The 109298-nt window shown below is 37.5% G+C and overlaps 8 protein-coding genes across 14 annotated transcripts; 3 read left to right on the plus strand and 5 right to left on the minus strand.

Moving 5' to 3' along the window:
• Positions 1-1622: 1622 nt before the first annotated feature.
• On the plus strand, positions 1623-10379 carry arg2 (arginase 2). Its single transcript, XM_067386525.1, has 8 exons — positions 1623-1960; positions 2051-2123; positions 5642-5816; positions 6313-6472; positions 6630-6724; positions 7494-7598; positions 8394-8530; positions 8609-10379. Exons 1-8 carry the CDS (start codon positions 1850-1852, stop codon positions 8794-8796), a joined length of 1044 nt encoding a protein of 347 aa, XP_067242626.1. The 5' UTR covers positions 1623-1849; the 3' UTR covers positions 8797-10379.
• Positions 10380-18142: 7763 nt separating this feature from the next.
• Positions 18143-24646, minus strand: vti1b (vesicle transport through interaction with t-SNAREs 1B). Its single transcript, XM_067386533.1, has 6 exons — positions 24322-24646; positions 23894-23952; positions 21047-21238; positions 19316-19489; positions 19102-19163; positions 18143-18998 (listed from the first exon to the last, which is right to left on the minus strand). The coding sequence occupies exons 1-6, from the start codon at positions 24416-24418 to the stop codon at positions 18905-18907; spliced, it is 678 nt and encodes a 225-aa protein (XP_067242634.1). The 5' UTR covers positions 24419-24646; the 3' UTR covers positions 18143-18904.
• Positions 24647-25338: 692 nt separating this feature from the next.
• rdh12 (retinol dehydrogenase 12) lies at positions 25339-34768 on the plus strand. The gene is made up of 7 exons (XM_067386532.1): positions 25339-25443; positions 28689-28807; positions 28935-29090; positions 29189-29293; positions 31499-31708; positions 31813-32002; positions 34277-34768. Exons 1-7 carry the CDS (start codon positions 25364-25366, stop codon positions 34377-34379), a joined length of 963 nt encoding a protein of 320 aa, XP_067242633.1. The 5' UTR covers positions 25339-25363; the 3' UTR covers positions 34380-34768.
• Positions 34769-34873: 105 nt separating this feature from the next.
• On the minus strand, positions 34874-63102 carry zfyve26 (zinc finger, FYVE domain containing 26). Of its 5 annotated transcripts, none has more exons than XM_067386531.1 (41): positions 63013-63102; positions 62279-62536; positions 61970-62045; positions 61776-61856; positions 58820-59309; positions 57744-57868; positions 57417-57581; positions 56765-56853; positions 56061-56194; positions 55799-55990; positions 54688-55266; positions 54194-54364; positions 53932-54083; positions 53473-53716; positions 53055-53318; positions 52872-52982; positions 52613-52783; positions 52126-52362; positions 51926-52031; positions 50995-51839; positions 50130-50326; positions 49691-49795; positions 49236-49358; positions 48547-48720; positions 48197-48446; positions 47525-47617; positions 45901-46070; positions 45626-45759; positions 43946-43974; positions 43662-43795; positions 43337-43557; positions 42549-42696; positions 42103-42312; positions 41796-42011; positions 41012-41209; positions 40440-40636; positions 40093-40252; positions 37230-37289; positions 36959-37141; positions 36761-36811; positions 34874-36666 (listed from the first exon to the last, which is right to left on the minus strand). In XM_067386531.1, the coding sequence occupies exons 2-41, from the start codon at positions 62467-62469 to the stop codon at positions 36463-36465; spliced, it is 7680 nt and encodes a 2559-aa protein (XP_067242632.1). In that variant the 5' UTR covers positions 62470-62536; positions 63013-63102; the 3' UTR covers positions 34874-36462. The 5 variants fall into 5 exon arrangements, with proteins under 5 accessions (XP_067242632.1, XP_067242628.1, XP_067242631.1 ...); XM_067386527.1 differs by having other exon boundaries at positions 43662-43798; XM_067386530.1 differs by having other exon boundaries at positions 43662-43798; positions 52126-52359; positions 53932-54086.
• Positions 63103-64914: 1812 nt separating this feature from the next.
• si:ch211-10a23.2 (Galectin-related protein A-like) lies at positions 64915-69280 on the plus strand. 2 transcript variants are annotated; one of them, XM_067385367.1, is made up of 5 exons: positions 64972-65030; positions 65269-65303; positions 65397-65485; positions 67974-68163; positions 68261-69280. In XM_067385367.1, exons 3-5 carry the CDS (start codon positions 65442-65444, stop codon positions 68402-68404), a joined length of 378 nt encoding a protein of 125 aa, XP_067241468.1. In that variant the 5' UTR covers positions 64972-65030; positions 65269-65303; positions 65397-65441; the 3' UTR covers positions 68405-69280. The 2 variants fall into 2 exon arrangements, with proteins under 2 accessions (XP_067241467.1, XP_067241468.1); XM_067385366.1 differs by lacking the exon at positions 65269-65303 and having other exon boundaries at positions 64915-65030.
• Positions 69281-70028: 748 nt separating this feature from the next.
• Positions 70029-74980, minus strand: plek2 (pleckstrin 2). Its single transcript, XM_067385368.1, has 9 exons — positions 74924-74980; positions 74666-74830; positions 73637-73827; positions 73467-73558; positions 71894-72081; positions 71669-71770; positions 71495-71578; positions 71289-71367; positions 70029-71040 (listed from the first exon to the last, which is right to left on the minus strand). The coding sequence occupies exons 1-9, from the start codon at positions 74978-74980 to the stop codon at positions 70913-70915; spliced, it is 1086 nt and encodes a 361-aa protein (XP_067241469.1). The 3' UTR covers positions 70029-70912.
• Positions 74981-79351: 4371 nt separating this feature from the next.
• Positions 79352-91393, minus strand: LOC137020143 (tandem C2 domains nuclear protein). Of its 2 annotated transcripts, none has more exons than XM_067385369.1 (12): positions 91321-91393; positions 90210-90285; positions 89890-90084; positions 89636-89806; positions 88720-88793; positions 86978-87053; positions 86239-86345; positions 85612-85728; positions 84192-84383; positions 82108-82222; positions 81245-81444; positions 79352-80555 (listed from the first exon to the last, which is right to left on the minus strand). In XM_067385369.1, exons 2-12 carry the CDS (start codon positions 90274-90276, stop codon positions 80445-80447), a joined length of 1425 nt encoding a protein of 474 aa, XP_067241470.1. In that variant the 5' UTR covers positions 90277-90285; positions 91321-91393; the 3' UTR covers positions 79352-80444. The 2 variants fall into 2 exon arrangements, with proteins under 2 accessions (XP_067241470.1, XP_067241471.1); XM_067385370.1 differs by lacking the exon at positions 91321-91393 and adding an exon at positions 90743-90748.
• A 1093-nt stretch (positions 91394-92486) lies between these two features.
• fbln5 (fibulin 5) lies at positions 92487-107177 on the minus strand. Its single transcript, XM_067386553.1, has 11 exons — positions 106784-107177; positions 105218-105272; positions 104912-104960; positions 104503-104823; positions 97581-97703; positions 96949-97065; positions 96698-96814; positions 96414-96536; positions 94246-94372; positions 93935-94130; positions 92487-93342 (listed from the first exon to the last, which is right to left on the minus strand). Exons 1-11 carry the CDS (start codon positions 106825-106827, stop codon positions 93181-93183), a joined length of 1434 nt encoding a protein of 477 aa, XP_067242654.1. The 5' UTR covers positions 106828-107177; the 3' UTR covers positions 92487-93180.
• Between the last annotated feature and the right edge of the window lie 2121 nt (positions 107178-109298).

Consider the following 109298-nt stretch of genomic DNA (forward strand, 5'->3'; position numbering starts at 1 on the left):
GCATGTCACGGATATCCTAATCACGTCACTGTCCGGAGCAGAAGGGGGCGGTAATGCATCAATAAGCTGGATGCCAACCGCTGTAAAACAAGAAAGAAGAAGAAGAAGAAGCAGCGTCACTGTGGAGTGAAAGCGGATATACAAATTCTAACTAACCCACTGATGTCACATGGACTACTTTGATGATGTTTTTATTACCTTTCTGGACATGGACAGTCTACTGTACATACACTTTCAATGGAGGGACAGAAAGCTCTCGGACTAAATCTAAAATATCTTAAACTGTGTTCTGAAGATGAACGGAGGTCTTACGGGTTTGGAACGACATGAGGGTGAGTCATTAATGACATCATTTTCATTTTTGGGTGAACTAACCCTTTAAGGTTTTTGATGAAATCATTCCAGGATTTTTCTCCATATAGTGGACTTCAATGGACCCCAAACGAGAAATAAAGGTCTTATCTAGAGAAACCATCGCTCATTTTCAAAAAAAAAAAAAAAAGAATTATATACGTTTTAACCATAAACGCTCGTCTTGAACTAGCTCTCTTCTTAAGATTGAACTAAATTGTCATATACAATATGCTTGTGCAAGTATGTAACAATTAGTTCAAATTTTGACCTGTGGAGGGCAGTAATACACTTAGCAGTGTCTACACTGCTGGAATTCTAATAGAGAAGAAGAAGAGAGCTAGTTCAAGATGAGCATTTATGATTAAAACTTATAAAATTATTATTATTATTATTTTTTTTTTAAATGAGCAATGGTTTCTCTAGATAAGACCCTTATTCCTCATCTGGGATCGTGTAGAACGTTTTGAAGCTGCACTAAAACTAATTTTGACCTTCAACCCTTTGGGCTCCATTGAATCCACTATATGGAGAAAAATCCTGGAATGTTTTCCTCAATACCTTAATTTCTGTTCAACTGAAGAAAGAAAGATGGGGGTGAGTAAATTATCACGAAATTTTAATTTGAAAGTGAACTAATCCTTTAAATAAAATGAATCTCTGCCATAATAATAGCAATGTAGAGACGTGTCTAAAACATATCTAAAAGAAAACCACCAGATGGAGCCAAAGTGCCAAATATGGACTACATCCACTGAACTCTATATATATTTTTTTCTTATTACAGTATCAGTGACTTAATGAGCTAACCAGCTAAACTACCTAAACAATAAATCAACCATCTAAATTAACAGTATGGTTAAGTATTTGAGTCAACCTTTGTTTTTGGTGGATACACTGAAAATAGGCCAAAGAACAATTTATGTTGTCAACAACTTGGCATCATACTGGGATTCCAGACGTTTCTATAGAACATAAATCTTCAGTCAAGCAGTCATGCTATGGACACTGGATCTGTTTTCCAATAAGCAAGATGGGAATTTGTTGACGAGACAGTAGGCAAGCAAAAAAAACATATGCAGTCGATAGTGCAGAGATGGAAATTTCCAACACCACAAAAAAGGCACCCCATCTCTCACGCCACTCATTTGTCGAAGCCACGCCCACTGAAACAAACCCACACTGGCGGGGCCTCTGATTGGCTGAGAGGAAGGTGTGTCATCGGGTGTGACGCAGGCTGGCCGCTCTATGAATAGAAAAACGTGGTTCGCGCCGCTGTGAGCGAATGTTTAACGAAGCTGCATGAGAAACAACTGGATGCTGGAGGACTGCTGGATTTTGGGGGGTCGGTCTATAGAAATTAAGACTTAAAAAAAAAAAAAAAAAAACCCGTCGTGCCAGTTCTTCGAGATTCAACAGCCAGTGGATTAAAAAGTCACACCGGTCGACATACTATTTGTTTTTTCGTTTCGTTTCATAACTCTCCGGTTGAGTCAGCATGGCATTGAGAGGACCACTGTCCAGACTACTGAGATCCACGCTGAGCTCCTGCCAGCAGAACCGATCGCATTCTGTGGCCATTTTGGGAGCTCCGTTTTCAAAAGGACAGGTAATATATAATGTATTTATTCAAGGGGAACTCTCATAAACTCTCTGATGTATAACATCATGATGTGACTGAATTTTGTACGATTCTCAGAAAAGGAGAGGGGTGGAGCACGGACCCAAAGCCATCAGGGATGCGGGTTTGGTGGAGAGACTTTCAAATCTTGGTAAGTACATTATCAGTATTTGTTTCATCTATCTATATATCCATCTATTCAGATTTGTGGGACTGAAATATATATATATATATATTTATTTAAAATTCTTCTGTCATCATGTACGTACCCTCTGAACTTCTAAAAGATGTAAGCGACTGACAGCTTTAGTAAGCATTCACTTTATTGCATCATTTTTCCGTACAGTAAAAGTGAATGTCTGAGGCTTCTCCCTCATCAAATATTTAAAGGAATTCAGCTTCGTTTGAAATAACATGAATATATATTGAAGACGAATATTCGGTTTTAGCTGGGAGTGAAAAATGTAGTTTTTGGGTGAACTGTTTCTTTAAATAAACTAGTCGCGAGCTCACTGCTGAGAATCAAAAGGGGGCAGTGGATTAACTGTTACATAATCCAAACGTGAATGAATTTACAATGAGGCATCACAATCTGTTTGTAGCAATAATAATTCAATTGTATGTGTTTTTTTTTTTTTTTAATACTTGAAAACTTTAAATTGGTCGATAAAGGAGTTTTGAATGTTGTCTGGCCGCAGAGAGAGAGGAAGGGAGGGAGGGGTTAGGTTTACTGTAAGTACGTGCGTCACTGCAGTTCACCATTCAGAGATGCCTGAGAAGACCTGCCACATCACATAACAATAGGCCATTATGTCATGGACAAAAGCCTGGTGATGGCTCAGTGGGGATCTTACATTTACATTTATTCATTTAGCAGAAGCTTCTTTTCACACAGAAGGCAGTTTTGCAATCACAGATGAGAAGTGACCCAACAAAAAGAGTACGTGCTGGTGGAGAGATGTAAGGCAGCAGCAAGGGGTGGAGAGTGTTTTTATATAGTTTAATGGCATTTGTGCTATTAAAGGATTAGTTCACTTTCAAATAAAATTTTCCTGATAATTTACTCACCCCCATGTCATCCAAAATGTTTGTTTTTCTTTCTTCAGTCAAAAAGAAATGAAGGGTTTTGATGAAAACATTACAGGATTTTTCTCCTTATAGTGGACTTAAATGGACTCCAAACGGTTGAAGGTCAAAATGACAGTTTCAGTGCAGCTTCAAAGGGCTTTAAACGATACCAGACGAGGAATAAGGGTCTTATCTAGCGAAACGATGGGTCATTTTTAAAAAAAAATTTAAATGTATATGCTTTATAAACACAAATGATCGCCTTGCACTTGCTTCTGCTTTCCGCATTCTTCAAAAAGCTTACGCTGTATGTCCTACGCCTTCCCTATTCAACTTACGGAACGAATGCGGTGCCAGTTACATTTTTTGCGCAAGTTGAATAGGGAAGGCGTAGGACATACAGCGTATGCTTTTTAAAGAATACGAAAGTGCGGATTTGGTGGAAGCAAGTGCAAGGCGATCATTTGTGTTTATAAAGCATATACATTTACATTTTTTTCTAAAATGACCGTTCGTTTCGCTAGATAAGACTCTTATTCCTCGTCTGGTATCGTTTACAGCTCTTTAAAGCTGCACTGAAACTGTAATTTTTACCTTCAACTGTCTGGAAGCCATTGAAGTCCACTATAAGGAGAAAAATCCTGGAATGTTTTCATCAAAAACCTTAATTTCTTTTCGACTGATCAAAGAAAGACATGAACATCTTGGATGACATCAGGGTGAGTAAATTATCAGGAAAATTTTAATTGAAAGTGAACTAATCCTTTTTAGTTTGCCGTAAGGATAACGTTTCAGAGGAGCTGACACAGGCTACAGAGTCAAAAGTGAAGTGGACCTGAATGTAGTTTTTCACTGGAGTGATACAGGCAGATGTTATTTTGGGTCTTTCCTCTGGCTAGTCATAAATGAACCTGGTGAGGTCATGGATTAAACACTGCCAGTAAAATGTGAAGGCGGTTCCCGCTGGAGCGTTGTACAAAAAGCTCTGGGACAGCTGGCTTCAGATTACAGGGGAACATTAGTGGTTTTTAATTACAAGTTTCCATAATTAATTATTCCTTATAAACTAAATAAACAATGAATGCTGCATTCATTATTTCTCTCTGTCTGGAAAGAGTGAGTTGGAAACATTCACTGTTGTCACGATCCCAATATTTCTTGATTTTTCGATACCTAAGCAAAAACAATAATGATATTTTTAGTGTAAATGTTAAAGGCAAACCTTTAAGAGCATAGAGAGAGTGGTATCGTTACACCTTTTTAACTTTAGTATCGACTTGCTACCAAAGCTTACATTTGACATGCATAAGGGGTACTACCACTACTGCTAATAATAATTAAAGGAAAAGAAGATGTAAATCCTCTTTACAGTCCGTTGCTTCTTCTGAGTCATGAGATTCCTGAGTTGCTCGTCAGAATGTGCAAGTCATTCATGAGTGTCGCCGACATTCAGTCAGCTGTTAATCACATAAACATCATGCCGAGCTCAGGGTCGCTTTACGTAACTACATGTTCTCCATGTAATCCGATAGTTCCTGCTATCTTAAGCCTGAAATTTTTTCCGTCGGCGGTTGTGAACAAATGGCATACTTATGACACAGCTTCGAAGACCCCGTTTCACCTTAGCTGGGGATGTTTTTCCCTTGTTATCACCGAAAATGTGTATATAAATGTAATATTGTATTTTTGTTTGTACTGGCTTGGTTTTAACAGAGAGATTTTTCTTGCATTTTGGGACGTTGGATTGCTTGAGAGAGAGAAAAACAATACCTTAATGTCCTTAAAGTTATACTTTTTAATTTACGACCTGTCACTTATTTATTTATTTATTTTTTTAAAAATGCATTTTTAAAACCGTAATTTTATTTAATCATGGATATTATTTATTTAATATAAAATACATTTATAACACACTGATGCAATTTTGATTTGTTGCATCACTTTTACAGACGCTTGGCAGTTTGGAGCTGTGGAAATAACCATACACCCTATATGGCAAGCATTCTTGACTAAACTATATCAGTGCCATATTCAATGCAACAAATATAGATGCTTGCTCCAGTTAGTAACTGTTGGTTGTGTATGTCATATGAAACTGAAGTTTTCAAATGCAGTTACGATCTAAACTTTAACATCTGTCTTTGCTTATAACGACCAACCCCTTTGCTTCTATCATGGCCAAATCCCTAATTCCCTTGTAGTTTTCTTACTTTCAAGCAGAAAACACATCTAGTATTTTAAAAAATACTTAATCAGGTTCAACGTGTTCACGTCTATTCCTGTTAAGAGGCCACTGGATAGTACACATTACATTATAGGTTGCTTTAAAATCTGAAGAGTAATTCAACACTGTCATTGAGGCTGATCTGGTTGTGTCATGCTGGGCCCCATCAGCTGTTTAGACCTTCACTAGTGTCCTCCAATAGGAGTTTCAGCCTACATTTCCATATGTCCACTACATGGCTTGGGCAGATTCATGCTGGGATTAAATGACAGAACTGTCACCTGCCAGCTTCGACCTGCTTTTTGGTCAGAGTTAGCAGAAAGTGTGGAAGCTTTAATGCCAGTGTTAGTTTATTTATATGTCCTGTCTTGTTGTAGACTACCCTGTACATGATTTTGGAGACCTGACCTTCAAGCATCTGGAAAAAGATGAGCACTTTATGCACGTGCCGTTCCCACGCACAGTTGGACGTGCCAATAAGCTGCTGTCGGGGGCTGTGAGCGGCGCAGTGGGGGCGGGACATACCTGCATCATGCTGGGGGGAGACCACAGGTACAGAGTTTTACTGTATATTTTTCCCAATTATCTTGTACAAACTAATCCAAAAAATCTGATTCATATATGATGGTCTTTATTGTTTGTTAAACTTTCAATGAACAAAAAAAAAAAACTAAGCCTTTTATCTTGGTATATAGTTGATGGGTCACTGCCAATAGAAAATTACAGAGTTTATAATTAGTTACTTATTCCACAAGTCTTTCCATTTTTGTCTTTTTGGCACAAGCATGAAGTAAAATTGTGGCAGTCTGGCTAAGCTGAAGCCAGTTTTATTACTTCGCTTTGAAAAGGTCAAGGTTTTTCTTTTTGTTGTGGGAAGCTGTTTGTATTTCCAGCCAGCTGAATCCAATTTTTTCCAATCAAAACTATTCTGATAATTAAAAAAATTCAATGCAATCTCAGACTTTGTTGAGTTTGTTCTTTTAAAAGCCAAAATCATCAAAGCGTGGCTGTGTTTGTGACAACATTTGTGATGCTTTCATTCCTACAGCCTAGCGATTGGTTCAGTGGAAGGCCACGCTCAGCAGTGCCCTGATCTTTGTCTGATTTGGGTGGACGCTCATGCGGATATCAACACTCCTCTGACTTCACCTTCTGGAAACCTCCATGGCCAGTCTGTAGCATTCTTACTTAAGGACCTGCAGAACAAGGTGATTAAAATTCTTGCACGAAAGATACGTTGATATTGTGCTATCTCTGACATGACTTTAATTACTTTATCTTGAAGAAGACAATACTTGGAGATTACCTTTTTTTCTATTTGTCTCCAGAAAATATATTCATTTTATTCTGCTTTGTAACTTTCAGATGCCAGAGGTTCCTGGATTTTCCTGGATGAAGCCTTTCCTGTCTGCCAGAGACCTGGTCTACATCGGCCTCAGAGATGTGGATCCAGGCGAGCAGTAAGCACACTATGTTCTGTCCCAAAATGACATTCAGGATTTGCCACCTGTAGCCTGTTCTTTAAAGCCTATGCAACTAAATCAATTGTCATTCCATAGGCTATTTATATAACTGACATGACTTGTAACCGCCAACAGGGCACAAACCAGAAAGGTCTACGATAAAGCCAACATTACTACAGTTCAAATACATTTACAATTTGGTATATACTGTATACACTACCTTACAAACATTTGGGGTCAGAAAGATTTGTTTTTGTTTTCAAAAATACAGTAAAAATGGTAAGATTGTGAAATATTATTACACTTTAAAATAACTGTTTTCTATTTTAATATTTTAAATGTCATTTATTCCAGTGATGGCAAAGCTGAATTTTCAGCATCATTACTCCAGTCTTTAGTGTCACATGATGCTTCAGAAATAATTTTAATATGCTGATTTGGTGCTCAAGAAGCATTTCTTATTATAATAAATGTTGAAAACGGTTGTGCTACTTAATATGTTTGTGGAAACCGTGATACTTTTTTTTTCAGAATTCTTTGATTCGATTATTTGAATAGAAAGTTCAAAAGTTATTAAATTTTTTTGTAAAAAATTAAAAAAAAAAGTCTTTACTGTTACTTTTGATTAAATGCATCCTTAATTAATAAAAATATTTAAAAAAAACTGACCCTAAAATTTTAAATGAGAGAGACAAAGCAGATATACTACACAATTTAAAACAGCATTAATACTTTTGGTTACTAATTAGATTTTTTTTCATCTCAGTATAATCCTGAAGACCCTGGGAATTCAGTACTTCTCCATGCGGGATATTGACAGAATGGGCATTCAGAGAGTAATGGAGGTCACTTTGGATCACCTCTTGGCAAGGTACAGTGATTATTGCGCAAAAACATACACAATTATTTAACTAGTAGTGAAACAACCAGCAGCAGATTGCATGCTCCATGTGTAGGGGGAGACCGTTTGTTACTCAAAAACCTTTTTAAACATTTGGATGCAAATTTTTATGTCAGTAACTTTATCTGTGTTCTACTTGTTAACAGTCACCAAATGTTTTTACAAGCACTGTTAGTCACAATATTGATTTCAATAAGAAATTTGAATAAGCTAGTTTTGCACTTCACATATTATTATCATATCTGCACTTTATCTTTATCTATTTACATATATTTAAACTGTATTTATCTGTATTCTCATGTCTACTATTAGTGTTTAGTGTTAACTGTATGCACCAGGGGTCTGAGAGTTACGCAATTTAAATTCTCTGTATGTATGTACTGTATATGTGGCAGAATTGACAAAGCGGACTTTGACTTTTGACTGATACATTGGAAGTCAAATATTATATCTGCCCCCACATGCGGGGGCAATTGTAACAACACATGTAATAACTTCATATAATTACCAAGGACCACAAAAAACTCCAGAGAATATGGATATCGTTAACTATTTAACATCCACTACATCCTTATGTTTTCCTTTGTCTGAACCTAAACATGCTGTGAACAGAGAGTGTACAGGGCTTACTCAGTAAAATGGATCCCCAGATTAAGAGGCAAAAACACTTTTCTTAAATTATTGTAATCTATCAGTCTAGTTTGATGTCCTGCTGGACATTATTTTGAGTGTACCAACTCAAACTGTTACTTGTTTTTACATCAGGAAACAAAGGCCGATCCACTTGAGCTTTGACATTGATGCGTTTGACCCATCCTTGGCTCCCGCCACTGGAACTCCTGTTAATGGAGGACTGACGTATAGAGAGGGCATCTATGTAACAGAAGAGATCCACAACACAGGTACAGATCTACAATTCACAAATGAAATTCAATAAATCCTAAATCTGATGCTAATACAACCTCTTCCGGACCACACAGGTTTACTCTCTGTGATGGACGTGGTTGAAGTGAACCCCACACTAGGAGCCACGCCTGAGGCTGTGGAGGCCACAACCAGCCTAGCAGTTGACGTCATTGCATCTGCTCTCGGTCAGACACGTGAAGGTGCACACGTTGCCTTCCCGAAGATTCCAGAATCAAAAGAGGACACTGAGCTGCGGATGTAAAACACCGGCTAATCAAGGACTTTGACAAATTAACCACTTTGCATTCCAAAGTCTAAAAGAACAACACTGAAGGATTTGCAGAGACTGAGCACCAGACTAAAGATTTAATTTGAAGGTTACTGTAGTCTTGGTCAGAAATTGATATCTCACCGGTAAAGTGCTGCTTGAAGCGCATCGGTGAGATTTATTATATACAGTACCTACCACTAATTTTAGCTTGGCTAAAAAAAAAAGACAGCTGAGATCTGAATTCTCTGTATTTGAGGACTATTATGTCTGAAAATTAAATGTTTTTAATGTTTATCAGCTGTCATGGGATTAATGGGTAACCTCTGATTACGCTCTGGGACTTGCTGCAGGAAAAACTGTCATAAAAGAAAATGTGCATAACACATTTTAGAAGGCTGAGGTGACTCTCTACTGTGGTGGACTGATTGATTTTACTTTCATTGAAACATGTTTGCACTTTTGGACCAGAACTGGTTTTTGTTGTATTTCTATGTTTGTTCGTTTCTTTGTTTTGTATAATAGACTGCTTTTAATGGCTAATCTATTCCCACGGGTTTGGTTAGGTTTAAACTGAGTGGTCCTTTTTTAAATGGTAGATTTGAAATAAGTTATTTTAGTCATTTTCATATGTATTTAATTAAACCTTTTGAAAAATCATGTATGAATGCATTTCAGATCTGAATTCACCATCAGTACCAGTATCTTCTTCAGGAAGGAGGGTTGATTTGTTTCATTTCTCTGTTTCGGTAAAAATATTTTGTTGCAATAAACTAATGTACTGGAGAAAGAATGTAAATTGTCCATGATTGAGTGGTTTGAAACTCCTGATACCTGTCAATAACTACATTAAATGAGAGAATCTTAAGTATAAAATAATATTTAATACTCTGCCTATAAATAGAATCCAGAAATATTAGGGTTATGTACAGATTACTAAAACTTGAACTGCGGAGTCTTGAACTAAAGTAAACAAGATTCATTTAAAACCAACTGCTAATCTGAATTAGCATGACAGAGGTTGCCTATAAAACATGGAATGAACCATGAAAATCTTAATATGGCACGGAACGAGAAGCAAAACCCAGCAGAAAAAGACAGCAATTAAAAAAAAAAACGCATTCCTTTTCTTATTCTGCAGCTATCAAGGCCATACAAAATAAAAATGGTAACAGGACAATTAATATGAGGAAAACAAAAAAGGCCAAATTTCCTTGAACATCCATCACAATGAGTAAAGCCAAACAATATAGTTCTGATGTGCAGCAAAAGATTGTTGAGTTTCACAAATTACAATGTCAAGAAATAACACAAAATAGAAAATAAAATAAAAAATGGAAGAGGACATGTGTCTGTTGTCTGTATGTTGTAGTAATGCAAGGCGAGGAGGATAGTTCGAGTGGCCAAATACTCTTCAAGAAACACAGCCGGAGAATTGAGAATTGCAGAAAAATTAAGATTGCAGACTCCCAATACATTCACAGACATGCTGCTGGTAGCAGCATTCATTAAACAGGGTTCCTACACATTTTCCATTTCAAAATTCCATACTTTTCCAGACTCAAATTTCCAGACCTCCTTCCAAACGATTTTCTGCCATTGGTAAGCCTCGGTCTCCTTTTCTATGTTTTCTTCATGTTTGTAGTAGGGGTCTTACAGTCTTTTAGTGATTTTTACATTTTGTTTGATTGTTGAAATAAAGTTTTGTATTTAGTATTCACATCTAGGCCCTTCTCTTCTTAAAACTACGTTGCTGTGTGACTTCTGTTGCGGATTAATCTACAAGTACTAATATATTCCCTGTTTAAAAGGGTAGTGACTTTGTTTCCCTTTCTGACCATACTACTCACTACATAGGCGTAAATATTTAATTTGTTTAACATTCTAATAATTCGACACATTTACTTCATAGACATCCTTCTCTGATTTATCCATTCTGTTCTGTTGTCAGTATTTTTTAGTATCAAAACATTTCTATAGAGTAGCCTAGGAGTACGAGTAGCCTACACAAGCGCAGTATCAGTTTCCGTAATATTTTAGAAATTCACAAGTTTATAAACATCTGCAAAGTAAAACAAGGTGTAAAAGGTGATGTGTAGGGGGGTCGGGGGGCATCCTCCCCCAGGAGAAGATTTTTGTGATTTTAACATGTAAATGAAGCATTCTGGTGCACTCTGACAACATAAATGGGAAAAACAACAAGTAAAAAAAATAAAAATAATAATAAATTATTGACAGTAGGGCTGAGAATTGACACAAATTTCACAATTGAATGCGATTTTGATTCAGAAGCTTGCTTCATTTTGATTTTGAAAATTTTTGAAAATTTGATTTTGATTTGATTACCTTCGATTCAATATTGATTCATTTGGAGCCTATCAGGTCAAGTACATGGCAAATTTCCTCATAGAAAAAAAAAAAATTCTCTCAACTAATGCTGTAAATTATACAAGGAACCACAGCTGGTACATCATTATAATAATTGGTTAAAACTGATTTGCAAGCTACTTTCATATAGGCTAAATTACACATAAGGAAGATTACATACATTTTTAATGACAATTATTTTTCTACTCTTTTTTTTTTTTTTAAATGGTGGCTGTCATGAAACAGATTTATACATTTAATATCGAAGCACATGTTAAGTACAAATACAATGAATATGCAATAGCCTATAGTGCAAAATGCTCCTCTTGAAGTTCATTTTTGTAGCTGAATAATGAGTTTTTGGCCATTAAACGGCTTTTCTGAGGTAGGCTAAATGTGATATTTTTACATGCTGTTTTATTGATGCCTTTCTGTAGTTGAAACAATGATTGATCAATTGCATGTGATACAGAATTCAGTAAGTTGTACTTTATCTTTCAACATACCTTTGGATGTTCAATCATGTTTATTTTGTGCTGTAACTAGTAAAGTAGAAGAGATGGCTACAGCGATCTATCACGCCACAGAGCACCAAGAAAGATCATGACTCACTCCAGTCTATGAGAAAATTGTAGCCCATTTTCGATTCTTGTGAGAATCCTGAGACATGCAATCGCCCTGAAAAAACCTCTACGGATCTACACGATTAACATAAATTATGTATTTTGATTCAAAAGAGCTAATTTCACTGTAAAGTGTCTAGTTTTGCAGGTATAATAAATTAGAAAACTGAAGAGAGACAATAGTCTGGAAACACAAATATTTTTCCATACCCTGATTTCTTTTTTCCATACTTTTCCAGACCTGGAAATTACTCAAATCAAATTCCATACTTTTCCATACTTTTCCAAACCGCGTAGGAACCCTGATTAAATAACCCCCGTAGCAGATCTATAGAGGTCGAGCTGGGGAAGGTGGAGGGTTTGTGAAAGCTTCCTGCAGACTGCTAACAACAATGGAAAGCATTTGAATGTTGAGCAGCAAGCTCATTGGCCACTGATGCAACAGCAACCAATCAGCTGTGCCTATGTAGATAACGATGTGATCGCTACCAAATAGATAAGAATCTATCAGCCTGCGCCAGTTTTATGACAGAACTTAGTATATACAGTTGTGGTCAGAATTATTGCCCTTCATATTTACATTTTTTAGCATACCAGTGTGATCATGAATATGAAATTGTCCAGCCATGACTTCCTGTTCCACAGGAGTATAAACATGAGGAAACAAAAAGGCCAAATTCCCTTAATCATTCATCACAATGAGAAAAACAAAGAATATAGTTCTGATGTGCAGCAAAAGATTGTTGAGCTTCACAAAATAGAAAGTTGTTGTAAGAAAATAGCTAAAGCATTGAAAATCCCCATTTCCACTATCAGGGCAATAATTAAGAAGTTCCTATCAACTAAACATGTTACAAATCTGCCTGGAAGAGGACGAGTTTCTAAATCGTCCTAATGTACTGTGAGGAGGAAAGTTTGAGTGGACAAAGACAGCTGGAGAATTGCAGATTAGTTGAGTCTTGAGTCTCAGAGAGCCTAAAAAAAAAAGATCAAACAGCACCTACATCCCCACAAGTTGTTCGGGAGGGTTTAAAAAAAAATCCTCCTCACTCATCCAGGAAAAAAATCTCCAGCATTTTCAAAATGAGCTTTTTGGCGGAAAAATTCACCAGATGGGTTTGGTGCACACAGGGATAAAAAGTGCCCCATGCCCACGGTTAAATATACTGCTGGATCTTTAATGTTGTGGGCCTATTTTTCTGCTGGAGGTCCTGGACATCTTGTATATCAACAGATAAAAAATCCAAACCTGACCGCTTCTGCTAGAAATCCAATAATGGGGCCATGGTTGAATCTTCCATCAGGACAATGATCCAAAACAAACACAAAAATGGGTCACTGAGCACAAAATGACGCTTCTGCCATGGCCATCCCAGTCCCCTGACCTGAACCCTATAGAAAATGAGTGGAGTGAACTGAAGAGAAGAAGCACCAACATGGAGCTGGGAATCTGAATGATCTGGATAGATTCTGCATGAAGAAATGGTCTCTGATCTTTTGTCAGGTGTTCTCCAAACTCATCAGGTATTATAGGTGAAGATTCAGAGCTGTTATCTTGGCAAAAGGAGGTTGCAAAAAGTATTGAATAAAAGGGTGGCAATAATTATGGCCAACGTGTTTTGGAGAAAAGCCTTTATTTCATAATGTTACTCACCCCACCCCCACTTTCAATTCTTTTCCTTCAATGAAAGTTTAGATTTTTGCTAATTTCATGAATTAAAGATCAAAAGGATAAACAATGCAGATTTATTTTTACATTCATCTTTGATCATATTTACCAAGGGCGCCAGTAATTCTGACCACAACTATATATACAGTGGGTACGGAAAGTATCCAGACCCCCTTAAATTTTTCACCCTTTGATATATTGCAGCCATTTGCTAAAATAATCTGCAAAAATGTCAACAATTCTGTGGGTTTTTTTGTCAATATGGGGTGCTGTGTGTACATTAATGAGGAAAAAAAATGAACTTAAATTATTTTAAGAAAATGTACACACAGCACCCCATATTGACAAAAAAAAAACACAGAATTGTCAACATTTTTGCAGATTTATTAAAAAAAGAAAAACTGAAATATCACATGGTCCTAAGTATTCAGACCCTTTGCTGTGACACTCATATATTTAACTCTGTCCAATACTGATTGGACTTGATTAGGAAAGCCACACACCTGTCTATATAAGACCTTACAGCTCACAGTGCATGTCAGAGCAAATGAGAATCATGAGGTCAACAGAACTGCCTGAAGAGCTCAGAGACAGAATTGTGGCAAGGCACAGATCTGGCCAAGGTTACAAAAACATTTCTGCTGCACTTAAGGTTCCTAAGAGCACAGTGGCCTCCATAATCCTTAAATGGAAGATGTTTGGGATGACCAGAACCCTTCCTAGAGCTGGCCGTCCGGCCAAACTGAGCTATCGGGGGAGAAGAGCCTTGGTGAGAGAGGTAAAGAAGAACCCAAAGATCACTGTGGCTGAGCTCCAGAGATGCAGTTGGGAGATGGGAGAAAGTTGTAGAAAGTCAACCATCACTGCAGCCCTCCACCAGTCGGGGCTTTATGGCAGAGTGGCCCGACGGAAGCCTCTCCTCAGTGCAAGACACATGAAAGCCCGCATGGAGTTTGCCAAGATGGTGAGAAATAAGATTCTCTGGTCTGATGAGACCAAGATAGAACTTTTTGGCCTTAATTCTAAGCGGTATGTGTGGAGAAAACCAGGCACTGCTCATCACCTGTCCAATACAGTCCCAACAGTGAAGCATGGTGGTGGCAGCATCATGCTGTGGGGGTGTTTTTCAGCTGCAGGGACAGGACGACTGGTTGCAATCGAGGGAAAGATGAATGCGGCCAAGTACAGGGATATCCTGGACAAAAACCTTCTCCAGAGTGCTCAGGACCTCAGACTGGGCCGAAGGTTTACCTTCCAACAAGACAATGACCCTAAGCACACAGCTAAAATAACGAAGGAGTGTCTTCACAACAACTCTGTGACTGTTCTTGAATGGCCCAGCCAGAGCCCTGACTTAAACCCAATTGAGCATCTCTGGACAGACCTAAAAATGGCTGTCCACCAACGTTTACCATCCAACCTGACAGAACTGGAGAGGATCTGCAAGGAGGAATGGCAAAGGATCCCCAAATCCAGGTGTGAAAAACTTGTTGCATCTTTCCCAAAAAGACTCATGGCTGTATTAGATCAAAAAGGTGCTTCTAATAATTACTGAGCAAAGGGTCTGAATACTTAGGACCATGTTATATTTCAGTTTTTCTTTTTTAATAAATCTGCAAAAATGTCAACAATTCTGTGTTTTTCTGTCAATATGGGGTGCTGTGTGTACATTAATGGGAAAAAAAAAAGAACTTTTATTGCAGCCATTTGCTAAAATCATTTAACAAAGAGTGAAAAATTTAAGGGGGTCTGAATACTTTCCAGAGAGAGAGTGAGAGTGAGAGTGAGAGTGAGAGTGAGTGTGAGTGTGAGTGTGAGTGTGATATAGATATATATATACATATACATATACATACACACACAGTCAGGTCCATAAATATTGGGACATCGACACAATTCTAATCTTTTTGGCTCTATACACCACCACAATGGATTTGAAATGAAACGAACAAGATGTGCTTTAACTGCAGACTTTTAGGTTTAATTTGAAGGTATTTACATCCAAATCAGGTGAACGGTGTAGGAATTACAACAGTTTGTATATGTGCCTCCCACTTTTTAAGGGACCAAAAGTAATGGGACAGATTAAAAATCATAAATCAAACTTTCACTTTTTAATACTTGGTTGCAAATCCTTTGAAGTCAATTACAGCCTGAATTCTGGAACGCATAGACATCACCAGACGCTGGGTTTCATCCCTGGTGATGCTCTGCCAGGCCTCTACTGCAATTGTCTTCAGTTCCTGCTTGTTCTTGGGGCATTTTCCCTTCAGTTTTGTCTTCAAGTGAAATGCATGGTCAATCGGATTCAGGTCAGGTGATTGACTTGGCCATTGCATACCATTCCACTTCTTTCCCTTAAACTCTTTGGTTGCTTTTGCAGTATGCTTCAGGTCATTGTTCATCTTCACTGTGAAGTGCCGTCCAATGAGTTCTGAAGCATTTGGCTGAATATGAGCAGATAATATTGCCTGAAACGCTTCCGAATTCATCCTGCTGCTTTTGTCAGCAGTCACATCATCAATAAATACAAGTGAACCAGTTCCATTGGCAGCCATACATGCCCATGCCATGACACTACCACCACCATGCTTCACTGATGAGGTGGTATGCTTTGGATCATGAGCAGTTCCTTTCCTTCTCCATACTTTTCTCTTCCCATCACTCTGGTACAAATTGATCTTGATCTCATCTGTCCATAGGATGTTGTTCCAGAACTGTGAAGGCTTTTTTAGATGTTGTTTGGCAAACTCTAATCTGACCTTCCTGTTTTTGAGGCTCACCAATGGTTTACATCTTGTGGTGAACCCTCTGTATTCACTCTGCTGAAGTCTTCTCTTGATTGTTAAATTTGACACACATACACCTACCTCCTGGAGAGTGTTCTTGATCTGGCCAACTGCTGTGAAGGGTGTTTTCTTCACCAGGGAAAGAATTCTTCGGTCATCCACCACTGTTGTTTTCCGTGGTCTTCCGGGTCTTTTGGTGTTGCGGAGCTCACCGGTGCATTCTTTCTTTTTAAGGATGTTCCAAACAGTTGATTTGGCCACACCTGAAGTATTTTTGTTTGTTTTGTTTATTCAGCTTAATGATGGCTTGCTTCACTGATAGTGACAGCTCTTTGGATCTCATATTGAGAGTTGACAGCAACAATTTCCAAATGCAAATAGCACACTTGAAATGAACTCTGAACCTTTTATCTGCTCCTTGTAAATGGGATAATGAGGGAATAACACACACCTGGCCATGGAACAGCTGAGCAGCCAATTGTCCCATTACTTTTGGTCTCTTAAAAAGTGGGAGGCACATATACAAACTATTGTAATTCCTACACCGTTCACCTGATTTGGATGTAAATACCCTCAAATTAAAGTTGAAAGTAAAAAAAAAGCACATCTTGTTCATTTCAAATCCATTGTGGTGGTGTATAGAGCCAAAAAGATTAGAACTGTGTCAATGTCCCAATATTTATGGACCTGACTGTATATGTGTGTATATGTGTGTGTCTTCTTTGAAACACGACAGTAATCTGATGTTAAACCTGCCTCCTTTAAGCCTCAATTTAGTCCTGGAGTACCTCTAGTCTTCCTCCAGAAAATCAGTTTATTAAACTCTGGACTAAACTAAGTCTAGGACTATTTAAATCCATGACAGAGAAAACGGATTTCTGTTAATCTGGTTTAAAGTGCCATTTTGGTCTATGACTATGCTTTCTCTGTCAGGGAAACCACCCCCCAACATTTAGAATAAACAGTTATGTTTTGTTTGTCTTAGAAGGTTGCTGAAAATGCCAAATAATAAAACTAAATCTGGCAAATATGATCAACAGTTTAGTCAGTTAGGCTGAGCAATGAAAGATTAATCTAAATGTTATTTACATTAAAACACAAAGTATTTGGAATATACACACCTTATAATTAAACTCCTTACTTTTCATATATGCATTGTTTTTAATTAATTAATGCATTTTGATAAAGGATTAATCTTGATTTAATAGTCTCTTCATTGTAAGGCTATTCAAGTTAGGTTAGGTTTACTAATTTGATAAACGTAGCTGTTCAAATCCCTCACCCTGAGTACTGGTAACAATGACGTTTATTTTAGTAAGCGCCATTAATAAACTAATCCACCTAATGCAATTACAAAAAGACCTTTTGTTTGGGGTTGTGATTGATTTGAAGGTGTAATCAGTTGAATGACCTGTTATGCACTTTTATAATCCTATCAATACATCTGTGTATGACTGCGGAATGTGATGGGAATGATAGAAGGAGATTATAAACAACATGTAAAAGGTGAATCACCTGCGCACACCTCAAATCACTCACAAACATGATTGCAAGTGACTGGCCTCCACTGATACTACTACTGTTTTGTCCTAAAATGACAAAAAATACCAACAGTCAGCTGGCAAAATGTCAGTATGTCAAGGTGACCTGATAGCCCTGGACATTGCTATTTCCACCATAACAGGTGTTCCTGACACTTTATTCTCAGTTGTTTACAGTAATGTCTACCCCCATATCTGACAGGCTAAACACACCCATTTCTCCACCAACCAAGGCTTATGAAGCAAGTGACGTGCATGTTTATAGCTGTCATTCTCTTGGCCTGGAGTACCCTCAGCTTTGTTGTGACAGATTGGTAGAAAAACTAAAGGAAAACACACACCCAATTTTAGGAACGAACGCCCAAGAGCTGTTACATTTAATGCCATGTTATCACTTCTCTCAAAAAAAAAGTCTAATACACAATATAATTCTGATCACAGTTAAAAGTTCAGTAACAGTTAGAGGGAGAGTTCACTCAAAAATAAAAATTCTGGCATAAGTTTCTCACCCTCATGTCGTTTCAAACCGGTAAGACTTACTTTCTTCTATGAAATACAAAAGAAGGTATTCTGAAGAATGTTTCAACCATTTTTAAGCATACAATGAAAGTCAATGGGGTCCAATGTGGTTTTTTACATGAGGTTTGGAACAACATGAGGGTGATTAAATGATGACAGAATCATATATACATTTTTAATTGAACTATCCCTTTAAAGTGATTGATGTGTATAAAAATGCAGATAGATTGCATATATATTCTTTTTCCACTTTTTGCACTGGTTGCTTCATTTACACCATTCATCTGTCCATACATCTACACCTTGGCACCTTGATTAAGACAGCCAAGGAGGGAGTAAAGCCATCTCTCCTCTTTATACAGGTCCTGATCCTCCAACAGTCTGAATGCACCATGGTCACACTCTTCTTTTCACCCTGAGAGCACTACTTATGCTAATACAGTTTAGCACTTAAAATAACCGCTCTTACATGTCCATGTGACACCCACAGTCACAAAAGCATCCAGTACATTGTCACCTGGCCAGACACCAGTGAACATGAGGAAGAAGAAAAGGAAGAAGTGGAGTCTTTTACAATCTTGTGTGTCTCTTTGCCTACTTGCGAAAGAACTTCAAGTAAACCACCGCCCCTAAGATGGCCAGCTCCATGATGATAATGACTGATAGGAGGAGTTTGTTCGTCACCAGTCTGAAATGACAGGAACGGAAACTTGATTGAGTATATTCTCAGAAAGAGATTTGGAAATAATTCTAGTGATGTAAAATGTGTTTCACAAGTGTGCAAGTCTCACCGTCTGGACATTGCGCGCAGGATTTTCCTGCTGCGGCTCAGGTTCTCTCCAGTGTGAACCAACTGATTAGGAGGTAACAGAAGAGAAATGGGGTAGTAAGAGAAGAGAAAGAGAGAAGAAGTGAATTCATTCTAGACATTTCACTTGTGCAGTTTGTTATCTGCTCGTTCAACAGTAACAATAATGTGGACTGGTCTAGATATCTCTTGCTCACTCGGTCTCTTGTGCGGTCCAGTTGTTCTCTCTGTTCTCCAAGCTCTTCAATGATGTCTGTGCCAATCTGGTCGGTCTCTGCCGCAATCTGTTGACTTCGCTCAATACTTTTTGACGCATTATTTAGAGACTCTGTCCCCTGGATGAGCAAAGCACGCTGGGACTGAAGATGAGTCTGCAAAAACAAACATAACAATTCGAGAATTAGTAACTCTTTAACTAAGACCTGCTGCATACTCATAATACCAATGTCCGTCTTTAGCCAAAATTACTGATCTGGTTGACTGACATCAAATACAGATAATACTACAACAGAGCACAACTTTTAGTTCATTTTTAACACACTGTATAATCCTTAATAACATAAGTCTATTATAGAATTTAAGTAATTGATTAAATTGTATAATACACTGTTTCATCAATTACTTAAATTGTATAATTGACTAATACTATATAATCATTTTATACAGCAAATAAGCGTTTTTTTTTTTTTTTTTTGGTTTAATTACTTGATTCACAATATTTAATGAGATGAGTCTTTGTATTTTTGTCTGATTTTCAAACACTTTTTTAGCTTAGACTTAAATGCTGTAATGTTGTAATTAATATCCATGCTTAGAACGACTGAAGCCAGAAAAAACTAAAGGGAAAAATATGTATGGAGCTGAAGACAGATGAAAAAATAAGCAGTAACTGTTCCTCACTATTGCTCATTTGACTGTCACTGAATCAAACAAGTGCCTCATAAATCCCTCATAAAGTCCACTCAAAAGAAAGTATATGCTATTCTATTCAGGTCTTTCTTATGACCTTCACTTCCTCAGTATCAGAGAGTTCAGAAACAGGACTCTTGGGACATACTGGATGACCTTGCTCAAGGCAACCTCCTGTGTGCGCAACAGAAACAAATCATTCCACTCCAGTGCAACAGGCATCTTTGTTTGTAAAGTGGTAGGGAGTTCACCAGCATCTCACAATGTTGATTTCTGTGTGTATGCAATGACAAACTGGGTGGACTTGTTTTTTGTTTTTTGTTTTTATTACATAAGTAGAATGACAATTATTTGGAAAGCATATTTAAGACTCCCTTCAATCAATCAAACAAATAAAACAACAAACCGAGCGAGTACCGTGTTTTGTTGAAGAGAACACTATACACCATATAACAGTTTACAAGCTTACGTATCACTTGTGGAATGCTGGCAAGGTGTGTCATTAAAAAACACGCAGGGAAGATAGAGATCTCTGGTGTACTTAAGGAATTTCCTGTAGGAATACCCATTTGTGGAGGTGGGTTGTAGCCAGTTCTAGCCTGATGAAAACTAGATCCAACTGGAGAGATGTAGAAATTCTCTATCATCATGGTATACATCATTGAGCAAGACTTGTGTGTAATCAAGGAAGAGCAGCTTGAATTTGAACACAACAGCCTCTCTAAGTACAAGGCAGTGTGTTTTCTTTCTTAATCCAAATCAAGCAGAGATGGTCAAATTTGTCAATCCTCAGTAACACCAAGGTCACCGTGATATAAACATGTTCTCTGCTGTCAAAAAGGAAGCCCTTTCATCAACTGATCTTAATCCTACCATGAACATTTTTTCCACAACAAACAAACAGACTTTCTAACCCTAACCTTTGCAAAATGCATGTGAATGTGTGTAATTCATGAGAGAATCTTTATCATTATGTGAACTACTTCTTTCTAATGAAGGACTGGTAAGACTTTACTTACACTTTGGTCATTCTGTGCAGTATATATCCCTTGTCTGCTGTCTCCAAGGTGACTTGAAAACCCTGGTGTTGTTGAGAGGCGTATGTCTCTCTGCAGTTTGGCCAAATCTCGCCGATACAGTCGAATCTTTGTTGACATGGGGGTTCGGAAGGATGACGGAGCACCAAACAGCTCCTGTTCCATGCCCTGAAGCTGGGAGAGACATCACACATTCAGTATTCTTTGATGAATAGAAAGAACAACATTTATTTGAAATAGAAATCCTTTGTAACATTATAAATGTCATTACTGTCACTTTCAATCAATGAATTTCTTTCTTGTGCTGAACACAAAAGAAGATATTTTGAAGAATGTCGGTAAGCAAACAACTGATGGGCCCCAATGACTTTCACAGTATGGAAAAAAAAATACTATGGAAGTCAATGGGGTCATATCAACTGTTTGGTTATCGACATTTTTAAAAAATATCTTCTTTTGTGTTCAGCACAAGAAAGAAATTCATACAGGTTTGGAACAACTTGAGGGTGAGTAAATAATGACAAAATTTTCCATTTTTGGTGAGCTATGGCTTTTTGCATGTTGTAACAAGGCAGACTGTCACTGGTTGTCTGAAGCACTACTGCCACCTGGTGTCTCAAACTGGTCCAAGAAAATGTATTTTTGCAATGCAAATCATCAAAGCTTTCTACCCTGTCCAAACACCCACACTTGCGGTCTTTGCACTTGACCACTTGTCTACTTACATGACGTATTTCCTGTATTTGGCTCAAGTGTTCAAGTAGGCGTAAAGACCGCAAGTGTGTTTAGAACTTTTGATTACCTGATGTTTACAATTTTTTTTTATTTTCAGTACTTTATATTTTAAAATAAACTTCTAAGTTTATTAAGTCAGTAGTCGCTATGTAACTAAAGTAGATGCAATTTTAAAATTGTGGTGCTTCTAATTAAGTGATAAAAAGCAGTTGCAAATGTTGTACAAAATACACATGCCCTACCCATATTTGCACCAATAAAATGTGCAACACTTTATGTTTTACTACCAAATTATATGTAATATCTAATTAATTTAACTCACAGTGGAATGTTTTCCTCAACATCTCACGATTTTGGGGCACATGAACTCCCGAACATAACGCATGATGGGATACGCTTAGCATCGAATACTGCTCTGAAGCGGCATTCAAGATAGTGTGGATTTAGTGTGCATTAAGGGCATTGCCCTTTGGCGTTTTTAAGACAGTCTTGCGCACTTACTTCCTGTCACGTGCACAAGCTCTCAAGTAGCCAAGATTGCAAGTGTGGGTATTTGTACAGGGCATTCGTGAGAATTATGAAACTCTTCAAACCCTTCACCCTCAAGTGGAATGACCTGCCAACCTCCACCCTATCTGCTGAGAGCATCATAAATTTGTTTACTAATATTTTTATAAATTTCTAAGAAACCTTGCATGGTTTGCATTAAAATACAAATATAATGTAAATGTCATCAGGGTTCCCACTCTTTGTACATTTTTATGCAACAGTACTGTGTCAATGCCAAAAAATTTCAATATCAGAATAACATTAACCTTTCCCATCGTTAACGATTGCTTGAAGGTAATGATAGCTGCCAAATCAAATGTCATATTTTATAGAGATTGCATTTCAAAAAAAAAAAAAAAAGGGAAAAAAAGCAATTTCTAGCCTATTATTTATATAATAATTATATAATTATTCATTTATTTATTTATTTATTCATGATTTAATGCCATATTAGCAACAAAGGCTATATTCATGGCAATATTAACAGTATTTAAAAATTCTCATTACAATATCATTTCAAATTTTATGTTATTTACAGTAATATAAAAAAATGCTTAAGGAACAATCAATATACAAAAACATGCATAAATAGCAATAACAACAACAGCAATAATAATAATAATAATAATAATAATAATAATATCATATAGAATTTTTCAATTTAATTTGTGATAAAAATAATTCTAGAATTCTTCCAGGAGAGACCTTTTTAAAAAATGTCCATTAATATATTTTCTGAATAAAAACACTGTCTAATGCCATTTAAAACTGGACATTCTATTAAAATATGTTTTACATTTAAAACATTCTTACACAAGTCACAAACCAGTTTCACTTCTCCTTTCAATAAATATGAATGAGTCTTGAATGACCAATTCGACATCTTGTATACACAACATGATCATGTCCATTTTCAAAATAATAACAGTGATTTATGACTGGATTCACCTCATATAATTTGTTATGTATACACTCATTCCATTCTATTTGCCAAACATAAATTATATAATAATTATAATATAAATTATATAAGAGGTTATAATTTACTATAGAAATTAACATGACTCTTTAATTTGACTTTTCTAGGACTAGTAATCACAATTTTAAGATTGTGTCCAAACTTTCATCTATAGTGTGAATTAAAGGGTTAGTTCACCCAAAAATGACATTTCTGTCATTAAGTACTCTGCGAAGAGAATACATTTTGTGCACAAAAACTAAACAAAAATAATTACTTTATTCTACAATTTCTTGTCTTCTATGTCAATCTCCTACGCTATTGACATAGTGATTGCATGAACTATTTTAACAATGTCTTTACTACCTTTCTGGACCTCAAAAGGAGCAAAGACATTGCTACCTATGTGTGGCTCAGAAAGCTCTTGGATTATATAAAAAATTATAAAATCTTAATTTGTGTTCTGAAGATGAACGAAGGTCTTGCGGGTTTGGGACCACGTGAGGGTGAGTACTTAATGACAGAACTTTAATTTTTGGGTGAACTAACCCTTTAAGACTGAGATTAAAATTAACATTGTAACATACCACTTCTTCAGCCTCCGAAACACGCTCATCAAAGTCCCTGACAATCCTCTTCCTTTCCTCTGGAAAACAAAAATGGGTTTAGTCAGGTTGAGTCCAGAAAGCCAGTTTATTTTTGTTATATATATATATATATACACCACAATAACACAAGGCATACAACTGACACCGGGGGATATTATCGGGGGTAGACTGACATCTTACTGTTTCCAGCTGTAGCCTCCTGTGATATAATAATGATAATAATAATAATAATTTTGAGTAAAATAACATTGAAAAGCAAAAACGTATGCTAAGAAAAATACCAAAGCCGTATTTCTGTCCTGCTCTCATTAATACACTTGCACCTGCACTCAACTGTCCGAATACTCTGTGGAGAACCACATCTGCTGTCATTATTCATTATTTCTAGATATCAAGAGTTTATTCACCTCCCTGGCACCTCTGCGCCCGTTCAGGTATCAACTTCACTTCTTCATACAGAGATTTATACATCTCATGCAGCTTTTCAAACTCCTCGGAAGACATATTGGGAGCGATTTTAACCAAGCCTTAAGCAAATAAACGTGACTTTTCGATATCAATAAGAATGTAATAAAACAACAGTGAGTTTGACGTTTGCTGTGATCTGAAAATAATGAAAAGAATCGGCTTTTCAGGCAATAACAAGATCCTCGGGACAGCAGCTGATGCTTCCGCGTCGGACCTCGTGATTATAGGTGGTTTTCATTTTGCCTGAAAACAAAAAGCGAGCGAAAGATCCAAGACATTGTTTTTAAAAATTCTAACACCTAAAAAGCAGATTTAATCACATTTACGTGTATCACTTATACTTTAAGATGCGTTATATTGCAAAATTCAACAAAAAATGTGCAACAGTTCAACAGGGCAAACATGTAGACAGCTAGTGTCATGAATACATTGTGGGATCTGTAGTTTACATTATCCAGAAAACCCAAATAAACTGGTTTTGAAAATTTAATTTGAAAAATACATATATCCGTAATTAACTTAAATAAACGACTTATTAAGATTGTACCATGGCTTTTTTACCCAAATTAAACAAGAATAATGTGTTCACATTTGTTTTTATGATTTTAGTTCCTGAAAAGGTTTTATTTCAAAGTTTCATTTTTAAGACATTTTATTGCCATGTTTTGTTTATTTTACAATACTACAAAAACGTCAACTCTCTCTTTCACACACACACACAAACACACACACACACACGAGAGAGAGAGAGAGAGAATAATAATTATATAATAATAAAAAATAAGCTGCTAGTAAATGTAAATAAAATAATTTTAAAATACAATATTTTTTTCAGCAAGACATTAATGAATATTGAAAATAAATTGTCCAGACAATGGAAACTACAATCCCATCATTCCCTGGGAGCACAGCTGTAGATGTGAGTGGGAGGCTGAACACATCCACACCGACAGAGACAGACGGAGGGCAGCTCACGGTTTCATGATGCTTATGCTCGGAGTGATCGCGGCTGGTTTAGGGGTGGTCGCGATGATTTTAAGGCTGCTGTCCCCTCAAATCAGGTAATTCTGCCATTTTTGGAGAGAAAGATTTGAAAATGCTATTCAGTCTTATTTATTCTGAAAGGACTTTGCAAGGAAACCTTCATTCTTTCTGTAAATCAAGAGCACAATGTGCGTCAGGGATGAGAGCATCAGAGACTAAGACAGAAACATCAGTCTATGGAGGTAAAGAAAGCATTGCAGCCACTGAAGCGTGCAGCCCAGTGCAGTGTCTTAAATAGTCTCAAGTGTTAATATAACCGAACTCGACCTTTTAATGTTGGAAATCACATTCTACATACGACACGATATTATTTATCGATTGTAAAATGAGCGCAGTAATCGGCACAATATTGCTGAAGGTTGGCGCTTGGTGGAAACGCCTCCTCTTGACATGATCTGCTCTAGAAACCAACCAATAGAATGACAGCATGGGCGGATCACCCCGCCCCTTCGCGTAACCGCGCTGCGTCATTGGCTGAAGTTTGACGGATCCCTTGACAGCTTTAAGTGTTGGATAAATGCATACTGTATAAAAAATCACACTGTATAATCATAGTTTAGGACTATGGAATGCTAAATCAAGAATATAAATGTATGAAATACAAATCAAGATTTTAGGATTTTTTTTTCTTATTGGTTATGTATTGATTACTATGATTATAGTGAACTTATTGTCATTGTTAAGAAACCAGTTTGAGATGACTTGAGCTTGAGCGTCACATCCTGCTGAAAGTAGCCATCAGAAGATGGGTACTGTGTGGTCATAAAGGGATGGAAATGGTCAGCATCAATACTCAGGTAGGCTGTGGTGTTTAAACGATGCTCAGTTGGTATTAAGGGACCCAAAGTGTTCCAAGAAAATATCTCCCACACCATTAAAGCACCACCAGCTGCCTGAACCGATGATACAAAGCAGGATGGATCTATGGTTTCATGCAGGGTTCCCACTCGTCCTGGAAAACCTTGAAAACCTGGAAAATTGATGACAAATTTTCCAGTCCTAGGAAACACATGGTAAATTAGAGAAAATGTAAAATGTCTTGGAAATCTTGTAGTTGTCCTGGAAATTTTTTTTTTAAAAAAGTTCTTGGGTTTTTCTTTAGTCGAGACCAAAGAGTTTATCAGAAAATCAATTTTAATTTCAAGCACACAATTCCAAACCAATCCATCTTAATAACTACTATTAATTTTGTATTTAGTCACAAAGTATTTATGAAGGCTTGTTTTCTTTTACAGATAAAATGAGCCAAAAAGAGATTTATCTCAGACTGAAAAGTCAAAAATGATCAAATTCCCAGGAGAAGGATGCAATACTAATGCAATACTAGAAATTGCTGTTAAGGCATGACCACTGGACAGCGAAATGCTCATTGGGTCAGCAGGGTCAGACAAAAACAGGTGGATAAGATACTGTAACTGCAAAATAACTAAGAATTAAGGTGAAGAATTAAGTATGAAAACATCAGAAACACAAATTAAGATATTTTAGTTGAAATCCGATGGCTCAGTGAGGCCTGCATAGGGAGCAATGACACTTCCTCTCTCAAGATCCATAAAGGTACTCAAAACATATTTAAATCAGTTCATGTGAGTACAGTGGTTCAATATTAATATTATAAAGCGACAAGAATATTTTTGGAGCGCCAAAAAAACAAAATAACGACTTATTTAGTGATGGCCGATTTCAAAACACTGTTTCCGGAAGCATCGGAGCACAAATGAATCAGTGTATCGAATCATGATTCAGATTGTGTGTCAAACTGCCAACGGCTAAAATCACGTGACTTTGGCGCTCTGAACAGCAGATTCGACACACTGATTCATCTGTGCTCCGATGCTTCCTGAAGCAGTGTTTTGAAATCGGCCATCACTAAATAAGTCTTTTTTTTTTTTTTTTTTTTTTTGGCACTCCAAAAATATTCTCGTCGCTCATTACTTCATTTCTTAGAATTGTGAGATATAAACTTGCAATTGCGAGAAAAAAAGTCGAAATTACCTTTTTTTAACGGAAACAATCTTCCATAGTCATAATGTATGACTAAGAGCTCATATTAAAAACTGATTTTATAGTTAAGTCATGGCAATAAACCTTTTAAAGATTTAGAGAGCAATATATTACTTTAGGGCGTAATCCCAGTATTTATTCCCATTGTTGTAAAATTGAAAATGTCCTGGAAAATGATCGCTGAAAAAGAGTGGGAACCCTGTTCATGTTGTTTATGCCAAATTCTGACCTTACTATCTAAATGTTGCAACAGAAATCAAGACACATCAGACCAGACAACGTTTTTCCAATCTACTATTGTCCAATTTTGGTGAGCCCGTGTGAATTGTAGCTTCAGTTTCCTGTTCTGAGCTGACAGGAGTGGCACCCGGTGTGGTCTTTTGCTGCTGCAGCCCATCTGCTTGAAGGTTTGACATGTTGTGAGTTCAAAGACACTCTTCTGCAGACCTCAGTTGTAACGAGTGGATATTTGAGTTGCTGTCTGGCCATTCTCCTCTGACATCAACAAGGAATTTTCGCCCACAGAACTACATATCACTAGATATTTTCTCTTTTTAGGACCATTCTCTGTTAACCCTAGAGATGGTTGAGCGTGAAAATCCCAGTAGATCAGCAGTTTCTGAAATGATCAGACCAGCCCGTTTGGCACCAACAACCATGCCACGTTCAAAGCCACTTAAATCGCCTTTCTTCCCCATTCTGATGCTTCGGTTACATGCCTAAATGCATTGAGTTTCTGCCATATGATTGGCTGATTTAGATATTTGAGAATTGTTGAGTGCATCTCAATCAGCTGCCTAGTTCAGTAGTCAGGGCACTGATCAGGGAGTCCATTTTAAGGGCTGTCTCAATCACAAAGTCCTTTCAGTGCACTGAAATGTTCCCTCCCTAAAAAGTCCCATAATGCACCGTGAAAACCAGGGAGCACCAATGCTCACTAATGTTCCATTGACGGAAGTGCTAAAGTGCAAAACATAAATCATGCGAGCCAGCAGTGACATTGTACAGTGAGGATGTTGTCATGTAACCAACAGTGTCCTAATGTTTAGTGAGCCAGGTCCTTACTGAATTTGTACATGTGATATACTGATTCACAAACTAGGGGGCTGATTGAGACCATGAGACCATGGAGAAACAGATTCCTGGTCAGTTACGCACTGTTGCCATGGACAACAGTCCATATTCAGATATTTGATATCCGAATGCCGTGATTAACCGTAAATAAATCTATTTATGTTAAATTGCAATGTCTGTGCAGGAAATATGCAGCAGGAGGAATGTGTCGATCCACAGCACGGTTAGATGGAAAAGTTGCCTTGATCACAGGAGCAAACTCAGGAATTGGGAAGGAAACCGCTTTGGATTTGGCCTTTCGAGGTCTGTCCAATTCCTCAACACCTTTACTAAATACCTTTTAACTTTGGAAATGTCTAATGAAATAATTGTATTAATTCAGTTTAAATAAGGCTTACTGAAGTAACAGTTCAGACCTGTTTGCCAACAGGTGCACGTGTGATTCTGGCATGTCGTGATGTGGAGAAAGGCGAAGAGGCGGCGACAGAGATCCGTACACGAGTGGGAGGAGCTAAAGTGGAGGTGAGGGAACTGGACCTGGCCGACACCTGCTCCATCCGAGCCTTCGCACAGAGATTCCTGCGAGGTACTGCCTTATGATGTCTGATGCAATTCAACCACCAAAAAAAAAGAAAAAAATATATATTTTTGCTTTTTATTAATGATTTTTGTCTCTTCATTTAGAGGTAGATCACCTGCACATCCTCGTTAATAATGCGGGTGTCATGATGTGTCCTTATATGAAGACGGCTGATGGCTTTGAGATGCAGATTGGTGTCAATCATCTGGGTGAGTGTAAATAATACTTGTATTTATATTAAAGGGGTCATGACATGAGAAATCAAATTTGCCTTGAATTTTTGACATATAAAAGGACTTTACATTACATCCTGCAAGTTTCATAGCTTAAAATATCCTCATTATAAACAAAGCATGTATTTAATTAAGCTCCAAAAATAGCTTGTTTGGATATTGGGGGATCTGTGACGTCACACGGGCAAAAACATTTGCATATGACTGCCTCTAGAGCAAGACATCGGCGAATAGTTCTACATCATTGCACCGTAGGCTCCGCCCACTGGTGTTCAGTCACTTAATGGCTGATATTTGCCATTCACTGGATGTGAGTGTTGCATCAGAAGCAAACAGAATGGCTCGAGTCTGCCAACAAGATGACAAATGAAGAGTGAAAGAATATTTGCTTTGACACGTCCATTTTAAACAGCTCATTTGCATTTCTGTACAGACTTAAAGGTGCCCTAGAATTAAAAATTGAATTTACCTCTGCATAGTTGAATAACAAGAGTTCAGTACATGGAAAAGACATACAGTGAGTCTCAAACTCCATTGTTTCCTCCTTCTTATATAAATCTCATTTGTTTAAAAGACCTCCGAAGAACAGGCGAATCTCAACATAACACCGACTGTTACGTAACAGTTGGGGTGTACGCCCCCGATATTTGCATATGCCAGCCCATGTTCCCAACATTATGAAAGGCATTAGACAAGGGCAGCCAGTATTAATGTCTGGATCTGCACAGCTGAATCAACAGACTAGGTAAGCAAGCAAGAATAATAGCGAAAAATGGCAGATGGAGCAATAATAACTGACATGATCCATGATTACATGATATTTTTAGTGATATTTGTAAATTGTCTTTCTAAATGTTTCGTTAGCATGTTGCTAATGTAGGCTACTGTTGGTTAAAGTTACCATCGTTTCTTACTGTATTCACAGAGACAAGAGCCATCGCTATTTTCATTATTAAACACTTGCAGTCTGTATAATTCATAAACACAACTTCATTCTTTATAAATCTCTCCAACAGTGTGTAATGTTAGCTTTAGCCACGAAGCACAGCCTCAAACTCATTCAGAATCAAATGTAAACATCCAAATAAATACTATACTCACATGACCCGAAGCATGCATGCAGCATATATGATGAACATCTTGTAAAGATCCATTTGAGGGTTATATTAGCTCTGTGAACTTTGTAAATGCACTGTTTTATAAAGTCGCGAGCTCGATGGGCAGGGAGCATGAGATTTAAAGGGCCAGCAGCCCTGAATCGGTGCATAGTTAATGATGCCCCAAAATAGGCAGTTAAAAAAATTAATTTTAAAAAATCTATGGGGTATTTTGAGATGAAACTTCACAGACACATTCAGGGGACACCTTAGACTTATATTACATCTTGTAAAAAAATGTTCGATGACACCTTTAAGAAGGAACCCAATGTCAGAAACAAGTGGATTTATTTATTCCCATGAAACCTGTGTCAGGGGAATAAATGTTTGTTCGGAGCATTTTGTTTTGTAAACGAGGCACAGTATAATGGAGAGTTCACAAAGAAACTTTTGTTAAAGGATGAAGCAGTCAGTTAAAGGACAGCAGCATCACAAACCGCAAGTAAATTATTTAATTTCTTTATCTGTATATTAAGGTTTTATATGGATAATGTTTTCAAGACACTCATGTGCAATAGCGAGTGGGCATTGATACTGTTTCCTATGAAATGGCGTTAGCCAATCATAACAGTGGACATTTATTGACAAGCTTTAAAGGAGCTGCTCTTCAAAAATGGATCATTTCAGAAAGAGGGTCAGAATGTGTGTTGAAAATAATCATTTTACACATATATATTTGTCTTTTTGTGCAAAAAAAAAAAAATTAGTGAACCTCAAGGAACATATTAAAGTGTTGTTATTGTTAACTAAAATCATCAATATTTTTTTATTGTTAACTGAAATAAGGCTGAAATAAAATATAAATATTAGCTGAAAAACTTACTGAACTAACTGATCTAACTAAAATAAATTAAGTTGAAGTACTAAAATTACTAAAACTGAAATAAAAATAAAGCTAAATAGAAAAAAAACTTTAAATGAAAATAGAAAATTTATTAAATCTAATCATCTAATTACAACTATAGTAAATAATAATAAAATAACCCTGATGTTTTAACTCACGTGTGCACCTCTTTTCATTTAGGTCACTTCCTGCTGACATATCTCCTCATTGGTCTGCTGAAGCGTAGCGCCCCATCACGAATCGTGGTCGTTTCTTCCCTGGCACATAATTTTGGTTGGATTCGATTCCACGACCTGCACAGTCAGGGTAGCTACAACAGCGGCCTTGCCTACTGCCAGAGCAAGTTGGCTAACGTGCTTTTCACACGCGAGCTAGCGCGCAGGCTCCACGGTGAGTACTGCTGTGTTTCAAACATGGATCTAAAATGAAAAAATAAATGGTACATTCTGAATACTGCTTTGCAGCAAAAGTCAGTTTGACTTGTATTTCATCAGGGTCAAATGTGACTGTGAATTCTCTGCACCCGGGGACGGTGAGGTCAGAGCTGGTGCGTCATTCTACAGCAATGTCGCTGCTGTTTGCGGTCTTCTCCATGTTCCTGAAGACCCCGAAGGAAGGAGCTCAAACTTCTGTCTATTGCGCCGTCGCTGAGGAGCTCCAGTCAATCTCAGGCAAACATTTCAGGTACAGCACACTTCAGAACAGTTGCTTGATGCTGAAGATTAATTTTTCAAGATATCCTGACCATTGTTACTTGTATAAAAAGTGGATGGGGCAGGTGCGGTCAAACACCATAAAAGAATCATTAAAGGTATAGTTCACCCCCCAAAATGAAATTTTATCATTTCCTTACTCTCGTGTCATTTCAAACCTGTAAGTCTTTCTTCTATGGAACACAAAAGAAGATATTTTGAAGATTTTTTTTAAACCAAACAGTTTTGGTTACCAATGACTTTCATTGTATGGACTGAGACATTCTCAAAATATATTCTTTTGTTTTCCATATAATAAGCCATACAGGTTTGGAATGACATGATGGTGAGTAAATGATGACAGAATTTTCATTTTGGGGTGAACTGAGCTTTTAAACAAAGACTATAGATATAGAAAGATGGTTCATTCCTATTACTTGTGAATGGGAGAAACTGCAACGCGCAATATGGTGGAATACGTCCCGTTTTCTGAGTAAAAGAGCCAATCACTGATTGGTAAAGTTACTGCGTCACTGCAGCTGCTGTTATGGTGCGTTCAAGTCATGTCGGAAAGATCGTATTTACGACATTAACACACCACCACAATGTCGTAAATACCAGTGGGAAGCTCGTAATTTTCTTTAAGCTCCGATCTGTACGAGTTGGGGGCGTGTCAGTGAGAAAGTGAAATACCACAATACTTACAGGTATTTTTCTATTTACAACTGATTACCAGTAAAAAAAAAATACGATAGCATCACAATATAAAAATGTAATATGTAACAATAAAGTTTACAATGGCTTCATAAATTATTTAAAAAACATAAAAAAAAACAACATACAACTAATGCACATTCTTTACTCTACATTTTTTAGAAGCAGAAGTGTTTTTATTTTGTGTAATTAATTTAGAGAAGGCACACCGACATTATACTCCGACGAAAGTGACTTGAACCATAGAGACTTGAACGCACCTACCTTCGACTTCCCACCTCCAAAATACGAACTTCCCAGGAGGACTTGAACGCACCATTAGAAGCTCCGGTTCCCATAGAAACCTGAGACTCGCTCTTAGGAATGCACATGCGCATTGGCTGGTCTAGCCTGAAAAATACGCTTTTTTTAACGCTATTTGAGCATAAGAAACAACATTATTCAAAAGTACATAGTAGTTTGCTTCTGATTTTAAATGTTATTTAATTGTGAGTTCGGCAAGCAGTTTTTGAGATTTCAGGATTCCCCCATTCAAATATATAGGACTTGTGCTGCGTTCCAATTCGCCTACTTATACTACGCCCTAAAAGTATGTACTCTTTCTGTGAACAAAAAGTACTTACTTTTGAGTGTGTAGCAAAAGAGTAGACAAGCTTTGGGACATACTAACACGTCATACAATCGCGTCAATTCTCTCTGTCGCATCCTGTCACCGTAAACTGGCCTGTCAATCATCTTACATCCTCCACATTTCATTTAGTTAATTTCCTACCGTATCGGAGAGAAACACAGCACGTTGATCTGCAGTCGCGGGTCTTTCATGTGGAGAACTGTCCTCATATTTATGCATAATGATACATTTAAAAGTTAATGGCCATTCGGATCTTTATAAAAGTCCACATTGGTATTTGCAGATGAAAAATAACACGGGTAACATTAAATATATATTTTCTATCAGGTTAAAATGATTATTAGTCACTCAAATCTCTCAGCGTCGATCGCGCGTATCCGCCATGTTTTGTAGTTTTTTAACACTTTTTACTCGTGTTTGTAGTTCTGAACTGAATCCTCGTCCAATGCGCAATGGGTTGTGGGCAATATTAGCCTTTATAGTGTGCACGGATCCACACTTCGAAAATCTACCGGAAATAGTAGACCATCCGGGGACTTTTGGCATACTCTTTTCAACATACTATGCTTTGGGACACACTTATTTTAATCTCACATACTATTTAGGATGGATAGTATGGACATTGGAACGCAGGGTTGGTCTTGGATGCACCAAATAGCTGCCCGGAGGCATTTCAAATATGGCCGCTGAGTGAACAGACTTTCATTGAAAGGGACTTTGCTTTAAAGCAGTCCATGCAATGTGTTCACTATATGCCAACACTTCTGAAGTCATATAATAGCTTTTTATGTTAAAATAGACTAAAATTGAAATCATTATTTATTAAAAAGTTGCCCTCTACTGTAGCTCTTACATCATACATAGTTTGTTTGGTTCTGGTATTATTAAACATCTCTCTCGCGCTTTGTCTCTCCCACACAGTGATTGTGCCCCTGCTTTTGTGGCCCCTCAGGGACGGAGTGAGGAGACGGCACGGAAACTGTGGGATGTAAGCTGTGAATTGTTAGGCATCGAGTGGGACTGAAACATTCATTTGACACACTTAATATCTCTTCTCTTTTTTTCTTAAACGTTTTCAGTGATCATTCTTATGTATTTCTTGGTTTAATTTGAAACACTTAATCACTCAAATCTATGCTTTTAAATAGCACAATCCACTTTGTTCTGCCTTTTTGACAATTTTCTCCTATCATGCCCTTGTGACAAGCAAGTGAGTTTTTTTTTACTCTAGAACAATTTTGATTTGAATTTTGATTTCATTGTTCATTATTCTGTTTTTTATTATGTATTTTGAATGCTGCTTTAACTCCCATCTCAGTATTCTCACATGAAGCTGCATATTGAAGTCTTTTATACAGATGTGCTTTTAACTACTGTGATACATTCATGACCAGAGATAAATATTTAAATATATACAGTGAAAATTTTTGAATTTTTCTTTATTTGCTAAAAGATACAAATACACAAGGAAATGTTGCAAATAATATTAAAGAGAATTTATACTATGATCAGGAGGTTCATTATTAAAACAAGGATTTAAAAAATTAAAACTAAATCTAAAAAACTGAGATTCATTCAGTTAGACTAGTCAGAATTTTTTTAGCAAAATATATTTAGCTATACAAAAAAAGCTATTTAATAACTCATTTTAATTAATATCTAATTTCTTTGTCACTCTAATTGGATTTAGACATAAGTACATCCGTCTCTTTGGCAACGTCTCTGTAACAGTTTTATTAATTTTAATACGCGCATAGGTTGTGTAAACAGAATTTGTTCAGTTTGTTCCTCGGAAGAAAAAAAAACAGACACAGTCCCTTAAAGGGATAGTTCAGCAAAAAAATTTAATCTGTCATGATTCACTCACCTTTGTCATTCCAAACCTGTATGACTTTTTCTTTTGTGGAACATAAAAGATTATATTTTTTAATGTCTCAGTGTTTTACCTGTCCAATTGAAGTCAATTAGCTCAGGTGTTGTTTGGTTGCTAGTGTTCTTCAAAATATCTTCTTTAATGTTTTGCAGAATAAAGAAAGTCATACAGGTTTGGAATGGCATGAAGTAAATGATGACAGGATTTTCATTTTTGGGTAAACTTGGGTAACACATCACTAAAAAGAGGGAACCCTCCTCCCTTTTTACTTTACACAAACATTTATACACATTATACACAGATTCCACATTATAAAACAAATTACAGGAGGGTCAGAGATAGTTTAATATGATTAACATATATACACACACATTCATAAAGAGTGCACATAATTTCAGGTTGTGAATTGTAGGGTAATTTGCGTTATAGACAAACACATAAGCAATGTTTCACTGATACAGTATATTGCAAATTGCCATGTTATACCCAGAATCCCTTACTTTCCTGTTGTAACTTTTAGTTTAGAGTTTTGCAATATCTAAGATACTGCTTATGTTAGTTCTCAGAGCGCACTTATCATAATGCCTGTAAATCATACCTTCCCTTTTAATAACACCGTTTTTGTCAACCACATCTGAGTGCAATCTCTCAGTGAGGACCAAAATAAACAGCCTTGTTTTTTTAGAAGAGACACAATCTGAAGAGACACTAAATTTATAGTGACACCATTGTAAACTTGCCAAGAACTCAAATAAGAATTAATTTCATGGCAGATGCAGAGTAATTTCACTACTATATGACCTTATTCCATCAGGATGAGATTTAGACACAGTGATTAGTCTTTTTTACATAGATGAGAAGAAAAATCCCTTTTCCTGAGGTAGGAGAATAAGCCCAGTCAAATACTGAAGATGTATGCAGATGTGAACGTTGTTCTATCTGTAAAATGTTGTCTCAGGCCCTGTGAAAGGTAACCTGGCACAGTTTTCGGTAGATTGGTAGGCCTTGTTCCCCTTTCATCACACCCTCCACGGATGAGGTTTTTGTTCTAGGATGGGAGTTGGGCTGCTCCCAAACTGAGCTTGAATGTGAATGGACATCATGTTACAAAAGTGGCACGATGGTGATTCATTTCATGGCATATTATTATTTCACTCTAACCAATCAAAGCAGAGCAGAATAACTCAGTGACCAATTGGAATCAAGAGTTCACAATGGGGATTGGTCGTGGTTATCAGTTATTGCCGAGTCGTTGCTTTGATGATTGTTCCTGATGCTCCGAGAGCCATTGGCGGCAGATGTTGTGCATGACAGAGTCACCTGAGCTTTCAGCGGCCCGCATCACATCCTGTACTAATGGAGCCGCCTTTACAAGCTCAAGCTTCACAGCCTGGAGATACGCTGCCCGCAGCTTACTGCACTGGAGATATGCCTTTATCTACAGAGAGAGATAGAGAAAAGAATGTGAATGATGGGAAGAAAGAAAGTGTGAGAGAAAAAGAAATACATACTGAGAAAAAGAGAAACCTAACCTTGTTTTCTGCACTCTTACACTCCAGAATCAGGGTCTCTAGTTCTTTAGCCTGAGGAAAAAAAATATATACTTAATTATTATATAAATGTAAATTATATACTTTCATATTTAATTATTTATTTATATAAAATTATATATTTCTTATAGTAACACAAACTGAAAAAAAAAAAAAGAGATCATTAGGTTGGGGACTCACATCTGCAGGACTCTTATCAGCCACAGAGACACAGCTGAGCACAATGGCGTCACAGTCGTGTTTAGAGGCCGTTCCAGACTCCCCTACACACTTCAGCAGCTGCCGCACAGGCGAGTACTGGCGCTGCCGGACCAGGCGCTGTCCAACCCGTATGTACACTGCCAGTGCCTCCAGCTGGAAGTCCTGCACCACGTGAAAGAAAACGAGAATCAGAGTCATATGTGAATGAGACAAAGACTCAAACTGTAACAGCCGTGTCATAAATGCTTACCTGTATTACTCGATATGCAATGCCAAAACCTTCCTCAATGTTCTTTCCTCCCAGCATCACCTGTTCAAAATGCAGCCAAATTTGTTAATACTGTAGTTTGTTGAAATCAGATTTCATCTATAGTGTCTGTTAGATTTATGCCACATTGCACTGTCAACCAGTTTTGACACTTGTATGTACATCACTTCAAAAGTGTGGTGTCAATAAGTTATTATTTATTTTTTTTTTGAAGGAAAATAATACTTTTATTCAGAAATTATGCATAAATATTAATATTATCATAAATATGAGCAAAGGTGACAGTAAAAACCTTTACAAATGTTAAAAAAGATTTCTATTTAAATGATATTCTTATGAACTTTCTATTCAGCAAAGAATCCTGCAAAAAAAAATGTATCATGTTTCCACAGTGGTTCTGACATAGATGAGAAGAAATAGTTTTTTGCACACAAAAAGTAATCTCACTGCTTCATAACATTAAGGTTGAGCCACTGCAGTCATGTTGACTATTTTAACAATGTCTTAAATACTTCTCTGGACATTGAATGTGGTCATTTCATTGCTTTCTCTGGGATATTTTTTCCCCATCAGGCCTCACTGAGCCATCAGATTTTATCAAAAATATCTTAATATGTGTTCCAAAGATGAACGAAGGTCTTACAGGTTTGGAACGACATGAGGGTGAGTAATTAATGACAGAAATTTCATTTTTGGGTGAACTAATATCCAAATGATTTTTGGCATAAAAGAAAAATTTATAATTTTGACTCATACAATGTATTGTTGGCTATTGCTACAAATATATCTGTGTGACTTATGGCTGGTTTTCTGGTCCAGGGTTACATATAGTCTGTGCCAAATATCTACACAACACTACCATTTAAAAGTTTGGGTTCGGGAAGATTTTTTTATTTATTTATATTTTTGAAGGAAGTCTCTTATATTTTAAAATATAATTTATTCCTGTTGTAGCAAAGCTGAATTTTCAGCAGACATTACTCCAGTCTTCAGTGTCACATGATCCTTCAGGAATCATTCTGATATGATTTGGTGCTCAAGACACATTTCTTATTAATATCAATGTTGAAAACAGTTGTGCTGCTTAAAGGGTTAGTTAAAGATCATGTTCCATGAAGATATTTTGTAAATTTCCTACTGTAAATACACTAAAGAGTGGATATGCGTTACTAAGGACTTCATTTGGACAACTTTAAAAGGTGATTTTCTCAATATTTTGATTTTTTTTTGCACCCTCAGATTCCAGATTTTCAAATGGTTACCTTGGGCAAATATTGTCCTATCCTAAAAACATTAATCAATGGAAAGCTTATTTATTCAGCTTTCAGATGATGTATAAATCTCAATTTAAAAAAAATTGACCCTTATGACTGGTTTTGTGGTCCAAGGTCACATATCTTGTTGCATACATGTAAACAGCAAAAACATCAGAATTTTTGGCATCTGATGACAGCCACAAATGCGGTTTTAAATCTGATACATTATATCTCAGCATACTGAAAAATAATCATATCAGACAGTGTAAACTTTAACCATGATGTGCAGTTAAAATGTTAGGAAAGAGGATAATTTTCCAGTTAATGCATATAACACTGCTTCTTTTTCAGTATTTTGTAAAATTAATGCTGTTAACCACACATGCATACATCATCTCTTTTCCTACAAAATGCATTAAGCACACACTCTCAGTCTTGCATGATTCAAAACAAGCAATCAGCTCAAACTGAAATGTGAAATCCATTCATGGAAATACTTACAGTTAAACACTTATAAAAACAGAATATACACACAAGACAGACCAGAAAAGAACAAAAATGTATTGATTTACATTAATCATAAATTTTGATTTTATTGAAATATGTGAAAGATCACTTATTTTCATTTGAATAGATCTGCACCATTTCCTCTCGCCCCTTGGCAAGATTCTATCTTATAAATGAAGATGCCAAGAACTGTCTTAAATGTACCCTACAAAATTAAGGTGTGGTCTTTTTCCACAGAACATTAAAAGGTGCTAAAGAGGATTTTTTCGTCAACTGAGAATCCAAAGACTGTTTTTGAAATGAGCGCATGCGTAAGAACAACCCCCCTCCTTCACAGCTCATTTCGAGGGAACGCCTCCCAAAACTTGTGCACGAGTATTTGAACACGAGTGTTTACCACCGGCATTCGCTGTGTCGTGTTAGTGGATCATTATGTCGGACTCACCGCAGGTAACTCATAATCTGTAGTTGTTATTCCTGACAAAAACATTGCATGCGGCGCCTCTGGAGTGTGGAAAGTTACTGGAGCGTGCAGCCGCGCTCGTCTCTCACAAGGAACGTCATGGCAGTGATTGACAAGCCAGAGGGCCAATCGCGTAAACGATTGGCTGATGTTTTTAAGGCCCTACCTCGTGCACAGATGATGTATATTAATATTATTCCTTTCAGTGCACCTAATAAATAGTCTTTTATCAGTTAGTAAAGACAGTTTCAAGTAATATTGCAAAAATGTATAAAACAAAACATCCTCTTTAGCAGCTTTAACTGTTGTTCTGAGAATTTTCACAGGTGAAATCCAGTCATTTCAATAGGACTCAATAGGAATGATTGAGAAGTTGCGTAAGTGAAAGATTTTCCCACACAGATTGCACAATGGGTTCCAGTTGGTCACACAGATTTGGCAAGTTGACAAGCAGAAAGACTTCTGTATGAGCAGGATTCATACATCGCTACACTATTGATAATAGACAATGGACCTTTCTTGCTTTTGAAATTTTGCTGAAATTTCATTCATGTAATTGCACCTTAGCAGTAAAAAGGACTAAACTGTGTGTACAGAAGAGCATGTTTTCCTAGCTCACCTTGCAGGCCACGTCCACCTTCATGGGGCTGTTTCCAAACAGAGTGGGTGGGCCACTGTTCCCTGTGGGGGCGGGGCCAACAGCCATCTTGGATGGTGAGCTTTCACAGCGGTGTAAGAAGCGTGTCACTTCCAACTGCAGCTCGATTGTGTGGACGTGTCTGCAACATTCAGTACATGTTCTGTTACCACTTCAAAACAGCCCAAAGCCAAAATAATGAGGAACTTCAGTATTTCAGTATCTTGACTATATAATATTTTAATAACGCGTGTTATTATACATAATGAAAATGTGGATAGTGTATAATACTTATGTATAGTATATGTTTATTTCCCCCCTTTTAATACCTTGAGACATCAGTGGAGCTCATTTTCTTCCTGAAAGAGGAGCTGTGTGATTTCCTGCGGCTCTGCTGCTCCTGTAGGTAAGTTCTCAGGTGCTCTTTGGCTCGGATCAGCCAGCGCTGCTGTTCTCCCAGCTGCAGGTAGGACCGAGCACCATGAGAAAAGAAGCGAATGCATGTCATAGCAGCGCGAACGTGATCCTACAAAGAGAGAAGAGGAGACATTTGCTGATGCAGACCTTACAGAGAGAGAGAGAGAGAGAGAGAGAGAGAGAGGGAGAAAGTGTGTGGATGTGGTCCTGGTATTCCCTACGTTATAGGGACCAAATGTCCCCACAGTTGTAGTAATACCAGTAAATTATGAGTGTCATTTTTTTATCCCCATGAGGAAACAAGCTTTTAAAACATAAATAATGATCTTTTTTTTGAAAATCGAAAATTGCAGAAAGTTTTCTGTGATGGGTAGGTTTAGGGGTAAGGTTAGTGTAGGGGGATAGAATATACAATTTGTACAGTATAAAAACCATTACGTCTATGGAGAGTCCCCAAAAACATGTATGTGTGTGTGTTAAGTACCATCATGAACTGTTGGAGTTGGTACAGAGAGTGGTAGTGTCCCCTGCGCTGCAGTAACTGACAAGCTGAAAGAAGGTAACAGCCCCAGCTCTCCAGTGTGGGGTCCAGAGTTTCTAACAGACCCTGCAAAGTCCCCAACCGCCCACGTTCAAGACAGGGCTGAAAAATGCCCTCCAGAAACACATCCTCTGAACACTTCTAGAAACATACAGACAGAGAAAGGGAGAGAAGCTTTATAAACATAAACGTATATGTTTATCATATACAGGTAAATCAAACCTCTAAATAAAATCAGATTACATATACACTACCGTTCAAAAGATTAGGGTGGGTAATGTTTTTGAAAGAAGTCTCTTACACTCACCAAGTCTGCATTTAATTGATCAAAAATAGAGTAAAAACAGTAATATTCTGAAATATTATTACAATTTAAAATAACTTTTCTATTTTTTATACATTTTAAAATGTAATTTATTGCTTTGATGACAAAGCTGAATTTTCAGCATCATTACTCCAGTCTTCAGATCCTTCAGATCCTTTCTTATTATCAATGTTGAAAACTATTTTTATATTTATATTTCTGTGAAAACTGTGATACATTTATTCTTTCTATACTTTAAAGAATAGAAAGATCAAAAGATTGGCATTTATTTAAAATAAACATTATGAATGTCTTTACTGTCACTTTTGTTCAAACGAATGAATCCTTGCTAAATAAAATTTGAAAAAAAATCTTACTGATAATAAATGCAAATGTGTAAAGTGCTCTGTAACTTTGCAGAACCTTGGTCTGTACGTGGGTGAGTGCGTCTTTCAGACAGTCGTGGCGCAGGTAAAAGCTGATGAGGCTCAAGTGTGTGCCGTAAGTGAGCAGGTAAAACAGGCACTCCTGATAGTAGCCGGACCGCTGAACTCTGCTCTCTGTGGCATCTAGAGGGGCAGAATCAGAGAGAGCCTCTTCCAGCTCACGCAAAGAGGCCAAGATGTCCTCATCCACTGTCTATTTAAACACACACACACACACACGTTTAGAAACATGTAAGGAAAGTCAAGAATCCCGTCAAGTCTTTAGGGTCTGGATGTAGCATTACCGTGCTTAGAGTAGGTTTGACTGTGGACTCCAGGTGCTGAACGATCTCCTGCAGAAGTCTCACTCCATGGTTTAGCTGGTTCCGATCTACTGGTGCTTTTAGACAGCGGGCAAACTTCTCTCTGGCCCCGCTCAGATTTCCAGCCTTCAAAGATGCCATACCCCATGCCTGCCAAACTCCGTTCGGGTCCAGTCCACTCTTAGTCGACACCTGAGTATTATAAACAGATTGCAAAAAAAAAAAACAGCTAAACCCAAAATCAAGACATGTGACTAGATTAGTAATTGCTCTTTATTTTGTGCCATTTAAACTTTATTCACGTTCATTTGTCTGAAACGACAGGCATGAAAATTCTGCCTAACATCTTTTTGTGCTCAACAGAAGCAAGAAAAAGTGTGATTTTATCATTGATTGTATTACTTTGAATTTTGAGTAAATAGTCTCACCTCCACCGCCAGCTGGTAGTGCTCGGCCTCTAGCAGCTGGTTGCGCAGGCGCGTCACTGCAGTCGTTTCCTGAATATCGTCCAGAGATGGAATGTATTTGTAGTTTGCACTGACCAGAATCTTCAACACATCCACCTTACTAATGTAGCTATGAATAAAAAGAGAAGAATGAATTAAAGACACGTGATGTAAAGATACACTACCATTCAAAAGTTTGTTGTTGGTAAAAGTAATTTTAATTTAAAGTAAAAATAAAAATACTTATGCAAAAAAGGACATTAAACAGATAAAAAATGACAGTAAAGACATTTATAATGTTACAAATTATTTCTATTTAATAAATGCTGTTAATTTCAACTTCCTATTCAAAATAAAGAATCCTGAAAAAATGTTTTATTATTTCCACAAAAATATTAAGAAGCACAACTGTTTTCAACATTGATGATTATAATAATTTTCTTCTAAAAAGTTTCTTGAGCACAAAATCAGCATATTAGAATGATTTCTAAAGATCATGTAACTGAAGACTGGAATAATGATGCTGAAAATCCAGCTTCGCATCACAGGAATAAATTACATTTTAAAATATATTCAAATAGAAAACAGTTATTTTAAATTGTATTAATATTTCAGAATTTTTTCTGCATTTTTGGTTAAATAAATGGATGAGCAAAAGAGACTTTTTACCAATTTAATTCTGTCTCTCTCTCACAGTTTATGCTTTTAAAATTAAAATGCAAAACAGATGTTACATTCAGATTACTCAAGTAAAGGTGTGTGTGTCTAACCTGTCGCAGAGTGCCGGCTCTTGGGTGCATCCTGCGTTCACAAACATGAGTTTGGCACTGAACAGCAGCTGCCGCATCACATCTGTCAGCAGACGAGCATCCACCTCAGGATTGGTCAGTTTGCGTGAGAGTAAGCGGCAGTGGCCAATCAACTGCTGCCCGCAGGCTGCGTGATCACTGTGTAGCGTCAGTATAGCAACACACAGGGATGCGCTGGGTGCCTTTAACACACAGAGTGACCATTTTTAAAGAAATATAAGTGGAAATACAAGAGATTTCTTTTACTGTCCTTCCTTATATATAGTAGTTCAGCAGAGAATCACACCTGTTCATAGTAGAACTCGCTTTTCAGCTGCTGGTTCTCTGCTGGGTTTGGACTCAGGCGATACTGCTTTCGTGGAACCTCAGGCAGACTGAGAACCCCATTCAGGACTCCATCAATGGATGCAGGGCTGCCAGCTACTAAGAAAAGTTTAGTTTGTCATCTTGTAATCATCATCTGAGTAAAGGCATTAACGTTTTGCCATATCAACAAGATGAAAGATATTTAAACCTCATGAGATGAGAATGAAAAATTGTTTGTGTGTGACATGACAGAGACAAATTTACCTTCCCCCTGATCAAGCTCCTCGTCTGAGCTGCAATAAACACAACATAAGAGAAAAAGGTACAAAAAAACTAATTAGAAAAATATTTAGCTATGCTACAACTAGAAATGGAATCATAAAAACCAGATAATGTTCTGATGCCTCTTTAAGAACTTACTGAACCGTGTGGAAAGCACTTTATTTTAATATTCCACTTTAAAAGTAACCAAACTTTTACAGACCCCAAACTTTTGAATGGTAGTGTATTTATAAAAAAAAAAATAGAAATGTAACTCCATTGTCACATTATGAGATAATTTAAATAATAAACAATTAAAACAATTATTGTTTACCCAGACTTTATAATGACTTTTCAGTCTTTTTAAAACGTGGCATGAATGCAATCCCATAACTGGAATACACAATGTTAAATACACATTGTCAGTCAGTAACTACACTGATTCAAGTAAATTGTAAGATGTACAGTTGTGGCCAGAATTATTAGACCCCTTCATAAATATGATCAAAGATGACTCTAAAAATAAATCTGCATTGTTTATCCTTTTGATCTTTAATTCATAAAATTAGCAAAAATCTAACCTTTCATCGAAGGAAATCTCAGAAAGCCTAAAAAAAATAATCAAAAGCACCTATATCCCCACAAGTTGTTCAGGAGGGTTTCAAGAAAAATCCTCTGCTCTCATCCAGAAACAATCTCCAGCATATTCAGTTGTCAGACAAGACTGGAACTTCAAACGGGACAAGCTTCTATGGTCAGATGAAACCAAAATAAGAGCTTTTTGGCAGCAAACCCACCAGATGGTTTTGGTGCACACATGGATATAAAGTGCCCCATGCCCACGGTTAAATATACTGCTGGATCTTTAATGTTGTGGGCCTATTTTTGTGCTGGAGGTCCTGGACATCTTGTTCAGATATATCGTATCATGGATTCTACCAAATATCAACAGATAAAAAATCAAAACCTGACCAACTGTGCTAGAAATCTTATAATGGGCTGTGGTTGGATCATCCGTCGGGACACTGATCCAAAACAAACATCAAAACCAGCACAAAAATGGGTCACTGAGCACAAAATGAAGCTTCTGCTATGGTCTTCCCAATTCCCTGACCTCAACCCTAAAGAAATGAGTGGAGTGAACTGAAGAGAAGAAGCACCAACATGGAGCTGGGAATCTGAAGGATCTGGAGAGATTCTGTATGAAGGAATTGTCTCTGATCTCTTTCATGTGTTTTCCAAACTCGTCAGGCATTATAGAAGAAGACTCAGAGCTGTTATCTTGGCAAAAGGAGGTTGCAAAAAGAATTGAATAAAAGGGTGTTAATAATTGTGGGCAATGTGTTTTGGAGAAAAACATTTATTTCATAATGTTATTTCCCCCCCACTTTTAATTCTTTTCCTTCAATGAAAGGTTAGATTTTTGCTAATTTTATAAATTAAAGATCAAAAGGATAAACGATGCAGATTTATTTTTAAGAGTCATCTTTGATTATATTTATGAAGGGGTCTAATAATTCTGGCCACAACTGTATGTATTTGATTCACTAAAAAGAGTCATGCAATTGGGAGTCGTACTACTCTCGAACAATTGGTTCTCAGTTCCAAACCCTATTAACATCTACAAGTTCTGTAAACCTTGAGCACTTCTGCTTTGAACAGGTATGTGTGCATCTGTCTTACTCCGTGTGGAAGAAGTTGTAGCATTGATCACAGACTCTGACAGGCTCTTCAGAGCCCTCTACAGCCATCTTCCTGCTGGAGCAGGAATGACACACCAGCCTGCCACATCGTCTGCAGTGGTGCCGTCTGTTAAACTGAAACAGGATAAGGTTTATGTTTAGACTCAAATTCTTATAGAGATGCCTAACTAACAGAACAAGAAATCACAGCAGGAGCTTATCCCATCACATAAGCTTAGCTTATTCATAACCCATCTCACACTCTGTCTCTCTCACCATGGTGAATCTCTCCCTCTGGCAGACCATACAGATGTGCTGTTTGTGGTCTGGGATCCAGTCCTTGCGGTCAGGGGTTTTCTCTGGAGGGGTGAAAGGTGTGGCCAGCTGCCGGATCCTCTTTACACTGGGGCGTCTCTCACTGGAGGGTGTGTGCATGGGTGTGCTGCCTAAAAAACAAAACAAATGTGTGTGCAAACATGACTCTGAACTAAACTGAGGTCATCATAGAATAATGATAACAATAAGCATTTCCAGTGTACTGAGTCTGTAAATAGCAAGACTGGTTTGGAGTAAATATTTGGAGTAATATTAGTTATATTATATAAATATTAATATGTCCCAAAACTTGTCTACTCTTCTGCTACACACTCAAAAGTATGTACTTAGTATTATAAACCAACGATAATACTTTATGTGTGCCAAAAAAACAAAATAACAACTTTTCAACAATATCTAGTGATGGGATTTCAAAACACTGCTTCATGAAGCTACTAAGCTTTACGAATCTTTTATTTTGAATCTGTGGTTCGGTTCACCTATCAAACTTTCAAAGTCACGTGAACTATTGAAATTTCGAAACACTTATGACATAATGAAGCCTCGCTGCGAACCGCTGATTCGAAGCAAAAGATTTGTGAAGTTTTGAAATCGGCCATCACTGGAAATTGTTGAAAAGTCGTTATTTTGTTTTTTTGTGGCACACAAAAAGTATTCTCGTCACTTTATAATATTAAGGTTGAACCACTGTAGTCACATGAACTGTTTTATTTGAACGGTTTTACCTTTCTGGGCATTTGAAAGTGTTAATTATCTTGCTGGCAATAGAGGCCTCACTGAGCCATCAGATTTGATCAAAAATATCTTAATTTGTGTTCCGAAGATGAACGCGATATCACGTTCATTATCAAAGGCGATTCATCTGTGATAATGAACGCGATATTGTGTAGCTTGTCAGTCTACTACGGCTCTGTCTATTAAATTCCGCTCCATTTAAAAGCAGATGATGGCGATTTAGCGGGGCGATTTAATCAGGGAACCGGCTTTACTGACGAAATGCGCGTGACAATCGCATGCAATAGATCGCCCAGCCCTAATCAAATGTGTTTGATATTTTGAGCAATTTTAGAACATATGCTGCGTCCAAAATCAAATACTTCTGTACTATATAGTATGCAAAAAAATATTATGACAATAGAGTAGTATGTCCGATTACACAGTATTCGAAAAACAGTAGGCGAAAAGTACCCGGATGAACTATTACTTCCACCGAGATTCTGGTGTGCATGTTCAATGGACAATTGCATCACCTTCTGGGCAGCAAGAATTTGTGCAAAAGTCATGTAGTGTATTCCAGCACTTAGGAATGACTGGAAAGTCTGTTAGTGAGTGATGCTCAGTTGTGCATGATTTCCAGTTTTTCTCTGTAACTAGTGCCTAGTGTTTTAAAGTCTGTTCCAATTTCAAATGGTGTGTATGTATTCCAGCCTCTAATGCCACATACTGAACTATCTTACTATTATCAGTAATTAAAAACTAGATGTCCCCCCATTGCTGTTACATGCTAAATGGGGCGTAGCTGAGAAAGAAAAGGTGTGGTCAAGGAAAGAGGTGTGGCTTATACCTGCTGATGGAGGAGGGGTGTGGCTTGGAGAAGATGGGCAGCTCTCCTGGGCTGGACACTGCAGAAATGCATCCTGCAGACTAATGACAGAGTCTGAGACAGACAAAGAGAAGGAGAGAAATAGATTAGTGAAAAGTGAGATGCAATGCTTCATATAATGATTTTAAACCTCTAATAACACAGTATTTACAGAAATGTTTGTTTTCAGCTAGCAATATAACAATGAATGGTAACACTATTTTACAGTGCCGTAGTTACACGTTACTACAATTACTTAATAACAGTAAATTATAGCATAATTACAAGTAACTAACCCTAAACCAAACCTTAAGCCTAACTGTAACTCTATAGTAAGTACATGTAGTAAGTACATGTTACTTTATCAAGCTTTCGGAGTCCAAGTTGGAGAACTGTGAGTAACTGATGGCATGATTTTGTTGGTGTTATATTTGGTTGTTATTTTATGTTTATATCAATTTTTATAGTTATTAACTATTTATGGACAGCACTTTGGTCCATTCTAATGGTTCTGAAAGTGCTTTATAAATAAAAATTGAGTTGAGTAGAGTAGTTAATTAAAAGTACTCATTCCTATTTTGAGTAATTACAATGTAACTACGGCACTGTAAAATAAAATGTAACCCAATGAATTGATCCATTGCTCCAACTCACCAGAACGTGACCACTCTCTAGGTGCATAAGGAAAATCAAGAGCCTTCCGGGCATAATCTGCCAGTAGGGTGTCAATGTGTTGGTTGGTGATACCAGCGTCCTGAGCCGGTAGAAGGCTCCGTAGAGTGCTGATGGCAACGGTGGCCCAGTCTACCTTCAGATTCATCAGTAGCTGCTCCAGCATGAGAAGCGGATCAGACAGCAGGGAAAAATAATCCTGACGAGATGCTTCCGGCAAAGTCAGTAGAACCTGCGAGAGGTACACACTATTGTGTCGAGAGTGTTTCTTTTGGCAAGTGAATCATTATTCACTGTTATTTGTGTTATTTGATTAGGTCAAACATTGTTACCTTCGAGCCAAGGTGCAGGGCATGGATGTGGCGTCTCCGAGCAAGGGTCATCTGACTCTGAAAATGTAGGGTGAGGTAATCTGACAGGAAATGGCAGGCAGCCAATCCAGGTCTTCGATCCAGGGCTTGCTCACTAACCTCCAAACCCATCGAATCAGAAAGAGCTTCCAAAAGCTGGGTACAGAGAGAAGTAGAGAAGTGTCTTTTTTTTCTTTGCAGTCTATTTTTTTGGATTGAGTCAGTAAGTTTAAAACTAAGTCTGTCAACTTAAAGGGTTAGTTCACCCAAAAATGAAAATTATGTCATTAATTACTCGCCTTCATGACGTTCCACAACCGAAAGACCTTCATTCATCTTCACAAAAGAACTTCAACTTCATAAAACTGAGACTAAACCACTGGAGTCACATGGATTACTTTTATGATGTCTTTACTACCTTTCTGGGGCTTGAAAGTGGTAGTTGAAAAGGCTGTCAATGGAGGGACAGAAAGCTCTCAGATTTCATTAAAATATCTTCATTTGTGTTCCGAAGATGAATGAAGGTCTTACAGGTTTGGAACGACATGAGGGTGAGTAATAAATGACAGAATTTTCATTTTTGGGTGAACTAACCCTTTAATACAGATACAGTACAATCATATGTTTCTATTCAACAACTGAAGACAACAGAAATCATAAAACATACACACCTGGAAAGCATCTTCTGTGTAATTCTGTTCTAGGAGGTATAGCAGGTGTTCAGTCTGCAGCTGCATTCGAGACTGATCAGAAACTGAATACAGCTGTACCCACTGACCACACAACTCAAACTCCTGAAAACACAAATTTACTCAAAAAGTAAATATATTCCTGGGTCTTCATCACAGCTGTGGGATTTTCAGCACCACAGCAGTTCAAACATTTTCAAATGATTTCATCTGAACAAAGACTTTATTCCCAAACTTGTGCTTAATAGGTTTGGCAAATTGTTTTTGAAAATAAGTTTACCCTGCAGTCTCTGCAATGATAGTACAGTCAAGTCAATACTACAATTTAACCATAATTCAGATGCAACCAGCTCTGAGTGATGCCGATTTTCACACAAAACTGACTTTTGCACTAATAATACAGAGATTGTTTTATTTAATGGTTTCTATAGTCTCACCCTGGCCTCCAGCATTAGATTGAACAGAGGTTCAGGATTCTTTGTAGACTCCTCCCTCAACTCCTGCCATGTCTCACATGGCAATGGTGGCTGCAAACTCAGCATCTAAACAACAAAAGGATGTTTTAGGCCAGCTTCTAAAATATGGCCATTAAAGTTGTGTGCATAAACTGGCACTGATTGCAATCTAAAAACAAAAAACAATCATTTCAGTCTCAGTCTTGAGCTTATAAATACAGACAGAAGATGACATGGTACAGCAGTTTTTTTATTGTTAATTCATGCTGACATGTTTATGCACATCAAAGTGTCCTAAAGATTTTTTTAAATTATGGCAACCTAGTAACACCTAAAATTAAAAGCAAACTGCAAAACAGAGAATTCCTTTTGCCACAAGAGTAAATAAGGTTTCAGGAGAGAATTGGTGTGTCAGACTGACCCGCTGGTACATGTCCAGCTCCTGTTTCCTCTGCTGAAGCTGCTCTCGGAGAGGATCCTGGGTGTTCTGGTCACTGAGACAGAATTGCAGCAACTCTAAACAGTGTTGTAATGGCCAGCGGTCCAAACCCTGCAGAACCACACGTCCACGCAGCTCCCAGTCCCTTACACGAAACAACTGCTCCACACTGCTGCTTTCTTTACACAAAGACATAGTTACCTGTTAAACTTCCTTATTTATGGTTTTGTCAAAGACTGTCTGAATTTTATTATTAATATTTATGGGATAATGCATGCCAGAAATTATTTTCAGCGGCATTTTGTACCTTCAAGGAATATTTACATAATTGTCAAATATTTCAGCTGAATTAACTGCATCAACTGATTTAAATGAATTCTAAACACAAGATGTTGTAAATAATGCACATGATATCATAACAACCAAGGTGTAATCTAAGTTGTATTTTTTCCTAAATCAAAAAAAAAACAAAAAAAACACTTTTTATTAGCTGCACATTTAAAGTCGGCATGAAGTGGAAATTGACCGCATCTATTTTCTAAATGTATATTATAGATCTTATTGTGAAAAATTCATCCATGCAAATGTTTTATTTTAATAAAAATGCATTTATTTTTTTTGACCTCGTAGAGTTTAATCAAAATTTAATCAAAAAACCAAGTGACAAAAAGAATAAAGATAACTTGCAATTACAGGTCATTAAAATGTCACAAAACCTAGAATAGAATAGATTAGTATAGACTAGTCATTTTTTTGCCTTAAAATTTTACATACAGTATCTACAGTATTTTTGTCACATTTAATTCCTGATTCTGTTGCAAATACTGTAAATCGAGAGGAATCTTACCTTGCAGAGCAGTGCATGCCAGTAGTTTGTCCCGGAGTGCCCCCTCCTGGCTGCACGGTTGTGCATAAAGCTCTAAAAGCTCTAAGGCTCTGTTCAGATCGCCAGCGTTTAAGGATTGCTGGAATGCTTCAGCAGCCATTGCTTGCGCTGTACTGCCCTGCAGGCCAGAAAACAGCATTCCCACCACAGGCTTCCCACAGAGAGTCAGCCCAAGACCTTCTTCTGCTTCCAATGAGACCCCCAGAACTGGCTCAGCCATGGAACGCAGGTACATTCTGAGGATAGGGAAGTTTTTAAGCAAGGCCTCCCCTTCTCTTGAGATCTGGTCTCCGTCCAAAACTGCCTCTTTACGCCCAGATCCGCGAAAATATGAAGGTAAGCCAGACCAGCCAGAGGAAGTTGTCCGGATCACACCACCCCGACTGGCGCAGAGGCAAGCCAGGGCGGCAACAAGGGGGGAACGGGACTTCAGAAAAGACAGTGCAGAAGGAGTGAGGAGAAAAGAAGAAGGAGGACTTGAAGATGGCGATGGTGGAGAGGTGGAGAGGTTGGTGGATGTAGCAGATGTGTCCTCCACTGAGACCTCAGACTCAGAGCTGGGGTCAGAGATTGTGGCAAGGTCAGAGAGGTCAAGGGAAGGGGCACACTCCTGAGCGTGCTGCTGGAAAATTGAGGCGATGCTGGCAGGGCAGAACGCACCACCATTGAACCCTGCGATCCTCGGTTGCCCTTGAGAAAATGTCATAGCCCTAGAATCCCAGAGAGGGAGAGTTTCACAACAGCGCTGAACTACAACCTGCTGCACATTCAAACGCAGCTGCTCCTGCTGCAAGAGAGAAAGAACCCTGCAAAGACAGAAGGATATGACTGGTTTTAAATATTAATACATTTATAAAGTCCAGCACTTTCAGAAAGATAGATCCTTGATTACCTGTCAGGTGACACCTGTCTGTCAAACAAAAGGAGAGAGAGGAGCTGGGTAGGCGACTGAAGCAACAGTAAAAGAGGATTTCCCAATTTCACCTCCATGGACTGATCTGAGATCAGATCACAAATATCCGACTCAGAGCTTTTCATATTTTAAAGACATGACATTTTAATAATTCTGTTTATTAGAATATTTGGTCTTACCCTCGGACCACAAACTGCGCACCAGTACTGAAGCCAACACGTTGACATAATCTAGGAAGTTGCGTATGTAATCTGGTCTGCCAGGGGCACTGTCAGGCTCAAATGGGCAGAGCTGGTCCAGATACTGTAGGAGTTGTTTCATAGCAGTTCGTACCGGGTGGGAATCCAGTTCAGACTGCTTGAGACCAGCCTGTTCGGCCAGCGCTGTCAACAGAGAGCTCCCCGTCAAAGCGTCTACTGCATGGGAACAAAAGATGCCAAAATGAAAAACAAATTAAAATTCAAAGGGCTCACGCCACAGAAAACAAAGAATAAAAAAGCCCCTCCCCATTTACTGGAAATATGCTGGCTGCAAAAACATCTAATTTCTGAATTTCTGAGTCAACGAAAAGCTATAAAAGAAAAGAACTTGAGGAGAAAGTGCCATAAAGTTTCAGGGCATGCTGAAACAAGTACAAAAACAATGGTTAGCTCATATTGCTAGTACCTGAGGTGTTGGTGGCAGAGGTCAGGGTTTGAAGCGTAACCTCTAAGCGCTGATTCAGGTTTAGACGGGAGGCGATACTCTCTTCTGTTAGCGTTGAATGACAAGACAGCAGCACTTCCTGGGCACTACAGCCAAAGGGGCTGTAAACAGCATTCTCCTCTCCATTACAGTCTAAAGAAAGGTAAGACGTAGAAATAAGATGTTATGTAAGGTAAAGTTAAAAACATCAATGTGAGTGGATCATTCAGACGTGTTTTACTTGTGCCTTTGCTGACAGAGGTTCTGTTAAGGACCTTGCTGATTTGTTGTAGTACTGAAGGGAAGCCTCTAATACCATTGGCATGAGGAACCTTTGCATCAACTCGTACACCTGTGGTAGGAAAAATAAGTCAGGGCTCAGCAATAAAGATGGCCCAAATAAAGCGGATTGATGTAATTTCACCTCTGGCCTCCAGAAAGCTGCTAAGTCTTCTCTCTGCAGTCTCAAGCAGCTGCCGTGACGTTTTCCACAGCTGGCACTGACAGCAGGCGAGGTCAAAGGCCGCCAAAGCTGCAGGGCTCAACTCCTCCAACAGGAGTCGCACAAGGTCTGGTGAGTCTGTAGAGCACTGGGAGAGCCAGAAGCTGTCCTCTAGACAGGGTATTGGCCTGCTCGGGGTACTAAGTAAACGATCAGCCACATCAGAAATGGAATAAAAAGCCACGCCTAAGGAAAGAAAGATGGCAAGGAGGTCTATAAACATCCCTAATTCACAAAAACATCCACTTTATTCTTTTAAGGGGTTAGCCTTAAGATATAGCGTTATAGAAATATAGAAGTACGGTATGGAAGTATGGCATTTTCTGTGTGTGTGTAATACCTGCAGCTGCTGCACTCCCAATACTCTTGAGTGTCAATCTGCTGCTACTGCCCATTCTGGTCCTGCCCCCTGGAGCAACACCCACTGTGCCCAGACCCTCTGAAGATGAGGATGAAGAAGAAAGTGACTGGCTCTCTATCTTCTGCTCCACCTGAGCCAGCTCGTTCAGTACCTCCCGGTACCGGTCCATAAAGACCAGTTCGCCTGCACACTCAGAGTTCTCCAAACCGTACATTGCAATCACCTAATAAACAAACATAACAAAAACACAAGCCATTAAAGAAGCCCAAAAACTGACCAACACTGACTAATGAGCAGGCCCACACAGAATAAGTTAGTGCAGAAAGTGATAAAAATGTATTCTTAACAGATATTCACTTTGTCAATAGACAGTGGAAAATCATCATTGGAATGACATCTCTCTGGTGTGTTATGTTAGGAAATGACATCATATATCACCTGCTGGGCTTCTATGTAGTTGCCTCTGCGAATGCATGTGATGAGGAGAGACTCAGGAGGGGAAAGCATCGCAGGAACCAGCCAGCTGTGAGGTCCACCACACGGACACACTTCACTTCCACGGCATGTGGCTCCAACACACACACCACCGTCTGCTAGGCAGCATGACCAATTATCAACATTAGCAATTAGTTATGATGTGGGAGGGAAGCTTGTGTAGGGGTGTATGTGTGTGTGTGTGTGTGTGTGTGTGTGTACTGACCTGAGGTGCTAGTGCTGACCTCCCCGTTCTGTCGTTCAGATGAGACGTGACGTTCAGGGCGATGCCGGTGGTTTTTTCTCCTCCTCCGAACTCCTGAATTGCTGCTGCCACTACCCTGGCGCTTCAGAGGAAGTGCCGGACTGGGAAGTGGAGATGGGAGGTACAAGTCATCTATAAAACACAAACACACACATGAGTAAATACAAAGATTACTGTTAAAAAAAAAGAAAAAAAAAAAAGAAATCATTCTAATATGGAGCTCAAGAAACATTATTATAATTATAATCAATGTTGAAAACAGTTGTGCTGCTTAATATTGTGATACATTAACCGTGATACATTTTTTCATGATTCTTTGATAAATAGAAACCCATTTATTTACAGAACACCATGTATCTGAATTTTTTGTAACATTATAAATGTTGTTACTGTCACTTTTGATCAAAATAAACATTTGCAGTATGAATATCAATATCCTACATAATATTGCTCACCATTCCCACTGCCATGGTTACTAGTAACAATCTGCAGTCTCCATTGGGCCTCTGCTGTGTATTTAGACAATCTCTGTAACCGGGCACTGAATGTTTCAGCAGTAACAGAACATCCCAGACTCTCTGCCAACTCCACATCGGCCGCAAGCGCCCTGCCGTCCTCCTGCCCGACCCCACACACGCCCTCCAAGCCCTCCCTTACCAGCCGTAGGATCCGCTCCATCACACTCAGATCCACCAGAAACCCCCGACACCCTGATGTCAGGTGGCCTAGTTCTGGGTTTATCTGATCAGACTCTCCAACCTGGACATTCATTCCCTCCATCTTTCCACCATTTTCTACTTTTACGATGCTCTCAGCCACACTCACACCTTTGGTACTGATTGATTTAATTCTCTCAGTGTCTGGTTGGACTTCTGTGACAGTGCTCGTCTGATCTGTTAGTGGGCTGAAGTCAGAGTCGGACAGGAAGAGGAGGGAAAAAATGTTCTCCAAGAGCTCCAAACGGAATAATGCTGGAACAGCTTCTAGGTACAGCTGACATTCCGAAAGGTAGTGCTGAAACAGATCAGAGCATCCTGGGAAGAGTAAGGAATGAAAGGAAAAGCAAGTCATCACTTTTTGTTTGTCCATTTTCTTATAAAAATAAACTGGAGGGGGGAAAAAAACTCTTGCAAAAAGTGGTACAATGATGTATATCATGGTACTGAATAATTACCAAGTTCCCATAAGAAAATTATTATTTATAAAATTTATAAAGTAAAAATAAATAAAGCTACAAAAAACAAAAACAAACAAAAAAAACACACACACTACCAGTCAAAGATTGGACACACATATTAAATCTTTCATCAAAATCATCAAGTCATCAAAACTATGATATAACACAAATAAGAATATGGGAAGTATGTACTTAGAAAAATTTTGTAAGTAAATGATTTTGCTCACTAAATATGAGAATTAAAGGGAAAGATCATGTTAAATTCACTCTAATGTGTGCAAGTTTTTAAACTGGTATAGTGTATATTATCAAGGGCTTATTCAGGTTGATACAACAATGGGAATAGACACCATTTCTGTTTTCCTAGGAGAAAAAAGCAGCACTGTCACCTTCAGGTGGCTCCTCCCCCTGACCCGCCTCTGTCTGCTGCTGATGCTGAGGCTCACAGTCCAGGCAGCCGGTGTGCATGTGTGCGTTCACACAGATGGCATACAGGGCATACTTCATGGCACAGAAGCCTTGAAACAGAGTGATGTTTCGCTGGACAGAGCAGCTGGGTGAGTCCAATAACGAAGGATCTCCTACAAATGAAATGGTCAGCAGATCTGTGTGAATTTGAATGAACCCCCTGTGACAGTGTGAGTCTTATACCTGTTCTTTGCAGTAGTTCAAGCACTTTGTGCTCCTCATACTTGGCAAGGGGTGTCAGGCAGTGTAGCACATAGAGGGCAGAATGATGGTCCAGCATGTGTAAGTGACTCAGCAAGGCATCCTGGGATATCCCTCTGTGAAAGGATGCATACCAATTAACAACAAACCATACTCTACCATTCAAAAGTATGGGGTCAGTAAGATTTTTTATTCCGAAAAGAAGCATTAAATTGATCAAAAGTGACACTTAAGGCATTTATAATATAACAAAAGATTTTTATTTTAAATCTTATCTTAAATCTTTCTATTCATTAAAAAAATCTGAAAAATTGTCAAATGTTTTCAACATTGCTAATGCAAATGCAATCAAATCAGCATATTAGAATGATTTACTAAATAAATCATATTAGAATGATTTCTGTAGGATCATGTGACACTGAAGGCTGCAGAAAATTCAGCTTTGCCATCACAGGAATGAATAAAGATAGAAAACAGTTATTTTAAATTGTAATAATATTTCACAATATTACTGTTTTGCTGTAATTTTAATCAAATAAATTCAGCCTTGGTGAGCATAAGAGACTTCTTGCAAAAACATTTAAAAATCTAACAGACCCCAAACTTTTAAATGATAGTGTAGGTGAACAAATAGCTATTAATCCATAAATTTTATGTGAAAATGTACAAACAGTGTTTTAACTCACGGATTGTTCTGATCGCACCATTCCAGCACAGCAAGTTGAGAGGAAAGAGTGCAGGCCAACTCACTCAATACTGAATCAGTGGTCTGGGGCTACAGAGAGAAAGAAAGAAAGGCTTATTCATTCATTTACATACACATTTACATACACTACAGCATAATTATTCACATACGACACATAAATAAACAGACACAGTTTGCAAAAACAAATTGCATCATCCGCATGCCACAGCTTTGAAATGAAGACAAACTAATTAACGCTCACTCTAATGATTCATTCATGAGTCACACCTCGGCTGGAGGGGATTTTTGAAGTATACGTTCTTGTAAAGTTAGGGTTATTATATAAAACCTTTCAATAATTAAAAGTCTTTAAAGGAGGTTATTTCATAAAAATAAAAAAAAACTGACAAAATCTAGCTGAAATTGCCATTTTCAGGCTCTCTGTCCAATTCAGTGTTTTTATTTACAGTGTTGTGTTATCAAGATACTGGGTTGCTACAATGAGTGTTTTTTTTTTTCATTTTTACTGTGTAGCTGGTCACAGGCCAACATTTCTGTGCAACTACGTGAATGAGTTGTTTGCCACACCAGCCTATTATTGTTCTATCAACTCATACATATTAATAAAACATCCCAAATATCTGACTACTAACCTGTTGGTAATGCAGGACTCTAAGAAGAGACTTGGCAGAATCCAGGCTTTGACAATGCATCCAGCCCAGCAACAACAAGAGTCGGGACAAAGGCTGAAACTCAGTCTGCAATAGTGTTTCTAGTTTGGAGAATTCCTCCCTCTTTATGAGATCTAAACCAGTAAGCTGCAAACAACAGAGGAATGATCACTGCAATTATAAGACTAAAGGAAACTTAGTGTTGCTTTCATCTATACACTTTTATAAATGTTTTTTAAGGGAATGAAACTTAAGTTAGTCTCACTGACTAACTATGAGACAAAGGTTTGCCTGATTGTGTACACCTACCAAGACCTGCTCAAGAAAGTGCTTTCCACTGCTCAAACACTCAAAATAAATGGCTTTCCACACCAAACGCTTGTTGCTGTGACAGCACAGGCCAAGCATGACCCTTTCCAGATCAGGCAAGTCAACTGGAAGGGAATAGAGATGAGTTTCAGACATGCATCAAAAACACAAACAATGATGTCTGCTCAAAAAACAATATCACATGCAAATGGTGTGACAACCGAGAACATTTTGGGAGGGAACTACAACCACATAAGCAGAAGTGTGAAAAGTAAAGACGGTGGTACAGACTTCCTTAAAACATGACACGCGCTGAAACCAATACCAGTATTTTTGATTGTTCGGATTTACCTTTTAATGCTTCAAATTATAATTAAATTTTTTTTTTCTCAAGAAATGAATACTTAAATCAGCATTTTAGAATGATTTCTGAAGGATCATGTGACACTGATCTGGAGGCTGGAGTAATGATGCTGAAAATTCAGTTTTGCCATTACAGGAACAAAAGAAACACTATAAAATATATCAAAACAGAAAAAGTTATTTTAAATTGTATATATATTTTTTTTAAATAATAATTTTTATTAATATTACTGTTTTTAAAAACTGCAAAAACATTTTTAAAAAATCTTAGCAACCCCATATTTTTGAACAGTAGTGTAGATTTACTGTTATTCTGTGAATATGTATCTGTAAATATATACATTGTTCTACAAATTAAAACCTCACAAATTTCATTTTGTGAAATTTTTAGTTTGAAAAGTGTACTTTCTATATATTTGTTTAAAAGAAATGACCTGGTTTTATATTTTGTTATGTAATCCAACAACATTCATGCATTTTCACATGTGGCGTAGGACTCCAATTGCTTTTTGGGGCCACTTTAGGCATTCAACAAATTAATCATTAACAAAACAGACAAACAAATCTATTACGTTAGATTCTATTACTATTAAGTGGTACACTGTCAGGATTTGGCTACATGATTCCTGGGGGCGGGGTGACATTATTATGGAAACTAAATGTGTTTCTTTACCTGGTTGTTCGTACGACTACAGTAAACTTTTCAGACTCACCCTGTGTGTGTGGAGCCTCTTCCAGCAGCTTCTCTTTGAGCAGTCTGAGTGCTGTGGAGCTGTATGCAGTCAACAGAGCTTGGCTCTGCGGCCTCAGTAGACATCCCAGAATCCTCTCCTCCGTCATGAGCCCTTCTCTAGCCGACCACAATCCCTTCCACAGGGTCTCTAGTTCAGCACCTGACCTCTCCGGCCCCCATGGTGCTAAGGCCAGCACTGCACACACCTGCTCCACCCATTCCTCGTTCCTCTCCTCCACGGGCACGTTCACTCTCACAGTGAGGTGCTGGATGAAGACGTCCTGTAAGGCATGGTCTCTGGAGTGGTCCGCGTTCTGAAGGAAGCTGATGAGAGAGTGGCAGAGCCGCGGCTGCTGGCTGGTTAAAAGAGAACGGAGGCAGGATAGAACAGCAGCACTCAGTGGAGGAGCAGAATCACCTGGAATCTTTCCCTTTACTTCCTCAGAGTACAGGAAGGCTTCATGCAGCTCCTATGTGAGACATAGAACAAAGTGGATAAACAAAATGTAATGTTTTGTAAGTAAAAGATGGCATGAAATGAAAATTGTGATTGTCTTTTTTTTTTCATTGTCATTTGCTGATTACTGAGTGTATGTGAGGGGAGGGAGGGATTAAACTCATCTAGCTATCCATCTTTTTCCTAACGAGCCTACTATGTTTTAGATTATGGGAGGTAATTTCAATTTAGGGAAGTTCCATTCAAAAGACATAAGGTTGTGATACAAATAATCCTTATTGAACTGTAAAATTTCCTTCACGTTCTTCTATTTTCAGATGTCAGGAGAATAATGTAATGCTTGTTATTTTAATGTCAAATAGTATAACAAGAATATCTATGGCAAGAGCTCTTTTTATTAGCTGCTGCATTCTTTTCCTATTATTTTCTATTTTTTTCCCCTTTGTATTCAGCTGTAATACAAAGGGGGAAAAGGACAACATATACTGCACATTTGTGGTCTGCTCTCCTGATTTAATTCACGATAGATCCCACTAATAATTCACTGGAATGCACTAAGAATCTCTTGTTTTTCTCTCCGAATCCTCACGTCTCTTTCCAGGTTTTTTTTTCCACACGGATGCTTTAAAATGTAATTGTCTCCCCTTTTCACTTCTAAACCTTATAAGCAGTGTTTACTGGAATGTTTGTAATGCAGGTAAATACAATATTTATTGTCTTTCAAAATGAATGAAATCACTTTGAATTATCACTCAGTTAACAATTTTGATTACTGTAACGTGTGTTACATAATACAGACATAGTGACGTTTAACTGTCTGTAATATTGCTGTGGAAATAATTGAGCTTTTGGGGTTATTCATGGTCTTTTGTAGTAATTTGATTATCCTTTTACACTTTTAAATTTGTTTGATGGTTGAAGGGCGAGTAGAATAATGTGAACTCTTTGTACCCAATTTTTGAACATGCTTATGTTTATAGAGCAAACTTTTCACTGATTGTTTAAAGTGTAAAGGATGTTACTCCCATAATTTGCGCCAAACTTCATGGGGCGTGGATTGGACAACCTTACTGGCCAGCCTTTGTGCCGGTGCACATATCATCAGAGAAGTGTTGTTGCAAGGTACAGGCATGTTAATGTTTTTGCTAAAAGGGGACCTATAATGCCCCTTTGCCCACTCTACTACAACAACTCTTCCTCTTCTCTAAAGCAGCCCAACATGGCCTCGCCCCTTTTGTTGCGTATTCTCCTGGGCAGGGTTAATGTAAATTTTAGGGTTAGTGATGTCACTAACCTGGGAAGAAACTCGCTGTGGTCACTACCAGCCATTTGTTTTATTCCTTAAACAATGAATTCTTTAAAAGAAAATATCTCCCTTTGCATTGAACTTTGAGCGTCGTAACTTTGCGCTCTAACAGCAACATTACACACTAACTAAAGTTAAAAAAGTGAAATCATAATCAACCACCCCTTTAAAGATCATGAGGGCATTTTTACATAAAAAAAAATAAAAATAATTATATGCCCCGATAAATAATTTATTAAAAAAAAAAAACACTGCAACATTTTATAAACAAACAAGAATGGTCAATTTTGATTTCACAGTGATTTCACCAAGGATACATGCAATTTTGCCTTAAGGTACAATTACATTTGTCATTGTTTTTTTAATGATTTGTACTTTATTGATTTTCTTATTTGCAGACAAATGTGGTATAAACAATCCACAAAAACATACATATAACAAAACAGGCAATAAATGGTAACAATATAAAAAAATATGGAAATACGACAGTATAAAGTGAAAAGAAAGAAAGATAAAAAGGCAGGGGTATTGCCAGCACCACAAGTTTCCACTATAAGCTAAATCATATTCACCATGACCATTGAACATTTGTCACTGTTTAATTTAATAGGATTTTGCACAACCTGGAATTTCGCTTGAGTGGGAAAGATTTTGTAACCGGTTCAAGTCGGACATGCAGATTTGCAGCACTGACCAATAGAAAGCTTCTTGATTTGAAAGTGACTTCTCTGTGCTTCATACATAACTACACTATTTCAAGAAATTTTGCCAACATTTTTGTTGTTGTCGTTTCATTTGAATTTGGCTTTGGTGAATTTTGCAATGCAAATGAGATTAGAAGACTGTTGCTTCATAAAAAAAAAAAAAAAATTCTTTTTGGCATTAAATTAAATCTTGTGTTTGATGTGGGTCAAGGATAATCAGTCTGGAAACATGAAAAGGGTATTCAATATTTGTTAAAATGGAAGAAGGAGAGCAAAAAGAAAGCATTATAACATGTCTTGCTCAACCGTGCAAACGTGCACAACAGCAACTGATAGAGTAGACCCTTATCAGAGTTCAAAGCAAAGGAAATAATCTGTGGTTTGTCAACATAAAGCCATAAAGCTGTGACAGAGTCAGGGCTATCTACATCCATGTGAAGGCAACATACAAAGTTGGAGTTAGACTTACCTTAAGTACAGACTGTGGGACGTCTTCAAGTTCCTCTAAGAGCAACAAGAACTCCAGTTCCCTCTTCACAGACCCGCTCACCTACACAGAAGATAACCATACTCTGCATTAGGAAAAGGAAGTACTGATAATGGCGATAAGTGCATCCTGCTTGAAGCATCAATGGGAAATTATATGCAGCAGAAAACACACACCTTTATTTTAGTCCGTTTCTCCAGGACTTGAAGCCAATACCAAGCCAATCTGTGAGGGCTGCCCACTGTTTCCCACCTGTGCATAAACAGAAGAATAACAAATGTGTTTCTTAAAATCTCTTATAGCTTCTTGAACTCTCTTGATAATGAAATGTTGAGTACAACATCATTACCGATGCAACCTCAGTTTCCGCCAAAATACCATAGATAGGCTACTATAACTACTGTTGGCAACGTCCACAGAATTAAGTGTGGTTTATTATGACTTGAACAAGCATTCCTGTTCGTTTCTGTCAGGGTTTCACCCACCTGAGCGGATATGGGTGAGTAACGATGGCCTGAACGATGTCCTGCGGGCTTTGGGGATCATCTCCGCGCTCATCGCCGAGCTGACGCACGCAGGCTGCCGCGAGCTCCCACTCTCCGCGCTGCAAACACCGCGTGAAGAAGCCGAAGAGCTCCCGCCTGGAGGTCTCTTCTTCACGGCCAAACGGATGCATGATAGACAGTCTGTTGAGGTCCACGGAAAGAGTTCTGGCCTCGGGTGTGTTATGAAGTGCTCCACATCTAAGATGGATGAAAAATGAAAGAATACATCATGACCGCTTTTGTAACCATCTCATAAGTGAGATAAAATATATGCGCAGTTTTTTGATAAGACATTTATTCCGTTTTTGCTCCACAGTTACTTAAATATGTATGCATGTATTCGATAACATATAATAAAGAAAAATAATTCCAAAATCAACAACAGTGATTAATGTGAGAAGAGCAGAAGAGGATTGTAAGATTAAAAACTATTCTAAAGTTACAGAAGATATGTCAGCATTTAGGCTCTTAACGACTTCCATAACGTGTTTACATTGCGATCAAACTTTCTTTTACGCATCAGCTCTTAAAAGTGAAATACCGACAACAAAACAACAGACACTGCCCCTAATATAGTTTAGGAAAGGAGGAGGGAATCGACTACACTATCAAAAATCTGTACATGGCTTTACGCTAGTGTACAAAAAGAAGTTATTAGTTAAATTAGCACTTACGATTTGGGTTTGTCCTTTTTATCTCACACTAGAGATCAGCCCGTTCAAACGCGCTTCCCATCAGCTGTGTGTGGCCATGAGCGAGCCGAGTCATGTGACTCAATCAGCTGATCCAGGAGCTGTCAGTTCAAGGGTCAAAACAATAGAAATGAAATAGGAGGCAGAATGGCAATTGCTATGAACTTGTGTGGACTGGACTTCTAATTAAAATAATAATTCTCCGTTTTGGTGACATTACAATTCAACTGCTAGTTTATTAGTGTCATTGTTCAGATGTAACTCTTCCTTTCCTGTAGTCAGCTGATACTTTTCTAAGCGCTGGAAGGATGGGCCAATCACAGTCGTTTGCGATAAGGAATTTTAAAAGCCATTTTATAGATATTCCTGTAGATTTCAACTTAAATTTCAAGTACAGAGAGATTTAAATTATTACACTTTATATTCTGTACAAAAGATTTGACTAAGATACTCAAAGGAGGTTTCACTTTTCTGAAAAAGCGCCCTCTGCCGGAAGAGAAATTAGGATACCTTTGTTGTAATATTTTCCTCCTCCCAGTGGTCCAAATGAAAAGTCATCTCTCACTTTGTTTATTTTCTGGTGGATAATGGTTGTGAAATTGTTCGTATTTGGCAAGAAAATGATCAAATTACTTTAATTTGTATTAAGAAAGCAATGAGAAATTGTACTAACAGACAGAATTAAACATGCTTGTGTATATAAGACAACTTTGAGACTGACACAGGGAAATTTGATCAGTAATTTGGAGCTTAAGCCCTGGAAACTCTCTCTGGGTGGTAAAAACAAAACAAAGTGCTGGACTGGTTAGATGGGAACGTGAAACAATACACCTGACGGGACTTGGGAGTTAATTATGTCTCTTGAGTGTGTTGTCCATGTTTGTGATTCACATTATATAAGCTTATTCCCAAGTGAATTAGTGTTTATCTTGATATAATTTACTCCTTTAAAGGGTTAGTTCACCCAAAAATGAAAATTCTGTCATTTATTACTCACCCTCATGCCGTTCCACACCCGTAAGACCTTCATTAATCTTCGGAACACAAATTAAGATATTTTAGTTGAAATCCGATGGCTCAGTGAGGCCTGCACAAAACACTGCTTCAGGAAGCATCGGAGCACAAATGAATCAGTGTGTCGAATCTGCTGTTCGGAGCGCCAAAGTCACGTGATTTCAGCCATTGGCAGTTTGACGCACGATCTGAATCATGATTCGATACACTGATTCATTATGCTCCGATGCTTCCTGAAGCAGTGTTTTGAAATCGGCCATCACTAAATAAGTCGTTATTTTGTTTTTTTTTTGCGCACCAAAAATATTCTCGTCGCTTTATAATATTAATATTGAACCACTAAACTCACATGAACCGATTTAAATATATTTTTAGTAGGTACATTTATGGATTTTGAGAGAGGAAGTGTCATTGCTCCCTATGAAGGCCTCACTGAGCCATCGGATTTCAACTAAAATATCTTAATTTGTGTTCCGAAGATGAACGAAGGTCTTATTACAGGTGTGGAACGTCATGAGGGTGAGTAATGAATGACAGAATTTTAATTTTTGAGTGAACTAACCCTTTAATGTGTGAGCTTAAGCATTGTAATTATTCAAATGCAGAATTCAAATAAAACTTAAGCTACCTAGTCTGTCTGTTCATTTGTAGGCGATTTAGAGACTTGGAATCAGATTATTTTGGCCCATGGCGACTTGTTCTCGGAACAGTAGACTTTATTCATTAATTTATTTTATTTTCATTCATTTATTTCCTTAAGTCACTACTGTATTTTTGTCACCGTCACTCCCTGCCTCTGATGGTTTCTATGGAAACGCGGTGGCGCGAGGCGGGGTTCTCAGATTCAACTCGGGTCTCGCGCTCTGCCATGATCAATTCCGTGCATGACAGCTATTGTCCTCGCGCTTGAAACGCAACACCTGCACGACTAAACTAAAGCCACTGCGACAGAAGAAAGCATGACAGATAAGGAGAACATCCGAAACGTAAGTATGACGACGGTTATTTTATAGTTTATCAGCCACTGAGATTATAGATTTTGTTGGAACAGTGACGTACGCACTGGGCTTATATATTTGACTCTACACTGATTAATATGAATATAAATGACTTACATTGATAGGCTAAAATGATGCGACTCGGTCATCTGCATAAATAAACTGTACACTGAGAAAAGGTTGAAGAATGGTCTGAGGACCCTTTCTTTTCCTTCTTGTCTCGCAGCTCTGGGTTTAAGAAATCGTGATGATTTTAAAACAGTAGGCTATACATTAATAAATACTTATTTGAATTTTGCCTGGCCTGTATATAGCATGAGATGTTTGAATGACAGTAAATCACTATTCCTGCAGGAGGAGGACTATGTTGGGGAGATCAAAGGGGGTCTACGGCCGACCATGAGGCTGATAGTGATGGGTATTGTTCACAAGCAGCCCAAAAGGTTCGTATCAGACACACCTGTCTGTGTTTCGGGTTCATTTGTCCGCTGTCACATCGCGCATCCTAAATGACTCGCTTCATTTAGAACGAGACGCGCCTTCGGTGCGGCGAAACAATGAGCCAGTTGTGTCGGGGATTCAACCGTTTTTACGTCTCCAGTTCACACAGAACCAGCAGAAAACATGGGTGCCAACCGAGAACACACAGTGTTTTGTAGTGCATTGTAGTGAGTTATGTTGCATTTTATGTCATAGTATAGTAAGACATATCTAACATTTTAAATAAAATCTAAACAAATTTCATAGTTTGAGCAAGGAAATCTGGCAGAAATGAATATTTTCTCCACAGATTAAGGTAATTTATATTTTTTACTTCTAAAAAGCATACTTATATGTAAGGTTACTTTGAAAATTAAAGGTGCTAAAAAGGATCTTTTCGTCAACTGAGAAACCAAAGACTTACTGAGTTTTTGAAATGAGCGCATGCGTAAGAACAACCCCCCTCCTTCGAAGGAACGCCTCCCAAAGCTCGTGCACGAGTATTGGAACACGAGTGTTTACCACCGGCATTCGCTGTGCCGTGTTAGTGGATTCATTAGGTCAGACTCACCGCAGGTAACTCATAATCTGCAGTTGTTACTCCTGTCTCCTGACAAAAACATCGCATGCGGCGCCTGTGGAGTGTGGAAAGTTACTGGAGCGCGCAGCCGCTCGTCTCTCACAAGGAACGTCACGGCAGTGATCGACAAGCCAGAGGGCCGATCGTTTACGCGATAGGCTGATGTTTTTAAGGCCCTACCTCATGCTCAGATGATGTATATTAATATTATTCTTTTCAGTGCACCTAATAAATAGTCTTTTATCAGTTAGTAAAGACAGTTTCAAGTAATATTGCAAAAATGTATAAAACAAATCATCCTCTTTAGCACCTTTAATGCATTACAATATTGTGTTACTCCCTTAAAAAGTAACTAATTGCATTTCTTAGTTACTTTATAATAAAAGTAATGCCTTATGAATAATAAAAAATTGATTTTGGGGCAAACGTAAAAACCCTTTCACACCAAAATCCAGCATTAGTGTCAGTTCTGGCAGGTCACGTCAAACTTGCATCAGCTGACTCCCAGGAGACTCACGTCTACCTGTAGGAATACGACGCCTATCACAGCATCCATATATAAGTATTATCAGCAGCTATCACATTTCTCAGGAGCTAATTACCCTCCTCCATCCCCAGCTCCTCCTCTCTTCAGTCAGGATTGGCCTTATGATTTCCCTGAATCAGACTATGTCTTGAAATATGTGTACAAGTTAAAATATTGGCATTAATTATATCTGCATATATTGGTTCTGTTCTGATTACCCTTGGGGGATCATTGCTGCTCTCCCTGCTCTTATCCATGCTAGGCTACATGGATGCGCTGGGAGTTCTTGCCCAGAACAGAACCATACCGCCAATACAAACTCTATGCGATTATCAATCATATTTGACGATAGTGGTCCTAACAGAAGTTGAAATAAAATGCCTCAGGCTGAAGAAAATGCAAATTCACGCCTGTACAGTGTCAAATAAACCTTTCAGCTGTGCGGCCATTCTGGATAATGGAAGAATAGGACACAGGAGAAAAACTTTAATACTTTATCAATAAAAACAAAAAAACTGAAGTCATTTTTGCTTATGGTTTAACTGAATCATCGAAGGTCAGCACCAAGTACATTAAATGCATAAAAATATTTGTTTGCATAGTATTCTGATTTTGCATTTGACTGATTTTATTATTTTTGAGGAATACTGAATCTTTTTAGTGCAAGTGACATTAGTAAATGCACGATCACATTTAGTCTAGAACTACGATAACCATCATGTTTATATACAATGACTCTACACTTATGATTTTTCTCCACATTGGGATGAGAGCTGTCAGTCAATAAATGGAAAAACAAAGTAACTTGCGTTACTTATTTGAAAAAGTAACTCAGATATTTTGTTGTAAATTTTAAAAGTAATGTGTTACTTTACTAGTTACTTGAAAAAGTAATCTGATTATATAACTCAAGTTAATTTTAATGCATTATATGCGTTTAAAATATGTATATGGTAAGGAACCTTGCAATTAACAGGTTTTTACTGTACAATTTTTTGTTTTTATTATTTTTAATTTTATTTAGTACAGTGCAAATACATGTGGTTTTTCCAGCTGTTGTTGTCCACTTCTTTTTTCCAGCGTGGGAAAAGATCAATTCCCATGAAGTCTTAGCCAGCCAGATCTAGGAAAAAAAAAAACAGATTGGATAATTCTGGCCATATTTGGCAAGGGTTATCCAGAGACTAGGTTCATAATGTGATTTTATATAGAGCGTCACAGATTAAAAGGGCAGGATGCAAATTCCATGCAGTTGACTCGGTCTGTTAAAATGATGTTTGTTCTTAAACCTGCAAGAGCAGATGTTAAAAATACCTAAATCTTTTTTTTCTGTCTGACACTTTAGTATGGTAGTGTTAGTGTCATGCCAGTCTAAAGGAGAGGGGGATGAGGAAATCGAAGGTGATGTGGGTCTGGAGTTGAAGGTGAACTTTCCAGAAAAGGCTGTGGTTCGTAACGCTCGTCTGTCAGGACAGTGGGGCGCTTCAGAGACTGCCCTGTCTTTCTTCCCCTTTGCTCCAGGAGAGCCTTTTAAGGTAGAGAGTGTGTGATCACATCTGATAAAGCTAAAATCTTTGGTCATGTCACACCTTATTGTCACAATAATGTTGTTTCCTTCTTTATCTCTCTCAGATGGAGATTGTGTGCGAGCACCAGCAGTTCCGTATTCTGGTGGACGGGCAGCCGTTGTGTGGTTTTGCTCACAGATTGACTCAGCTAGCATCTCTCACTGCTCTTAGAGTTCATGGAGACCTACAGCTCACCAAAGTGGCTTGAGAAAGAGAGGAATTGACTTTTCATTGGTTTTAGAATCCTGAGCGTACTGTACACTAATTGCCTGCTTTTTTACAGTTTCTCCAGTGATTTTTATTTGCAGTGGCAAATGAGCCTGTTCATTTTAAAATGATTTTGTGTGTGTTTGGACACATTTGTAGAAGAAAATCTCTGAAGGAGCTCTGATACCCGATGTGCAACCAGCTTTAACCTACAAAACAGTGGAGTTCCGATTAAGATCCACATTCAATTTAAGAACGATTCGTCATGAACTAGCTCAGACAGAAGATAGTTTTTAAAATACATAATGTACTACCTAACTTTTTTGTTTGCTTTGTGTTTAGATATGATTAGTTTATTTGGCTCTTTGATACAGATGCAAAAGTGCCTTCATTTGTTCCATTAGATGCACTTATACAGTAGAGGTCTTTAGGTGTGCTGTAGCAGTAATTGTTGATGTTCAAATTCATTTGTATTTACATTTACACATTTGGCAGATGCTTTTATCCAAAGCGACTTGCATTGCATTCAAATTATACATTTGATCAGTTCATTCCTTCCCTGGGAATTAAACACAGGATGTTAGCATTGCCAACGGCATGCCCAACTGTTTGGGCTGCAGGAATGTATCGACAACAACATGTTTTTGTTTGCCTGTCTGAAAAATTGGTTAAAGCATTTCAACAGAATAACTCGGAATCGTACGAGAATAATTTTTTGTTTATCTTTTGTTCATGTGAATGTACCGCATAACAGTTTAGATGGCATTGGGAACCCAAACATTCATAACTGACACCCGAATGTTCACTTTAAAATGCAGTTTGCTGCAATTGAATTGATTTGAGGAAAGAGGACTCAAAGTCCATCTGAAGTCTGTACTTGGTGCTATCAATCTACTCACTTAATGCTGCAAATGAAGCATTTTATTAAATAACTTTAATGATTAGGTTCAGGTTTACTTGAATATCTGTTAACATATAATAATTGCAATATGTACTGTAAACAGTAAACGTTTCTTATAGAACTTTTAAGAAGATCTGATTATTGGAGTTATTTTGTGTGTGTGTTCTTGTATATATGGTTTATGAGGACACAAATGTGCATAATGACATCGGTATTACAACGTAAACACGGTTTAAAAAACATGCTAAACTATTTTTTTTTTTAAATTCAAAAAATGCCAAAAGCTTTCTGTGATGAGTAGCTTTAGGGGTAGGGTTAGTGTAGTAAAGGCCAATTCACACCGCACAACATATCTGTTGGCATCTGTTGGAGTTGGTCGGAGTTTGTTTTCACCTGACTGACCATAGTCAATCGGTGTTTGTTGGTGTCTGTTGGACCAGTGTGAACATGGCAGTTATTTTTCATAAAAATCTAAATCCACCTGCCAACTTGTTTGTTGGCGTTTGTCTCTGTGGTGTGAATTGGCCTTTAGGGGATAGAATATAGTTTGTACAGTATAAAAAAAAAAAAAAACATTGGGATATTTTTGGTCCCCATGAGGAAACCGCTTATACTGTAAATCAAGTGATGTTTTTTAAAAATGTAAAAATGCAGAAAGTTTTCTGTGATGGGTAGGATTCGGTTTAGGGGAAAGAATATGCAGTTTGTACTGTATAAAAATCATTATGTCTATGGAATGTCCCCATAAAACACAAAAACCTAATATGTGTTTTTGGGCATTTGAGAGCGAGAAACACACAGGCATAGTGTGTGTTTTTAAACCATAGCAACAAACCAACAGACTTGTGCAAGACATGAAGTCAATTCTGTTAATAAACAACTTGGTAGACAAACAGAAGGCAGGTAAAAACATGTTAACGGTTCATAACAAAACTGCAGGCATGCACAACAAAGTAAAATAAACATTTATTTTGCAAAATTTTACATAAAAAAAACATTCACACTGATCATCATCTGGCTTTCATAGTACATTCACTGAATGTATAAGCTTTACCACCTTACAATATGTCAACAAACTCATGCACAAAATACAGCCTGAACTTATGGAAAATCAGAAATATATTAAAATATTCTATGTGCTAACTAGAATGAGGCCTCATGCTGGCCCCAAGTGTATTATTATTATTATTATTATTTAATATATTTCATAATAATATTTTTTTATCAGCTGTACAACACTATATATTTTATTTTGATTGCACATAACTAATTATATATTTTTTATGTTAGTTAACAATACCGGTACTAGCAATGTTAACAATAAAGCTAACAATAACAATACCAACAATGACCTTTGAAGGGTTAGTTCACCCAAAGATGAAACAGTGGTTCAACCTTAATATTATCTTTAGTACCTTTCTGGACCTCAAAAGCAATATCATTGCTGCCTATGCATGGATCAGATATACCCTCGTATTTCATCAAAAATATCTTAATTTGTGTTCTGAAGACAAACAAAGGTCTTACGGGTTTGGAACGACATGAGGGTGAGTAATTAATGACAGAAATGTCATTTTTGAGTGAACTAACCCAAAGTGTGTAGCATAATTAAGTCACTTTTCTAATAGCTTGGATCCAGTCCATCCTCTCCTCGTGTGTTGGAGCCTGCATGTAATAGTGTGTCTCCGTCTGAGTGATGATTTTAAAGAGGTTCCCCTGCACTTTACCTTTAACACCTGAAGATTACAAGAAAGTGACCATTAGTTTCTGTGTTTACAGTATATACCAGTAAATATTACTGCTACCAAGACAACAAGACCTAAATCATTGTTTACTAGTATTTTCAGTCAGTGGCAAAGTCGTTCCTTAATTCTGATTAATATATGTGTGATTATTTTGTAAATATTAATTTGTGGGAACAGGCAATCATCACACCTGGGCAATCATGAAAGAAGGAACAGGCAATCATCAAAGTCTGACTCACCAGACGGTACGCCGTTATCATCGAGGGCAGACACCAGACAGCCACGCAGAGATATACCGCCAACCGGAGTGATGTCATCCTGAGAAAGGTGGCCATTGGGAAGTAAACAAGTCATTACAAAAAAAAAAAACATCACATGATTTCTTTAGAATTTAACATAAATGTACTTGAAAGTCTGTAAAATTGCACATCAGCGTTCTTCTCACCTTGCTGGGGTCATAGTAGTGCAGGAAACAAGGCTCTGCCCTCAGAACAAACAATCTCACCTTCCAGTTCTTCACCTTGTGCCCCTGACACACAGATAAACAGGCGAGTTAACACACAGAATGCTAGCATCACAAATAAGTATATTTCAGATCAAATTATAGCAGAGTGCTCACCTGTTTGAGCAGGTAACCTCTCTTCACCACCTTTCCACTCAGCTCCACCGCAGACCGAGACTTTTCTGCTTTCACACTGCCTCGCTTATGGAAGCTTTGGGACTGTTTGAGAAATCATATTTGTTCGGTTCAATTAGGACATCTTATTTTTATATCTAGTATATAATATGATTACCAAAGAGTTGAGTAGAGAATAAATCAAAAAGAAAGAGATTAGGAACTTACAAAGCAGTAGAGTGCAGAGGAGTCATCGAGGAACTGTTCTCCTAGAGCAGCGTTACGGAGAGCGTCTGCGCTCCTGACCCCGATGGGCCGCAGGGAGGTCTCATCCAGCAGTGCAGAGGCTAATGTTACTGCCTCCGTACGGGTCAAAGCCAATTTATTAAACACAAGCCAATCCACCACTGCTGAGCCTGCACACACACACACACACACACAAACACACACACACAAATAAGAAACAGTTCCAATCTCTGAATTTGATAGACCTAATATGGTTTGATGTTTGATTCACTGTGCTTGTCTATGTTTGCACATTCCAGGCAGACTGTCACTATGTGTATAGTGAGAAGTGACGATGAGTCTGCAGGTTATATTGTATCTCCAGTATGTGGCGACAAGTGACTGTCTTTAGGAGTGAATCTTTCACTCAACAGATTTATTCAAAAAGACTGATACTTTCAGGAAACAAAACATGTGACTCATTGGCAGAAGAAAAAAAAAAAAAAAAAAATCACAAAGTAACTGCCGATATGTCTAAAAGGTAGATGAACGTGATTTCACCAAGTAAAACATCCTTTTTGATCCTGGAACAACATTCCAATCATCAAATTTGAGGGATAGGTCAAGTTTAGTCTTGCAACAAGGGTTAGGGGCTTCTACACCATTCTTATTTCATTTCCCTCTGATTTTACGGATAAATTATGGGTGGGGTTAGGTTTAGGGGTAGGGATAAGGTTAGGACTATGTTTTTGGACAGGAATAGTGTTCCAGGATCAACAAAAGTTGATCCAGGAACACGTCTTACTTGGCAAAATCATATTGACCCTAAAAGGTAAGGGATTGTATACAGTCAAATATACGTTTGTACATCACACACTACTTTTCAAATGTTTAGAGATAGTAAGATTATTTTTGTTGATAGAAATTAATACTTTTATTTGGCAAAGATGCAATGACAGCAAAGCCTATTTTATTTCAATAGGCAAAATTCTATTTCAAATTAATGCAGTTCTTTTGAACTAAAATTCAGCATATCTGAATGATTTCTGAAGGATCACGTGACTGAAGCGTGAAGTAATGGATGCTGGAGATTCAGCTTTGCAATCACAGGAATAAATTACATTTTAAAATATAGGAATAAAAAAATAGGAAATAGTCATTTTAAACAAACTATCACTGTTTTTACTGTATTTAAAACCGAACAGTTTAAACTAATTAAATGAAATAAGATTGTTTCACTTAAATACTACTGAATTGTACGTAATAGAAAAAAGTTATGTGAACTCAAAATCTGATATTAGTAAGCAGAACTTAAACTGACCGAGTTGCAGCAGATTTCTAGTTCCTAGCATGCTTTGCATCAGACTGGTAACTTAAAATTCAGTTGGTTTCCTTAAATATTTTGATGTAATCGGTGTCCACAAAAGTTGAGTATTCTGAACATCGGGTTTTACAGTGTGCAGGTGAGAAAAAAAGTTATCTTCCAAAAACATTTAACTTTAACATTATCAAGAGAGAATGTAATTTCTTTAATAATAACGCACATTGATGCTTTGTGTGTTTTTGAGTGTCTGACCTGAGAAACAGTTGGTGTAAGAGCTGCCCTGCTCAACATGACTGCATAGCCGGATACCAGTGTGCACATCATACATGGAGTCCACCACCTGACTGATGTACAGATACACATTTAGATATGGAGTCACAAACACATATTCGCATATATTGACAAATTGCACACGTAGCTACCTGAGGTTGACATTGTGAAGCTGGAGTGACGCAGAACCTTTAATTTGTGATGGAGAGGGGGTCTGTGCATCACATGGGTTAAGCTTCTGTACTGCTGCACCAATCGCCGCAGCCCATTCGTCACGTTCCTCCCTCATGCAAGCCTCCAGAAAATGCTCCTCTGAAGTGCTGGTCTGCAGCTTCAGCACCAACTACAGGGTGTAAAATGAGGTTTTAATATGACAACAGCCTTCAGTCACAGCCCTAATCAAACATTTTAAATTGTTGGTGATAAGTGCAGCACTTTTTGTATAAGAAGAACATTGCAACAAACATGCCAAACTCGATCACTCCAAACCTGGCATTGACTGCAGCTGTTACACAATGTGGAATTAATCAAAGACATTGAAAAGATTTACTGGGGGAAATAAAAGTGGTGTTCCTGACATGCTAGTGCATGTGAGCAATGCAAAACAAAATAATGAAAGGGTAATTCATATGAAGCATAACCTGAGGCTGTGAACATTTAAAGCACAGAGCCACTCCCAGTGTTTGGTTTAGTGTTCAAGGTGTAATCTGAACGACACCACTGATTAGAAATTTCCCAATAATATCTGTTTGTAAACTGTGGATAACCAATTGAATGTTTAATTATGATCATTAATAACGTCTGTAGCTTGAGAGTATAATCTTAAAAGCACAAAATACTGCTTTGCTGTAAACTCCTTAACAGAGGACTATAAAACTGCACTACATAACTTTGTGATAATCTAGGCTACACAACGAATACATATAAATAACGTCAAAAATTACATTATCAGTTTTAAAGTTGTACTTTAACGTTACTGATCTAAACGGATCGCCATCGATCATCGTACTGTTGCTATGGCTACAGCGAACGGGCTCATTAACATAACGGTAACTTTTGTGGTTAAGGACATGTTGGAAAACGTTGAAAATATTTATATGAATATCCTCGTGTTTTTATTTCATATTTTGTTGTTAGTCAGAATGTTTTAGCTATATAAAACTTTGACTGTCCTCACTCACCGGTCTGTTTTCGTACTCCAGGTAAGGACAGATGATTTTGCAGTTATTCAGCGGTATCGTCCCTCGATGACAGGAATCCCGTTTGCCGCCTTCATATTTATAATACAGAAGTTTGTCCGATTTAAGTACAAACCAACGAACTTTCCAGTTTTGAACCACATGGCCCTAAAATGAATATCATTTGTTAATAATCCACTCACAATTAGGAATTAATTTGCCATATGGGTATGAATAAAAAGTTTTAAAATGTTCTCTCACCCTTTTCACTAAAAATCCCTCTTTAAGCACGCCGTTATTCTCTGACTCAGTGCCCATGTTAACTTCACCAGTGCAGGTCCACTATCGCTTCAGGTGTTTTATAGCTGCCGCAGAAATTCCTCGGAGAGTGCGTCACATCCTATCGGCGCCCCCAACAATCAACACTGAGCAAGAAAACCGCGCCTGGGCGTGGATTTGATGAGAATTAAATTCATTAAAAATTAAAATAAATAAATAAATAATACGCACTTGTGAAGTCTGATGAAAATCCGATAGAATGAAATTAATACATGTCTTTTAAATCTTACAGTTCACAGGCAATTTGGAAAATTACTGTAGGGGTTTCATGAATCACCAAGACAGACGCCAGTCAGATTGAGTCATGATCTAATTCAGGTGAGATTCATCCATTCAGTGACAGGATGTTTGTTGCTATGGCAGTGCAACTGCGATGAAAATAACTTTGGAAATACACATTTAATTTTGACAGTCTTATCCCTCTTCTTAAGCCCTTTGTTTAGTAATTTTTTTTCTTTAAATGATTACAACCAATTAGAAAGGTCGAGAAAGTACCAAAGAACAGTCCAGTAAGGTGTGGGAGTCACTATCAAGCACCATTTAAAGGTGGGACGTCCTGTTCTGACACATGGTCACAGGAACACATGGTGTGAGAAGAAGGCAAGATTATTTGCTTTAGTAATCTTACTTAAAATGACATGAACTGTACATAAAAAATGTGTGTGTGTGTGTGTGTGTGTGTGTGTGTGTGTGTGTGTGTGTGTGTGTGTGTGTGTGTGTGTGTGTGTGTGTGTGTGAAGGTGTAGAGAAGCCTTTTGTCAGGTTTTATTAAGTTTTTTGTGTGCAGTATGTGTGCAGTAGAGGGTACAGAAGACTTCAAGTTCAGGACTAAAAAAAAAAAAAAAAAAAGTGTAAAATAGTGTTTTATAGTGTAAAAAGATTATTTCGATTTTAAAATGTTCTTCAAACAAAAAATGGTTCTTTTAAAAACTGTTAATTGAACAGCTCGTTTGGGAACCAAAAATTGTTCTTCTATGGCATCACTGTGAAAACCCCCTTTTGGAACCATTATTTTTTAGAGTAATAAACAGACATATTTCGACATAGCTAAAACTGGAATTTGCCAGCAGGCTGACATATTTGAGCTGAGACATTCTTTCACAATTTGTGTGTTTATCATATGCTTGAAATCATCGGCCATGTTCCTACATGAACTGTGTAAAGAAGGAAAACTCTGGTGGGAACACGGCCAAACCTCAGTCGCCTTCTTCACTGCTCACACACTTCTATTGCAGAGCACTAGATGGTGATCTTGTGCAGCAATTGAGTAGGATGTAGTTGTTTTCTGTTACTTGTGGGAGAATAATTTGAAAAGAAAACCTCTCATGAAGTAAAATACATTATATGGCAGTACACCGAATTTTATGATTGACATCTCAGAACACATACAATATAAAACATACACATAAAATATAGTTATACCAGATAACACTGCAAAGCCTTGGTTAACACACACACAAACACACACGTTTGTTAAACTTAAATTAATGGTTAAATTAATGGTTTTTATACTGTACAAACTGTACATTCTATCCCCCTGCATTTTTATATTTTTAATAAAACATTGTTTAGTATGTTTTAAAGCTATTTTAAATAAGAGGACCTATGAAATGTCTTCATAAAACATGTTTACGCCGTAATACCAGTGTAATACTCATGTCATTTTACAAATTTGTGTCTTCATAAATCACAAAAACGTGCACACACACACACACACACACACACACACACACACACACACACACACACACACACACACACACACACACACACACACACACACACACACACACACACACACACACACACACACACACACACACACACACACACACACACACACACACACAGGGGTTCCATGTTTTATGTGGACTTTCCATAGATATAATGATTTTTATACTGTACAAACTGTATATTCTATCCTAAACCTACCCATAACAGAAAACATGCATCTTTACATTTAATAAAATATATCACTATATATATATATATATATATATATATATATATATATATATATATATATATATATATATATATATATATATATATACACACACTATGCAAGTTGATTTTCTGATAATTTTACCAATTCCAAACCACATCGGTCTTAGTAATTTTGTTTTTAATAATTTATAAGTGATATATAATTGTTTGTGAAGGCTGGAAATGAAAAATGCCTTATATTCAGGTGTGCATAATTATTTGGCAGATTTTCTTTTACAGATAAAATGAGCCAAAAAAGACATTTAACTCAGACTGAAAAGTCAAAAATTATTAAATGCCCATGAGAAGGACGCAATACTAATGTAATACTAGAAATTGCTGTTAAGGCATGACCATTGGACAGCAAAATGCTCATTGGATCAGCAGGGTCAGAAAAAAAAACAGGTGGAGGTGAAAAGACACGTTAACTGCAAAATAATTAAGATTGAGGTGAAGAATTAGGTGTGAAACCATCAGGAACCATTTAGTCTCCAGCACCACCATTTTTCAGAACTGCAACCTACCTGGAGTCTCCAGAAGTACGAGGTGTAAGGATCTCAGAGACTTGGGTTAGGTAAAGAATCCTAAAAATGACCCCCACTTAATAAGAATCACATGCTGAAGTGTTGTGAAATACATGAAGAATTTTTTTTTTATATATATAGGCTGTTAATAGTTATTAAGTTTGATGTGGTTTGGAATTGGTAAAAAGTGCTTGGAAATAAAAAATATGATCAGAAAATCAACTTGCATGCAGTGTTATATATATATATATATATATATATATATATATATATATATATATATATATATATATACTATTAAAGGGTTAGTTCACCCAAAAATGAAAATAATGTCATTTATTACTTACCCTCATGTCGTTCCACACCCGTAAGACCTTCATTAATCTTTGGAACACAAATTAAGATATTTTAGATGAAATCCGATGACTCAGTGAGGCCTCCATAGAGAGCAATGTCACTTCCGCTCTCAAGATCCATTAAGATACTAAAAACATATTTAAATCGGTTCATGTGAGTACAGTGGCTCAATATTAATATTATAAAGCGACGAGAATATTTTTGGAGCGCCAAACCCCCCCCACGTGACTTTGGCGCTCCGAAAAGCTGATTCGACACACTGATTCATTTGTGCTCTGATGCTTCCTGAAGCAGTGTTTTGAAATCAGCCATCACTAAATAAGTCGTTATTTAGTTTTCTTTTGGCGCTCCAAAAATATTCTCGTCGCTTTATAATATTAATATTGAACCACTGAACTCACATGAACTGATTTAAATATGTTTTTAGTACCTTTATGGATTTTGAGAGAGGAAATGTCATTGCTCCCTATGGAGGCCTCACTGAGCCATTGGATTTCAACTAAAATATCTTAATTTGTGTTCTGAAGATTAATAAAGGTCTTACAGGTGTGGAACGGCATGAGGGTGAGTAATAAATTACATTATTTTCATTTTTGGGTGAACTAACCCTTTAATGTACTTGAAAACCTCAGAAAATGTTAAACACTGTTAATCAACAAATCATTTTATTTATTTTTTAAAAGCAGTTTGTGTTTTATGTAATTGTAAATTAGTTTTTAGGGGAAGTTGTGGTGTTATGATGCAGATGTGTAAATTCGTAGTTTGAAGAAGTTTTTGTGAGGATTTCAGATCCTGGATACTGAGCTAAAATCCCAGACCTGCTGATCCACTTTTAATTGAAACACAGTGCACACACAAAGGCACACAGCCCTCATGGTCACAGCTGTTTGTGGGTGAGTGCTATAGAGAGAATTACTGACACAACCATACACTGAAAAACATTCCTGCCATATTGACTTTAATTAATGCCATATTGACTTTTTTCCAATTTTTTCTAATTTTATTATTATGTATTTTGTCTCTTGACTTTTGCAGCTAAAGGTGTTTGAGGTTCTCTATTACATGGAGCATTTTTATTAATTGATTGTATGGTTGCTATCGATACGAAACTACACAAATACCTTCACACACAGCGATCAGCTGCAGGCTGCTGGAGGTGTGTCTTCAGAAATAACCATTAACACTGTTCAAACAGCGATCCCGAAAGTTATGACGTAAATGAAAATCACACCCGGATATAGAAGAACCTGTTAAAGGCCTTTAAAAGAGCCGCACAATCACTGAGGTTAAGAAGCGCAAACACTCAGACCCACACAAACATTTGTCTGTTTATAGTATTTCCTCTGGGTTTGGAGAATGATGCCAATAAATTACCATGCTGTTATCAAGTCATAGTACAGCTGTCAAATCATAAAAAAACATAAATGAAAGTATCTTTACACAAAGTCCCATTACAATTTCATAGAAATGATTCTTTTCCAGCAATTTTATTGTTTTTTTTTATTATTTCTGTAACATCAGGATGCCAAACATTTATCAAACAATGTTTATGTATGTGCATAAAATATAGTTGATACAAATGAAATATTTGCTTTTTAAATATCTGTCTTACATAATATCACATGTCCACTGAACTACAGCATTACTTAACACAATGTAATTAAACACGAATACAATGAACACTCTTAGACAAGCTAGTGTCACCTGTGCAAAAATAAATTCATACAAATGACAAGGCCTAGAAAGTTAGGTCACCTTGAATTAAGGGCAGTACAAAGGATGCAGGGAAGTGAAATGATAACAATAGTCTCTTTGTTGCATTCTCTTGTGCCCTTTCCCTTTTTTTTTGTGCTTGTGAAAGGAAATGGGGGACAAATTGAAGGATTGAATTCCATTTGAATGGGAATGTAATTCAAACCCTTCTAAACTTCTAAAAATAAAAGCTTTTTTCACCAATAACACCAAGACAGAGTTTTTACCGCACTTAAAAACAAGTATTTCATCTTCAGAGAGCTAGCGAAAGTGCAATAATCATCACCAAACTGCTCAGAAAATGCAAATATCTGTTTCTATACACAGAGAACAGATTGACATTAACTCAGCAGTACTGCAGTTGTATGAAGATGATGGAGAAGAATACTGAATATAATACTTGATTAATGAATTCTGTAATTAAAGTAATTAAAAAGTTGCTATACTGACAAATGTAGAGCTCTGTATAATACATTTTATTGCACATAATGGTATTTTGTATGTTTCCTGGTCCTGTATCTGTGCTACTTATGTTGTACATGGACAATTGCATGTTCTCAAAGTTACATACACCAATGAAGAACAGAGAATGTTAAATCTACAAACAGCTTTAACACATGATTAGCTACACTAGGATCTACAGAGGGCGAGACTCATTTGGACTCACACAGTTTAGACATTTAAATTGGTGATTTCTTCTCCAGCATTTTAGATACTTTTTTCACCTACAAAAACCAAACTCACTTAATCAAAGATTAATTTTTTTGGATGCTGCATTCAAAATCCACTTGGCTCACAAATCTAATTTCTTCATCCTCTCTCTTTTAGAGTCGACTAACTCTGTGCCATGACGTCACCACTTTTTCAGGATTAGTCATGGAATCCCTCCATTGTTCCACTGCCTCAGGAGAACTGCCGTCAAATCCCAAGAGGACCTAAAAATGAAGGAATACATACAAAGACTGGAACTCGTGGAATATACACTTCTGTTCAAACGTTGAGGTTAGTAAAATTGAGAAAAGAAAGTAATACTTATCTTCAGCAAGGGCACATTTGATTGGTAAAAAGTTACAGTAAACTTATTTATAATGTTACAAAAAAAAATTACATTTGAAATAAATGCCATTATTTTAAACTTTCTATTAAAGGCACAATATGTAATTTTTTGCTGCTAGAGGTTGCTTATTCAAAACAACATTTTGGGAAACATTTGGGATAATATAAGTACACAAGTCAACAAAATATATAACACGGTTATAGTAGTTTTTGGATATTTTAATCTTACATTTTATGCATTTAATCAAAGAATCCTGAGAAAAATATGTATTACGGTTTCTACAAAAATAAAACTCTGTCGTGATAATTAGAAATGTTTCTTGAGCACCAAATCAGCATATTAAAATGATTTCTGAAGGATCATGTGACACTGAAGACTGGAGTAATGATGCTGAAAATTCAGCTTTGCCATTAAAGGAATAAATTACATTTTTACAGTATATTACAATAGAAAAGTTTTTTTTATTTGTAATAATATTTTACAATATCAGTGTCTTTAATGTATTTTCTGTGTTGATATGTACACTGAATGTAGTGTGTTGTAAAATGTATTTTGCTCCAAACTGACCTGTCCAAGCAGGTGTTTTCTCCGAACAGAGCTACGGGTGTAGAGTTTGACTGCCAGCTGCACATTCTGGTCCTGATTGGTGATGGGCAAGTGAAGCACCTCCTCCCATTGAACATGTCCCCCAGATGACTTCATCACCTTCGTCTTCCTCTTCAGTAAGAATTTACCCTCACTCAGCAAGTCAACCTTCACAAAGAAACCTAAAGAGAACATCCATTTGCAAAGTTAATTTTGTCATATTTGTCATATTCCCTCTTCCACAAAAATTAACTAAGTAGGAATATACATTTTTTTAAAAAAAAGAAGAAGGCTTTCGGGAGGAGAACTTAACTAAAGATGCAAATATATTTAAAACAGACTAGGATGTAAAGTTATGTTAAAAAGGCCATATTAAGGCCTTTTACAAAGTCTTGATTGTATTTTGGGGGTCTACTAGAATAGGTTTTCATTTTTCACATATCTTACATTGTTGCAGCACCTCTCTTCCCAGTCTGTCAGTAACTCTCTGTTTAGTTCCTGTGCTCTGATGTGTCAGTGTATAGTTATTGGTTAGCCGCTTCAAGCGGGTTTTGGAAATGTCGCACCCCTCATCATAACTGTGAGTTTCAACATACTAAAGCAATTCAACCAGGATTTGACCCCTTTAATTTGCGTATGCCTTGGGCAGGAATTATTTAAATGAGAATTATTGAGACGTGCTTGTTCCCAGAAGAAAATTGAAAACTACAATTGAGGTGTCTCAGGGAGTTCAGAAGCAGTGCTTACTGATATGGAGAATAGCTCCTTTTGGAGTGGACTTTGTGCTTTCTAACTTTGCAGTCCTTTTTGATAATGTAAAAACAACAAAACATAATTGGACTCACTCTGCGTTAACGGTGAGGAAGATGATGGAAGGTTTTGAGCACTAAGGATCTGGAGCTGCATTCGACTGCTCACTGGCTGGAAGCACAAGGCCAGCTGAAGCTCAGCATGACACACCTGCAGAAACACACACAAAATAATCTGTGTTTAGGTGCTGTGTATGATTGAATATGTGTGTGTGTGTATGCGTTTTAGGGCAGACTACCTGCTGCGACTCATTCATTGATTTATAGTTGAGACACAAATCAATTTCTGACCCAGTAACACACAAACAGCCATTACTGATTAGAAATAACTTCCTCCAGAGCAGGTTCATCTGACCTTCATTCTGGAGCACAGTTCAGTCCATTTCAAACACTCCACTAGTGAATAAAGTCTTTGTACTCAAAAAAAGCAATTTTCCCTGTTAAGTTTTGATTTCAGTCACATGCAAACAAAAGCAAAACACATAAATCGCATTTTCAAAACTTTCACAAATAGTACAAAGCTATAGTTGTCAGACAAACTGTGCCAAATCTGATACCTATTTGTGTGTATGGCAGCTTTCAGTAGGCTAAACAATGTTTGAATGGGGCCTAACCTTCTTACAGTGAGATGATGTATAAAGATGATAATGTGACACATTCTATTATATATATTATATTATATGGATAATTAGATGATATTAATGAGAAATTTATGAATTTTACCTATATAAATATATGAAATATAAATAATATATAAAGTGTATGTATACTAACAAATTTTTAATGTTTTATTCTCACCAATACCACATTTATTTGATAAGAAATACAGTAAAATGGCAGGAATTCAGGAATTTAAAAGGCATTCTCAATTAAAATCTGAATTGCCCACAATACCTGAAAAAATATAGTAAACATTTTGTTTCTGTAGGTTAAAGGGGTGGTATAATTCCATTTTTACAGGATGTAAAATAAGTCTCTGGTGTCTCCAGAGTGTGCATGTGAAGTTTTACCTCAAAATACCCCACAGATAACTTTTATAGCATGTTAAATTTGTCACTTTTTGAGGGTGATCAAAAACGCTCCAATTTTGTGTGTGTCCCTTTAAATGCAAATGAGCTGCTGCTCCTAAGCAGAGGGCGGAGTTTCAAGAGCTCATGTTAGCAGCTCCGATTACCTGACGCAGACTCACTGAAAATGTCAGAAACTGTTCAGCCTTTTATGTTCAAACCGGAGTCGGACAATGATGGAGAGACTCAAGAAGAAGTGACAACATGTAGAATGCAACAGGACGTTTCTGAATGGTTAGTTGATGAATTCATGTAGCTGATATGGGATCTTAAAGTCATTGTGATTAGCATATTCTGTCATGATAATCTATAAATCGCTCATGTGGGAACTGTTGTAAGATCAGAGTCAGAGAATATATGCTGCATGAACATAGAACAGGTATAGTTTAGATTAATTACGGTTATAACTTATGTTGGCATCTTGCTTTTACGACATGCTGTTGCATTTGTGTTACATACTGTATTGCAATAACATGGCCTCACCCCTTTGTTGCGTGTTCTCAGGAGCAGGTTTATGTAAATTAATGTCACCAGCCTGGGAAGAAGCTCGTTGTAGTCCCTACCAGCCGTTTGTTGTAGTCCTTAAACAGAATTCTTTAAAAGAAAATATCTTGCTTTGCTTTGAACTTTAAGGGTCGTCACATTGCAGATGTTGTTTGTGCTCAAACAGCAACATTACACAATAACTAAAGTTAAAAAAGTGAAATCATAATGAACCACCCCTTTAACAGGAAGAGAGATCAGAGAGATCAGCATTTTAAGGGTCTAGTTTATTCTTTCAAAAAGGGATTTCAGCAGTATTGAAATGGCTGGTTTCATTATATTGATTTCTTGCTCTCTGAGAGCTCTGTCTGTCAGAAGAGGCTTGAGCAGAACTAGAGCAGCAGTATAATGTGGTCCAATGGGTGAGTGCAGGATTGAGGGTAACTGCAGGTAGAAGTTTAAGATTTTTTTACAAAGAACCTTACAGTCAAAACGAGGAAGCACCTGTAAGGGAGAAAAATTTGGGACTAGACATGCGGTCACATTGACATGTAGCAGGTGAGGACTCACATGTGTTTTAGAGTGAGGCTTGAACTCCAGCCAGTGCTTTGTTTCCTGTGGTCCGAGCGTTCGCAGAGATAACACACACTCTCCCAGCGTCCGCTTACGTGGTGTGTGAGCCTGCAGGCGTAGCACCAGTGCTGATCTGCGGATTTGCTCTAAGTTCAGAGTGAACACAAACGTCTCCATGAAGTCAGTGTCCTAAAGGAGCGATAGAGAGAGACAATATACTGAGGGATAACTAGTTACAAAATCTGTGAAGCAAGGTAAAATAAAACAATACTGCATGTTCTACATGTTTTTACTTATCTGATGATGTTTTTTATGCATCTTTGGTTCTGTGGGACTTTTGAGTCTCACTGGAATGGGCATTAATCAAGAAATACAGGAGGGAATGAAGGGAGGGCTGAATAATTCATCACAAATAATTTGAATGATGACAGTGTTACATGTTCACCTTTGATGACAGTGTTACATGTTCACCTTTGTCTTCCTCAGTTTGACCTTAGATTGTGTCTGTCAGTCTGTTAGTTAGTTAGTTTCCACCTGTGTCTCATTATCACCCTCATTAGTTCCTTTGTTTGATTTGTGTATATATACCCTGTGTTTCTATTTATTCCTGGTTCGTTCCCGTTAATGTTTGACTGTGTTTCATGTTATCCTTGTGATTAAAGACTACTCTACATATTCTCCTTCTTCCTTGTTCCTTGCTACACCGACGTCATGTAACAGACAGCCAATCTCAAACTTTTTGTGTTATATCAATCAAGGAGGTCTATGATTCCTAGAAAAAGTTATTCCCATTCATCTCAATGGGTTTGTGTGTTTGTTTTTACAGTAATATTAGGAAATATTATTGCAATTTAAATGACTGTTTTCTATTTTAATATATTTTAAAATGTAATTTATTTCAGTGATGGCAAAGCTGAATTTTCAGCATCATTACTCCAGTCTTCAGTGTCACATGATCCTTCAGAAATCATTCTAATGTGCTGAATTGCTGCTCAAGAAACATTTTCATTATAATCAATGTTGAAAACACTTGTGCTGTTTAATTTTTTTAATTAATTAATTAATTAATTTAATTTTTTAGGATTCCCTGATTGATAGAAAGTTCAAAAGAACAGCATATATTTTAAATACAAATTAACTCTCACTTTTGATCAATTTAATGCTTTCTTGATGAATAAAAGTATTACATTTTTTAAAATAAAAATATTACTGACCCCACATGTATATTGCTTGCAAAATATTTTATTTAGTCAGAATACATGGCTTATTTTGAATGGCTGTAAATGAAGAAATGCAGATGTTGTAGTTCCAGCATCTACCAGCAGGGGCTAACTGAGCTATGCTAATCATTAAAACCTTTTTGTATCAACAATACTGAAGCCTAAATTGAATCTTATGACTGCTGGATTTTACTCACTGCTGATGCTTCCTTGACTGTGCTCTTAAATTGCACTGGCTTTGTCATGGTGATGACCCCTTTGACCCCAATCTTCTGCAGCTCCACCCCATCAGTATACACACTCAAGTCTGTACACTAAGAGAGAGAAAGTACAAAAAAAAAAAAAAAAAAAGGAAATTTGAGAAACAGTAATTGAGGCTGAAAACAACATGTAGGCCTACTGTTTATGAGATTTTATAGCCACTAAAACCACTATGTCAACAAGGGAATTTTTCTCAGAGGAGGAAAGGGAGCCAGGGCCTTTTAAAAAAATGCTATTAGAAAATAATAGACAGAAATAAAATAATTGACAAATAAAATTATTATGAAATATGAGATCAAACATTGTGTTAACTATATATGATGCTTGATTTCACCCTTAATGTCAAATTATGTGTAAAATAAAGAGGCAAAGACAGATACACACACACATAGAGAGTTATTTTTCAATTATTTGAAAACGGAAGATTAAAAATAGCTTTTTGGAAATGTGATCGTTTGTTAAAGGTCTCTTACAGCGACACAGAGGCTCCATTCAGCTGGTTTCTAGATGGGACACAATGGACTGTTGTAGACTAGCAAAGCCTCTCCTGGTTGAAATCATACCTTCACTAAGGTGATCCACACCTGCTCCACCGCCTCCTCATACTTCATGTGCACACACACTTTTCCCAGCTCACGGTCCCGCTCATCACCAGAGAGTGTGATGGACTCTATGCACACAAACATATAAATGTTATCACTCCAAAAGATCGTCCACATGTCAATTGATTACAGCTGTCAGTAAAGAAAATTTTTTGGATCAAATTATTTATAATTAACTTCATTGTTAGTTAAAACCACTTTCAAATATATTAGAAGCATTTCACTAGTGGTCTCGGATGTTTAAAATTATCGTCCTCAGATGGTGGATGGTAAATGTTTGTTATATTGAAATATATTTTCAGTTTTTTGTTTGTGCGTAAAGATCCACTCTACATTCTGAAAGTTATATGAGGACTTGTGTACTGGACCTCAGGGAAAACATTTGGAAGTGATTACTGTGTCTGCCCTTTACGATTTCACAATCTGAGTGATCTGAGTCTGTCCTGTGTGTGTTGTGCGTGTTTGAGAATCTGTGTGTATGTGTACACGGGGTGAGGAGAGAGGGAGTAAGATTGTTGAGAAATAAAGAGCCCAAAAAGACCCTGACAAAAAAACAAAAGGAAAACCAAACAAATGAAACTGTAGGTAACAGTGGAGCGGAACCATTTCCAGAGAGTTCTATTGGAAGGGAACTTTGAGGGTTCTTTTGGAATGCGCTCGTCTGCTGTTACGACTTCAGTGTTCCGTCATGAATGGTTACCTAGACTACGGCTGCTCCCAAAGGAATCCTGAATGGAGGATGTGCTGCTCTGGACACTGGATACAGAATCATAACGCTTGGAGGAACAAGAGAGGAAGAAATGTTACTGAACAACAGCACTGCTAATCATTAAACAGCAAAGTATTAGTGTATATACACCACACTTGATTCAGGAATCAGCTCTGATTGGTGCAAATGCAAGAGATCATAAACTGACTCTTTATTTAACTTCAACAATAATAGAAACTTCACCAGGCTCAAATCAAACTCCTGTTTAATAGTGCCATGGCTGATTTGTAATCCTCAAACATAAATTTCAACTTTCTATTCATCAAAGAATCCTGAAAAAAGTGTATTGTGGTTTCCACAAAATATTAAGCAGCACAGCTATCTTTAATATTAATAATAAGACATTTCTTAAACAGCAAATCATCATATTAGAATGATTTCTGAAGGATCATGTGAAGACTGGAGTAATGGCTGCTGAAAAAACAGTTTGCCATCACAGCAATAAATTACATTTCTTATCTAAATAATAATATGTGAACAGGTGTACAGGATCTCAGCTGTACGTGAAAGCTGCAGTTTCAGTTACGATACAGTTTTATGGAATGGGTTGTTAAGAGGTGTGTGTGTGTGTGTGTGTGTGTGTGTGTGTGTGTGTGTGTGTGTGTGTGTGTGTGTGTGTGTGTGTGTGTGTGTGTGTGTGTGTGTGTGTGTGTGTGTGTGTGTGTGGTTCAGGTATTCCCAAATGCGGGGACAAAATGTCCCCATAAGGATAGTAATATTTTGTTGGGATATTTTTGGTCCCCATGAGGAAAACTATTTATAAATAATCCTAAATAATGTTTTTTGAAAAAATATATTTAAAAAATTTTAAAATGCAGAATGCTTGCAGATGGCACAGTATAAAAAAATTGTCTATAGAATGTCCACATAAAACGTCGAAACCCAATGTGTGTGTGTTCTTGTATACATGGTTTATGAGGACACAAATGTGTATAATGACATGGGTATAACAATGTAAACATGGTTTATAAGGACACTTCCTGTGTCTTCGTCAAAGTCCCTTTAAGACAAGTCATTTCACTCAGCGGCCATCTTTGAAAGGCCTCTCGGGCATCCTGGGCATCATGCCCTATTACTAAACTGTTCGCCAACCTTACGATTACATTTCATATTTGAAATCACCAATTAAATCTGACAACGGCTGTCTTATAAATGTTTTATCCAAACGCTCGAATCATGACAAAAAACTGTATTAAAAAATAGGCTGGATCAAGCTAATGCGCATGCGCAGACCTGCCATGTTTCAGAGGCGCGCGTCTGACTGTTTCTATAGAAACCGGTGATTCTAATGGCCGCTGAAGTGACGCGATGACTTTACCAGTCGACGATTGGCTCTTGTTTAGAAGGCGGGACTTATTCCGCCATATTGCGCGTTACACTTTCTCCCATTCAAAACAATACGAGTGACACGTCTTGTGTTATTCTATAGTCTTTGGTCCTCGTAAACCTAATGGCTTAAGAAACATTCTAAACTGTGTTTTTGAAATTCAAAAAATGCAGAGTTTTCTGTGAGGAGCAGGTTTAGGGGGATATAATATACAGTTTGTACAATATAAAAACCATTACGTCTGAAGGTCCCTCTAAACCACATATACAAGTATGTGTGTGTGTGTGTGTGTGTGTGTGTGTGTGTGTGTGTGTGTGTGTGTGTGTGTGTGTGTGTGTGTACTCACCTGTACATGGCCCTGAGGGTTTGACAAATCGAACATGGAGAGACTGAGTCTCTCTTTGCCACTGTGTTCCAAACCTGTGAAAGATACAAATAATTTCACTATTTAAAACTTGACTCTTCTGTAATATCATTGCACTGCTGCAGCCATGGAACGGCAGCAAGGTTCCTTGATTATTACGCCTGAATGAAAGTATATTTCCTAGCCATATCAGCCTAGAAAATCACAACTTTTTATTTTCAGTCGGTCTTAGTACACGATTTAACTACAGAAGAGTCAAGTTTTAAATAGGAAAAATATCAAAACTCTTTGGTCATTTTTAAGCGCGATGCTAACGGTCTAATCAGATTCAATGAACTATGCTAAGCTATGCTAAAAGTGGTACCGCCAGAACCGGAGATCGGCTGAATGGATTCGAAAATGGTAAAACTCAACTGTTTAACTCTAGGGGAGTTGGAAAATGAGCCTATTTTCAAAAAAAGTGGAGTGTTCCTTTAACTTTCAGCAAGAGTCTTGTTGACTCAGTACATTACATTATTTTGTCATGTAACAAAAGTGATTCCATTTAAAAAGTCTTCATCGGTGTAATGTTTACAATTGTGTCATGCTCAGCCACTGAAAACACAGCATTAGAATCATCTGAATGTGGCCTCTCAACAATATGATCAGGGACATTGTCAGTGCAAATCTGCCAAGAACAATAGGGGATTTAGGAGCAGGAAGGGTTATGCAAAGGTGTGTAGGAACGTAAATATTTGAGGTTGCATTATGAGAAGTTGCGTGCTAAATGATGCTATGAGGAAGTGAAACTGGACAGTAAATCCACTCTTTAAACATCACGCACAGATAATAAATAGAAGGAAATATGCCCCGTGGAACATCTGGGTTGGTGTTTTAGGCAGATCTAAAGGTATCTCACCTGTGCCAGGGCTGTTGTTGGGTCTGTTTTTCAGAGTGGGGCGTCTCAGTGAGCCTGGTGACACGTAGCTGATCATGTGACTGCTGTTTAAGTTTAAATCTGGGTCATACATCGTTTGACTGGCTCCTGCGAGCTCTGCCTTCCTTTCTGCATAAGTGCTCCTTGTGGTACCTGAAATCATACACACAATTGTGATTTAAAAAAATTAATTAAATTATGTCATCAACTTAGCATATCTGAGTAATATTGCTTACTCTGTTGCCCGATATTGTAGCCAGAGTACTGTGCCCCTCTCGGCTGGATGTAGGAGGGTTTGAAAGTTGGGATGATGAATGGAACATCCCGGCCGTCCGGAGGCAGTTTGGACAGGAGATAATCCTCTGATACGCCAACATTCCTCTTTACATTAGACTCAACAGTTAATTTACTGGGAGGTCGAACCTTAATCACTAAAAAACAAATATACAAATACATCTTTCATAATTTGTATATTTATTCATATTTATATATATTGTGTGTAAGCATAATACAAACAACAATCATGAGGAAGTGATGGAGAGAGAGAGAGACTCACTCTGAATCTCTGGTTCGTTCTCCTTGGACATAAATGTCCTGCAGCAGTTTTTAATACATTCTGTCATGTTGAGGATCTGCACAAACCAATCACATAAAAATAAATTTATTTTGATAGTCCATTTTAGACTAAGTAACTAAGAAAGTAACTTTGCAACTACATGTGAACTACCAGTCATCAGAGTATTAATAGACTGTCTGCTTAATTTTTGCTAACACTTTATTTCGATGGTCCCTCCAATGACTAGGTAGGTAACTTTGCAAGTACATGTCATCTTATCCAACTAACCCTAACCTAAAAGTCTACTAATATTGAGAGTAAGGTGACATTTAGCCAAAGTAACCATAGAATTGTATAACATCGTTGACGAATGACAACATTTCCAACACGTGTTCTGTGATTAATACAATTTTGTGGTGGAAATGATTGTGATAGAATTTTTTTTAGAATCTCAAGGATTACATTTTGAATGGAAATGATGCACAATGCAAATATATTTTGTTCAATTTCATTCAATCACTTGTGATATTTACCTTGGTTTTTCATATTTCAGGTTTTTTTTTGTTTTTTGTTTTTTTTTTAAACCTTGATGTCTTCACCTCATAAACATTTTTTCACTGGCACTGTTATTTCCTTGGTAAATAAGTACAATAAAGTTTGAGAAAACCTGATGGCAAAATTGGTTGTTGTGGTGGAAATGACGCCACAATAGGCACATTCATAATTACTGAAAATGAAAATCATTTTCACACAATAAATATTTAACTCTATATTTAGATTATCGACGTCTTAATTGCAATTTTTATAATGAATTTTCATAGTAAGATCGAAAATTTGTGTCTAAGACAAAGGCAAAACATTACAATCTATTCATAAGACATTAAAATTACCTTAAAGGAAGGGCAAAAACTTTCCCAGTTTTAACGTGACCATTTAACAACAAAAAAAGCTGAGGTATAAAAGTGCCCCTAACAGACCGAAGTTAAAGAAATACACAACAAATAAGCTATATAATAAAGTTATAAATATTTCAACAATTAAGATTAAAGCCATTTTTCCTTTATATCAACTAAACATTATGATTGCGTTTAATGAATCATGTTGTACATACCTGTGCTGCGGTTCGCGAGGAGCTGAAATCTCAGAGCTCGCGAGTGCAGCAGGTGCGTCTGAACTGAAAAGCCTTCAGTGAGCGAGAAAACTTCTGACTACTGTTGGGTCCTAGTGCCCGCCGCCGCCATTCTATTTACAGCATTGGGACACTGAGTCACAATTATCCTGAACTAACCATATATAAAACTTGTGTAAATCGCTCCAAACCCAGCCCCCCTCTCTATATGTTTTTGTTATAATTGTCTCATTTCATTAAACTCCTTACTGTTAATTATAATCACTTAAAGAATTAGTTCACTTTCAAATAAAATTTTCCTGATAATTTACTCACCCCCATGTCATCCAAGATGTTTGTCCTTCTTTCTTCAGTCGAACAAAAATTAAGGTTTTTGATGAAACATTCCAGGATTTTTCTCCATATAGTGGACTTCAATGGAGCTCAAACGGTTGAAGGTCAAAATTACAGTTTTAGTGCAGCTTCAAAGCATTCTACATGATCCCAGATGAGGAATAAGGGTCTTATCTAGAGAAACCATTGCTCATTTTCTAAAACATTAAAATTTTACACGTTTTAACCATAAACGCTCATCTTGAACTAGCTCTCTTCTTCTTCTATTAGAATTCCGGCAGTGTTGACACTGCTAAGTGTATTACTGCCCTCCACAGGTTAAAGTTTGAACTAATTGTTATATACTTGCACAAGCATATTGTATGACAATTTAGTTCAAACTTTGACCTGTGGAGGGCAGTAATACACTTAGCAGTGTCTACACTGCTGGAATTCTAATAGAAGAAGAAGAGAGCTAGTTCAAGATGAGCATTTATGGTTAAAACGTATACAATTTTAAAACTTTTTTTTAGAAAATGAGAGATGGTTTCTCTAGATAAGACCCTTATTTCTCATCTGGGATCGCTGTAAACTGTAATTTTGACCTTCAACCGTTTGGGCTCCAGAAAAATCCTGGAATGTTTTCATCAAAAACCTTAATTTCTTTTCGACTAAAGAAAGAAAGACATGAACATTTTGCATGACATGGGGGTGAGTAAAATATCAGGTAATTTTCATTTGAAAGTGGACTAATCCTTTAATGCCCATTATAAACTTTCTATGCATCAGTCTAAATTTGCTAAAAAAGTGAACACAAACAAACTAAATTTCAGGTCATCAAATTTTTGTTTATTGATTGACCAGGCTCTCTTTACCTCACAAATAAAAAACAGATACACAGGAAATTCTGCACAGATGCAATGATAAGAAATTCTGAGCCAAACCAATGACTTTTTCCTAGACTTTCCTGGCTAACGGGTGTTGAAGATGCACTGCAGACTCCTGTCTGAGTTATTTAGAAGATTTTTAAAAACGTGATTTTGTAGCATGTGCAAGCCTAGCAGCTCTTTCATTGCTTGGGGTATTCAAAGGTCAAGAACAAATTAGAGTGGCACTCAAAAACTCACATTCACATTGAGACAATGTGACAAGTGCCACTAAAAGTATCAACAAACAAAACCAGCTTTAAAAAAATTGCAATTGGAGGAAGAAAAAGCACAATGGGAAACACAAACAAATGAGACCAAAGAAACACAACATAAATATTCTTCTGTTTACGGGTACATTTGTGTGACTGCGACAGCCAGGCAGCCTAATTAAAAACCTGCATTATGAAATATCAAAGATCAACACAAGCTCCGCCCACAAGAGAGCAGACAGAGAGGGCGATGACCACATGAGTCCAGGAACACAGAACAAAAAAAAAATGAAGAAATGCAGCTGCCTGAAGGGTAGTGCAGTAACAGGAAGTCCATGATGGAGGTATGGGGCCATGAAGAGGTGAGAGGTCAGAGGTTCATTTGTAAAGCCTCAGAATGGATGTTCGGAGACAAATATTGTGAGGCGGATGATTGAACTGCCTCGGAAGTTGATGACGTTATTAACGGTAACCATCTCTAGGTCTAGAACGACGGTCTTTGGTCCTTTAATGGGCCGGGCCAGAACCAAAGTTGCACTGATATTACTGGTTTGCTGTGGTGGAGAGAAAGAAAAAGAAAGAAATTTTTTTAATTTTATTTCACAGGACAGGTGTTGAAATAACAGTAAATAATTCATGTTTTATAAATGAATGCTGGTTTTGACATTCTTTCAACAATTTCATCAGCTTATTCATTAAGGGATATATAAGACCAATAAAGACTTTGTGGTTTGGCTCCAGAGTAATTCTGACAGAAAGTTTCACAGAAATCCTTCAGCTCCCTCAAGTGGTCACCTTTATATATACGCTACTCTTCAAAAGTTTGAGGTTGGTAAGATTTTTTTAATGTTTTTGAAAGAAAACTTAATTTGATCAGAAACACAGTAAAAACGGTAATATTGTGAAATATTATTACAATTATAATAATTGTAATAATATTGTGAAATATTATTACAATTATAATAATTGTAATAATATTTCACAGCATCATCAGTGTCACATGATCCTTCAGAAATCATTCTAATGCTGATTTTTGTGCTCAAGAAACATTTTTTTATTACCAGTGGTGAAAGCAGATGTGCAGCTTAATATTTTTTTGGAAACCTGTCGATGCGGTTTAGACAAATCATATAAATTTGCACTCACCCGCATGTAAAACTCTCGCCCCTGATTGCCAGACTTGATCTGAAAGATGTAAAATGCTCCAGGGTAACGTGTGGTGGCCTGCATCTGAAAAATATCGGCAGGAACACTGCGGCCAGAAGACAAATCCATATGCCTGTACAGGATAGTAAAGGGTCTTTCCCGACATGCAGGATTCTCCGCAGAACACATGCACTGACTGAGAGAGAAAGAGAAATGTAACAACATGTTGCATCTGTTCAACAATAAACCAATAAGTTAAATGCTTTAACTACAGTAAACAAGTTGTCTACTGCCAGCATTCATGAACTCACTTGTCACTGAGCTCTATGTAAGGTGGATCACATCTGAGAGGATCCAGACATGTGTAACCTCCCTGGAAATTGAAACACACTTGTGCTGTTGTACAGGTGTTGTTACCAGACTCACATTCATTGAGATCTTCAAAATCAAACACACAACAGAGTCAGGTTATCATCATGTTCATCATTAACTGCAGCAACAATAACAACAAACAATCAATGTAAAGGAAGCTAAATGGTGCAGTAGATATTAAATATTCTTGTGTTCAGTGTCCAAAAGTAACTCGCTAATGCCAGTGGTAGATGAACTGAGAAAATGTAGCCATAAGTATGTCTTACTGGCCGTGAATGAATTTTTCATAACATTTTTTCATTTTATATATGATATATTTTGTGTGTATGTATATATATATATAATATATATATATATATATATATATATATATATATATATATATATATATATATATATATATATATATATATATATATATATATATATATATATATATATATATATATAATATATATTATATATATATATATATTATATATATATTATATATATATATATATATATATATATATATATATATATATATATATATTATATATATATATATATATATTATATACACACACACACACACACATATACACACAGACAGACCGATCAGGCATATCATTATGAGCACTAACAGGTGAAGTGAATAACTCTGATTATCTCTTCATCACGGCACCTGTTAGTTGGTGGGATATATTAGGCAGCAAGTGAACATTTAGTCCTCAAAGATGATGTGTTAGAAGCAGGAAAAATGGGCAAGCGTAAGGATTTGAGCAAGTTTGACAAGCACCAAATTGTGATGGCTAGACGACTGGATCAGAGCATCTCCAAAACTGCAGCTCTTGTGGGGTGTTCATGGTCTGCAGTGGTCAGTATCTATCAAAAGTGCTCCAAGGAAGGAACAGTGGTGAACCGGCGACAGGGTCATGGGTAGACAAGACTCACTGATGCACGTGTGGAGCGAAGGCTAGCCCGTGTGGTCCGATCCAACAGACGAGCTACTGTAGCTCAAATTTCTCAAGAAGTTAATGCTGGTTCTGATAGAAAGGTGTCAGAATACACAGTGCATCACAGTTTGTTGCATATGGGGCTGCATAAATGCAGACCAGTCAGGGTGCCCATGCTGACCCCCGCCAAAAGCTTCAACAGTGGGCATGTGAGCATCAGCACTGGACCATGGAGCAATGGAAGAAGCTGGCCTGGTCTGATGAATCACATTTTCTTTTACATCACGTGGATTGCTGGGTGTGTTGGTGTCGATTACCTGGGGAACACATGGCACCAGGATGCACTATGGGAAGACAGCAAGCTGGCGGAATGCAGTGTGATGCTTTGGGCAATGTTCTGCTGGGAAACCTTGCGTCCTGCCATCCATGTGGATGTTACTTTGACACGTAATACCCTTTGTACACCCTTTCATGGAAATGGTGGCTGTGACCTCTTTCAGAAGGATAATACATCCTGCCACAAAGCAAAAATGGTTCAGGAATGGTTTGAGGAGCAAAACAGCGAGTTTGAGGTGTTGAATTTGCCTCCAAATTCCACAGATCTCATTCCAATCGAGCATCTATGGGATGTGCTGAACAAACAAGTCCGATTCATGGTGGCCCCACCTCGCAACTTACAGGACTTAAAGGATCTTGGTGCAAATACCACAGCACACTTTCAGGGGTCTAGTGGAGTCCATGCCTCGACGGGTCAGGGCTGTTTTGGCAGCAAAAGGAGAACCAACACAATATTAGGAAGGTGGTCATAATGTTATGCCTGATCTGTGGGTATATAAATCATACAGAACGAGTTTTTTTGAGAAAGTAAAAATGTGCACAGTTTTCTGTGATGGGTAGGTTTAGGTGTAGGGGGATAGAAAATACGGTTTGTACAGTATAAAAACCATTACGCCTATGGAATGTCCCACAATTCACAAAAACAAACGTGTTTGTGTGTGTGTGTGTGCGTTTGTTTGCAAAACTGCGCTTGTCATAAAAACGTGAAGACATTTTCATTTTGTTGGTTTAAAGTGATACATATTTTCCCCAGATGCACCTAGAAGGCGGAAGAAACATTTATAAAAAATATGCACAGAGAAGAAGCACAAAATATAAATATGTACTGATACCTTCACAGCTCCTTCCATCCTCATACACATAATATCCTGGCGGACACACACAGGAGAATGATCCTGGCGTGTTCACACACGTGTGCTGACAAAGGAAGTCTGAGAAACTGCACTCGTCCAGATCTATGAACAGGTATTGATGAAGGTAAACACATTACACACAACTCACATACAAATATAAGCAACACGCATCCTAAACCTATCTCTAAAACCACTAAACTGGACCGTCCTGTTTTCTGTCCCCTATCTTCCTCCTTTCCAATCATCTCTTCTGCCCTGTTTACCGTTGCAGGTGGTCCCATCAGAGGCGAGCTCGAACCCCTCGTCACACGTGCACATGAATGAGCCATATGTGTTCAAACAGCCGTGAGTGCAAGGGTTTGTCTCACACTCGTCCACATCTGGTGAGAGAGAAACAGCAAGAATGAAGGAAGGATGGACGAAGATGGCATATGTCAAGATTTTTATTGAATATGTAATGATCAATACTGTAATGATCAAAACAATATGAGTATGTCCAAGTGTATGTGTGCACCTTGGCATGTCCTACTATCTGTATTAAGAAGGAATCCCGGACTACAGGAGCAGGAATATGAGCCAGGGACGTTAGCGCATAGCTGCTGGCAGTAACCATAGCGACACTCATCAATGTCTAAAGAAAGGTGAGTCAGAGAGCACTAAATACACAAAACAACAGTGACAACTGAATTAAGAGATTGTTTAGGGTCAAATAAGAACAAGTGAATTATTGCAGTATGTAACTAATGAAATAACTGATTTGTCATATAATCAAACTGTTAAACAAGTAACTTGATTTATATTGTACACTACCGTTTCTTGTCATTATCAATGTTGAAAACAGTTTTGCAGTCTAAAATTTCTGTGAAAACTGAAGCAATTTTTCCAGGATTCTTTACTAGAAAGCATTTATTTAAAATAGATGGTAACAGTACAAGTGTCTTTAATGTGTCATTGCTAAATGAAAAAAAAAAAAATCTTTATTTACTGATACTAAACATCTGAATGGTAGTGTACTTCAACAATGAAAAAATGAAAATTGGATCATTGCAGGAATAAAAGTGTAATGTAATGTTGTGTCGCTTGGCATATAGACTTCATTAATTAAAGCGTGTAATCAAACTAGGGCCTAAGCATTCATAATCTTACCTTGGCACTGTCCACCCACCAGCCAATAGCCCTCAGTACATGAGCAGGTATATCCACCGGCTGTATTTATACACACCTGAGTCGGGTTACACTGGTGTGACTCTGTCTCGCATTCATCGACATCTAAATAATAAAAGAAAGCCACTGTCAGTTCAGTTCACTTGTGCTTTTCCCCAGCTGACCACTTTATAAACTCACCTGAAACAATCCATCTGTTTCCCTTGGTGAATGTAACTTACAATGAGCTCTTCTGATTTATGACGATGCATTAATCTACGTTGCCCTATGTGGACAGATGTTCTTTACTTCACACTTAGCAGGTCTGTTACAACTCAAACTCCATCCCTGACCTCATAAATCTTACCTGACTATCACATCTTACGAAAATAACTAGTCTTACACAACACATTTCCAAAACTGGAATTCATATCTCCCCATTCCACTCTCACTAGCTCATTATCAGCACAAGTCCTTATGAGGGCATTATATGCCTTAAATACCCGAAAAAGCTCCCTTGGTTCTCAGACCATGAAGTCACATATTTTAAAAGAAAGCAAATGTTACTATGAAAGTGATGAGGGCATGATGGAGTCGGGGGGTAGGGGACCGTGTGAAAGCCAGATAATTATAGTTTCTTTGGTCAAAGCTGCCAACAGACTGTTACTATATGGGTAGAATGATGCAATGGATCCTGGCAAACCGAGCTGAAATTCCATAATATGTTACTTCACAATGCCCGAAAAGTCCAAAAAGTCTAGGTGCATAAGCCACAAAAATTCAAATAGGCAAAAAGGCCTGTACACTATGAAGGTTAAAAAGGGACATCATAAAAGCAAATGCAAAATAAAAAGGACACAGCTTTATTGAGGAACAGCAAATGTTTTGGTTACAACATGACCTTCTTCAGTGCCTAATTTTAAATGAGTTTTAAATGACCCATTCACTTGCATTTGACATTTCAACAAAAGTGCCTTACTGTGCAGTAATCACAAAGGCAGTCATATGTTTTGCATTACATCTACCTGGAATTGAAACTTTGTGTTAGCAGCTCAGATCCTTAACAATTACATAGCTTGTTGGTAATACACATCACAAAGCATTATTATGAGGTGGATTCATTACAGCTAGGTCTGATAGCAGAGATGCAGGCCACATGAGACAGAAAACCCGCTCAGGCCCAGCTGGACCCCAGAAAGCATCTGGATTACATGTGTACAATCACACACATCTGATCTGAGGTAAAAGGATCTGGGGCATTCTGGGAATGAAAGCAATTTTGGGATCAGATCTGATCTGGGAACAGTAAAGGAAACTTCAGTAAATTTTGCACATGATTTAAATGAGGTAAATGAAAGAGAGATAAACATGCCTGCATGTAAAAAAGGAAAAGAGATCAATGATATTATTTGTCGGCGGATGATATCATTCATGCGAGTCAAGACTTTAACCGCGCCTTTAACAAGTTTACTACGGTACAATTCTTTAAACTTAACAAGGGGTCCAAATAACAGATGTTGTTGAGGTCATTAAATCTAATCTTCACATCGGAGATATCCAATCCCTTAAAAGTAAACCCAGGGGGAATCTGAAGACTTTTGGAAAATCTGTGCAATTCTACGAAATGGATTTACACTTGCTAAAATGTGTTAAAGTGAATCCATAACACTAGAAGCAAAATCAAATTAGCAAAAATATATAATAAACACAGAAGAGGGTGGGGAAATTGTAGAATCGTTTGAATGACGGGTGTTAGAATTTATACTCATAAGTTAGGACATGCTTGTAAAATTAAAGCCAAACAATTAAACAAAAAAGAAACATGCAAGTCTAAACTTTTCAGGCATGGAAAACTTGTAGATGATTAACATGAACAAACAGGTTGAGGTCAATCCAGGACCCAAGAATCTGGCACCAACTCAAAGCTCTTGCTTCTATATGCACCTCTTCATTCCAGAGATTTAATGCCAGTGATCTGTTGCCACACACTGGTTGTTTAAATTATATCAAAGGCATTTACAATCCACCACTGCAATAGTTCAAGCAGCCCGGTCAAGCAACGCTTCACACAGCATATGTGAATTATACTAATGTGCGGTGTACAGCAAGGTAATAATTGCGTTTTGTGTGGAATGTCTAGTGCACGAGGTCAGCCACAAGAAGAGTCTTTTTTGAAAGGAAAATACAGTAAACCAACAGCAGAAAGTACCATTAGCATGTGAGCATTTGAAAATAACCAACTAGGCAGATCTTTACCTGTAGAATCAGAAATATCTCCAGCAACTCTGTCTTAAGATCTTAAGAGCTTCAAGGGTTAGTTCCCCCAAAAATGGAAATAATGTCATTTATTACTCACCCTCATGTCGTTTCACACCCTTAAGACATTCGTTGATCTTTGAAATACAAATTAAGATATTTTAGTTGAAATCCGATGGCTCCGTGAGGCCTCCATAGGGAGCAATGACACTTCCTCTGTCAAGATCCATAAAGGTACTAAAAACAGTTTAAATCAGTTCATGTGAGTTCAGTGGCTCAATATTATTGTTATAAAGCGACGAGAATACTTTTGGTGCGGAAAAAAAACAAAATAATGACATATTTAGTGATGGCCGATTTCAAAACACTGATTCATTTATGCTCCGAATCTTCCTGAAGCAGTGTATCGAATCATGAATCGGGTCAAACCGCCAAACTGCTGAAATCATGTGACTTTGGCGCTCCGAACTGCAGATTCGACACACTGATTCATTTGTGCTCCGATGCTTCCTGAAGCAGTGTTTTGAAATCGGCCATCACTAAATAAGTCGTTATTTTGTTTTTTTTCCGCACCAAAAATATTCTTGTCGCTTTATAATATTAATATTGAGCCACTGAACTCACATGAACTGATTTAAATATGTTTTTAGTACCTTTATGGATCTTGACAGAGGAAGTGACATTGCTCTCTATGGAGGCCTCACAGAGCCATCAGATTTAAACTAAAATATCTAAATTTGTATTCCGAAGATTAACGAAGGTCTTACGGGTGTGAAATGACATGAAGGTAAGTAATAAATGACAGAATTTTCATTTTTGGGTGAACTAACCCTTTAAACAATTCTACAATAACTTCACACAAAGTACAAAATGCATGGTTGATATGAGTAAATGAATAAAATCTTTACAGTTTGGGGTCAGGAAAAATGTAATACTTTTTCAGTAAGGATGCATTAAATAGATCAAAAATGACAGTAAACACATTTATAATTACAAAATATTTACAAAAGAGATACAAAAGATTCTATTTCTCAAAGAATCCTGGAAAAAAAAAGTTTGATGATTATAATAAGAAATGTTTCTTGAGCACCAAATCAGCATATTAGAATGATTTTTGAAGGATCATGTGACACTGAAGACTGGAGCAATTCAGCTAAAGAATACATTTTAAAATATATTTTTGATCGAATAAATGCAGCCTTGTTGAGAATAAGTGACTTCTTTCAAAAACAAACAAGCAAAGTCTTACCAACCCCAAACTTTTCAATGGTGTACTGTATATTAAAAAAAATAGCATTACAGTTAAGTTACAGTACAGTTACGTTCAGTGACTCAGTACTAATAATGACATCATACCACAATTTCCAGACGTCCCACTAAGCTAAAACACATTAATTAGTCTGCAGTACTACAGCTACTCTCCATTTGCTGACAGACACCAGTTACAGTCCCACAGCCTGAACAGGCAAGTTTCAACTTGACAAATCAACATTTGGGAACCGTTTCAAGTTCCCACCTAGAATAAGATCATTTAAGCTCTTGAATTTTGATGCAAAGCATTCACATTCCAGAATCATAAGTGAGCTTTAGATCTTATTTTCTCAGGTTTCACCTGAACTGAACTGTCTTTCAGAAGTTTGCATGGGTTTATAAGTACAGAGGCTCAACTCAGGTTTGAATGAAGTTAGGATGGACACATTTCAGGTACCGACAGGGTTGACCGATTTGGTCCATCACATCTTAGCACCACTGGCAGGGAGAGGGCATTCCCTTGTTTTTACAAACACACAACACCAAAGCAATACCTGTAGGATGAATGATGGAATGGTTTAACACACTTCCTGTACAGTTTCTCTTCCATAACAGCATCCCATAACATACATAAATACTGAACGCACACTGTACAAAGGAAGCTTACAAGTCGCACAGCTGGTCAATGACAGATTTCATACAACAACCAATGACCTCAGATGCTGAGAAACTGCAATGGTTTGTATTTACGATTTTTCACAATTTATCCAAGCTTAACATGCTGTTTCTACAAGACCTTTCTGTGTCCAAAATCTGGAACAGGACATAACATTCATCTTCATTACTAAATCCAAGTATTTCCCAGGTCAGGACATGTGTGTGTGTTTGAAAAAGCGCATTCATGATCGCATCTGTGCATCTGTCTTCTTTATAACACGACTGTCTTGGGCTCAAAAGGTAACAAATCTATCACTGTGTGTTTCTGCAGAGGAGTAAGAGAAGACTGGAGAATGCATTAACTGCAAAGACTGGCACCAACTCGAGACAAATCCGCAGACCATATCGAAAAAATAGAGCGCACAGTTATTTGGGCTACCATTTATCAAACGGCACGTGAAATAGGTCAACACGCTGACACGCATAAAGACTCCAACAACACAATATATAACACCCATCTAGATGGAAGCAATAAAACATAGGAGATATCATCGACACCACATTCAGCTCAACAACTTCAACAGAAGCAGACCACATAGAGCCGGTTGCAAACGGATGATTTACGACAGTGAATAAGAAACTCAAAAAACGTTTCATTGTATTTGTAAAGTTGGATCAGTGCACAGGGCTGAATGCCAGGACCTGTGTGTCTTCCTGCCTCTTCACAAGATGTAGTTTGTTCTGAGGTTCCACGGTATTTTGTGGTTCCACACTAATGACTGATCCAGTCCAAATTACGAGATTCATTCTGCTGAAGTCTTTAAGATGCCACTCAGCCCACCGCAGCCATTACTAAATTACAGTCCAGCACAGAACTGAGTCTTTGCTTCATTTCAAAGCGAGAAGACCCATGGTCCATTGCAGAAAATGAAGTAAACATAAGACCACAACCTGATGTGACCCACAGTGAGTATTGACCATGTCTCAAAGAGTCTTCTTAGCTTGTGTTATGCATTATAAAGAACTGGCTTTACATATGCCAGAATGTATTAAGTTCTTCTTGGAGTACCCAAAACTTGAATTTGGTACTTTATCATGTGCAATTAATTGATTTACATATTTTTTTAAAGCACAATGCAAGACATGATAACATTTAAAGGGGACCTATTATGCAAAATTCCCTTTTACATGGTGTTTGAACAAAAATGTGTGTCGGCAGTGTGTGTACAAAACAATCCTATAATGGTACAAATCCACCCACTCCTTTTTCAATCCCCATAAATCATAAGCAGGGTCTCAGAACAAGCCGTTTGCAGATTCTACCTGTTGTGATGTCACAGAATGCCTAGGCCCCGCCCACGGACTGCAGACGGACTCTGCCCTATTAGCATAGACCCCGCCCTCAGCAAGCTGTACACAGTCCACCATGTTTATCTCCTTGCCAGCGCATTTAACAGCAGCATTAAAGCTACTAAGTTATTAAAGAGAGCAGTGAATGATTTTCTGTTTTTCCTTTATTGTTTGATTCATATTAACAGCATATATATAGCAGTAGGTACTGTATATTACACTGCTTTCACTTTAATACACAGATCTAATATACACATGTGATTTCTTTTACTTTACGTTCACAGAAATAACCGACTGTGATTATGTGAACTTTGTGTGTTTTTGACATATCCTTGTATGTTTGACAGTTTAAGTACAATAACTTAGTTTAATACTGACGGGAAGCGCCATCTGACAGCCAGCTTTCTGTGTGCGTGCGCTTAGAAAACCATATATCAGATGTTTACACTGATATGGCTTCAAAACACATGCAGATAATAAATTTTCATGATGATGAAGAACTGCAATGTTGTAAGAGTGACCGCGATAGAGATGATAATCAATACCAAACACATGTTTTGTTACTTTTGGCAGAGCATCCGAGGCAAAAGCTGTACAGGCTCCGCCCTCTTCTGGAAAGCGAGGTGGATAGCAGCAGCTGATTTGCATTTAAAGATACATGCACGAAAACAGCATAATTCTCCTTGCACTCAAAAATGGGCATTTACAACATGGTATTAGAAATGATCTGTGGGGTATTTTGAGCTGAAACTTCACGACTTATATTACATCTTGTAAAAAGAGGCATAATAGGTCCCATTTAAAACAAACTAGTATCTGTTTTGTTACTCATTCTTATTTTCTAGTAAATAATCCAATAGTGACTAATATATATTGCAGCTGTCACTAGTAGGGCCTTCTTGTTAGAAACTAGTACTGTAATTAAATAATAGTAGTTCATTAGATACTAGATGCTATTAGATACAATTTTTCTTTTGTACTAATCACCAACCCAATTCATATATAATAAATAAATATATCATTAGTTGACATATATTATTACATTGGCTGCATCTCTGGAGTAATATATGGCAAAATACATCATATATGGTCATTTACGCTACCAGCCAAAAATTGTATATACTTGACTGACTGAATTTGTTTCTTATGACCTCAAAAGCCATTTGATCTAAAGTATTAAATTACATTTTTAAGGATAGTAATTGTCCATGCATATATATTTCTGTACAAAGCTCAAATTTAAAACATTTTTTAAACGACAATGACAATTTTTAAAGAAAAGCCAGGCATGTGTTCAAATCTTGTGAGTTTGCACCTACAACCTTTTCTGGTACCATCTTTAACCAACACCTCCGTGATCAACAAGGTTGTACAGGATGCAGAAATGTATAGGACCATTAGGCAAACTTACCAACACAAGTGCCATCAACACCAAGCGTATATCCGAGAAGGCAGGGAGTGGACCGGCTCACTATTGGGTAGCTCGGGCCGGGGCCTGGACCAGGGCCTGCTCCCACAGGAGGACCATTAGGAATGAACGGTTCAGAATATCCCTGCGATCTGTCAGGGTAGGACTCTTCAGGATAGGAAGACTCGGGGTAAGAGCGTGGGCTGTTGCGGGCATAAGATTGGGAGTAGAGTCCACGGGGGATGCAGAGGTATCCACCGTTCTGATTTACGCACTGCATGTCACCCCGACATGGATCTGGCAGTGTCCGACATTCATCAACGTCTGAAAGTATATGTGAGAAATGGTGTTAACAGCTGTATTTGAAATACAAGTTCTTGATGAACACATTAATATCATGACATCCACTAACCGATACACTGTCTGGCACGGCGGTCATAAGTAAATCCATCTGTGCATGACTGGAGAGAAATAGGGATTTCATAATCAATCCAATAGATAAACAACATTTAATAGTTCATTCTGTGCAGCATGAAGGATTTCTGAAGAAGTTTGGCATTGCTATCATATGTTTATGTATACTACAGATGTACAACAGCACCGTAAAAGCAAACAAGCCAAACTAATCAAAAAAGAACAAGTGAGACACTCTTATTATGACAGACATCAAACAATGCCAAGTTTGAATGACTCAAAAAAAAAACAAAAAAACACTTACCTGACTTTTCCCAGAGTGAATGCAGCATATGATACATATTAAAACTGACAACATTCTACAAATAAAAAACAAAATATCTCAGTAAATCATTTTGAAAACAAAAAACACATTAAAATTCTTAAAGGGTTCATTTACTGATATAAGCACTAAATGGTCACCCAGAACCAGGAATATTTACAAACACTCACTAAATTGGATCATTTTTACCATCTTATTACCATGGTTCACATATTCTTGTGAAGCACTATGACAAAGCACAATAACATTTAATCGTTACAAATATCTGTTTTGTTACTGTAATACAACAGTGACTAATATCTGTTCAATTTGTCACTAGTAGAGCCTTCTTGTTTATTAGATACTAGTACTTACTTCAACAGTGAGTCAATCAGTTAGTCACTAATAGGCTACATGTTCATTACATACTAGCACTTATTTGCTACTAGTTACCATCCCGATAAAGATAATGTTAATAGTAATATTACTAGTAATATTTTTAATTATACTAGTAAGATTTTGAATTGAATTATAAAGTAGCCATTCTGACTAGTCAGTACATACAGTATGACACACAAAATGCAATTGTAACTAGTTGGATGTTACTGGTAACAATTGGTATAGATACCAGGGTAGCTACTTTAGTTTACAGTCCTGTTCCCCATGTACATACTATGTACTTATTTTATAATAACTGGGTAATAACTAGGTACAACCCCTAAACTTAACCTTAACCCATGTAGTTACTTTATATGTGACCCTGGACCACAAAACCAGTCATAAGTCACACAGGTATATTTGTTGCAATAGCCAACAATACACTGTATGGGTCAAAATGATCAATTTTTATTTTATGCCAAAAATTATTAGGATATTAAGTGAAGATCATGTTCCATGAAAATAATTTGTAAATTTCCTACCGTAAATATATCAAAAATGTATTTTTGTGAGTTGATATGCATTGCTAAGAACTTCAATTGGACAACTTTAAAGGCAAATTTCTCAATATTTAGATTTTTTGGCACCCTCAGATTCCAGATTTTCAAATGGTTGTATCTCTGCCAAATACTGTCCTATCATAACAAACCACACATCACTGCTTATTTGCTTATTTATTCAACTTTCAGATGATGCATAAATCTCAACTTAAACAAAAATGACCCTTATGACTGTTTTGTGGTCCAGGGTCACATATTACCCAGTACGTTCTTACACATAAGTGCATATTCTGTAAAAATAAAGTGCAACCAGTACTAGTCTATAATAAATAAACTAGAATAGATCATTTGTAACAACTGGTATAGTTACTAGTACTAAGAAATGAACCACAAATCCCCAATGGCAATTAGCAACTTGTCACCAGTAACAATGGAATATTTACTTGTCACTACTAGAATGGTGACTTAGCAAATGAACAAGTACTATTGAGCAACTGAACAGATAAGTCACACTAGTAGGCTATCAAATGAACAGTCAGTGAAAAGATAGTCAATATAGGATTACTTAGCAAATGTATGCATGTATGCTAAAGCGGCTTGCCATAAGCACCAGCTGACTAATTAAACTCACCTTTTGTTGGTCGACCAACTCAAGCCACGTAGTTCAAATAACATGTTTATGTGAATCCTTGTGGTTCCCTTGGAAAGAACGTCACACCACCAACCCGTAAACTCCTCGCAATAGGAAAAGAGTTGATCTTTGTGGTTTTACTACCTTTACGGGCTCGCAGGACCCAATGCGCAAAACGGAGTACCCAAAACGCCCCCTCCGCGTACGCGCGTTCACTTGAATGTCGAGACACTTGGCTTTGGTCACCCGCTGCGGCCGCCCTGTCGACCAAAGGCAAGAACGTGTGAGAACATTGACCAATAGTAAGAGGAGGGTCTTACTATATAAAAAATAGAAAACTTGCTGTATTTCTCCGTACTCGAACCACTCCACGGATTGTTTAGCAATGCAAATAAACGGGCCCCCAGAGCACTTGGCCAACAGCTGGATCCCATCAAAGACAGACAGCCCCCTTTGGAACGAAAGCGCGCACAGGGAGCCGCCACAGACTCAAAACGAGGAGAAGGAAGACGGCGATGAGGAAAACCGAGCAAAGAATCTAATAAAATGACGCATAATTAACTTGTGAGGCTCACCAGCCTTCTTAAATTTAGAGGGAGCTACTGTAGCCTACGTACTGGTGTCGAGTCATCACGTCAGGCGGACCCCATCAACCATATTAACTATTAAATAGAGTCGTTCAGGCTACTAGTAAAGCAAAACAATACTTTATTTAACGAAGTAAAACTCTTATGGTTTTACAGTTCGACGAAGGAGTGTAAAACGGTGTCAGAGCAACATATTTTGGACCAAAGGAAGTCAAAACAAAGGGTGGGGGTCTTTAACAAATAGAAGTAAAAAGTTCGCCCCACACACACACACACACACACACACACACAAAGTTAGTCAAAGACAGAGCGCGTATTTATATCAAACAAATGCTAGCGAATGGACGTAGTAAGTAACCATAGCAACAGTAGGCTGCTCTCGCGCTTGCCGGTGCGTCAAGTAGTAGCTGCACGTCAATAAGTATAATTATTTTTCACTTGTAAATATAAAAAAATTTACACATCACAAATGGCATTTATTACCAAAAACAGCCCATAAAAAAAGGTTTTAATTAACATAAACATAAATGACCTCTATGTTAGTGAAATTAATGTAGAAAATTATTTAAAAAGTTTACTGCAGCCCAGTGGTTGGACAGCAGACCATAACTACGGTAAGTGTCACCTTGACCTGCATCTTATTAGCTATTGCCCAGTGTAAATATGCTGAAATAACCTTGTACTACTAACCTTTGAGCTATTAACACACTCGGCCCACACACTTGACTGGAAGGCTGCACATACAGTCAAACTTTGTTTTTATTGTATCCTTTTATATCAACTAGCTTTGCTTTTGCTTTTGTCTATTGATTAATTGGTTTTAGAGTAGGTTTGGCAGCATCTACCAAGCCAGATGTGGACTGAATTCAGCCGGGGAAGACTGCTGGGAGACCGAGACACTGTATCAGAGATCTTTGGCATGGATAAAGGAAAGAAGATGGAGTCACATCACCAGGCAGCACACTGCCCCACTCACTCAAAATAACTAAAACTCAACTGTTCAGTGTCAACAGTAAACTTGGGCAGTAGGCTTACCGCAGTGTGGATGAAGAGGAAAAGATTTTCGAGACTTACATCAGCTAATAGTTCAGCGAGCCACTGAATGCATCAGTGATGTTACTGAACATTTCTTTAATGACTCAGACATTCATTAGACTCTGAAATACAAATATTTTCAGGCTCTGGGTGATCAAAGCCTGCCAGATTAACACGCCCTATAGGCAAAAGCCCATTTGGGTGGAGATCTTGAGATATAAAAAAGGTTTAGACTTGATCTGACGCTGATAAAACAGACAGCAGAGTTATGACAGTTCAAGTGTACACAATCTAACAGCGGGAAAAATGGCTGCAAGGAATGTGGGAGGCTGAAGCAGGTGTTCCCTGGTGAGGGCAGGGTTATTTTGTCTGGCTTTGTGAGTGCTGTGTGAGCAGCGTTCGCATTAAAATCTGACACCTGCTTACATTTACTATATCCAACACCTTAAAAGTGTTTCCACCATCTAGTGCAACGGATTTGCTTCAGAGCACCACAGTTATTTTTTACAATTCAAATGTGCCATTACAGCATAGTAATTGTTTACATAGTGTATGTTTGTATAAAATTGCAGTAATACACCATGATAACAGTGTCAAATCTTTAATTGCACTACTGACAACGGCAGCACTCATTGAAGTCTATGCACGAGACATCACTCGTCGTTATCAGAGCGTGATCAGACCTCACTAAGCGAGTGCTGAACACAGTTGGATATAATGGCGTATTAGAGGTAAAAAATGATATAAATACTGTTCGGTTTCTCCCACAAACTGATCTATTTGTGTCTTAGGACATCAATGTGTCGTCACAAGCCGCATGATTTAATTTGGATTTGTCTGTGCATGTTTTTTCGACTCTTACTGTTAGAGTTCCCATTCACTCCCATTATTTG

This window comes from Chanodichthys erythropterus, chromosome 5 (genome assembly GCF_024489055.1).
Source record: "Chanodichthys erythropterus isolate Z2021 chromosome 5, ASM2448905v1, whole genome shotgun sequence".
NCBI classification, from domain to species: Eukaryota; Metazoa; Chordata; class Actinopteri; order Cypriniformes; family Xenocyprididae; genus Chanodichthys; species Chanodichthys erythropterus.

Excerpts from the sequence above, each read along its gene's own strand:
- LOC137020143 (XM_067385369.1), bottom strand. The coding sequence starts at position 90,276 with ATGACAGAATGTATTAAAAACTGCTGCAGGACATTTATGTCCAAGGAG. Across the intron at positions 87,054-88,719 it reads ACCCTCAGGGCCATGTACAG|CGTTATGATTCTGTATCCAG; the intron begins GTGAGTACACAC and ends TGTTCCTCCAAG. Across the intron at positions 82,223-84,191 it reads AGCCTCACTCTAAAACACAT|GTGTGTCATGCTGAGCTTCA; the intron begins GTGAGTCCTCAC and ends GTGTTTCTGCAG.
- si:ch211-10a23.2 (XM_067385366.1), top strand. The coding sequence starts at position 65,004 with ATGACAGATAAGGAGAACATCCGAAAC. Across the intron at positions 65,486-67,973 it reads GTTCACAAGCAGCCCAAAAG|TATGGTAGTGTTAGTGTCAT; the intron begins GTTCGTATCAGA and ends CTGACACTTTAG. Across the intron at positions 68,164-68,260 it reads CTCCAGGAGAGCCTTTTAAG|ATGGAGATTGTGTGCGAGCA; the intron begins GTAGAGAGTGTG and ends TATCTCTCTCAG.
- zfyve26 (XM_067386526.1), bottom strand. The coding sequence starts at position 62,469 with ATGCATCCGTTTGGCCGTGAAGAAGAGACCTCCAGGCGGGAGCTCTTC. Across the intron at positions 57,582-57,743 it reads ACTTTCTTGAGCAGGTCTTG|CTTACTGGTTTAGATCTCAT; the intron begins GTAGGTGTACAC and ends TGTTGTTTGCAG. Across the intron at positions 55,991-56,060 it reads TGAACTACTGCAAAGAACAG|GAGATCCTTCGTTATTGGAC; the intron begins GTATAAGACTCA and ends TTTCATTTGTAG.
- fbln5 (XM_067386553.1), bottom strand. The coding sequence starts at position 106,827 with ATGTTATTTGAACTACGTGGCTTGAGTTGGTCGACCAACAAAAG. Across the intron at positions 96,815-96,948 it reads AGATAGTAGGACATGCCAAG|ATGTGGACGAGTGTGAGACA; the intron begins GTGCACACATAC and ends CTCTCTCACCAG. Across the intron at positions 94,373-96,413 it reads GGATGGAAGGAGCTGTGAAG|ATCTCAATGAATGTGAGTCT; the intron begins GTATCAGTACAT and ends TTGATTTTGAAG.
- plek2 (XM_067385368.1), bottom strand. The coding sequence starts at position 74,980 with ATGGGCACTGAGTCAGAGAATAACGGCGTGCTTAAAGAGGGATTTTTA. Across the intron at positions 73,559-73,636 it reads CTTCACAATGTCAACCTCAG|TCAGGTGGTGGACTCCATGT; the intron begins GTAGCTACGTGT and ends TCTGTACATCAG. Across the intron at positions 71,771-71,893 it reads CCTCTGCACTCTACTGCTTT|TCCCAAAGCTTCCATAAGCG; the intron begins GTAAGTTCCTAA and ends TTTCTCAAACAG.
- arg2 (XM_067386525.1), top strand. The coding sequence starts at position 1,850 with ATGGCATTGAGAGGACCACTGTCCAGACTACTGAGATCCACGCTGAGC. Across the intron at positions 7,599-8,393 it reads TTGGATCACCTCTTGGCAAG|GAAACAAAGGCCGATCCACT; the intron begins GTACAGTGATTA and ends TTTTTACATCAG. Across the intron at positions 8,531-8,608 it reads AGAAGAGATCCACAACACAG|GTTTACTCTCTGTGATGGAC; the intron begins GTACAGATCTAC and ends CGGACCACACAG.
- vti1b (XM_067386533.1), bottom strand. The coding sequence starts at position 24,418 with ATGTCTTCCGAGGAGTTTGAAAAGCTGCATGAGATGTATAAATCTCTG. Across the intron at positions 23,953-24,321 it reads GGCGCAGAGGTGCCAGGGAG|AGGAAAGGAAGAGGATTGTC; the intron begins GTGAATAAACTC and ends TTTGTTTTCCAG. Across the intron at positions 18,999-19,101 it reads CTGCGCGCAATGTCCAGACG|ACTGGTGACGAACAAACTCC; the intron begins GTGAGACTTGCA and ends CTGTCATTTCAG.
- rdh12 (XM_067386532.1), top strand. The coding sequence starts at position 25,364 with ATGATGCTTATGCTCGGAGTGATCGCGGCTGGTTTAGGGGTGGTCGCG. Across the intron at positions 25,444-28,688 it reads CTGCTGTCCCCTCAAATCAG|GAAATATGCAGCAGGAGGAA; the intron begins GTAATTCTGCCA and ends ATGTCTGTGCAG. Across the intron at positions 32,003-34,276 it reads ATCTCAGGCAAACATTTCAG|TGATTGTGCCCCTGCTTTTG; the intron begins GTACAGCACACT and ends TCTCCCACACAG.